Genomic DNA, 144,179 nt, shown 5'->3' on the forward strand with positions numbered 1-144,179 from the left:
CCTAGAAATCTCCGTCTAGACAACTTGCAAAGACCTCAGTCTACTATATTCTAAACCATATAACCTCCTCTCTATTCTGACTGTTCTTCCACTCAAATACTCAGTGAAGAGCACAATTATCTACACACCAATACAAGGGAGAAATCTCAGCATCAGCTTCCACTCTTCCCTCTTCATCAACCCCAGTGGTAGCTATCACCCAATCCTACCGTCTCACTAAGTCTCACCTTCCAAAGTCTCTTAATCTGAATCCTTTTATTCCTGTTTACGTGTATCCATTTCTACAGACGTTTAATGAACACACTCTCTTGGTGATGGTTCTCTAAGAGGACAATTTTTCTCCTTCCCTCCTTCCATTTAGAGGGTACAGAAATGAGAGAATGTGGCTAAGGTCTGCAACCCCAACGAGACTCCCTGCTGCTGTATACACAAAGACACACAGATGCGTGATCATGTACACCCACACATATGCACACACAGCTCAGCTATGTCAGGGACAGAGCCGGTAGCATCCCAAAGCTTCTACCCAGATAGGGCATGTCACTCACTCATCAGCACTGGTTAAAGCCAGTCATGTGGCCATGCTTAATTTCAAAGGCAGACCGAGACGTGCAATCCTAATACAGACCTAAAAGTGTGAAAAAGAGGAAATACTCACTGGATATCTCTGATACCTACCACAATCATTCTAATGCTGAAAAGTCTCTAAAGCAGCAGTTCTCAACCTGTGGCTTGTGACCCCTTTGTAACAATGAAAATACATCGCGGCCTTAGGAAGGTTGAGAACCACTGACTGCTAGTGGCACACCTTGCTCTCCAAATAACGTATACTCCTCTCAGCAAGCTTTCTGGACTCCGTTTAGTGATTCTGGTGTCTATTTTCACTCTTCTCAGCATAGCTTTCCAGATTCTGTTTAGTGACCCTGGTGTCTATTTGCAGCTTCATTTCTCCCTTCCTTGTGGTCACTAACACTCCAGCTACACTAAATTTGACGACTTAAAATTCTCTGTCTTCCATGCCCTATCCAGCCTCCAGGTACTTGTTCACACTGCTCTCTTCACCAGGGACAACCTTTGCCCTGACTCTTCCACGTTTGTTTGTTTTCTTTCTTTTTTTTTTTTTTTTAGAGATAGAGTCTCACTTTGTTGCCCTCGGTAGAGTGCTATGGCGTCACAGCTCACAGCAACCTCCAGCTTTTGTGCTTAGGTGATTCTCTTGCCTCAGCCTCCCGAGTAGCTGGGACTACAGGTGCCCTCCATAACGCCCGGCTATTTTTTGTTGTAGTTTGGCCTGGGCTGGGTTTGAACCTGCCTCCCTCAGTATATGGGCCTGGCGCCCTACCCACTGAGCCACAGGTGCTGCCCTTGTTTGTTTTCTTAAAAGTCATGTCCTCTTTGAAGGCTTTTCCTCAGGTAAAATGAATCCCTTCATCTGTGATCACATTTTGTTTTTACGGAATTCCTTCCTTCACTCATTTGTTTCCTCAAGAACCAAACCACGTGCCAGGCACTGTGCTGTAATAAAAGGGCATAGCCACAGTCCTTGAAAGTTGATTGCCTCGTGGGGGAGAGAGAAACATAACAAGCAATTATGACACACAAGTACATGTGCCGCTGGGAAAGGCATGTGAGGTGCTACTGAAGCCCATTAGCCAAGAAGAGTGTAGGGAAGAGAAAGACCCAGCTGGAGAAAAGCATGTATGAAGTGGCTTTGAGGACAGAACTCATTATGAGATTAGAGAACTGAAAATAGGTACTTAAATACAGGGGTAATATGTGGCATGTGCTACAAAGCAAATTGAAGACTGGACCACATATCTCGAATTGGAGAACAAGACAGTCCCATTTCCTGCTTTCCTGATTCATCAGAATAACTGGTTCCTTAATTTGGCCTCCTTGATCTGTCAATTTTTGAGAAGAATATTCCTCTTTGTCTTATAATGCTACCTCCTATTATCGTGCTGTCCTTCCTCATTACGTATTTTGTTGCTTAATATTCTATTAGTATTCTATTAATATTTGTATTTTTAACATTGTTAACTTTTTTGATTACTAGACCGTTTTCTCTTCTTTCATGTTTAATCGTTCCATATCATTTTGTTCAAGGGAGGTTTATAAACAGCACGTAATTATATTTTACTTTCTAATGTAAACAGAAATTATTGTATATAATATTAGAAAAAAGAATGTAACCTGTACCTATTTTTTGTAATTAATGATATATTTGTATTGACTTTAACATCTTATTTCATATTTTATTTTTGGCTATTCTTATTGTCTCTGTTTTTCTTTTTGCTGCCTTTCATTAAATAGATCCATTTCTTAAACATTTGTTTTTCATTTTCGACTTTAGAAGTTATGCACTTTGTGCTTATTTTCAGCATACATCCTTACATTTATAATATGCTGACAAAGTAAAAGTAAATCAGTATTTCTTTTTTCTACCGAAAAAGACAAGGACCTTAGCACACAGTAATTTCCTCCAAATTTCCTCTGCCTCGTGACTCCCAGCTATTGTGGAGTATTTCCAGCTTCATTTGAAATACAAAGCACAAAAACAATTATCCTTGTCATTTTATAGAAAGCACTTTTTAAACTTGTGTTGTCTATTTTACTGCTTCCTGTCCTCATCTCTGCTTCTCGTGCTTTATCCCTTCATTCTGCAATCACGTTTTTTTCTTACTGAAGTATAGTCTCCGTTATCTGCTTAGCTTACCATCCTCAAACTTGGTATCTGGAATTGCTGACTTACAACCCAAGACTTTATTTATTTATTTATTTTTTATTATTATTAAATCATAGCTGTGCACATCAATGCAATCATGGGGCACCATACACTGGTTTTATAGACCATTTGACACATTTTTCATCACACTGGTTAACATAGGCTTCCAGGCATTTTCTTCATTATTGTGTTAAGACATTTATATTCTAACTTTAGTAAGTTTCACATGTACCCTTGTAAGATGCACTATAGGTGTGATCCATATGAAAGCTATAAATTAGTTTCATAGTAGACAACCCAGGACTTTAGATGGTCCTCTGGGTCTCCATCCACAATGCCTAGCTCCAAAAGCAAAGGAATCCAGGAGCCCAAGAAAACATACCCACCTGGGCATGCACCTCTTTTACTCTTCTGGACCATGTTCCAAAGATCCAGGGGCCTGGAATTCCCTGCTAAATGTGACAAATGTTAAGGACAGGCTTTCATGGTAGCTTTTTGGTCCACAATGAACTTTCTCATTCACTGATACTAGTTCCTTCCTAACGTCCAACAAGTGCACATTTTCTTTTTTTCATTTTGAGACCAGTTGTATGTGTGTTAATACAAAAATATGGTATCTAACAATTCTATGTGTCTTCATTAGAAGCGTCAGTAGGAGGAGAGAAAAGTAGATTTTGTATGTGAAACACTGACTGCCCTAATTTTAATTTTACATGTAAATTAAATGTAAAATAAAATTTATTGAATCACATTAATTTTAAAATTCAATTAGAATTACGTAATTATATGCCAAGTAAATCCTCCAACTGTGGTTCAAGTGATACCATGAACTGGGTCTGATTCATTGAACCTGGTTCAATGTGCATAGTACCCAGAAAAGCTATAAGGGTATGGCTCCCTCTACCTACCCTGTTTCCCCAAAAATAAGACAGTGTCTTATTTTAAGGTGTGCTCCCAAAGATGTGCTAGGTCTTATTTTCAGGGGACATCTTATCTTTCCTGTAAGTAGGTCTTATTTTAGGAGGACGTCTTATTTTCGGGGAAACAGGGTAAATTTTAAAAGATGCCCTGGAATAAAGGACTTAAATTTAAGGCATGAAACAATAAAAATCCTCAAAGAAAGCATAGGAAAAACACTGGAAGATATTGGCCTGGGGGAAGACTTCATGAAGAAGACTGGCATGGCAATTGCAACAACATCATGAAGAAGACTGGCATGGCAATTGCAACAACATCAAAAATAAACAAATGGGACTTCATTAAACTGAAAAGCTTCTGTACAGCTAAGGACACAATAACCAAAGCAAAGAGACAACCTACACAATGGGAAAGGATATTTGCATATTTTCAATCAGACAAAAGCTTGATAACCAGGATCTATAGAGAACTCAAATTAATCCACATGAAAAAAGCCAACAATCCCTTATATCAATGGGCAAGAGACATGAATAGAACTTTCTCTAAAGATGACAGACGAATGGCTAACAAACATATGAAAAAATGTTCATCATCTCTATATATTAGAGAAATGCAAATCAAAACAACCCTGAGATATCATCTAACCCCAGTGAGAATGGCCCACATCACAAAATCTCAAAACTGCAGATGCTGGCGTGGATGTGGAGAGAAGGGAACACTTTTACACTGCTGGTGGGACTGCAAACTAGTACAACCTTTCTGGAAGGAAGTATGGAGAAACCTCAAAGCACTCAACCTAGACCTCCCATTCGATCCTGCAATCCCATTACTGGGCATCTACCCAGAAGGAAAAAAATCCTTTTATCATAAGGACACTTGTACTAGACTGTTTATGGCAGCTCAATTTACCATTGCCAAAATGTAGAAACAGCCTAAATGCCCACCAACCCAGGAATGGATTAACAAGCTGTGGTATATGTATACCATGGAATACTATTCAGCTATTAAAAAAAATGGAGACTTTACATCCTTCGTATTAACCTGGATGGAAGTGGAAGACATTATTCTTAGTAAAGCATCACAAAAATGGAGAAGCATGAATCCTATGTACTCAATCTTGATATGAGGACAATTAATGACAATTAAGTTTATGGGGGGGGGAAGCAGAAAGAGGGATGGAGGGAGTAGGGTGGGGCCTTAGTGTGTGTCACACTTTATGGGGGCAAGACATGATTGCAAGAGGGACTTTACCTAACAATTGCAATCAGTGTAACTGGCTTATTGTACCCTCAATGAATCCCCAACAATAAAAAAAAAAGATGCCCTGGAGAACCTGCAGCCCAGGCAGAAAATAGCCATGGAGCACAGTCACTGCAGGGAGCTGCCACTAGTGCAGTTTGCCCAGCAGAGTGTGGGGATGTGGCCACCCCAGGAACAACAGGTAGAGCCACTGGCATGCAATGTCAGCTGCAGAGAGTCACAGGCTCAAGACCTGGGGATAGAGCACCTAGCCCAGTGGGGCCACCAGAGAACTGCCATGGGGTGGGGCTGCTGAAAGCCGTGAGGACAGGGTCACCACCCCAGTGGTCTACAAAGTAGGATCACCACCCCACTGGGCCTGGAAGGCAGAATATGGAGTCAAAGAAGATTGTTCTCAACCATTAAGGCTTGTGGTCAAGATCTATCACCCCCTTTTCCTTTCCTTTTTAGCCTTTTGAGAATCCCCTCCCATTGTATTTTGGAAGAACATAACAAGCTTGTTATCACAGGCTCACAGTTGGAGACCCTTTTGCCCTAGAGTGAATCAAATTTTCACTCTCAAACCCGTATGAATGATATTTAGATGAGACTTTGAATTTAACTTTAAAGTCATGCTAGAATAAGTTAAGAGTTTTGAGGCTATTGAAATGGAATGAATGTATTTTTAAGTAAGAAGGATATGAATTTGGTGAGTCAGAGGAGAATAATATGGTCTGGATACTTGTGTCCCCCACAATTCATATGTTGAAACCTAGTGTGATGGTGTTAAGAGGTGGGGCTTTGGGGAAGTAATTAGGTCATGAGGGTGGAGTTGTCACAAGTGCTATTAGCGCCCTTCTAAAAGAGGCACTAGAGAGCTACTTTCTCCCTTCCATCATGTGAGGACATAGTGAGAAGTAGCCATCTACAAACAAGAAACAGTTCCCCACCAGACACTGAATTTGCCAAAGCCTTGATTTTGGACTTCCCAATCTCTAAAACCATGTGAAATAAATTTTTGTTGTTTATAATCTACTTAGCCTATTGTATTTTGTTATAGCCATCTGAATGGACTAAGACAAACCATAATCTGGTAGAAATTTTCTATTTTCTTTATGCTTTGTGTTTTTTAATGTATTGGAGATATCCTTCTCTATTCAAATGTCAAAATGATATTTCCTGTATCTTTTTCCTAAATGTTTTATAGTTCTATTTTTTATACTTCATATCTACATGAAGTCTGTTTTTCTTCATTACATGGAGGTAGGGATCTAATCACTTTTTGTTCAATGTAGGAAACCAATTACTTTCACATTATTACTATTATTATTATTATTGTTATTGCAGTTTTTGGCCGGGGCTGGGCTTAAACCCACCACCCCTGGTATATGGGGCTGGAGCCCTACTCCTTGAGCCACAGGCACCACCCTACTCTCACATTATTTATTGAATAGTTTATCCTTTTGCTCACTGATGTATCATGCCATCTTTGCTGCAAGTCTACTTCCAGGTTTTCTGATTCATTCTACTGGTTAGTTGGTTATTCAAATGCAGATTTATGCAAGATTCTGAAGTAATCCGTCTAGAATGGAGTCCATGAGATTGCAATTTCAATAGTAAATTCATGAAGCTTATGGAAATGGCCCATAAATCTCACTTCAAGAAACATAGCCCTAGACTTTGCTAAACAATAAAGAATGCCAGAGTCCAGAAGATAATATTCTTTAATGCAGGGATTCCTCCTCTTTATAACATAGTCTCTCTCCAGGTGGTATTGGAGACCTTAACATCCACTATTCCACAGCCTGTGTCAGTGCATAGGCTGACAGAAATCTAACCAGAGCCAGAGAAAGAGGCTAAACTCTCTCTCCCTTTATACTTAGAAACTTGTACTAGGCAAATGAGTATATCTAAGTAGCTAACTTCCTCCTAGTAAATACCAGTAGACTTAATTTCACTCTTGAAGTAGGACTCTATCCACCACACACACCAGTCTAACATCATTTTTGTAGCTCTCAACAATATTAGTATGAAAAAATATAGTGACACTCACTCACACACACACACACACACACACTAACTAGGGGGGCAGAATTTGCTCAGAAAAGTATTCTTTCACTAAGCAAACTCAGAAATTCAATGATTAGATAGAGTCCGCTGGCTCTGACATGATTTAAGAATGGAAATAGTTAATAGCAAAAGTATAAGAAAACCAAGGTACAACCATATTTCTTTCCCCTCATTCTTGACTCCCAATGTTCCTATTCTGTAATTCTGTAGTTGGCTACCTTTATGCTTCATATCAGTAAAGTTAAGGACCAAATAAAATTGAGAGCTTCTTATGTTATTTCGATCAAGTAGATAGCAACAACGTAGAGACTAAATGGATAATTTAGAAGTTGACTATCTAAAATATCCAACAATTATGCTTGTCAATGAAATTTAAATCCAATTATTTTAGGTAGTATTACAGTAAAAAAAATTATAACTGAAATCAACAAATGAACTTATTTCAAGGAATTTGAAATAAAAGCCAAAAAATATGGATCATCAATATAATAAAATCACCCCTTCCCTCCCAAAAATAATTTTGTGCTTGTAAGTGACCCTCTTCCTTATGATCCCCAATCTACCCACTTGAGTCCTTGCTTAACCCTGTCGGCATGTGATTTCAGTATAAAGCTGCAACAAAGAAAAGCTGTAATTACCAAATCTCCTTCTTTCAGCTATTGAAATAGGTGATCTACAGAAATGCAAGACATTACAAACAAAGAATTTTCCAGCCCTTCCACAGCACAGCTTCCAGGAAGATGTTGGGATAAATATGCTTTCTTGTGACCAAGACCCTGGGCCTGAAATTTAAATGGATTACATGTTTCAGAGCCAGGTATTGTGACTCATCTTATCTCTGTGTTTTGTGGACATTGCTTAGGCAAGAGGAAAATCACAGTATTATCCATAACCTTCCTGAAGATGACCAGAAGGGAATCCATTCAAATACAAGTACACATCTCCAGTAGACAGTACTGACTCCATTACTCAGTAACTGATTCTCCAGCATGCGATTTTCTAGATTTGTAACATCAGCCTTATAGGTCAGTATGCTAGAGGGAAAAGATGCTTTAAAAACTAACTAGATCTGATAAACAAAACTTCCTGATAGACATTACTTTAGCACTATAGGTACCATGGGCAGATATTAAAATGGCAGCATCACCCAAGAATGAATGTGCTTTAGATATAAAAACTAACCTGATTTTGAATTAGTTTAGCAAGGGCTAAGAATCTTGAGGATTGGGCAGAGAACATGTAGGCAGTGGTGGGGGTAAGCTACAGGAGTGATCTGGGAATGCGGTTTTCCAGTACGACAAGATCCTTAACAGTGGACCTTGGGCAGCAGGGGGGAAGGTGTCACTAGGAAGAAATGGGACAGAGTACATGGGAAGGCTTGTTGCCAAAAACATTCCTTTTCCAAGTCCTTTAACCCAGCTTCCACTTGTTATATAAACCTTAGTTTGGATCCACTTCACTGCATGTTAGCATTTTTCCTACTTGATAGGAAGGAAGAGTGACAATGTGCGTGGTTGAAAACCGAGAGATAGTTAGAAATGAGCTGTCTCTACTCCTGTTTACGGTAAAAAGGCATAAGAAGAGACACACCATTAGGTGAATCGAAGTTTCCTTTTACAAGAATGAAAAGCAGAAAACTAGACTTACCAGCTGCAGAACAGGGAGCTGCCACGTGTTTTCATTTCACAGGGTTTTTTTCCCCACATTTCTTAGCTCTAGTCCATACACAGCTGGTTTGCTGTGTTCGGTGCTTGTGCAATGGAAGGCAGAAATGCAAACCTCCTGACAATGCTGAGTCCTGTTTCTAGATACAAAACAATTGAGTACCAGAGCGTGTTAAAAGCAGGGCAGGGGTTTTGCATAAGGTATTCTTTTCTTTTTTGCAGTTTTTGGCTGGGGCTGGGCTTGAACCCGCCACCTCCAGCATTTGGGGCGGTGCACTATTTCTTTGAGCCACAGGTGCTGCCCTGCACAAGGTGTTCTTAATGGTTCCAAAACCTGGCATTATCTCAGAAGTTTGTTTAAAAAAAAAGAGATTCCCTAGTCCTTAACCTTCAAAAAAGTACTGAATTTGAGGGTGCAGTAGCTCACGCCTCTAATCCTAGCACTCTGGGAGGCCAAGGCTGATGGATCACCTGAGGTCACAAGTTCGAGACCTGCCTGAGCCAGAGTGAGACCTCGTCTCTAAAAATAGAAGGGCATTGTGGTGGGCACCTATAGTCCCAGCTACTTGGGAGGCTGAGGCAAGAGGATCACTTGAGCCCAAGAGTTTGAGGTTGCTGTGAGCTGTGAGACCATGGCACTCTCCCCAGGGTGACAAAGTGAGACTCCATCTCAAAAATAAAAAATTTGAAAAGCAAACAAACAAACAACAACAACAAAAAAAAAACCAAAGTACTAAATTTGAATTCACACATCAGGAAACCTGTTTGTTTTTTTTAAATAAGCCATCAGTGTTTCTGATGACCAGCTGAGTTTAAGAGTCATGGCCGTTCTCATTTAATCTCTCCTATAATTTCACGGAAGTATTGATAATCCTATTTTACAGATGAGAAAACTGAGGATCAAAAGGGGTAGGAAGCTGCTCCAAGTAAACCCACTAGTATAAAGCTTAAGCTGGAATGAAACTAGTTTGGTCACCAAAACATCCACCATACCTACAACACTAACATCAGCTTTTTCCTGACCCAACCCATTAACTGCTCACTAAGAACTATTTTCCTTAGAAAACTGAGCACCAGAATACTTTTGAAGGAAGCAAGTTTGTCGTGCGTGGTCTTTCCATTAGAAATCTCCCCTCTTCCCACTCATATTGGGAGCTAATGTTGCTCCTTGCCTCCTGAAACTTGTAAATCCTACATTCTTTCCCATTAGAAATCTATCCAACCTGGGCCTTCCTCCCTCAGAAACTGGGTGCTGGTGACCAACATGGGCTGGTGGAGGAAGGTGAGCTTCCCTTGCTCTCTCTCTTCCCCAGGAAGGACTCAATTTCATTAACCCCCAGGTCCACCCAAAGAAGCCTCTGTACACTGACAATGGAGAGGGATGAGCCGTCTGTAGTACAGGATGCCGCTTCCTATCAATGGCACTGCCCTTCTTCTCCATGAAGTTTATGAATTAAAAGTCTTTTGTTTACAAGGCAAACAACTTGTAGGAAATAATTTATTCTAGAATCCTCCCGGATCCCCACGCGGCGCGCATTTGTTCCCTGCTCGGCCCCCGGGATGATCGGCCAGGAGACACTTAACTCCTTCTTCTCCCCGAGCCCCGCCAGGAAACGACGTGCCTGCAGCCCCGAGCCGGCCAGCTTGGGGATCGGCGTGGCGGCCTTACCTGAAGATAGTGGGAATGCGGCGGCCAGCCCCGCCAAGAAAGCCCGAGCTGGGCAGGACGAGCCCGGCACGCCGCCCTCCTTGCCGCTGAGCCCGGAACAGCGGGTTCGCATCCCGAGGAACAAGGCCGCAGCCCTGCTCAGGCTCGCGGCCCGCATGTGCCCGAGGGCTTTGGTGAGAGTTGGAAGAAGCACTCAGTGGAGAGTTCAGGAAACCTTATTTTATAAAACTAATGGGATTTGTTGCAGAAGAAAGAAAACATTACACTGTTTATTCACCACCCCACCACGTCTTCACATGGACCCACATGTGTGACATAAGAGATGTGAAGGTTGTTATCCTGGGACAGGATCCACATCATGGACCCAATCAAGCACATGGGCTCTGCTTTAGTGTTCAAAGACCTGTTCCACCTCCACCCAGTTTGGAAAACATTTATAAAGAACTGTCTACAGACATAGATGGTTTTGTTCATCCTGGCCATGGAGATTTGTCTGGGTGGGCCAAGCAAGGTGTTCTCCTCCTCAATGCTGTCCTCACTGTGCGGGCCCATCAAGCCAATTCTCATAAGGAGAGAGGCTGGGAGCAATTTACCCATGCAGTTGTGAGCTGGCTAAATCAAAACTTGAATGGCCTTGTCTTCCTGCTCTGGGGCTCTTATGCTCAGAAGAAGGGCAGTGCCATTGATAGGAAGCGGCATCCTGTACTCAGACGGCTCATCCCTCTCCATTGTCAGTGTACAGAGGCTTCTTTGGGTGTAGACACTTCTCTAAGACCAATGACCTGCTCCAGAAGTCTGGCAAGAAGCCCATTGACTGGAAAGAGCTATGATCCTCAGCTGAGGCATGGTCTGTCTCCATTGGCAGTTTCAGAGAAGCTGCTGGTGAAGAATTTGTCAGTTACAAAGTCAAATTGAAAATTTCCCTATTCTTAAAAACGCTGCATAAGGGGGAGAAACTTCTATAAAGCTGTCATGAACCAGGTTGCCCAGGCGCAGGAGTGGCAGTTTCATCTACCCAGACACAGCACAGACTATCCTTGGGGCCGAACGTCTTCCTCTGCACGGTGAGGTCAGACGCTCACGTGGCTGTCACCTCCCTTTAGGCTAAAGAGGGAATGTGTGCAGCCTTTTGGTGCAGCAAATACTTCCATGCCTGCTGCTAGTTGTTGCCTGGTAGGTTCGATGTTCAGTTGTAAGTGTTGGGGTATTTTATTCTTGCTTACAAGATCCCCCACCCTCCACCCTGCAGCCTGTACTCTGGACTCTGTTAGGTACACCGCCCCTTTGAGGAGCCCTCAGGCCCCTCCTTGAAGCATAAGGATAATTTGCAGGTTTCTAGATAGATAGCCCAGAAATTAGAGATCAATTATTTGCGGTAGGGGTGAAGATTCCTAAGGAATAATTCTTGGGGATGGGGGTTAAGAGAAGTGAGCTGGATATTGTCTACCCTGTTATTCTTTGGTTTCGAGGAATAAGCAATGAAAGATGAACAAGAGGAGAAAGGGGGATTTTGTTTGTTTGTTTTTCTTAATTGGAGGGGGTAATTTTCTTCTAGGGTTATCCTGAGTTAGGGTTTTTAGAGCTGCACAGACTGCCAAATGGCTGTTTTTTTATGGACTGAAATAACTTTGGGATATCTTTCCTATAACACTGGAAAATTTTACTTTTAAAAAATCCACACAGACGTATATATTTTTCAATCCTCTTCCTAGAGACAGTCTTGTTTTTTTTTTTTTTTGCAGTTTCTGTAGCCGGGCTGGGTTTGAACCCGCCACCTCCGACATATGGGGCTGGCGCCCTACTCCATTGAGGCACAGGTGTCACCCCTTAGAGACAATCTTTATTGGGTCTGTTAATCTCCATGCTTGATCTTGTTAGAGATGCTGTTTTTGCTGTTGGTGGGGTTAAAGAGTTAACCCTGTAGTGAGTTTGGTAATAAAGATTGTTGATGTTGAAAAAAAAAAAAAGAAATAATTTATTCTACCTTTTAAGAAATATACATCTACAATTACCAATCAGCAATCAGAGCTTTGATGAATGTGAAATAACTAGAGTGGATAGTTTCATCAAAAAGCAAAGAAACTTGTTTTTGTTAGTCTGTGCAGCCTAATTAAAGTCCTTAAAACAATAAAAGAACTTGTAGAAAACAGAGGCTGGCTGGGATTTTAGAACAAAAATAACTGTAGCCAAAGGAATCACTGTAATGGTAAACATTTTAGATATTGTACAGGGATAACTTAATCTTGGGTTCCAATCCTCTGTCTCAGTAACAGCCACATACTCCCCTGTGCATTAAATCAGATCTACATTATTTTTAAATTCTAGGGAAGATGATGTAGCTGGAATTATCAGCGTTAAAAACACACAATACTTTGAATTTGTTGTGACGTGTTCTCTGTTGAAGGGAAAGGGAAAGAAAGGGCTCACTGCATGTTATGGGGTTTTCAGGTTTTAGCATTCATAGGACACACCTGGAGAGCCTGTCTATTCTCAGCTTCAACTCCCAGAGATCCCAATTCTCCAGTATGAGCTAGGGCCTGGGCTTCTCCATTTTCACCAAGCACCCCAGGTGATTCTGATGCGAGTTTTTTCCTTAACTTGCTGTTTTAAAAATTCTCAAAATGTAGGGAAGTTCTAAGAGCAGGACGATGAACACTGGTATATCCTTCACCAAGATCAAGGGTTGGTAAACGTTTTCAGTAAAAGGTCTAATGATAACAATTTCAATTTTGGGGGCCTGAGAGTCTCTGTGGTAACTACCCAGCTCTATCATTGCTCTGTAAGCACTCATAGCTAATATGTCTAAGTGAATGAGCTGGGCTGTGTTCCAACAAGATTTTATTTATGGACACTGAAATTTAAATTTCATACAACTTTCACCTCATAAAATTTTTCTTCTTTTAACTTTTCTCAACCTGTTGTATCTAAAAACGCAAAAACTATTCTTTGCTGACAATTGTAGGCAGAGGGTCTATAGGTCATAGTTTGCAAACCTGAATTAATCAGTTGTGACCATGAAGGCAAAACTTTCCGAGGATGAACTTTAAACGTATTGCTTTTCATAGTTAGACTACTGATTTTGTGCTTCTTAGAAAAATTACAAAAACCCATCTATGAAGATATTTTTGTTGTATTTTCAGATATAACATGTTCACAGCTTGCTATGGTGGATATTTTTGGATGTCTGTGGGACACAGTTCCTCATTTAGAAATCACAGTTCAAGCAGTCCTTATTTAATTTTACTACATTAAAAAGTGTGTGCGCCCTTATCTACAACACCAGGACCTAAGGAAATGCCCTTTTATCTGCTTCTTATATTGAAAATAAGGGTAAAAACCCTCCTGCATCCAAATGACTCAACTGGTCCGGCAAGAGTGCAACAGCATTTTGTCATTTGTGTGAGCAAAGGAAGGAGAAATGACTTTGCTTGATTTTTCTTTTTTTCCCTCCCTAACCTTTTGTTGAACATTAGCTCCAGCCCAGAGTGGCTGCTCACATTTCTAGCAGATTGGTTTATAACCAAGTAAGACCAACAGCAGTAATAATACAAAGCTGTTACATATCAAAGGTCTTCATCTCCAGGGGTATTTCTCAAGTTATTAAACATGGTTTAATAAGTCCCTGAAAGCCAAACAAGAATTCAGGAGGCAAACTCCAACTCTACATCACAAACATTGTCATTTTACCTTACAAGGCAAACAAGGTAACCTAATTAATATGTACCCAAGTACTAATCCAAAATTAAAAAAAAAAAAATATTGTCATGATGGAATCTATGTACTGAACTCACCTACTAGGAATGATTGGAAAAAAAGGAATACGTGAACTAATTGCATTCCTTCCTACTGAAATGCCTTTCAACTGGACTCATGCAAACATTATCTCATCTCTGAAGGAATGAAAACCTACAGTCCTTATCTAAAGCATTCAAGCCGATAGCTATCACCCCATTGCCCTCCCTTGCTCAAAACAATTGCCCTCCCTTGCTCAAAACAAAGTAACCGCTTAGTGGCAGGAGGATGAGTTCTCTCCTATTGAAGTCAGAGAACAGAGGAGTCATAAATCCCCAGCCCCGACCACCATCACCACCACCACCACCACCCCCAACATCAGCTTAGTGGTTGCTTTGGAGTCACAGTCCATGAGACTGTCTGCCTTTTATCTTCTCACAAGCACTCTCCTCCAGCTTCTGGAGATGATATATATATGGCATGCTGACTCAAGGGGGGAACGCAGGAGTCCCACAGCAAAGACTTAAACCCCAGTCCATAGAGGAGAGCCTTCTGGGTTTCTCATCAACTGGCTGATTTGTGGATGGCCACATTTATGGAGCCCAATTGCCTCACCTGATGGAAAATACTTACAAACTTATAAATCACCTTTGAATGTATTTTCTTGGTAGAAACAGAACAGATTGCAAGCTCCCAAGTGCCTGGAATATATGCATCAGCTTAAAGGACCAATTTAAAAATTTGAGAGGATTAAAGACTAAGAACTATATTTAAAAATTCTACTAAAGGGTGGCACTTGTGGCTCAGTGGGTAGGGCACTGGCCCCATACACTGAGGGTGGTGGGTTCAAACCCAGCCCTGGCCAAACTGCAATAAAAAAAATAGCTGGGCGTTCTGGAAGGTACCTGTAGTCCCAGCTACTTGGGAGGCTGAGGCAAGAGAATTGCCTAAGCCCAGGAATTGGAGATTGTTGTGAGCTGTGATGCCACAGCACTCTTCCGAGGGCAATAAAGTGAGACTCTGTTTCTAACAAAAAAAAAAAAAAATTCTACTAAAAAAGAGACAATAGTGAAATACTTTGTTTAGGGCTGGGAGTTGTATGAGTAATATAGAGATCTCACACAAAAATAAATGCAAGTTTGTTTTAGTCACAAAAATCATAGCCTGAAGGTAAACAGTGGGCCTATTATACTAGTGCTGTGGTTCTGAAACCTGGTGGCATGTTAGAATCACCCTGGGAGCTTTAAAAAAAAAAAAATTCCAATGCCCAGGCTGCACCCCATACCAATTAAATCCAAATCTGGGGAGAAGGGGGTGGGGTCCAGGCCTCTGTACTTTTTAAAGCTCCCAGGTGATTCCAATGTGCAGCCAAGGTCAAGAACCTTTGCACTGGAGACTATGGTCCCTGCTCTTTTGTAGCTTTATCTTACAAAATCTACTTGGTGGACCGCTTCCCTTCCTCAATTCAGCCAATAACTTGAATTAACTAAGTGCATTCCTTCCTACTGAATGAATATTTATAGCTGGAACCTGGAATTTAAAGATTTATAGAGATACAAATGGACATACACACATATATAAAATACATGCACTCATAGTTTTATTTATTTAACTTAGGCCCCGATTATTAGTATATAAAACAGGAAAAACCCAAGCGCCTTGGCAATTTACACAGCCTCTCCACATCTTTAAAGAATCAAACTCTAAAAAACACACATAAAAGATATTTAAGTCATAAAACACACACACAAACTTTCATCACCTTCAGGAACCATGATCCAATAATATATTTAATAGGAAAGATCTCATTCATCAATATACACACGCAAAAAAAAAAAAAAAAAACCCAAAAACCAAATTTTGATTAAGACACGTGCCCTCGGCAAGAGCACTTACAGTTAGGAAGGTTTATCGGTAGCACTTTGAGGTAGCATATTTGTAAGATAGAAGAAAACACAGAGCTGCTCTGCAGTTTCTCCTGGACACAACGGTGCAGGCCATATCAGCCTTTGCCCTTGGTAGAGCAAAGTGAATTTGTTCATACTCATTACTGATGCCAGCCCGAACACCCTCTGTCACCTTCCATAGGCCATCCCTCCAAGACACTTCACGCATTGTGTGTTTAGAAAAACATGAAGGTATTTTGATGCTTCTTTCCTCTTGGTGTGGCAGCATTCCAGAAGACGGAGGCAATCTCCTTTGTCCACATGCAATTTGCTCTGGTAGGAGACATACACACCCAGAGGAAAGGGAAATTGGGCAGCATGGCACCTTTTTAATTAGCTTTAACAATTTCATTGAGAGCGATGCACTCACTCCTTTAAGGCGATAAAGAGGTTCATTTTTGAACCTCAAAGGTTCTGGCCCTTGGAAGGCTCTCCTTTCTTCCCTGCCGGGGTACAATCATTTCAAAGTATCATTTAAGCTTCTGGGATTCTCCTGGCAGGATGGTGAACAGAAAAGCTTAAGAAAATATCCACACACAAAAAACAAGAACAAAAGCCCAGGTGCAAGAGCAACACCAAGAACAGACTTCCTTTGTGCAAGGTTCAACAACACAAGTTTATAGTTCAGGAAAATGGCCTGCTTCTTTAAAAAAAAAAAAAAAAAAAAAGAGTCAATATTCAGCTCAGCTCTGCATTTTAAACACAAATATACAGTCAAAACAGGCTAAGGATTAAAGCTGCAAAAGTGGTCCCAACAACCCCAGACCTTTGGCACAAGTCAATTTTTTGCCCCATGGTCAAGGAGTAAAGAGATTTCTAATCCCTGTGAGCACTTTTGTTCCAACAAACTTCCCATCTCAAAGTTGAACCCTTAGAAGTAATCAATATATAAATGGTAGAAATAGCACATGTCCAGGCAAAAAAGGGCATGAACTGGGCCTGAGTTGCCACTTTAAACTCTATCATTCATTATCATAGAAAATCCTCAAAGGCTGCCCAGAAACAGGGCCCCAGGTTGTCGCTGAACTTACCAGCCACCGAGTCAACTGCTGCCTGAAACAACTGAGCTTTAGACTTCAAGTATCCAAGGTGCTACAATAGCAGGTCCACGAAGACTTCAGGCTGACTCTCAGAGACCCCCCCCATCTCCACCACTATACAACAAGTAAAACACTACATGTGGTCATTACAAAACACTGAGGTGGAAGGTGAGGCCTAAGAGAACTGCTCTCCGAACAGGCCAGCCTTACAAATACAAACAATCTCTCAAACATTTTGTACAACTAGAAGGTGCATGAGCTGGTAGTCAAGCAATGACTCTATACTCTTTTCTCCCCTTTCTGTATCAAACAGGAAAATGGTTCCATTGGGTTAACAGTGTCATTTTACAATGCCATAAATTAAATAAGTTAGTTCACATTTTTTATCTTCCCAGCACTTAAGTTACAGTTAGTCTCTAATGTGCTTTTGAAGCTAGTTTTAACAGTTCCAGGTCTCTTCGGCGAACAGAACCGGCCCTGGGACAACCATATTCGTCCAGCTGCAAAGGTATGAACTGTTCGAGCACCCCAAGGCCCTGTCCAGCAGGACTGGTAAACAGCTTAGTCCATGATGGTTTAAAGGTTCCGCTGAATCCCAGGAAGATGGTACTCCCTAAGAGAAGAATAAAAAAAAAAAAAAATGCAGGAGATGAGCAAAACAAAGGCAGCTATTAAAAAAAAAACCTCTACCTGTCTTTGTTTTGTTTTGTTTTGGAGACAGAGTCTCATTATGTCTCCCTCAGTGGAGTGCCGTTGTGTCACAGCTCACAGCAACCTCCAACTCTTGGGCTTAAGCAATTCTCTTGCCTCAGCCTCCCAAGTAGCTGGGACTACAGGTGCCCGCCAAAACACCTGGCTATTTTTTTTTTTTATATAGTTGTCATTGTTGACTTTAGAAGGCCCAGGTAAGGTTCGAACCTGCCAGCCTTGGTGTATGTGGCTGGCACCCTACTCACTGAGCTATGGGCACTGAGCCAAAACCCTATACTTCTTAATATCAGCAAGTGAACTTTTTTATTTTTTTTTTTTTAGACAGAGCTTCAAGCTATCACCCTGTGTAGAGTGCTGTGACATCACAGCTCACAGCAACCTCAAACTCCTGGGCTTAAGCGATTCTCTTGTCTCAGCCTCCCAAGTAGCTGAGACTACAGGAACCCGCCACAATGCCTGGCTATTTTTTGGCTGTAGTTGTTATTGTTTGGCAGGCTTAGGTCAGCAAGCGAACTTTTATCCAACCACCTCTTGCCCCAAATAATAAGCCACACCCTGACACACTTCCTCTAACACCATCCCTTATTTAGAAATTGTCTTAGTAATACCCACTATAGGAAAACAAGCTTCTGAAAATGGTCTGGTAGCTAAATTCCACCATAAAAAAACCTGTATGGCTGGCCTCCTAAAGAACTTCATACAATAATAACATGAATACAAACCTTTGTTATGAAGATGAGCTGGTTTGGCTAATCCCAGAGGTACTAATGAATTTGAAATGTTTGACTGTTTTATTTCTCCTCTTGTGCTCAACAAAACAGTTGACCTGTATGGAAGAGTTAGAAAGTCAGTGCCAATTTCAGTCATTCTCACATATATATTGAATACCTTTCTGAACGGAATACTGAATAGAAACACTAGATAAAAGCAGAACTCAGGAAAAAACCCAGATGCTTTTCATCACTGCTATTATAAGGTCCCACTCTTCTGCCCCACAAGGAACTTCTCATGTGCTATACAAGGGGTAACACGTAGGGAAACCAGAAGTCATTTGGGTAAGCTTACCAGTAGACAGCTTGGGACGCTGCTCTTTTGGGGAGCAGTCTATTAATAAACATTAGATCATTTGTTTTTGTTTTAGATTTGTTTATATTTATAAACATAAATATTTATCCATTTATGTTCTATTATCTATTTATTAAATATATGGATAAACATAATTCTAAGAAAAATAAAACAAAATCTGTTTTCCATGGTTTGGTTTAAACTGCCATCTTTATCACGCAGTAAATCAACACACATACTCAGATCTGCTTGTGGATTCTCTATTTCATTTCTCTGATCTGTCTCTCTCTCTCCTGCTAATACTATGCTGGCTTAATTACTATAGCTTCATGGTTTATTTTAGTATCTGATAAAACAAGCTTCATTTTTTTTTTTTTTTTTGAGACAGAGTCTCACTATGTTGCCCTCGGTAGAATGCTGTGGTGTCACAGCACAAAACAACTTCAAACTCTTGGGCTCAAGTGATCCTCTTGCTTCAGCCTCCCAAGTAGCTGGGACTACAGGTGCCCACCACGATGCCCGGCTAGTTTTTAGAGACAGGGTCTCATTATTGCTCAGGCTAGGCTCAAACCTGTGAGCTCAGGCAATCCACCCACCTCGGCCTCCCAGAGTGCTACGATTACAAGCATGAGCCACACCTGGCCCCAAACAAGCTTCTTATACATGTATTATTGTGATGTTTTTAAAAAAACATTTTACTACTCTCTCACATTTATTCTTCCAGGTAAACTTCAATATCAACTGTCAAGTACAGCAGAAAAGTAACCTATGGATTAATGGAAATGTGTTAAACTTATAATTTAGGTAGAATACTATCTTTACGTTATCAGTTCTTTCATCCAGAAACAGAAAAAAAACTCTCCTTTTATTTCACTCTTCTTGCAAATCCTTCAGTAATGTATTCGTTTCCTTAATGTGGGTCTTGACGTTTCTTACAGTGAAGAGCCTTACATTACACTAATACATTGGTATGGGTTCTTTGTTGTGGTCTTTGTAAAGCACTGGTGACTTAATTCAAAATTAGTGGAGAAGACTGACCATAGCCATCTGGCAGACCGTACCTTCTTCCCTAGGTCACAATTACCCATGAGAGCACTCACAGGTCACCCCTCACCCCATCCAGCCCCTCCACATAGCCACATGCTCAGTCCCCCTAGAAGTCACTTCCAGTTGCCCCTTAACTTCTTAACACCTTACTTAAACACATCATGCACAGTTGAATTTTTTGCACATTATATTTTTTCAAACAAATATATTTGTGTAACCAACATCTAGAAACAGCATGACTAGTATCTCAAAAGCCTTTCTTGTGTCTCCTTTCTAGAAACCACCTCATGACTTTTTAATGAGTGGGTTTTAACTCTTAAATCTATAAGGTACTTTGCAGGACCACCACATGGTCCTAAGTACTTGTGGTGAGATTTATGTCCTGGATCGTTCTAGGGGAAGTGAGTAAGTGCATATGTTTTCAACATTAAGAAAAAACATCTTTAAATCCTCAAACAACATGGAGGCCCCATAAGTGTCTTAGTTCTATCTTAGAAGATAGAACTATACATACATATTGAATATTATACCCAAATAAACTAATGATTTCATGGGACTTACTAGGATCTGGCTCTGTAATCTATAAAGAATGTAAGTGATCAGAAAATTATTCTAAAGTGTGACAGGTTTTTAATTTCTGAGAAGCTTATGTTCTTCCCCCATGGCTTCACTAAATGAAGGCCTATGTATAAATCAGGGGCAAAGTGAAGGGGCAAAAAGGACCTTGAATTCATCTCTGGAGCGTGGATGTAGGGTCTGACCAGCCCCCAAAAGAAAGGTTTCTCTCCTGTACATCTTTCTTCAGAGACCACATAGACTAGCATGCTAGAAAGAAAGACCACTCAACCACTTAAAAATCAATTTACTCTTTTCTAGCCATTTCCAAATGACATAGGTGATGACTTCCTATATCACAGTCATAGTACAACGCTGTCTAAAAGTCCATTCGTGGGGCAGGTGGCTACAAAGGTGAAAGGCCTGGAAAAGTACTTCAAATGGAAAATAAGCCTTCTGAACAAGTTGGATACAATGTTGATCAACTTAATACTAAAAAGTGGGATAGTAATGTTCCACACAATGAACTTTTCACCTTCTAAGAGACTTTCTACCATTTGTAAAATCTTCTGATATACAAATTCTGCCACTGATAAGCAATAGCTTGTCAATATGAGCAACTTAGACAACAGAGGCATCAGTCTAAGGCAGGAAAGGAATGAAAGACCTTTCAAACAGCCCTGAATGCCCACAGAGTAAAATACTGGGTAAACAAAATATAAACCGAAGCTCAGGCCAGGCACAGTAGCTCACACCTGTAATCCCAGCCCTCTGGGAAGCTGAGGTGGGAAGATCCCTTGAGCGCAGGAGTTCGAGACCAACCCAAGCAAGAGCAAGACCCATTTTTATTAAAAATAGAAAAACTAGGGTGGCACCTGTGGCTCAAAGGGGTAGGGCGCTGATCCCATATGCTGGAGGTGATGGGTTCAAACCCAGCCCCGGCCAAAAAAAGAACTGCAAAAAAAAAAAAAATAGAAAAACTAGCTGGGCATTGTGATGGGTGCCATTATTCTCACCTACTCAAGAGATGGAGACAAGAAGATCAGGAATGTGAAGGAACCCAGGAATGTGAGGTTGCTGTGAGCTATGACGATGCCAGGGCACTCTAGCCTGGGCAACAGAGTGAGACTCTGTCTCAAGAAACAAAACAAAACAAAAAATAAAACCAAAACCAAAGCTGCAAGTAAACCAAGCATTACTTCTTTGGAGCACTCCACATCTTTAAGGTGGCTTGCCCCTGTTACAGAACAGTTGGACTTACCTTGGAGGGATGCTTGTTTTTAAATACTCTTCCAAGAGACTGACATCAACAAGAGGGAAAAACTTTTTTTCTGTCAACCGGAATGGAACGCTGCATGCATCCACAACAAGGACGAGGACTCCTGCGCTCCGGAAGGGGAAGTCGGTGCCATTGACCTGAAATACAATAATGTCGCCTGCTGTCATCACCATTTCAAGAACATCTCCAGTCATTTTGCGGATTTCAGCTACAAGGTACGCTGTATTTGGTTTCACAATTATTGTGAGCTGAATTTCCACAGTTATCCTCTTCAAACTAAGGGATTGTGACTTTTTCAAGAAAAATGAACTCCAGACATTTCCAAATATCATTAATTCTGCAGCCAGAAAGGAAAAAAAAAAAACTGACGAGAAATACACACTAATTAAACCCACAGGCACTGTTTCTGTTTATAAGGTGTGAAATTATAAACTACGCTTAAGGTTAACAAAGGAGAAATGTTCTCACCACTACACCTGCCCTTGCTTGGGGAAATTATGTTATTTAAATTTTACTTCTCATCACTATTGATCTCACTGGAATTCAGCATAGCCTTTAAGCTATGTTTAAGTTATGCTTATCCAGTGAATCGTTCTGGAAGTGCTTGAGGTAATTTTTATATAGGAAAGGACTGAAAACACAAACTGTCCTTATGAAAAATACTCCCCCAAACCTGTGACTTATAGAAAACAGAAAAATTTCCAGAAATATTAAAGCGAAGCCTGGCGTGATGGCATACACCTGTAGTACCAGCTACGTGGAAGGATGGCTTGAGCCTAGGATTTCAAGAACAGCTTGGGCAACACAGCAACATAGCAAGACCCCATCTCAAAAACAAAAAAAAAGAAAAAAGAAAACAAATTTTAAAAAACACCAACATAGGCTCAGTGCCCGTAGCACATGCACTGAGGCTGGTGGGGTTCGAGCCTGGCTCAGGCCAGCCAAACAACATTGACAATCGCAACCAAAACAGCCTGGAGTTGTGGCAGGCACCTAATCCCAGCCACTTGGGAGGCTGAGGCAAGAGAATGGCTTAAGCCTAAGAGTTGGAAGTTGCTGCGAGCTGTGATGCCACAGCACTCTACCCAGGGCAACACAGTGAGACTCTGTCTCAAAAACAACAACACTAAAACAATGCCAGGTCTTAGGAAAGAATTTTCAGGTAATATATGTTAAAAAGTATTAGAGATATACTTGGGGATACCAAAAAAATGTTTGCACAACTTAAGAGATGTTAGCTATGTATTACATTTTGAAGTTGAATTGAATTACAGCAGAAATATATAGTGTGATATTTGCTCATAATCAAGTGAATGTTAGTGTCACCATGAGACAAGCAGGACAGTGAAAGAAAATGACAGAAACACGGTTGTCATTGGAAGAGCGCGCAAGACCATTTTGAAGTGGTGTTGGAAATTCAACATTGTGGAAGTTTAGTGACAATAGAGGCATGAGTATGTGACGGAACCTCCAACGTGCCTAACAACTGCACGCATTCGTGGTAAGTCTGAGACACATGGTACTGGGAAATGGCACGCGCAGTGACACAAGTGGACACTTTCGGTTAACACAGCTCAAGCAGTAGTTCCCGTATTCGGAAGTGTCTGGACACTGATAGTAACTACTTTGAGCACCTCTTATAACTGCAGGAGTCAAATGTGACTTGTATTCATCTTTTGTTATAGGTCTATACTGAGTATTACAATTTTACTATACCTTTTTCCTTTCTTAAAAATCTGTGTATATTTTTTGGCACCCTCCACAAATGACAGAACAAGCCTTCTAAGAATCTAGGCAGCAATGGAGTCACACAATGTCTCCAGATCGTGGTGTGTACGTAGCCTGCCTAAATTTTTTTTTTCTTGGCAAATCATATATATTTCCATGAACCCACTAAAAGACAACTAAGTTTTGCATCTTCACTTTCCTCATCTGAAAAAAATAAGGGAGAGGCAAACTTAAAATAAAAGGCCAAAGAGATTTAAAAACCTTTACTTCCCTTATCTTAAACAAATTATAGTTTTCTGTATATTGATTGTCTATGGCAACTATTTTTGAACCAAAGACATCTTTTCTCTTATAGTAATGAAATCTGAGTCACTTGAAATGTCTTAGTGCATAAAAGTACTGTGAACCAATTTCAATATCAGCCTCACAGTAAACACTAAACAAAATGTACTCAGGGGAAAAAAAACTAATTTGAAAAAAACCAATGGGCGTGGATATGAAGAGATGTGAACACTTCTACACTGCTGGTGGGAATGCAAGCTAATACACCCTTTTTGGAAAGAAGTTTGGAGAACACTCACGGAACTAAAGGTAGACCTACCATTCAATCCTGCCATTCCTCTACGAGGTATATACTCAGATGATCAAAAATCATTTTAAAACAAAGACATCTGCACCAGAATGTTTATTGCAGCCCAATTCATAATAGTCAAGTCATGGAAACAGCCTAAGTGCCCATCGACCCATGAATGGATTAACAAATTGTGGTATATGTACATAATGGAATACTATGTGGCCATAAGAAAGATGGAGACTTCACATCTTTTATGTTTACCTGGATAGAGCTGGAACATATTCTTCTTAGTAAAGTATCTCAGGAATGGAAAAAAAAGTATCTAATGTACTCAATACTACTATGAAATAATATATAACCATGTACACATTCATACGAATGGCAAAACATAACTATAGTCCAGAAAGTAGAAAGGAAGAGGAGAGAGAGGGGAGGGGAGAGGGGTATGGGAGGAGGGAGGGTATTCGGGGGGACCTCACCTAATGTGCATGATGCAATGGTACATTTCAAAACTATTAAGAAATGAGTATAATTGTGATGATGTATTACTTAGTTCAATGTAAACATTTCACATTGTATATCGAAGCAGTACTCTGAACCCCATAAATGCATCAATATACAAAGTTATGATTTAATAAAAAATAATTTAAAAAAAGAAGTATGTAACATATTGCTCATCAACCCTTTTTCATTAAAAACTTTATTCCTGCAAAAAAAAAGAAAAGAAAAAAACCAATGTTTTGGAAGTATTTATACCTCTATTGTATTGCTTGTCACAAATAATCAAAATGTGATTACAAACCAGTGACTACTGCCAGAGATAATTCACACCACTAGAATGAAAGATAAAAGCAAGAAGCCACAGCAGTGTACACACCTGCTATGACCTGCATGTTTATGTCTCCCAAAATTTACATGTTGACATTCTAAGCCCTAAGATCACAGAATTAGGAGGTAGGGTCTTTGATTAGAACATGAGGGTGAAGCTCTCATGAATAGGATTAGTACGCTTGTAAAAGAGACTTTGATACCTTTCCACTATATGATAGAGAAAGAGGGCACCATCTCACTAGGAGGTGGACCCTCACCAGACACTAAATTTGCTAGCACCTTGGCCTTGAGACAGTCCAGTCTCCAGAACTGTGAGAAATAAATTTCTATTGTTTATAAGCTACCTAGTTTATAGTATTTTGTTATAGCAGCCAGAACAGAGTGAAACACCACCAAATGTACTTACTGAAATAACAGATGGGTCTCCACGCTGAGTTTCTGCTTTACTGGGTGACTGGAATTGCACAGGGAGGTAGCTTTTATGAGGATCACTGGTAAACACCACCTAGACAGGGAAGGAATTCCATACTTACGGCAATTGTATCTTCCCCCCAAAGATTCCCTCAATATAAACTAAATTAAAAATCGAAGCCAGTGGCTATATTTCTTTTTCTGAACTTTTGTACATATTTCATGGTCTAGAATTCCATTGTGATATGCTTAAGACAGTGTATGTTCCTTACTTGCTCCAACAATCCCTACATTTACTTTAGTTTCAAGTAAATGTAATCTTGTCAATCAAATCAGTTCAATAAATAACTAAATAGGCCAGCTCATGCCCATAATTCTAGCACTCTGGGGGGCTGACACTGGAGAATTGCTTGAGGTCAGGAGTTCAAAACCAACTTGAGGAAGAGCAAGACTTTGTCTCTACAAACAATAGAAAAAATTAGCCAGGCATGGTGGTGCGTGCCTGTAGTCCTAGCTACTCAGGAGTCTGAAGTAGGAGGATAGCTTGAGCCAGGGATGTTGACGTTACTGTGAGCTATAATGATGTCTCTGAACTCTAGCCCAGGCAAAAGACAGAGACTTTATCTCAAAAAAATTAAATATGGTCTCACTATAGCTCAGCGGCTAGGGCGCCAGCCACAGACACCAGGGCTGGCAGGTTCAAACCCAGCCTGGGCCTACTAAACAACAATGACAACTACAACAAAAAAATAGGCAGGCATTGTGGCAGGTGCTGATAGTCCCAGCTACTTGGAGGCTGAGGCAAGAGAATCTCTTAAGCCCAAGAGTTTGAGGTTGCTGTGAGCTGTGATGCCACCACACTCTACCAAGGGCAACATAGTGAGACTCTTTCTCAAAAAAAATGAAATAAGGAAATAAATGTGCTTTGTAAAAATTTCATGCAAAAAGTCATAAATCTTAAGTGCTTTTCAGACCAATTGTCCCAAATTGGGGCTTAGTCACTCTAAAACTTAGGAAAGCAGTGTTGATAACAAGGACTACCCCGACTACAAACTTTTAGTAGCCTCTACATGACTAAGTCTCAACTCTGTCACGTGACCTGCAAAGTGCTCCATAAATGGAGCCAAGTCTTCTGTGCAGACCCCTATGTCTCTGTATTCTATCACACTCAACAAGGCCACTTCCTCACTTTTCCACAAGTACTTCACCTTCTTTCCTGCCATTCTGCCCTTACTGATGCTATTCCATCACCAAGGAGGTCCTCCCCTTTTCCCTCCACTCCATCAAGTTACTTCCAGTCTCCAAAACTCACCTCCTCCCATCTCCCTCTAGGTTTTCTTCTTATTCAAACATGTTTAACTCTTACACAATTTAGTACTTAAAAGTATACTGTCCTGGCTCGGCACCCGTAGCTCAGTGGTTATGGCGCCAGCCACATACACTGAGGTAGGCGGGTTCGAACCCAGCCCAGGCCAGCTAAATAACAATGACAACTGCAACAAAAAAATAGCCAGGCGTTGGCTTGGCGCCTGTGGCTCAAGCAGCTAGGGCACCAGACACATACACCTGAGCTGGCAGGTTCAAATCCAGCCCAGGCCAGCCAAACAACAATGACAGCTGCAACCAAAAAATGCCCAGGCATTGTGGCAGGTGCCTGTAATCCCAGCTACTTGGGAAGTGGAGGCAGGAGACTTGCTTGAGCCCAGGAGTTGGAGGTTGCTGTGAGCTGTGATGCCACGGCACTCTACCCAGGGTGACAGCTTGAGGCTCTGTCTCCAAAAAAAAAAATAAATAAATAACCGGGCATTGTGGTGGGTGCATGTAGTCCCAGCTACTTGGGAGGCTGAGCCAGGAGAATCACTTAAGCCCAAGAGTTTGAGGTTGCTGTGAGCTGTGATGCTACAGCACTCTACCGAGATGACACAGTAAGACTCTGTCTGAAAAAAATTTTAAAATTAAAGAAAAAAGTAAAATTATACTGTCCTCATAACTCAATGTTAATCACTTCACTGCAGGAACAAATAATCATAATGATACTAGGCAGTATTAAGAAGCTGTATATTTCTTTGAAGTCTCTAGTTTGGGGTCAAAAATTCATGTGAATTTTCTTACTGACTCCTAATATACATGGTGTTTGCTTTTAACATTCAAAATAAAAATTCCTCTTGAATTTCCAAGCCACCCAGGGTAAACTGATTTATCAAGAGGAAAGTATTTTTGTTATAAATTAGGGCCAGTTTGCTTCCTGTGGACATTACGTTCTAGCATGGAGTGTTTCTAAAAATTATCAACACAGATGTGTCAAAGAAAAATATTCCAATTGCAAAGTAACTCTTCGACTTTTTCCCCCAGCCCACTTTTCTTCCGTGTTTACCTGCTGGGTCCCGCAGCCTTTACAGAGGCCGGTGAGCATGGACGGCATCTGCCTGACCGCTGATGGCTTTCTGTAGTACTGTGGGTACGCTTTGGCCATGCAGTTACTGACGTCTTTTGAGTCTGTCGCTGCCTGGATTTTGACTCTTTCACATCCCTGAGATGAGCAGTAACTATGGCCGTCTCTGTGGCTTTTGGCTTTGAGATACAAAAACAGTAACCTGCACAGAACAGAAACCAAGCCATCCTGTTAGACTGACTCTCAAAAACTTGCAAAATTCCTCAAATCAACTCATGGCCAAAAGGGACATTCTTCTAATGAAGTAAATTTTCCTTAAAAGAAAAACAAATTATGAAACCAATAAAGTAAAAAAAAAAAAAAGAAACTAATAAAGTCATTTCTGTTTCTTTCCTGTTCTCCTAAGGTCCTAAGTTAAATGCAATACCACTTCAGAAAATATTTTGATACCCTGATTCAAAAGGTATTTTGGAAGGATGGAATTGGGTTTGGCTCAAAAATTCCTTGGAAAACTTTATACTGGTGTTGAGCTTAGGATTCAATAAATTGATGCGGTTCATTTTTTGTTGTTCATAAATTATTTTGGTTTAAAGCACAGAACTGGAATAATAAAAATGGAAGCTCTGACTTATTTGGCTAAGGCCAGGCTACAGTCTCAATCAAATCCTATGATGTTTACCAAGAGCAGATGGACCTGGGGTCCTTCTGTCAATATTTGGACCAAAATCAGGCAAAATGAACAGTTTTACCCATTTCTGAATAATCCTCCTATTGCTAAGCTGAAAAGTCTAAAATGTAGGCAATACTTCAATGCCTGTCAGAAAACTGCCCCTCTATACCAAAAGAAGTCAAGATTCTAAAAGATTTGATCAACTATGACTGATTACCAGAGATGAAGAATTCACATTTGAAGATGAGGTCAATGAACAATGCATAAATTGCAATTATGAAGTAAAAATTAGTCATTGTCCCAACAACTAGCAATTTTAAAATATATACATAAGAAATCAAGAAATCACAGGGACTTGATTAGGCATGGGCCTTCTGATATAATTAAAACCACCAAAATGAATAGAATTAAAAAGAATAAGAACCTCAGAGGCTGAGGGATTCTAGAAAGATCCAGACTGGAAAATATTCCCAATCTTTTCTACACATTTAATCATGAATTTGTCGCCACCAGACTGTCTTTGGAAATTTGAGTGTTCTATGTATTTTTGTAGAAAGTCAACTTGGGCATGTGCAAGTTCTGATATCTACAGAATAAAAGTACGGGTAGGTTAAGTCTAATTAGGAATTGAAATCATAGACAATTATAGTAAGAAAACTTTTAAGCTGATCACACTGCTGGGGGGACTTGAAGAGCAAGTGAATTGCAACTCAGTTCAAAGGATAACCAGGTACTTAATGAGTTGTGACTTCATCTCCCAAAGCCATCAAGCCCTTCTTCCTACTCTGTGCTAGGAGTTAGCTCCAGGGTCACCCTCTCAGGATGTCATTGATCACTGTCCGCTGAACTTCTGAGTTAACCCAAAAGGCACATTGGATATCCCACGCCAGGACTGAAAGCATTGAAATCTTTTACTTTGTAATTACTTGCTTTTTGTGTCCACATCCTTCGATGGACTATGAATGTGCACAAGAAATGTGGCCTTTTGATGTTGGTTTCTTTCCAGTACCCAGACAATGGTGTGCAGCAGGAGTGTCAGAGCTAGGAGGGAGACTAAAGGAGCATGCGACTGGCTGGAAGAGCACTGGGAGAGGAAGCCTGCCACAGCCCACAGGCTGACAGATGTAACTGGGTAGAAGCAGACAGGACGCCAGAAGACAGGAATAGAGTTAAAAAGTGGAAAGAGGCAGCCTAGAGAAGTTGACAGCAACTATGGCACAGTTACCCAATGAGTTTTTTTAAAACTCAAGTTCAATTTGAAAGATAGCTTAAAGTCAGTAGGAAATAAAAAATGAGCTTTTCACTAAAATATAAACTCTATCACATGTAAGCAATCATCTAAAGAGTTGTCATAGAAAAAAATATTTTAATTTTTAATTGGACCTAGTGGTTCTTCACTGCCAAGGACAATTTCTCTAAATTGATTTAATAGATAGACAGCAAACATCTTCATCCGATTCCCACTGCCAACTATAATCACAAGTCACTCTAGTTTTCCTCTCAGCCTCTAACAGCCATGTGCTGGGAATTACCCACGTCAGCTGTTTTCCTCAACAGCCACTCTGCACACTGAAGAACTAGAAATTTTACCATTAAAGAAAATGAGCAATAATTTTCATTCCCTGGTCCCCCTGAATTACCCTGTGCTGGAGTCAAAATAGAATTTCCTTTCAGACTGCTTCCGCTGCAGTTCTTCCAGGGAGTGCACAGGCTCATATTCTTCTATTTTGGATAATGAACCATTCTGCCGCTGCAAAAAGCCAAAGGTAACCTGAAAACTTGTGTTTGACGGATAGCAGAGGCCAACCCGAATCCAGTCATTCCTTTAAAGAAGGGACAATAAAAAAATTAATTCACAAGTGAGCCACTATCTTTTGAGTATCACAGCATATGGAAAGTTTAGCCATGGTTTTTTTCCTCCTTAAATTTCTGCTGTGTGTTGCCACTAGCAATGCAAATCCCAAACCCCAGCATACTCACCAATCATCCACTTGTATCTGTTACGTCTACCATTTCTAGTTTAAGCAGTTCTCACGTCAAGCATTTCACATCAATGTATTGACAACAATATGGTGGCCTGTGGCCCATAAAAGAATTCTTGATTTCGACAGAATATCAGGAATGTGAATAATAGTGGGATAAAATGTGCTTAGACACTCCAAACAGATAAAACGTAAGTGAGATGATTGGGTATGGAAATATGAATAGCCTAACAGTGAAAGAATACACTGATATACTGCCAAAGAAATTATTCTAAAGAACTTTTTTGTTCATAAATATACTTTTACCTTTTGTAACTATATTAGGATTACCCTAGAAGCAAAATTGCTGGATACAAAGTTATATAACTTTTTAAAGCTTTTGCTGAATATCTTCAAATTGCCATTTTTTTTTCAATCTCCTTAAATATAAAAAAAAATCCTTTTAAAATACTATTTAAAATACTTTCCCCTCTCTATCATTTTCTTTTTTAAAAAAATCATTTCTTATTGTGGTAAAATACACATATCATAAAATTTACCATTTTAACCTTTTTTTTACCTAAATAGTTCAGTGGCACTAAGTATATTCTCAAGGCTGTGCAACTATCATCACTATCCATCTCCAGAAGTTTTTATCATTCTAAAGAATTTTTAAACAATATATAAGGCCTTAAAATTGTTCATACAAGTTTTACCCAGTAATCCCACTAAAGAATAATTAGAAATTCAGAAAAGGATATAAAAGAAAAGATAAAGTATTATTTATAATAACCAAAAAGAAAAAAGAAGGGCAGGGGGAAAAAACCTAAATGTTCACGGGAGAAGTGGGTAATTAAAAAAATTATGGTACAATCATATAATAAGAAAAAATTGAGGGGAAAGAATGAAGGATACTAAAATATGTCTATAATGCCTCGCTTTGATTTGGAGGATTACAGATTATTTCAATTTTCTTTATGTTTTTCTGTATTTTACTCATTAATGAATAAGTATGGTTTTCATAACATTTAAGTGTTATTTTCAGGGCAGCACCTGTAGCTCAGTGGGGTAGGGCACTGGCCACATACACGGAGGCTGCAGGTTCAAACCCGGGCCGGACCAGCTAAAACGACGACAACTACAACAACAACAAAAAATAGCCGGGCGTTGTGGCGGGTTCCTGTAGTCCCAGCTACTTGAGAGGCTTAGGCAAGAGAATCACTTTAAGGCTTAGGCAAGAGAATCACTTCAACCTTCCTAATGCCACAAGCCTTTAATACAGTTCCTATGGGTTGTGACCCGCAGGTTGAGAACCACTGGCTTAAGCCCAAGAGTTTGAGGTTGCTGTGAGCTATGATACCACTGGCACTCTACCCAGGGCAACAGCTTGAGACTCTGTCTCAAAAAAATAAATAAATAAAATAATATAAAATAAAATGTTCGGTGATCTTCAGAACAGAAAACCACAAACCCACTTCGGTTTTTATAACTGATCTGTCCTAATCATGGAAGAGGAGAATTATACTTCCATTAGAATTACTCTGATGAAAATTTAGATGGCTACGCCATATATCTGGGTGAACAATGAAAAAAATTCCCAGAGTTATTAGAAGGTAATACAATTAAAATGGAAAATTCCAAAATTCTCCTGGGTGGGAAGCGGTAATTTTGTCTTTTTCTTGATTAATATCTCATAGGAAACTTAACCAAGAGCTTATGTAGAGGGATCATTCTCCTTTCTCCACCTTACGCCTCAATCCCATGTTCTTTCATGAGAGAAGAAAATAAAGGAAAGCTGAAAATTGGAAAAAAAATAATAAATAAAATAAAATAAAATGTTATTTTCAGACATGGCACTACAAGAAAATCTATGACCTCCTTGTAATTATATTAAATTTGGGGAAAAAAGTATCTGCCTCTTCCTCTTGCCTCTACCCATTAGGGTAATTTTTATAAACTTTTAGATAATTTTTAAAAACTTTAGATAATTAAGTATGACTTAATTTCAAGCCCATGTAGATGTTTAAAATTTCTAGGCTCAGCCTTTTCCATTTTCAAATGTTTTTACTTGCTCAGTATTTGATGAAAAGTTATGCACGGCACTTTACAGAACCCAACATGTCATTTCCTTATAATAATCTCACATTCATAATCTCGCCCAATCTAACTTTTGAGTATGGATCACTCACTGAGAATCGTTTGTCTCTTTAATTGACTTTTCGGTGACTCACTGATAATATCAGATTGGGCTTCCAGAAACTTCACCGTGGACACAATGGGCAATGTGGTGAGAGTGGATGAGGGCCTGAACATAGCCATAAGCTGTGGGGTGGAGAGAGGAGGGGAGATTTGAACACAGCCTTAAGGAGCTAGAACCAGGAGGGTTTGGTTTCTGATGGAAGATGGAGAGATGGGAAAATGAAGAGTTAGGAGTGAGTACTGGCTTTTTGGCTTGGTCGACTGTGAAGGGGGCTACAGAGAACAGCAGCAAGTGGTGGAGGAAAATAGTCATGGCTCAGTTCAGAGCACGTGCCAGAACAGAACTGTCCCAGAACAAGGGCAGCTGCCATGATGTTCACACACCCTGGCAAGTGACATGCTGAGAGCTGAATTCCTGCTGTCCTAGTGCTTCTCTCCCTCTTCATTTCAACTGGGTGTGTTTTTTTTTGCAGTTTTTGGCCAGGGCTGGGTTTGAACCCGCCACCTCCGACATATGGGGCCGGCGCCCTACTCCTTTGAGCCACAGGCACCGCCATCAAACTGGGTGTTTTAAGAGAGTTCTGACAAGTCAGAGCTTTATGACCATCAGGTAAACAAGCCAATTTTTCAGGCATGTTTTTCAACAGTTTCATAGAGTCTCGTCCCTCCTTTCTAGTTTCACCTTCTGTTACTTCCCCAATGTCCCATCACACTGAATCCATCATTCCCCAAGAACCAGAGACTGATCACTTCCTCAACATCACTTCTTCCCTGCAGCCTGGCTCAACTGCCTCAAACAGAAGTAGTTGCTGTTTAGCATCCTTTGTTCCTAAAAAATTGTTTTGGTTTATGTATTTACTTGAGGTTTCTTTCCTCCCTATCTCATGTGAGACCCTAGAGGGAAGCATTTTTCTAATTCATCCTTTATACCATCTGACCATCTGACAGGGTAAACATTTGAAAAAATTAATGCAAAAAATAGAGCCTTGGAATGAAAATGATATTATTAGGACAGAAAGAAATCAAGAAGAGACAGGCTCGGCGCCTGTACCTCAGTGGCTAGGGCGCCAGCCACATACACTGGAGCTGGCAGGTTCGAACCCAGCCCAGGCCTGCCAAACAACAATGACAACTACAACTAAAAAACAGCCAGGTGTTGTGGTGGGTGCCTATAGTCCCAGCTACTTGGGAGGCTAAGGCAAGAGAATCACTTAAGCCCAAGACTTTGAGGTTGCTGTGAGCTGTGATGTAATAGCATTCTACAGAGGGGACATAATGAGACTCTGTCTCAAAAAAAAGAAAGAAATCAAGAAGAGACAGAGCAACGGTTCCAGGCAGGGGTGACACATGCCTGGCCTTCATGCCTCGACTTTTCCACGTTTTGCCCATAGCAGCTATTACTAATCAATTACACCATCACTTTCTTCCGTCAAGGTAGCATCACAAGAATGGAGAAGCTTGAATCCTATGTACTCAATTTTGATATGAGGACAATTAATGACAATTAAGGTTATGGGGGGGGAGCAGAAAGAGGGACGGAGGGAGGGGGTGGGGCCTTGGTGTGTGTCACACTTTATGGGGGCAAGACATGATTGCAAGAGGGACTTTACCTAACAATTGCAATCAGTGTATCCTGGCTTATTGTACCCCCAATGAATCCCCAACAATAAAAAAAAAAAAAACCTTTTAATTTTCGGCTCGGTGCCTATAGCTCAAGCTGCTAAGGTGCCAGCCACATACATCAGAGCTGGCGGGTTAGAATCAAGCCCAGGCCTACCAAACAACAATGACAACTACAACCAAAAAATGGCCAGGCATTGTGGCAGGCGCCTGTAGTCCCAGCTACTTGGGAGGCTGAGGCAAGAGAATCACTTAAGCCCAGGAGTTGGAGGTTGCTGTGAGCCATGATGCTACGGCATTCTACCCAGGGCAACAGCTTGAGGCTCTGTCTCAAAAAAAAAAAACTTTTAATTTTCCAGGCAACCAAATGCTCAGTTCAAACACCATATAAAACTACTTTCCACCCCAGCTATAGGGGAGTAAAGCATTCATCAGACTGTGTTAAAACCTATTGCTGAATGGCTTTCCGTACAGTTGACCACAGAGAAAAAGGAATGCTTTTGAAATGACAAGATTTCATTTGTATAATTCTTAATTCCATCAACTCAAAATATACTGCCTGCCCACAAGAGCAGCAAAGTACATGAAACCAGCATTCTTTATTGCTACAAAGGACTTTCTCCACTAAATTATTACTTGCTCAGCTGTTTGAAATACAGTAATAAAAACGTACTTGTTGAAGTTCACGAGGTATAGAAAAGTAGTCCGTGGCGCCGGCCCATTCCAGTGGATGGTGTAGCCCTTCTCCAGCATGATCACAGGCTGGTACTGAGGAAAGGCAGCTTTCTGGTTAATTCCCCGCAGCACCATCGGGTGGGCAGGGTACTCATCCCGAGCGATGGTCATAGAAAGATTCTGGGTGCTCCATGTCTGTACGTAGACCTTAAAAAAAAAAAAAAAATTAAATTAAGGAAATAAACAATAAAGGGAAGTAAATGAAACTTGAAATAGCTAAACAGACATTTCTAGCACAAAGTCAAGTGTCTCTGCTTTGAAAAGAGATTCTGTGATCTGTGCCAGACTCAATGAGCAGCAGCCAACTGCATGGTGAGCCACACTTACAGTGCAGCCTGCTGGAACTAGACACGGTCAAAACAGACCACACGTTCTGCTGGCCAAGAGCTGCATCATCTCTTCCACCACTGCAGGCCAGCTCATTCCTCAGAATAGAAAACTTTTGTGGTTTATATAGCTTGTCAAAGAAATCTCTCAATCTGAAGAACGCACTTACAAAAAATTTAGTAAACTAATGTGAAAACTGGTATCCCCTGGTCAAATCTAAGAGATTTTCCTCTAAACCAAGTGATGGAAAATTTATATATCTTAGCGCTTTGGCTTTCAATTTTCCATGACCTACCTCAGCCCAAGAAGTCATTTTTTCACCCATTAAAAAAAGAAAAGGAAAAGAGAAAGAAAAGTGTTATAAAGCACTCTGCAACAACTGTGAAAATACATTAAACTCAGACATATGTGGAAGCCATGAATCTATTCGAGGAGTATTTGAGCCACTTGCCATGCCAAACAAAACCATCCCCAAATGCACACTGCCAAGGACAAACCTGAGAACAATTTCCTAAAACAAACCAGGGTCCGTGATCGAATTCTCCAGAAGTATTAGAACATTTGCAGAATAATGACATTTCATCTACAATACTCTGGTATTTTTCTCTCAGTCATTTCTCCGGTCATATCCATATTGCTTCCTCAATTTTATGTTCGTAGGGCCAGAAAGGTTTCTTAATTCTCATTCATGTTTAACCCCTTGATTTAATATTCTTCCCTACTGTTACCAGTTAAAGATTTAAAAATAAAGAAACAGGAAATGTTTTCTAAAACCACTGATTATCCCCTTCACTTAAATATCTATTTAATATATGCTTTGGTACACATTATATATTTTACTTCTTTAAATACGTTTACATTTAACATCTATTTAATCACATATATATACAGACACTAAAAGGATGCATATGCCCTGTCTCCCACCTTCTTCCTCAGAATAGTTGAAGGTGCCATATGTAACCTTAATTTTCCCAAGTTACTATCTTTCTCCCTGAATACCCGAAGTCTTCAGGTCAGTAAAATGCAGATATTTCACTAAAAAATATTTAGAAATAGTTAAATAATGATTTTTTTATCTTGAGATCCAGTTGCTTCTGTTCCGTTTTGCCTACAACTGAACACAACATTATTTCTAAGTTACAACAAATGGCTGCAGATCTGGGCTTAGGGCCCAAATTTCAGATTCTCTGGAGAAAATTTCTGGCCTGTTGTCCTACCATTCCCAGAGCCTCCTAGGAAGTATTAGATGACTTATTTCTCTCTCTTTTTTTATCTCCAAATAAAAATAGAATTACTACTCTGCTTTGTAAGGTAGAAGGATATGGTTCATATTCTCAAATACAAATCCAAAAAGCTGAATATGCTACTGAATGAATGTTGAACAAAAGGAAAATATATAACACTGATAGTAATAACTCTAATTTAGAAAAAACTAAGAGCTATTATAACTGTGTATTTGATAGTTACATTTATACTCATTTTAAGCATGTTAAGTTTCTTTAGGGAGCACCTACCACTTAAGACAGAAACACACACACACACACACACACACACACACACACACACACACACACACGTCTAGTAAGAGATTATGCAAAACTGTAGCTACGAAAAGACCAAAACCTTTTTATTTTTGTTTTTTGTGTTATTTTAATTCTAGAATTTCTATAGACGCCTAAATATTGATGGGTAAACTTCATTTGGGAAAGGCAATTTGATTAAGAATAAAATAGCAGCCAGGTGTGGTGGCTCACACCTGTAATTCCAACATTCTAGGAGTCCAAGGCAGGTGGATCGCCTGAGCTCAGGAGTTCAAGACCAGCCTGAGGAAGAGTGAGACCCTGTCTCTAAAAATAGCCAGGCCTTGTGGTAGACACCTGTCATCCCAGTTACTTGGCAGGCTGAGGCAAGAGGATCATGTGAGCCCAAGAGTTTGAGGTTGCTGTGAGCTATGATGCCACAGCACTCTATTGAGGGAGACAAAGTAAGACTTTGTCTCAAATAAATAAATAAAATAGCAAAAAGAAATCACATTTTAAACCATGTTCTTTTCTTCTTAATTATACTACAGTTAATCTCTATTCCTTCCTTGTCCCTTAGGCAAACATTGCATTTTGTTTATTTATTAAGCTAGCTCACTGACTCACTGGCTTAGGGGACTGAGAAATTACACAACAAAGAAGTTAATGCTCCTATTCAATAAGCCAGAAACTCTCTCCAGTCTTTATCCCTCTTCTGTCCTTTGTCTAATCCTGTGGTTCTCAACCTTCCTAATGCTGAGGCCCTTTAATACAGTTCCTGTGGGTGAAGACCCACAGGTTGAGAACCACTGATCTAATCTATAGATAAGGGTCTGAACTTTTTTTAAAAAAGTTTTAAATTTGGGCAGCACCTGTGGCTCAAGGAGTAGGGCGCCGGTCCCATATGCCGGAGGTGGCAGGTTCAAACCTAGCCCCGGCCAAAAAAAAAAAAAAAGTTTTAAATTTAAGAATAACATTCTTCAAAAAAAAAAAAAAAGAATAACATTCTTCAAAAGTCACAATTTCAAGGCAGAAGGGCAATGAAGAAGTCATAGAAAACACAAACCCTCCGGGGGCTCAGAGAAGAGACACACAGCGACCCTCAGGGGGACACAGCACAGAGCTGAGTCTTCCCCGGGGGAACACAAGCTACAAGGAAGGGCGCCCAGCAGCCAATCAATGAGAGGGACTTCTTTCCTGCCAGGGGGGCGATCACAGCCCAATGCCATTTAGAAAATCCCTTGCTCTGCCTCTAATCCTCCTCTCCATGCTTTGATCATCCCTTTCCTTTCCTCTTTTATCTCCCATGACAGCCTGTTATTAAATCCTACCCTTTCATTGTCTAAAAAACAGGGGGAAAATCCACTGCCTTCAACATTCTAGGGAACAGATACACCTCTGCTCTGCAATCTCTCCCACCTATCCAACTACCACTGCTAAAATCACTTTTGCAATTTAGAGTCCTGCTCCTTAAATAATACTAATAACGGCAGGCACTGTGCTAAGTGGCAGGCCATATACGAAAGGGGGGGGCGATGGTCATTCTATGTGCATTCTTCCTCTCAACTGCCTCATAGGAGAGCAACTACTATTATCTTCACTGTGTGCAGGCAAGGAGGGGTTAATTCACTTGCTCACACATATTTTAGGTAATAATAAAGCCAGGATTCAAACCCAAGCAGTCTGGCTCCAGGGCCTATGCTCTTAACCACATACACTACCTTGCAAATTAGTTCATCTTCTTATACTGGGCATCAAATAAATAAATACATATCTTAATGCGGTCAAGAAGTGTGTTTCCCGGTCTATATCATCTCCTTAACATTTTCATAGACATTGTATCATAATATAATTAAAATGTTCTTGGACTGCTTCCTTGCCTACTCATTCCTAATTCCCAGCTCTGTTCTTGTGACCTTACTTTCCATATGACCTATTGATATTCTGCCATCAAGAATCAGACCCCCTAATTAAATAGAAATTATGACCCTGAAACCAAAGTATAAAACTCCTTAGGGGACATAGCAGTAACATGGCAAAAAACCTGAGTCAAGAAACGTGGGTTCTTATCCCAACAATCTCCCAACCAAGGGAGAATCACCTCACTTCCTTGGGACTCACTTTTTCACTTGTTACATTATTTCTGGTGGGGGAGATTAGAGTACAATTCTGTGAGTCCATGAATTTTCTTTTTCTTTGCTTTTTTAGTAAAAGAATCATGCGTTGGAAAGCATGGGTCACACTGCAAACATGAGGTGCGCTCCTCACAGAAGCAGTGCTGCTGGGTACTTGGGTGGGAGATGCTTTCTGGGCCTACCTGGGCATAGGTCCCGCTGCAGACCACGGCATTCCACTTGGTGACATTCACACAGCTTGGGTGGCGGATCAGGTAGTTGTCAATTCTTCCCACGTAAGTGTCCTTGTATCCTGTCACAGAGCCATCAGTGTCGTGGAATATGGAGTTCTTATCACCATCCAGCTCACAATCTTCAAACCAGGGGCCGGGCTTTCCAAAGAAGACATTCAGAGAGACCTGAAGACAGTGAGAAAGAAACAAGGACATCACAAAATGGGGACTCCTACCATCCCAGCATCTCCTGCGACAATCCCAGTGCGACTCCTACACCTGCTTCAAGGTGAAAGCAGTTCTAAGACACAGTCCTTAGTTGCTAACTATGGCACCCAGGTAATCAAAGTTGCCTACTCAATGAAAGACCTGCTTGGAAGAGAAAAACACCCCAAGCCCCTTATGGAGTCCAACTGGCACATGTTAAACTTCATCTTCCTTTTATTATTCTGTTTACTTAAAAACAATTACCTGTTCCCCAGACAAACTAATCTGCTAAGAGAAACCAGAAGAGTTACGGGAAAGGGACTAGGCAGCCATATACATTTGCTAAAAATTATAAACTGTATACATAAGAGCCATGTATTTCTCTGTTCACAAATTATACCTCAATTAAATAAAAATTATGTTTAGCTTCAGAGCTAGTTAATCACTACCTTTCATTCCAAATGCTTTTGTTACTTGTTCATGGGATTCCCCATCACCACCAAAATGAACGCAGGTCAAAACTAAAAGGTAATTTAAGGACTGGCTTAGCATGGCTGGGTTACTGTTGAACTCACTAGAATTTGCTGAAATGTGTGCTGCTAGCTTCTCCTTCAATATAGACCAAGCCCGGCTTGATTTTCATGTCTTTATCAAACATTATACACAGCTGCAAAATGAGCTATAGGTGACATGTTTTACAGTCTTTAGCTGCTGCTTTTTTTTGTTTGTTTTTTGAGAAGGAGTCTCACTATGTGGCCCTTCGTAGAGTGCCATGGTGTCACAGCTCATAGCAACTTCAAACTCTTAGGCTTAAGCGATTCTCTTGCCTCAGCTTCCCAAGTAGCTGGAACTACATACAGGTGCCTGCCACAATGCCTGGCTATTTTTTTCTTATTTATTTATTTGTTTATTTATTTATTATTGTTGTTGGGTATTCATTGAGGGTATAAGAAACCAGGTTACACTGATTGCATTTGTTAGGTAAAGTCCCTCTTATAATTGTGTCTTGACCCCAAAAGGTGTGTCACACACCAAGATCCCACCCCTGTCCCTCCTTCCCTCTCTCTGTTCTTCCTTTCCCCCACCCCTCCCTGTGATTCTCTTGCCTCAGTCTCCCAAGCAGCTGGTACTTCAGGCGCCCGCCACAATGCCCGGCTATTTTTTGTTGCAGTTTGGCTGGGGCCGGGTTTGAACCTGCTACCCTCGTTATATGGGGCTGGCACCCTACTCGCTGAGCCACAGGCACCGCCCCCAGCTATTTTTTTGTGGCAGTTGTCATTGTTGTTTAGCTGGCACGGGCTGGGTTTGAACCCTCCATCCTTGGTGTATGTGGCCAATGCCCTACCCACTGAGCACTGCCGTTAGCTGCTTCTTACAAGTGGTAAATTACTATTGCTATTTAAGCCCCACAGAGACATCTCCAAAATGCTTTCCTGTACTTATCACCCTGGGACGTTTTAAAACCAATAAAACATCTAAATCATAAGGAACTCGATGCAAAACAGTGATGTTTGGGACAGGTGGCTGCAGGTTCTTAGTTCTATGCTTTTTCTCTTTTCCCCTTTGCCTGCTATAGGTCAATCTGAGAAAAGTTTATGGAGTATATATTTTCCACATTTTAAATTTTGCTTTAAACTCTTCCCTTTATAACCTTTCCAGAGCATTACTATCTTAGAAAACTCTGGGACATGGCTCAGAGCTCATCGCTCAGTGGTTAGGGCGCCAGCCACATACACCAAGGCAGGTGGGTTTGAACCCAGCCTGGGCCTGCTAAGCAACAATGACAACTGCAACAAAAAAATAGCCAGATGTTGTGGCGGATGCCTGTAGTCCCAGCTACTTGGGAGGCTGAGGCAAAAGAATCGCTTAAGCCCAAGAGTTAGAGGTTGCTGTGAGCTGTGGTGCCATGGCTTTCTACTGAGGGCAACATAGTGACACTCTGTCTCAAAAAGAAAAGAAAAGCAGATAAACTGCAGGACTTAAACAGTTGGGACTTTCTTATGCTGTTATAACTTTAGGACCCTTGCAGTTAGGACATGCAGCATTTAATGAAATATTTTTCAGTATTAGGCCATGTCAGTGGTCACTAAAGTCTATGCAGGGAGGACTCTGAGGAGGTCCATGTGAACAGCCAGTCTTCCACACTAGACAGGTGACTCCAGACCCCCTCTACTGATTCATATAGGAGCCATGTAGTCTGGTCCACCTCTGCCCTGGAATCACAGGGCCTGAGGGAGAACCAGCCAACCCAGCTGACAACCCTGCTTGTACCTGTGACTCTCTGTCCCATGCTTTGGATGTTCTAGAAAACCAGATACAGACCTTGGTAATCCTATCTCAAGCTCTAGTGTTAATTGGGCAGCCATAAACTTTATGGATATGAATGAAGCACCTATGAGCTATGAACTGGATAGTGTGAGACTAATCTCTCTTGAGCCACGGCCATTGCGAAACTGGGAAGAGGAAGAAAGCCTGAGGACGTAATCAGACTGTCCTGTGCATTACCGGTAAAGCGAAACTGCCAGGAAGACTATTTCCATGGGCTACTGCATTATAAACAATAAGGCTTTGCAATTTTCATAAAAACCTTCTATCCTCTTTGTTCCCAACCTTTTACCCTCTAGTTCCCCAGAAGAATAGCTCCCAGACAAGTAAAGTATCAGGCAGGACCCAAACCTCTTAGCAGGGATGGGTGATCCTACCAGCTTATTATACTCTATTTCCCAAAACCACATGTCCTCTTGTCCCTGTGAAACTCTACAGCTCCTGCATCATCACTTGAAGTCACTTCCCCATTCACAACATGACTTGAATGTTTGAATGTCAGAAATACCCCAAATCACATGGGTCTTCTATCCTTGAGCTCAAAAGACACAGGGCATGGAACGAGAAGTTCCTCCTGTATCTATTTCTCTTCCTAGTCATAGAGAGTTAATGTCTCTGAGAATGCGCGATCCGCCCCTCTCTGCCCATCGTCACCACATAGAACTCTAACAGCATACTTACATGTGGACCGAACTTCACAAGGGAGATGTTATTCCTAGGGGTTATCTGCCAGGCATTCTTCATGAGGAAGCCAATTGCACTGCTGTACCTGTCTGGAGTTGGCACATATTTTTTGAAAGTGCTCCTGGTGAGATGAATGGGCCCATCATAAATCTGAAAGCCTCTAATTGGAAATGTCCTGTTGAAAGACATGATTTTGTTTAATGCACATGGCCCTGTGCCCTTAATAGCACTTCACTTTTATAAATACTGACCAGCTCATATGCAGAAGCAAGATTCTAGGTAACCGAGACAAGATCCCCAATTGAATAAAACACATAAAGTAGTGGGAAAGACAAACAGAGTAACAAAGAACAATTTTACATAATAGGTGATACGAAGACAATAAAACACAGTAATACAATAGATTGGGTTAGGAGAGAGATGCTATTTTGGGTGGAATGAGGTCTCCCTAAGAGGTGACTCTCTTTTCCTTGAATCAATTCAGTTAAGATCTTTTATTTGGTAACTCATAAACTCTAGTTTTAATTCTAAAATCTCTAGCTATGAGAACAAAAGACAAATCTGTGCTTACGGAGGGAGAACCTCCTTTCAAGACATTACATGAGAGTAAAAAAACCTCCTTTCAAGATATTACATGATAGACTTAAAGGCACGCAAGCATAACCCCTCGAGGCTTACTGTGTTAAAGGATCAGCCAGACTGAGAACTGCATTTTATTCATTTTCCTTTCTGTCCAAACACAAACTCCTTAGCCTACTAATCATAAACCATTAACCATCATTAATGTACATAAACAATACTATTCTGAATTACTTAGGTTTCTCTCCTATTAAATTCTTTCATGGCATTGCAGGAGGTATCTATAGCAACTACTTAGTTTACAACTTGACAATGTTTTATAACAAAAGCATGTAAGCTAGTGAGAAAGCCAAATAGCCTGGTTAAAAAAAAATCTGTGCATCATGACATACTTCTAAACAAATGTCTCAAAACAGATCTCCCTCATAGAAAAGATTGTAAAGATATAGTAAAATTAAAAATGGTTCCACTGATTGGAGACATTTTTGTTTTAGACAATCCTCCTTAGCAAAGAAGCAATAAACATTTTGAAAAAAAGCTGGAGGTCAACATAAAAAGAGTAGCATTAACTCAGCCACCATGATACTGAGCTTATACCCCAACCAATACAGCTTTTTCTTTTTTTTAAATCCACATGTCAGGAGAGTCAATTGCATCCTAACATCATTTGTAAAACAGGACGATGACTACCTACTTCCTTGGGCTTTGTTAGGATTAAAGTATTCAACCCAGGGCCTAATACGCCATAAGCATTTTTTAAATTTTATTTTAAATTGTTATGGGTACATAATAATTAAATCTCTTATAGTACACACGTGATGTTTTAATAAAGGCACACATTGTGAATTAATCAAATCAAGGTATCTGGAGCATGTTAACTATTAAAAGCTCCGTGAAGTTTTTCCCAGTGGCTTCCATGGTGTAGCAAGAGTTCTCTGGTGCTCAGTACTCCACAACGGTAATAAGCATGGGCAGAGAAGACAAGCACAGGTAATCCTCCGCCAGAAACTAGTAAAGCTCTTGCCCCAGTCCTCACTCTCCATACCCCTCCACCTATGAACCTTACTGTCTGCCTCATTCCCCCGCCTAGCCCAAGCCCCGTGCCCAGAAGCAGCGTGTCAGTAAAAGCGTTGATTCTTGCATTTTGGCCCAGGCTCAGAGCTGAGGCCTTTAGAACACTTCAACCTTGATTTCCTTCAACCTGATTTTTCTCACAAGTAAAATGAGGACAACTCCAAAATGTGTCTCAGAACTGACATCCGGATTCATTAGTTAATATTTCCCTAAAAGCTTTGAAGATGCGCTAAGTACCGTTTTAATGACTCTGTGATTATGATGCCAGAAAACATACCCAAAGCCTCCCTGTTACCCTCCAGCATCCAAAACGCCGTTGATTACAGAGCCCGCAGCCGAGGCTGGGCTTTGAGTCAGCTTTGCCTTCAATCAACCCTCATTTCCTAGGACTCTTTTAGTAGGTAATTTCCTTTTTCCAGTGACTATTTCTAAAAACCAACATCACAAATTGAGGAAAAACTGACCTAATGTCATAGTTTATGGTTTGGCAACTTTTTATAGCTCAAGAAAGAACAACCAAAAATTTACCAGCTTACATAAGGTCTTCTAGAAGGAATGAAAAACAAAACAGTTTTCTTTGTTATACTATGTAAACCTCGTAACAAAAGCTATCAAATATTTAATAATTAGTGTTCCAACATTCCAGGAAGATAATATACACAATAATCCCAACAGTAGTAATAGGAGCAGTAATAAGACAGGAAAGGAGTCTCAGTGGGAAGCAGTCCATCCAAGATCATTACGTAAAGTTCCTTGAGGGTTAGATTTTCCTTTATTGCTTAAATTTAACACTCTACTGTTAAAGTACCGCTTACCTATTCCTTGGTAACGTCCGAGGCTTGTGTTCTACTCCTCCAGTGCCTACGTACTTGTTCTGACCACCCTGAAAGCCATAATTCCTGCTCTCCCCAACAAACAGAGATTCCAGTACCTCCTGGCTAGAGCCTTCATCACTTGGGAAGCTTCCATCACTGTTAAAATAGAAACAAATATTAGCCACCCTTCTTGAGAAAATTTATATTTGTTCCCAAAGGAAGTAACTTAAAAACTAAAAATTTTAAAAGAAGCCTGTAGCTTTTTCTAATTCATATTAGAAAGCCCTCAGAAATTGTCTTAAACTGTGAAAAAAGGTTGGGCGAGGTGGCTCATGCCTGTAATCCTAGCCCACTGGGAGGATGATGCAGGCGTATTGCTTGAGCTCAAGAGTTCGAGACCAGCCTGAGCAAGAGGGAGACACAATCTCCAGGCATTGTGGTGAGAGTACCTATAGTCTCAGGTACTTGGGAGGCTGAGGCAAGATAATCACTTGAGCCCAGGAGTTTGAGGTTGCTGTGACCTATGATGTCATGGCACTCTACAAGGGTGACAAAGTAAGACTCTGTCTCAAAAAAAGAAAAAAAAAAAAAACTGTGAAAATGCTTCACATAAATAAATTATATGCAAATTCTATAGAGACATATGATATTTAATTAATTAATTTTTTTTTTTCGGTTGCAATTTGGCTGGGGCCGAGTTCAAACCCACCAACCTCAGTATATAGGGCTGGTTCCCTACTCACTGAGCCACAGGCACTGCCCGTGATATTTAATTTAACAGCACCAACTGATGATTTTAGTCTCTAGCAACAGTATAGCAAACAAACTTAATTGGAATATAATTAAACTACCAGCACATTTAACTTGACAACTAGAATGACTATTACCTAGAGGAAAATATAACATAGAAAATTTAGTTCTTGAAGACTATTGCTAAACTAGAGCAGCTTCTAAAAAGAGAAGAATTGGTTTTTAGTCTTCTTCCTACTTTTACTCCCTTTCTCTTTTTCCCTTATTTCTTAAGAACTTTACTCTAAATATCAAATGTTTTCTTCTAAATGAAAATTATGATAGGCCTACCTTTCTGTGGAATTCCAGCTGTATTAACCTACTATTTTACTATAAATTCAATTAATCAAGAAAAATGTATTTTTGGCCCTCTAGTGGTATCAGATGGATGTTAACTTTTTTAAATGCTAAAAAAAGATAAAACATTCCTGTCAGTTATTCCTCCTCCAAAAAAAAGAAAATCAAGGGTTATTTTAAAATCACACAGCATTAAAGTAATCAAATGAATATTTTTAAGCAATGACAAACCTTGCAAAGGTCAGTCCTATTCCATTATCTGCAAATCTGAAAGAGAAAAGAGAATGAGGGAATATTTTAATTTATCACATCTTGTAAGAAGAGGCAATTCTCTCAATATTTAATCATCATGAATTCCAAGAAGTCCCAATATTCACCCTCTCCAAAGCCACACAAAAGTTTCCCTTCACAGTAACTAAGAGCACAGAATCTACAATGAGGGTGCCTGGGTCAAATCTTGGCTTTGCTGTTTGCCATATCACTTTGGGGCAACTCCTCTCTGCCTCAATTTTCCCATCAACAGGGAAAAATACTATAATCTTCTTCATAGAATTCTTGAGAGTATTGAACATGCTAAATCATTTCAGGTGTTTGGAACAGTGCCTAGCACATAGCAAACAAGTGATAAGTAGTTAGCTAGAATTATTATTTTTATAATTTAAAAAACTGGATCATGATAGTCTTTTCAAAACCTTTCAACATGACACCCAAGCCATTTCTACAGATTCAACATAATATCAGTCTTTCTGAATGATAAAAGTCAGAGATGATGGTGAAATGTCAAGAAGCTAAAGTCAGTGCCGGGGGGTTTAAAAAAACACTTTTTCCCTAAATTATTGACACTAAATCTTAGCTCAACATACATCAGACCGCTCCTAAAGTTATTCAAATGGATAAAAAGAAGTGAGATACTTCCTGCCTCAAGTCATGTTAACATGTAAGTCAACAGACTTATTAAGGTGGAATTATACAGCTTTTGTTTTGAATGGCAATGAAAGAGCAATCAGAAAAACTTTAAAGAGTTTCCAAGAGGAAGGAAAAAAATTCAGGTAGTTTGAAAATCTTTATTTAGCTCTCTGACATAGACCATGCTTGTTGTATAAAGTTAAATTCCCAGTTTCTGTTCAATCTCATCAGAAACTCTCATGTCACCAGACAGGTTCAGTTCCAATAAAAGCACCCAAATGAGACAATTCCAAACATTTGCAGGCTGTTAACTCTAGCATACTTCCTCGGAGTGTGTCCCGTCTGTTAGTAATAATAATAATATGATTCCTGGAACCACCACTGAACTTTCATTCTACTGGCTTAAAAAAAAAAAAAATCCTTAAAAATAAACACATCAGTGTCTTTATATAATAACTTTGTGCAGAATACCCACGCTGAATTCTGAACGATAATGTCTCCTCCTCTGACCCAAGCTCCATGATCATTATTTTTAAAAGCAATGAGCCTGTCAATTACAGCAGCAACACGGGGCTTTTCAGGGTCTGCATCCTGATGAGGCCGAAACCTAGGATTTAAAAAAAAGAAGTTTTTTTAAATAAAAAAGCAATAAAAATTTACTATTTATAACTTTAAGAGCCAAGAAACAAATTTAAATTTGACCAAAACAAACAAAAAAATTATAAGATCTATATTTCAAATACTTTTAATTACATTTATTTACACTGATTTACACACGAGTTTCCAGAGAACTGCTGTCACAGTTCATTTTTTAAACCAAATTATAGAATGGACATTGCAGAACATAAGAGTGAAAATCATTTCAAAACCAAAAAAAAAAAAAAAAAACTCAGACCAATCTTGCATGTCTTCAAAAATTCTCAAGCTAGATATTATTAACATAAACTTACTCAGTAAGTTAATCATGTATTTGAAAATACATACATGCGAACTCAAGTATAATTGGAGTTCTGTGCTAGTTAAATGTTTTAGATGTAGACAAAACTGGGTTCAATACCTTAAAAATGCCCAAACTTAAAATAGACTGTATTTAATTAACTCAAGTAAATTTTACTTTTTCTTTCTCTTCTCTCTAAAACACTTATAAGGACCTTAAAGAAAAGGTCAAAAAAATTGGCATCAAAAACTATCCACTATAAGAACTCAACCCTATAAGGCCATCTATAAAAAAAAAATGCTAGGGGGCGGCGCCTGTGGCTCAGTCGGTAAGGCCCTGGCCCCATATACCGAGGGTGGTGGGTTCAAACCTGGCCCCGGCCAAACTGCAACCAAAAAATAGCCGGGCGTTGTGGCGGGCGCCTGTAGTCCCAGCTACTCGGGAGGCTGAGGCAAGAGAATCACTTAAGCCCAGGAGTTGGAGGTTGCTGTGAGCTGTGTGACGCCATGGCACTCTACCGAGGGCCATAAAGTGAAACTCTGTCTCTACAAAAAAAAAAAAAAAAAAGGCTAGGAAAGAAAAGATACAAACTGCATAGCATTTCTCCTACTATAGCTATAGGTACACAGTAGGTGCTCACTCAATGTACATGATGGCAGAAACAGCTGCGCACAAAGAACAGCAAGTGCAAATGTCCTTCGGTATGAGTGAACTCAGCAGGTCAGCAACAACAGGCAAGTTGACCAAAGCAAGGGAGAGCGCAGGGAGAGACGGAGGGGTGGAAAGTGCAGGTAAAGATGTAGGTCTTCATTGGAAAGGTGATGGAAAGCAGATAGAAGCATGAAATCAAGGAAGTCATGTGATCAATTTTTTTTTTCTTTTAACAAATCACTGGCTGCTATTTGGAGAAAAGATTCTAGAGGATGGACTAACAGGAGGTTCTCCGTATATTTCAGACAGACAGTCGAGGGGTACCCAGGGGCAGTAGCTGCAAAGATTGTATGACCCAAGTCACCTTATGCTTACTAGCTCTGACCTAAGGTAAAAAGTCTGACTCTGAGCCAACTCTACTCTTCTGGCATTGTAGCCACTGCCAGGTAGCTTTGTAGCCCGTACATAACATCAAGCAGATGAAAGAGCTCAGGGAAGGAAACTACACCATGTTCTAAAGGAAAGCCAAAAAAAAGAAGAAGAAAAAAGGGAAGAGGAGGGAAGGGGAGGGGAGAGGAGGGAAGGGAAGAGAGCTGGGTTTTAAATTCATGGGCTAGTTTATTACTCACATGTATTAGTTTTATCACTTATTTAGTTTTATCATTTTTACTAACGTCTGGATTACATGAATATGGGCATACTCTACAGACTAGTTTATACAAAATTAAAAGTATAAACAAGCTGCCAAAGATCTTGTTACTTTTCCTCTATAATCAGTTCTTTTCAATAACAACTTCCAAATGGAGTCCAGTTGCTTATCAATAGATGCATTTACAGACTGTTAGAGAAATAAATAATGGAGAGCAAAGGGAAGTTACCATTTTCTTGTTTATTCTCTCCCCTCCCTTCACCCCCAGATTATTATTTTTCTCATATCACATACACATGTCTGGTAAAAAACTTCTTAAGCCATCATGGGTAAATTGTTTTATTAAATCTGATTAAAATATCAATGGCCTCAAATAAACATATTTACTCCTTCATTCATATACACACACTCATATATATACACACACACAAACACGTATAAAAATAATTTTTTAAATCAGGGAAGAGAGCTAGTTGGTTATGTTTAAGGACTTTTCTGGCATTATTAAGCAAAGTACCCATTACTAGTTGTACCAATTATAATAAACTCTTTAAAACTAAAAAAGCAGCAGTGATATTTTAGCACAGATTTTCCCTTTACCGGCTAATATTCTCTTCTTGATTCATAATCTGTCATCTACATACTCCCTTTTTTCTTGAGTTTATCTCCTCTATTTTCCATTTCATAGTTTGGTCAGCCATTAGGTATCCAGTATCTTGTGTTTTATTTAAATAATGCTTATAGTTTCTGGCTTTTCAAATGCTGTCTGATCACTGCTTTAAATATTTCAGGCTCAACTTGACCTTTGAGGAACCCTGATGAGTAATTTTTATCAACTTCACTTTTCCCAGATTCTTTCTGACCTCACTCAGGCCATACTAATGTGTCACAATGATCCTGCCTTACACTTAAGTCAGAGTTACCAGCCTACAGTGTGGTTCCTACTTTATTTCCTTATGAACAGTTGGGTCTGGGATTCTTAAGTGTCTATCAACAAAACCTACTAAATCTAGCGCCTATGATCCTAGCAGTCTGAGAGGCCGAGGAGGATGGACTGCCTGAGCTCAGGAGTTGGAGACCAGCCTAAGCAAAAGTGAGACACCATCTCTAAAACTAGTCAGGCATGTGGTGGGCACCTGTGGTCCCACTACTTGGGAGGGTGAGGCAGGAGGATTGCATGAGTGCAGGAGTTTGAGGTTACTGTGAGCTCTGAAGCCATGGCACTCTCCCTAGGGTGACACAGTGAGACTCTGTCTCAAATAAATAAATATATATATACACACACATATATAAATCTACCACCCTTATAACTCCATACACTGGCCAATCAACTTGAAAAACAAAAAACCAATATGTACAATTTCTACCAAATGTGACTTTTAGTTGACATCTTTTCCAGAAAATTTTATTTTTATCTGAGACCTTTTATTTGCTTTGGGTCACACATTAGCATGTAGAAATATGCTGCAATGCTGATCCATACAGTAACCATATTTTGTGGCTCTGAAAGAGTAACACCATCCTGGCTGTGATAGGAATCAGAGGCTACAAACGACTGAACCAGAACCGGCCTGCTCATCACATTCAGGATCTTTCCCTTTGAAATAAATTCAATGCATCGTTCTATTCTGACCACCAGGAATAAATTCTATATGGTTTGGTTTTCAGGGATCAGACTAAACACCTTAGTTTAACTTTTTTTTCAACGAATCCTACTCCCTGCCAAATTTGGAACCTTTTTCAACATCTCTCTCTACTTTTTCCTTTCTCATTCTGCAACTCTAACAGCAATGCATAGTCAAAAGAACGAAAAGTATCAATTTCTTTGGCTTTTTGGGAAGATAAAAGCACAGCCATGGAAACTGAAACCACAGAATAAATGTTTTATCCAAGACCCTTCTACAAACTTTTAAAACTTCATCTTAAATGTGTTACCAGAGAAAAGAACACAATATGGTTTTGCTTTGGCAAAAGATGGCTTGAATGTGAGTCAGTTCTACCTTGCACTGTTATCTAAGCAGAGGTATTCCCTTGGGTCAGCGGCACTGGAGTTGGTCGTTTTGACTCCTTTATCAATGAATAAGCCAGCCTGAAAAATACAAGAATCCCAAGTGACATCTACATACATAATGATTCATAAGAATACATTTCCGCTTATCGCTTTTACCAAAAACAGCGGAGAGTGGAGGAATAAATAGCAATGGTCATTTTACTCATTCAGTCATTCAACAAATACTTATTTAGCACCTACACTGTGTCAGGCTCCCAGTATCACGCATTAATTAACAAGAAAAATACGATCCTTGCTGTTACTAGCACAAAAACTAGCAGGAAGACATGGAATTTAAAAATGACTAACCAATTTGATAAACATACGATAAAGGAAGTAGATAATGTGTTGGCAGAAAAGAAAGGCACTCAAACGAGGCCTTTTCATGGGGGAAATAAGAGGATTCCGGGAATGTTTCCTGAAAGAAGTGACCTCCAAAATTGTAACTGTCAGTTTGGAGAGGAATCACCCAAACACAGTATAGGTTGGAAAGCGTGGGTAGAAGCAGCTGACAGGCCAGAGAAAAGTACTCAAGGGAATAGTTTGTACCAACGTATGGAGACAAGAGTGAGCGTGGAACATCCAAGAAAAGATATCCTGGGTGCAGGAAGAAACATGTACGGTGGGAGGAGAGGTAAGGAAGAAGGCTGAGGCGGGGGAAATGTGGGATCCTACGGGGAGAATATGCTCTATAGACACCAGGAGTTTGACCAACTGCACTTCAAGAAGAAAAATGATGTTAGCTACAAGATGGATAAGGGAATGAAAGGGAACAGCGACCAAAAAAAAAAAGAGAGAGAGAGAAGACATGTGGGAGGAGATGATTTCAGTAATCCAGAAGAGAAAGATGGCCTAGACCAGCACTAACAGAAGAAAAGAGGGTGAGAATTCTCTACCAGGCGGAACTGATGTCACTTAGTAATTGATAAAATGTCTAGAGGTGAGGGAAAGAGCAATAAAAACATGTAATTTCCACTTTGGGCAACTTAGTGACTAGGGATTTCATTCATTGAAACAGTAAGACAGGAATGGGTCAGGGCCTAAAAGTAAGGATTTTAGTTTTGAATTTGTTTTATGTATGTGTCCATGAGACATTCAAAGGGTACTCAGTCGAAAGTAGGGTAAATGCGACCGATCCAGATTAGAGATAAATGCAGGAATTGGAGCCATAGCAGCTGGGGTGGGTGTGGGCGTGAATTTGAGTGATCCCAAGATGGCAGGTTTATTATTGAAAACACCAACAGTTCAATTTCCTCTGGCTATACATAGTATTATCCTGGATAATCATTCCCAAATTCAACAAATTAAAATCTAATCATTCACTTATATTAGATTACTAAATGTCATCACGATATATGACATCATAAATTAAAATGAGGTGCTTTTTATTCCACTTATAATTTTAAAAAATTGGAGGATTTCTACTTTGAAATACTACTTTTAATAATTATTTCCCTTAGGCCAGGAGCAGTAGCTCATGCCTATCATCCTAGCACCCTAGGTAGATAGATTGCTTGAGCTCACAAGACCAGCCTGAGCCAGAGCGAGATCTCTAAAAACAGCCAGGTGTTGTAGCAGGCACTTATAGTCCCAGCTGCTTAGGAGGCTGAGGCAAGAGAATCACTTGAGCCCAAGAGTTTGAGGTTGCTGTGAGCTATGATGCCACAGCACTCTTACCAAGGGTGACAAAGTGAGACTCTGTCTCCAAAAAATAAAAAATTACTGCCCTTAATCAACCATTCAACTCATATAAATTATAATTCTGTATAAAGTTTTTTCCACAAGTCTTTGTCAATTGAATCTAAGCTCTTTAAATTATAACATACTTAGGTATTTAAAGGATCTTCTGAGCATCACAATTGGAAAGTATCAATTTAACTTTAACTTTGGTGTGGGTCACCTCCAGAAAAGGGATCTGAACATTACATATAAAAAATGAAAATATTAAAGTGCCCTGAGAATACAAATGAACCAAATATATTTACCACTGGGAGTGGAGGGTGAGTGCCACGTATCACGGAAACTAGAGCTCCTAAACAGCCTTTAGGCGACTTGATCTGGATCATCTTAAAATAGTTCAAACATTTTTAAGCAATATCTCACTATTTATGTACTTAGTACTAAATGCTTCATAGAACACTTGACCAACCACTGTGAATGAAGAGTAGAGAAGAATTATACTTATTAACCCCCAGAAGCATATTATCTAACGTGTACATCCCTAGAAACAAGCAATGATATTATAAGATTAGAAAGAGCTGTAGGAAAGAGGGAGGGACGGATGGAAAGAAAGAGAGGACGGGGGCACATGGGTCAAGTTCATCATGTAACTATTCAGATAACACGTGCATGGGTGTGCTGCACACGGGTCAAGCCCACTATGTAATTACTCAGATAACACGTGCATGGGTGTGCTGCACACGGGTCAAGTACACTATGTAATTACTCAGATAACACGTGCATGGGTGTGCTGCACACGGGTCAAGCCCACTATGTAATTACTCAGTTAACACGTGCATGGGTGTGCTGCACACGGGTCAAGTCCACTATGTAATTACTCAGATAACACGTGCATGGGTGTGCTGCACATACATGTGTCTGTCTCAAGGGGATGCTGCATATACACAAGCTGAATGCAGAAGGGTTAGATGTCTGCTTTTATTAATCATAAATTACTCTTTCTGATGGCAAGTTACCCAAACATTTCTCAGCTATAATATGCTATAGTTTGAATGTATCCCTCACATGGAAATTTAATCCCCAGTGCAAAAGTATTGGGAGGTAGGACCTAACAGGAGGGAGGTGTTGAGGTCCTCAGGCACCATCCTCAGGGGTGGATTAGTGCCAATTATAAAAGGGCTGGAGGCTTCAAGTTCGATCTCTTGCCCTCCTGCATCCTGTCTTTGCTCTTCCTCCACCAGAGGACACAGCAGTAAGGCCCGAGCCAGACACAGCCCCTCAATTTTAGACTTCCCAGCCTCTAGAATTGTGAAACAAATAAATTTCTGTTCATTACCAATTACTCAGTCTGTGGTATTCTGTTATAGCAGCACAAAATGGACTAAGATATAAAGGGAGGTTGATCCTTTACCTTGTATATCATAGGCACTGATTGTTAAAATTAAAGAACCTACCTTAAAATTAGAATGGACTCTGTTGTTATAAAATATACCCAATGGAGTGAGTTCTGGTTTTGCTAACAGCTGCAATCCACTGGATTCCCCTGTAGGTTCCTTGTGGAATAAATACCATATACCTGCATCCTATCAACAAAAGAGCAAAATCATTAAAAGCCTTATTTTATAAAGCTACTCTAAGAAACACCCTTCAAATTTTTCATTATTTCAGGTTTAGAATTGACTATAAAAAGTGTGCATAGTTCACAATGGATAGCTTAAAAAAATCTTTAAAAAGTTGTGCAGACATCTAGCACCCCCAAGTCAGTTTTTTTTTTAAATTTAGTTTTGCTTATAGGAGATTAGACAAAAGATAGAAATCATTGGCTAAAACCAAAACTTACATTCAGAACAACTTTCCCATCATTATCTACTTTAAAAAGTTATACAGAATTAGAACCAATCAGCTTTCTATGTGACCAGGACAGCGCAGCCATTAAGCAATACAGTTTTCTTCTGTTTATTCCAAACCTGATCAATAGATGAGCCACGCCCATTAAACAACTGTCCACCAACACGCAGAGCTCAGTGACTTCTTTCAAACCACTCCAGTGCCTTTCCTGTCCCGAGGCAAATTTTTGCCAAAGAAAAAATAAAAAAATAAAAAACCACCACATGTATGAATCAGGATGCTGTCTCCGTCTGGACACTGTCTGCTCACTTTCAGTATTACTGACCCAAACAAGAACAGGACGGTTTAAAATTTTTTGACCCTCAAAATGAGACATGAAAATGGAAATAAATGTTCTTAATTCTAATGGCAATTTTTAATTTTATACTTGAATTAAAACTCAGCCCCATGTGAAAGACAATTTCACATGATAGAACTTTGACTAAGAGGTTGTTAATGCTTAAGCAGTGTAAAAGTGTTACTTCAAACTCGGTGCTCAGTTAGTTAGTGCCCATTCTGGGCCCTGGTGTACATTAAGACTAGTCTTGACCATTCATAGCCTCATAGAAATACAGAGATAAATGCAACATATGTAATAAGTACTACGTTAGTGGAAACAAAGTATTGGGAGTATAAAGGAAAAATGAATTGTGGAAACCTTGTATATCTACCCAGCAAAATGAATGCAATATTAAACTTATTTCAATGATAAAAGTTTATAGATAAACTTAATAAAACAAACTACTCTGAAATATGCTTGTCGCTCAACTTTGGGGTACAAAAGAGACAACTCAATGGAATGAGTTAGATTGTCAGCAAGAAGACTTGTTACCATAACCTGTGAGCTGAAGTAGAGCAGGCCCTCCTCGCCTGCAGCAGAGTTTGGGGACATGGGGGTCAGGGACGGTGCCAGGGTAGCAGCTGCTTCCTGTTAAACACTGTGGTGTCCAAACAGGTAAAAGGAGCTTTGTGAGAGGCAGTGGAAAGGTACAATGAAAAAACAGTTTGATTTACTTGGGGAGGAAAGCCCTGCCAAAATTCCCTGTGCTGGAACAGTTTTTCTAGAGAGAAAAGAAACAGCTCACAGAATGAAAATGAAGAACACACACGAAATGTTTTCTTCTTTTCTCACACAGACTGCAGTAAAGGTATCTAGCAGCCTCACCCTACATTTTTCAGACTCTGCAATTTGCTTTAATCTTCAACCCCATAGTTCTGAAAAGACCGGAAAGGAATCTTTGCCCTGCCTGTTAAATTGTAATATAATACAGATCAGATGATGATAAGAGATAAGGCTGTTTATCAACCTCTTAGTCATCTTTACTCAAGAGCTCACTTTCCAATTAGAAAGTCTCAGCACAAAACCCCACACTGGCTCAATATAAATTTTATGAAAAATGAATAAATGAAAACATGAAATGATGAAATGCCCAGGTCTCGGCCCTGTCTACAAAGACCTTCAACTGCCAGGGACCCTCAGGTTATGTTTTTAAGGAAAATAACAGATGTGAATTGAATCATCACCCAGTGATGCCTGGATTCCTGTTATCTTAAATAAATGCTCCCTTCAATTAATCTTTTACTTCATCTTAGGAAACAATGCTAGGAATTTCTTTTCTTTTTAAAATTTTAAATGCCCTACTGTACAAATATAAATATTATTTGTACAGTTTCCAGCACAGTTACAATCTTAATAGTATAATGTCTTAAAAGATTCATTTAAATTATAAATTAGTGTTAAGTCACACTCAATTATAAAAGTAAATTTCTCAGGGGCGCCTGTGGCTCAAGGAGTAGGGTGCCATATAGTGGGGGTGGTGGGTTCAAGCCCGGCCTTGGCCAAAAAAAAAAAAAAAAAAGAATCCACAAAACTTAAAAAAAAAATAAAAATAAAATAATAATAATAAAGGTAAATTTCTCGGGGGTGCCTATGGCTCAAGGAGTAGGGTACTGGTCCCATATACTGGGGGTGGCGGGTTCAAGCCCAGCCCTGGCCAAAAAAGAATCCACAAAACTTTTAAAAAAATAAAAATAAATAAAAATAATAATAATAAATGTAAATTTCTCCAAGCTTTTCCATGGGATATTTCTACCATCCAAAAAAAAAAAAAAAGTTTATTTATTCTCTTAAAAATTATTCTTGTGTCTTAAAAAATTCATGGTATGTAATTGATTTTAGCTGCTTTTACAAAGGAGATAAAACTCCCAAGTGCCTATCAACTTTTGCATTTAACAAAAGGATGTGGCCCTTGACCAAAGTGACAACTGTCACAGTATTCTACCGAATAATCCATTCTCAGAAAGAAAAGCTGAGCCTTTCTTTGTTCATCAATACTAGAAACAAATAATCGGTTATTTGGCCACATGTGACTTAAACATGAGAAGCCAGAAAGATCAAACATCGTACAGCACAAATGCACTCGGGAGATGACATTCCCGAGAGATCGGCCGACATCTTTTCCTCCTTTTGGCACCTGTCTCATTATACTTAGAGACACTAAGTGGCACAAAGGAGTCAGAGGAAAAAGAATAACAAACTCAACCATATCCTGCTTTCAGCTAAACGAGTAGTAGCAGAAAACAACGTTCTGCTTGGGCTACACTGGCACCTATACCACTACCTCCATGTCAACCACAGGATTTATAAACTAGAGTAACCCCCCCAAATCTGAAAATACTTTGATATTATTTACCTGTGAGCCTGCAGCTGCATTATTAATCAGATGATTGTTGGGATGTGCAATCCAGAAAGTTGAAACAGCCCTGCAAGGCATTTTTGAAAGTGATTTATAAAAATATTCTTCCTGGAAAATCTCACCCACTAAAAACTTCTCCCAGAACATCTTCCCTAAAAGTCAAAGGTCATGACCATCAGACACGAGCTTCTGTCTCTGCCAGTTACTCACATACAGTCAGTGGCAGGCACAGGGATATAATTCCCGAACACTTTATCCCGAATGGTGGTGCACATGGAGTTGTTTCTATCAGTGGGGAGGAGAGTGCCAGGCTTGGTGAGGAGTCCCAGATTGTGAAACAAAGTATTTCTCTGTTCAACACCATCTTCCAAAAAGAAACAATGACCTAGTGTGTCAAATCCAATAGTGTCTTTTATCTGTAGAAATACAAGTGTATAATGTCATCAGTAACAAGATGGATTGTGATTTAAGTAACAAGAGCCATTCACTGTAGCATGTCGGGTACCAATGCAAAAAGAAGCTTTTAATCTCAGCCAAATGGGCAACATGTCAGGTTTTATTTTTCTCTGAAGAGGATAATTTGCTTGGATCTCACAGGGGGAACAAATACAATGAAATGAAATTTAAAAAGAGGATAATTGGAATGTTAAAAAATTAGGCCTCGTTCAGACAGAAAAATCACAGAATTCTCAGTGACAACCAAACATAGCCTGTGACTAAATAGCTTACTTATATCAAATGGAGAAGTCCTGAGATGAAGGATAGCTAACAGTTTGATGAATATGCCTCAACACAACGTAAGGCCACTTACCAGCAGGCCATCTGTCCCATGCACAGTGATGCACCTTGAGAAACTATGATGGATGGACAGGCCATCCACAGACGTGGGGTGTCTATACCCTCCCTTCTGATCCACGTCGCCACACAGGTGAAAGTGAACAGGATAGCGCCCCAGCTGCTGCTGCCCCATGTGTTTCATCTCCACATAAGAAAGATGAACTGAAGTAAAATTCTTCTTTATCTGCAAGACAAGGAACTAAAATCAAACTGATACTTTTCAGAACAAGAAAGTGGTTATATATAGTTTTCATAGGAAACATCTGAAGGAAAAAACATATCAAAACATTTATTTGCTTTTGCAACCTGTTTTTCTGGATTCCCAGTTAATAATTTAACAAATACTTCTTTATATAATAAGCAAATGCTTTAAGGCCAGATCTGGTGGCTCACGCCTATAATCCTCACAAGCTGGGAGGCTGAGGTGGGAGAGTGGCTTGAAGTCAGAAATGCAAGACCAGCCTGAGCAAGAACAAGGCTGTCTCTACTAAAAATAGAAAAATTAGCTGGTGGTGGCATGGTGTACTGAGCCCAAGAGTTTGAGGTGGCACTGAGCTCTAATCACACCACTGCACTCTAGCTGGGTGACAGAGCAACACTCTGCCTCAAAAAAAAATTAAATAAATAAATAAAAATGCTTGCATAGGGGTACAACCTTTTAGTTTTTCTGCATCATACTGGAAGAACAAGAATTGTCTTGGGCCACACATTAAATATACAAATAGTAACAAAAGCTGATAAGCAAAAAAAAAAAAAAAAAGTCTATACATAATTTGCGTGATGTCTGCCACCACAGATAAGCAAGAGTCCAGGTTGAGGCCCTCAGCAATCATTCAAAATAGCCTCTAGGGGGCGGCGCCTGTGACTCAGCGGGTAGAGTGCCAGCCCCATAAACTGAGGGTGGCGGGTTCAAACCCGACCCTGGAAAAACTGCAACAAAAAAATAGCCAGGCGCTGTGGCGGGTGCCTGTAGTCCCAGCTACTCGGGAGGCTGAGGCAAGACAATCGCCTAAGCTCAGGAGTTGGAGGTTGCTGTGAGCTGTGATACTACAGCACTCTATGGAGGTGATAAAGTGAGACTCTGTCTCAAAAAAAAATCTCTCATTAAGAATTAAAGGCAAATATAACCGGAAAAACTTCAAAAACGATCTCTGCATAGTTGTTTTGATTTGTTCAAATATTTTGGAGTCAGGTGCAGTGGCTTACACCTGTAATCCCAGTACTTTGGGAGGTCAAGGTGGGAAGACTGTTTGAGGCCAGGAGTTCAAGACCAGCCTGGGCAACATTGCAAGATCCTGTCTCTTTAAAAAAAATGAAAAAATTAGCCAAGCACAGTAGTAAAACCCTGTAGTCCCAGCTAAAGTGCAGTGGTGTAATCACGGGTCACTGCATCCTCGAACTCCTGGGCTCAGCGAGGAAGAGGCTAAGGCAGGATGGTTGCTTGAGCCCAGGAATTTGAGGTTGTAGTGAGCTATCATCACACCACTGCACTTTGGTTTGAGCAAGAGTGAGATCCTGTCTCAAAAACATTTTTTTCCTTTGGTCATTCTCAGTGTCATCTTGTTATTTTATTCCTAAAACCTCCAACACAGTTTGACATTTATTTCTAAATCCTCCCCAGTGTTTTAGTTAGCAAATAATATTGTTTTCTTCAGTTATGTTTTTTAAATTCCTCTGTGATCTGAAGTTTGGGCATTCTCAATATTTTTAAATACTGGATTTTTAATCATATTACTAAAAACAAAGGAATAATTCTAAACAACATTTCAGAAATCATTGCAACAGAAATGTTCACAACCATGCAGCCCACTCAATGCACAAAAAATGATTTTAAAATATATGTAACCTTTCTTCCCAGAAATACTAGGCAATTAAAAATAGTAGGTGCTCAATACTTTTACAAAATATAAACCAAATAATATTTTTACAGAAACATATTTTATGTGTACATGCCACTATTTACTCTTAGTAATATCATGTTTTTCAATGATTCTTTCAGAAATTGAAAGAATGGGTTGCAAGATCCTTTGATTTTGTCTCTGTGCAATTTGCTCTCCCCACCATATTGATTTAACTCTTTATGGAACAACTCTTAACTGGTTTGACTACAAGTCCAAGTCAACCAAATGAAGATAAAACTTTCTCTTTTAATTATCTAAAACCTCCTCATTATTATTAGAGAGAAATAAAATAGTAAAATATGATTTGTTTTAATATCTATATTTATTTCATTCTAAAACTTGAACTTTTTTTTGAGATAGTCTTACTTTGTCACCCTCAGTAGAGTGCTATGATGTCCTAGCTCACAGTAACCTCAAACTCTTGGGCGCCAGTGATCCTTTTGCCTCAGCTTCCTGGGTAGCTGGGACTATAGGCGCCTGCCACGGTGCTCAGCTATTTTTAGAGATGGCATCTCACTCTGGCTCAGGCTGGTCTCCGAGCTCAAGCAATCCACCCACCTTGGCCTTCCAGTGCTAGGATTATAGGTGTGAACCACCATGCCCAGTCCTTAAAAGTCGTTTAAAACATGTATTTAGTAACCAGGATTTCAAAGAAAAAATATCAAATCTTTCTGCCTACCATAACATGTCCCCCAAAGGTATCATAATCAAAAAATTGGCACTGATTTTCTGCATAGCAGGAGTCCTCCATTTCTCCTTGGATCACAACATTCCTGGTGAGAAGTCCAACCTCAGCTCTCATGTCCACACCATCTACGATCTCACCCATGTGCAGGAACTGAGGGGTTTCTGGTGAAAGTGGGCAAGGAAAGAAGAATTTTAGAACAAAGAAAATAAGAAACTTACGTCAAAAAGATATTCCTCTTATCAGTAACTTTTTGTCTGCTTCCATTTTCTAAATCTCAAAACCACAGAATCCCAGGAATTTTAAAGATTATCTAGCCCATTCTTCCACCAAACCTATGAACCCTCACTACCAACCAACCGTTCTGCCAATTCTTGAACCGGTGTATTCCCAGATGAAGTAGCTGAACCGGTGTATTCCTCCATGAAGTAGCTGAATCTTCCCTTGAACAGCACTACTAACCTGCAATCTGCCTAATGACCCAGAGTCTTTTTCTCTAGCTCCTATCCACAGGATTGTGGCTTATTTGCCTGAGTACATATGAAGACCAAATGCATGGTGAGTCCCTAAAACAAATAGGTGTTCATATCAGGGCGTCAGGGGTTTAGGCCTCTCATGTTTCTCCTTGAAAGCTAAAGTAATCAGCATCTGGACATTAACAATACAGAAATTATTGTCTTTTCTTTCCCATTTTTTATTTTACTATTATTAAGCATTCCCTTAAATTCCTTCTTTTACAGGAAGATCAGAGGCACTTCAATAATGAGCTTTTATCTGATGCTCTTATTACATAAACTCAGGAAGGAAAAGTACACAGAAATCATGGGAGGTGAGCTCATCAACACTCATCACATAGGCTTGTTAACAAAACTGGGAATTTCCAAAAAGATTAATGTAAGATGGTATCACAGTTCGGGGGGATTTTGTTGTTATTGTTCTTGTTTTGCTTATGAAGTATATTATCAAGAAGGAAAAGTATAACATTGACCCATAGAGAAAGAGTGCCAAGTGAGCGAACCACTATATTTTTTAAAAACAGAATTATTTCCCTTAAACTTTGAAAACTGTAAATTACCTATTATGCTAAATTACTGAAAAACTGAATGAATACTTATTGAACAGTTACTATAAACTCTTTTGTTTTATACCATAAATGTATAATCTTGGGTGCAGAAGGAAAGCAATATAAATGAATGAAATGAATTCCATAAATGCAGCAAGGTACAAGGGGGCTTTGCCTTAGTATCAGGCTCAAAATGAAAGTACCTGGTAAATGTCACGCATTCTTTCTATATACAACTTATAATGAGAATATTTTGTATATTGTTTTCCTTAAAAAAAATATTATTTAAGATTATCATAGAAATATAGTCTCTCATGAAAATATCTACTTAGTTCCCTTTTAAATATTAGTGAGATTTATTTTTTGCCAAGCAAGCAGGCAGACACTAAAAAACCATGGGATTTTTTTTTTAATTAAGGAAGACTTCTTGGCCCTTGCTAAAATGATTAATTATCAATTATAACATATAATTAACAAAAGAAGAAAGAGTCTATCAAAAAATGGATAGTTGGGTTTACTATTATCTGACAGTAGAAAATTAATAAGGAAAAAGTTGAAAAAGACCTTGAAAAAAAATCAGTCCATCTAGCCCACATTTTTTCTTTTTTAAAACAAAGAAACCAAAGCACTGATATGGCTGCTACGTATCATCATCAGTAAGAATACTGCTCACCAACCACTCTCATCTAGTGTTCAATGCATTCCACTGCTACAACTTTCAATGTTAATGATGATGGGGGCGGTGCCTGTGGCTCAGTGAGTAGGGTGCCAGCCCCATATACCGAGGGTGCTGGGTTCAAACCTGGCCCTGGCCAAACTGCAACAAAAAAATAGCCGGGCGTGGTGGTGGGCGCCTGTAGTCCCAGCTGCTCGGGAGGCAAGAGAATCACCTAAGCCCAGGAGTTGGAGGTTGCTGTGAGCTGTGTGATGCCATGGCATTCTACCAAGGGCGATGAAAGTGAGACTCTGCCTCTACCAAAAAAAAAAAAAAAAAAAAATATATATATATATATACACACATATATATACACATATATATATACACATATATATATATATATTAATGATGATGGTGGTGGTAGTGGTGATTGGGAAGAAAAAAGATTACAGGAATCAAATCCCAAGAAAAGAACGTATTTCCCAAGAAGCACTCAGAGCTGTGTGATACCTTTGACTTTGACCTGAAAGCGGCTACACTCGGGACACGGAAGTAGAGAGAACTCCTCTGCTTGGTACATAGAATAGTCTGTGCTCGCAACCACGATCTGGTCTCCAGGTTTCCAGCTACTAACATCGTCCATCAGATGAAGCTTCACTCCATCCACAACCTCTACTCGGAAACCTGAAAGAGAAACACCTAAACAAGAAACAAACAAACAAAAAAAAAACAGATTCATTAACAGTAATTTTTTTCTTCTAAATTCAATCCTCTTATTGATTTACAAGTCAAAAGTTAAGAAACTGCAATTCAGCATACTTTTACTATTGCTATATATGTACCAGTCACACTGCAGCTACAAATGATAATATGAAAATAAAAATCTCTGCCCTCCAAGAGAAGAGCGTCCCCTACATGCCTAGCCACAACGGGACATGTCACTTCAGTCAGCTGTTCTTTCATGATTTTGAAGAAAGCTCTCAATCGCCACATCTCTTGCTATATTTGCTAACTTAGGGCTAAATCTCTATTACTGTCCCCAAACCATCTTAATTTGTGAGAAAAACACATAGGTAGAAGTTGAACAGAACAAATCTGTAAACATCGCTGCTTTAACTGGATCCAAGCACAGCACCTAAGTGTACAGCCAATCTTAATATTAAGAATAAACGTTGGTCTCATAAAATTCCTCATTTCTTATGCCTTGGTTCATGTTTTATTCTTTACCTAGAATGTCTCTCCTTTCTTCTTCACCAACCAGGATACTGTCTACTTTTGATGAAGTTCAAGTGAATCTTTAAAGACATCCCAAATGTCCTTGCTGGAAGCAAGCTCTGGGTCTCTGGTATTCTCATGTTTTCTCCTGGGTAGAGTTCACGCCTTCCTAAGGGAGACTAGCTCACCTCCTCAGAAGCGGCATCAGGGGAGGCAGCAAAGTGGGTCCACTTACGCACTCTCCACCCTGTTTTGTGTGTAGTATAGTTTCATGGATAACTGCTGGACAGACAAGTGTGTCCAGGTTGCTCTGCTGTGTGACCTAAAGTCACATGACAGTGCCCTGTCTAACCCAGCTCCTTTCTTAAGCAATCTAAAAACTACTAATTACTGATCTCTCCTAATATCTCCTTTGAAACTCAATTAGACAGAAAACCTGATCCATCATCTCCATAACTTATATTTTCTTTACATGTGATCCAGCATAGAAGCATTTCTTGCTTTTCTAACGTCTGTGATATGATGTCTAAACCTGAAAGCTGATTGAATGGAGACATGCACAGAATAGATTAAAGCTACTCATAACATCCACGGAGGAGGAAAAACACCTTTCAAAGATATCTGTTTAATGAACATCTGTACTTCTCTACGATCCTTTTAATGGCATACTACTCTGGGACCACTTGACGATGCCGGCTCTAAAGGACAATGATAGGCATGAAAGAACACATTTAATTAAAAGAATCAAAAGGAGGGAAATTCAGGCAAGGAACAAGGAATTGTATAGATAGTCTTACCATCTTGAACCCAACTCTTCAGATAAAACTTAACATGGGCCAGTCTTGACTCTGTTCTTTTAGACTCTAATCTACCCTGCTTTTCTGTTTATAAAGCACAAAAGAAAAGTACCTAAAAAAATCTAAAGTATGTTTTTACGTGTTTCTTCTATCCACACACTACAACTGATGATGAGATTTTATCCAAATAGTAATATTGATAGTACTACATAACTCTAACAATGACAGCTAACAGTCCTTGGGGCTTCACATAACCTTTCATTCAAACAACTATGAAAGACACAAACCACAGAACAACCTCTGTAAGTTGACCACACAAGGGACTGGAACAAGCTTATCAACATACAGAGGTGGTCAACAGTACAACAACTGTACTGATACGTAGGTGTTGCATACCTGGTCTATAAAATTTAGGTAACTTAAGGAGGTAATCAATAAAGGGAGGTGATCAACTATGGACGTTCTACTGTGTTATGTTCATTAGAGATGAAGAAACAAAAGGTCATGGAGTTAAATAGCTAAAAAGTGGTAGAATCCAGAATTGAATGCCAATCTAACTCAAGTCCAAGTTCTTTTTTTTTTTTTTTTTTTGTGGTTTTTGACCGGGGCTGGGTTTGAACCCACCACCTCCAGCATATGGGACCGGCGCCCTACTCCTTGAGCCACAGGCGCCGCCCAAGTCCAAGTTCTTAACCTCTGTATTATACCACCTTCCAAAGAATCGAACTCCTGTTTTGATTCTTAGTAAAGCATAACAACAAGTAGGGTAAGAACAAAGATAAAAACTTCATGGCAGCAACAATTATCATACCCAAAATATCAGATTTTTACCCCAAATCAAAAATACTTCTCCAAAAAGGACAGTTAAGAAACATTCATTTTTTTCATAAAAATTTCAATAATGCTTTTTTAAAAAGATGACTACTATATCAATGTTTTGACTTGAAAGATGATTAGAATTTGTTTCTTTCTGTTTTAAAAAAATAAAGCAGAAAGTTAGATGGGGAAGATTTATACTGGATTCAATAAATCCTCACTTTTGTCTGACTTTAAAAGAAAATCCTTCCGCTGGCTGCCTACCCCACAGGGCCAGGATGTAGGGATGGGCGGTGGATGATTAAGAAAAAGAAAATGAAAATCCTGCCTGAGATTATCTCTGCTTAGCACTTACTGAATTGGAAGCACGAAAGGAAGTAAGTTCATCTTCCCTGCTTCCGGGAGAGAATCTCTCGCTCTTCCAGAAAGCAAGAGTCACTGAGAACATGGGACATCAACTGTATCCTGTGACAGATAGCTAGAATGTACCCTCTTCCAGAAATGAGTAGTTGTCAATAATGCAGGAATGAAAACAACACGTCCCACAAAGGAAATATTGCTCAAGCTCTGTCAGTAATTATCCTGTCTAGAATCTTCCTGGAGGCTTTGCCACTTATCTCCACTTACAGGACCAAATTCTGGCTCAGAAATGCTTGTGTCACCCGCCTCTGTTTTAGTACAGCCAAGGAAACAATAGTCCGTCACCTGGGAAGCAGAGAGTTGGGGCTTGATTCCAGCTTCCTCATCCCTAATAGATACCACCTCCTCGCTGCACACCCAAAAGGTTTCTTTGTAGACCAGAAAGATCTATTCTAGCTTGGAGACTCCCCAACTCAACTTTGTTCGAAAAGATGAAGTACAGTGAGGAAACTATTTCAAATGCTACTCGCTGAGAAATCTAACCAGTTATTGATCACAGTATTACTTCTTTAAAAAAATCTGTCACGATACTTACCCACGTCTTACTAGAGTATAAACCGTACTTGCCTACCTTCAATCCATTCGCTATAAGCTGTCACAGAGAACTTCTGCCCATCCGTGGTGTAGAATTCTCTTTGAGCAAGAGCCTTCCCACCACTACTGTGATTTTCATAGTTTCTCACAGATTCGTTGCAAGAAGTGCTTCCACTGTCGATGACCCCAACCAAAGCCCATGCTTGCCTGGAAGGAAAAAAGAGCACGTGCTTTTGATTGTTACAGTATTGACCCAAATCCCCGACGCGGATGTTATGACAGGGTGCTATTTGACTTTCACGTTTGATTTTTACCGAGCTTTAATCCTTTTTCCACAAGGCTGCAGTTCCCATAACCAATGTCCTAGAAGGAAATACACCTTGTTTTTAGATACGTGTTTGCTCATGTTTGTAACAGGTGAAACACTGATGACTGTGACTTCAATTAATCACCGACTTCCTTCCTTAATACACACCCATCTTACATATCATTCTGGCCACAAATCCATGTATTAATATTTGCTATCGTTTAAATGATTATCACCTGCTTAAAGAAGCCTCTCTGCAATGGTCTCAAAAATCTAACTCAGGGGTCCTCAAACTGCGGCCCACGGGTCACATGAGACATTGTGATTGTATTTGTTCCCGTTTTGTTTTTTTAATTCAAAATAAGATATGTGCCATGTGCATAGGAATTTGTTCATAGTTTTTTTTTTAAACTATAGTCCAGCCCTCCAACGGTCTGAGGGACAGTGAATTGGCCCCCTGTTTAAAAAGTTTGAGGACGCCTGATCTAACTGCATAATAGAATGGGAATCTTGAGAAATATTATCAATGCTCAGACACCATCCCAAGTGAAGGCAATCATAATAGCTAAAGGTTGGGCCCCAGTATATGCACGGTTTTAAAGTTCCCAGGTAATTTGAATGTACAGATGGACTTGAGAACTACTGTGTTTGAGCAGTGACTCCCAAGGTTTAGCAAACATGAGAATCACCTGGAGGGAGGGTGCGTTAAATGAGACTGACGGGCCCCACCCTCTGAGTGATGCTAATGCAGCTGGTCAGGGCACCAGAGGTTGAGAACCCCTAAATTAGAGACTAGAGGATAGAGTAGTAATTATCAACCTTTAATCACCTGAAGAGTCCTTCTCTCTGATACAGTGATCTCAGTTGAGCCACAGGCATCAGATTTTTTAGTCTCCAGGTATGCAAGCAAGGCAGTGAACCACTAAGTTAGAGGTTTCTTTTTTGTTTTGTTGAGGAAGAGTCTCACTCTGTCACCCTGGGTAGAGTGTGGTGGCGTCATAGTTCACAGCAACCTCAAACTCTTGGGCTCAAGCGATCCTCTTGCCTCAGTGTCCCGTGTAGCTGGGACTACAGGCACCTACCACAATGCCTGGCTATGTTTTTTAGTAGAGACACGGTCTCGCTCCTGCTCCAGCTGGTCTCAAACTCCTGAGCTCAAGCAATCTACCCACCTCAGCCTCCCAGAGTGCTGGGATTACAGGTGTGAGCCACCATGCCAGGACCGAGTTAAAGGCTTCTTAACATTCTTATGTCAAAGCTGTACAATCGCTATCCAACAGATTTAAACTTTACATTCTATGTGTCTATTTGTTGAAAGCAATGTATTTGAAAATGCCATTATTTCTGATACTAAATATCCCAGAGGCTTGCTCAAGCTTGTGGCCAAAAGCAATCAAAGAAAAAGGACAATTTTTACAAGGCCAGAAAATTGGCCTTAAGACTCTTAGTGCAAAACATAAAAAGAAAAATGTCAACTTCCTACTCTAGAAAAAACTGCCAAATGTAATCTCTGCCAGACAGATGGCTGGATACTCACAGATAAAAATTAACCAAAGCATGCCTACGCCCTTATAAATTCCACACCTGCCCTATGTGGATTAGCTACTCTTTGGATGACAATGTTTTGTGGCTCTATTTATATCCCTTCATATACAGCAGAAAGAATCAAATGAAGAATGTCTCAATTTATTGTCTCCTCAAGAAGGAAAGAGAGGAAGGATATCAGAGGCTTCCTTTATTTACCAGAACAGTCTCAGCAATTAGAAAACAATGTTCTCTTTTATTGCCATTATCTCCCAAACACTCCTACTTCCCTCCTCCACTTGAGAAAAATTTCAGCTTATTAGAACATTATCTTCAAAGGCCTATGTGTTTATGTACATTGGAGATAATGTCGATGCAATGGAACTGTTGGCAAAAGATCACAACTCTCCTCTGTCAACTCGGGTAACACTGAAATGGAATTTAGAAGCAATATTTATAGGGAAGAGAAACTAAAGGAAGTCAAAATATTCACAGCTTACGGGATCACACAAATCTAGAAACAACGATGACATGAAGAAATAGAAGTTGTAATCCCAGGCATTACTGGATAATGAAACAAAGTAGGTCTCTAAAAAGACCAACCCCCCACTCATAGGTCTATAAATTATAGAAATACACGTGCCTACATACAGAAATGGGCAAAGAAACATTTTAGAGTAGTTATTTTTTACAAGAGGTCTACCAGTAAATAAACTGTGCAATATAAAAAGCATCAGAAATGAACCAACACTACACAGCGTGAATGACATTTAACAACGTAACACTGTGCAAAGAAGCTGGAAATAAGGAAGATGTACTGTCTGCTTCCGTTTATATGAAGTTCTAAAACAGGCAAACCTAAAGTTTAGTGGATCCCACAAGCTCAAGAGCCTGATTACCTTTAGTGGGGAAGGTAGTGGTTAGGGCATAGTAGGGGTTGGGAAGGAGGAGTTTCTGGGCCTCTACTTCTTGACCTAGGTGGTGTTTACACAGGTTATCATGTTGTGATCACTAAAACTCTACATTCTGACTTTCAGTACTTTTTTGCATGTGTACTCTATCCCTCCCCTGTGAGGTTTTGCACACGGAATTCCCTCCGCCTAGGAAGCCTTCCTTCTCCGCTGTTGTCTACACAGCACACTTCTGAACTTCCTCTGCACTTCTTGCCTTTGGGACACTACACTGATGCTCTAGGCCAATTAATTCAGGGCTTCTTTCTTTTCTACTCTGACTCTCCTTACACCCTGTAACTGCAGTGCTTCCCGGTATGATCATCTGTTTAGTTCCCTGTTTATCCACTGGATTAAATGAAAACTCTAAGACAGTGTCCTTTCGTCTAAACAACTAAGGATACTGAACACGTAGCATCTCCTGACTACTCCCTAGGTGAATAAAAAGCATCTCTAAAATTTAACAGACCCTTTTTCTTCCTTAGTTTTTTGTCTTCTAGAATTTCTCTTCTCTAGAATGTCTGTATATAACATTCCATTCCGATAATCTACCATGGAAGGAAAAAAATAATTACTAGATCATTTCAGCAGTTGGGCTTTGAGGTCTCCTTTCTTCTTTCACTGCAGATAGTCCTCAACTTTTCTAAGAACTCAGCAGAAATAAAGCTTCTGGTTTTTGGATTAAATGTTGAAGTAGCTACTTCCTCTGGCTTCAGAATTGCGTTAGGAAATCATGGTTCATTAGAACATGGCACAAGAACCATAAACAGTAGAAATGAATTCTACCATCCAGATGAATTTCAACCCCTCTAACTTTTTCCTTCTTCACATATGCCAGGGCTCCACAGACCTGCACCATCAAATAAGCAGATTCAAATTAGCAGGCCAAGGACTCCAAAAACAGAGAGAAAAAGAAAATCCTGCATGCTCTACCCACCTTGGGCTTTTTAGGATAGACTTTATACCTTAGCATGAAATTCTGCCCTAACCTTTCAGCTCGTAAGTTGCCTCTATTAGCCTGAGTTTCATATTATGTTCAGAAAGGAACAGAAAGGGGAAGTAGCCCCAGAGACGAAGTGTTGTTAAACTGCATGATCATTTCTCGGTACCACTTTTCTCTTGTGGACTTTTCACAAGCCTGACACAGCAGCTCACAAAGGGCTTCTCAAACTGAAGCCAGGAGAAGAGCTTTAAATCCCAAGGTCTGTCCATCCCCCAGTCCCACCTGCCAACTGTCGCGCCCGTTCTGACACCTGAGTTTAGGCTGTGCTGCGTGGCACTTCCCTTCCCCACCTCCATGCTCCCCTCATACAGACACAGACTGCAACACAGAGCTGGGAAGGAAAGAACAAAGTCTGCCCACCTGTAGCCCAGCCCCTGGATCAGCTTACTTCCCAGCCGGTCCTGGATCATCTGGATGGTTTCCTGTAACAGGCTTTTGGCTGCTGAATCTCCGACAGCTATAGCAACAATCCGACCGGGATCCTGCACTCTTAGAAATTCCTGAAGCCGCCTGCTCTCATTGTGGTATTCGTGGGTATCAAACTTCTCAATTTCCAAAATTCTGGCCGTGTCTTGGTCAATGACCCTCACATTGAGGCCCCGAGAAAAGTCCTTTTCAAAGGCATAGGAGCCAAAGAGCAAGCCTGCGGAGGGCAGGGTCCTGGCCAGCACCGTCCAGGATGTTGTCCGCACTCCGTGCAGCTCCAGCGTCCCGCCAGCCTCCACACCAATAAACTTTTTGCCAAATGTTGGCATACTTTCACCTTCATCTGACTTGCCATACAAGGCAATTGTCGCTTTGGATTTATAGCGGCATTTTTCTGCTCCAATATGAAGCGCCCCACCATCCTGAATCAGGATGTAACGAGTCCTTAAAGTAATATTTCTGGATCCATCTTTGTCATCCCCAAAAACAAGCAGTCCTGCAGGGAACAACACTACTGTAAGCCATCATCTAAAACATCCTTCTGGGATACAAAGCAGTAGATTCCACCTTACAGGAGAAAAATAAAATAAACTTCCACTATTACGTTGACAAGAATAATTAAGAGTCTGGTTAGAAAATTAAGCTGGTTTTCAAAACACAGTAAAGGCAAAAATAAAGTGTTTGTTCTTAACATAAAAAATTTCCATGAGCATGAACTTTGATTCTTTCTTTCTTTTTTTTTTGAGACAGAGTCTCACTCTGTTGCCCAGGCTAGAGTGCCATGGCCTCAGGCTAGCTCACAGCAATTTCAAACTGCTGGGTTTAGGCAATCCTCCTGCCTCAGCCTCCCGAGTAGCTGGGACTACAGCCATGCCTCACCCACCCATTTAATTTTTCTATTTTTAATAAAGACAGAGTCTCCTTGTTCAGGCTGGTCTCAAACTCCTGACCTCAAGGGATCCTCCCACCTTGGCTTCCCAGACTGCTAGAGTTATAGGCATAATCCTAGCCTGTACCCGCCACCACATCTAGCCATCAGTTCATTCATTTAGAGTAAATCATTTCTAGAAAATAGCTAAGAGTTCGTCAATCTGAATCTCACTTATTATATCTATAGTTCATATTAATTCTCTTATCATTCTCCATCACTTGTAACAAAGACTTAGCTGTGAGAGATCACCTCTCTAGAACCACTTCCTTGCCTATAAATCAAGGGTCTTCACTTGAGTGATATCTAAGGTCCTTACAGGTCTTGAATTCTATGATTCTCCTAGGAACTTTACATAGCTCCCTGGTGAGGATGACACCACATCGTAAAGGCTCTTCCATATAAGAATAGTTTTGTACCTAAGGAACATTAATGTACTCCACATTATAGAGCAGCCCTGCAGTTCCCATAGGCAGAGACCCTTTACCTACCTCCATCCTGAATGACTATAGAATTCACTGTGACATCTGAGGTCAGACGGAACATATCTCCTTTCTTGATAACAACTTGTTTTGCAGAATCTTGTCCTGGATCCCAATTCCTGAGACGGGGATTTTGATCTGGGCAATTCTCTAAAAAAAAAAGAAAAAAAACAACAACACAGCATGGGTATCGCATCCAAACCAACAAAATGCAAGAATACCGTTAGCCAAATCCAAGCACTACCATAATTTAAAGTCAAACTGCAAGAAATGTGCCAACACATTCTGATCTCCTGCCATTAAGATAGAAATCCCACCCTTTGCCACCAAGCAGAACTGTCAGATCCTTTAATTTTCCATCTTATTAAGAAAAAAGTATCGCTACAAAACTAGTTGCTAACATCTGCTTCAGGTAAAATTTTCCAAGGTAAAAATGGAGTTCATCTGAATCAACTACTCTGGAAATAAACCAATAGTAAGAGAAAAAAATTAAATTGTCCTGGGCCTCACACTAGAAAGCTGTTTTAGGAAAGAAAACATGTTTATAACATATTAATATAAATCAAAAATGGAGGTTGCCTAATAATATGTCTATTGGGTCTTCACAAGTTCCTTCCTATGCACAGTGAATCATGAAGTAGGTGAGAACAGCACCTCTTCCCAGGGCAGAGGCTGAGAAACAACTTCTTCAGCCACGTACATCTTCCTAATGAAACCACAAGAGGCAAGTGACCAAGAATGTGACTTCTCGTTTTCAGAGATGAGGAAATTACAGGTTAGAGAAACCAAAGATCACTTAGCAAACCCAGTGATATGGAAGTTCTCCTTTCAGAAATGAGGTTTTTTAACCTTTACTAGAATTACTTGCCTCTTGAATAGGTGACAATGAAAACATAAAAATATTTTGCATTGCCACAGCTATTTAATGCATGACACCGTTAGTCCCTGCCATAATTTGGAGGAGGAGGGGAAAATAAAAATTGCCCCTTCAATGGGTAATTGGTGGGGCCACACCTACAATGCATCTTACAAGGGTACAAGTGAAACTTACTAAATGTAGTATATAAATGTCTTAACATAATAACTAAGAAAATGCCATGAAGGCTATGTTAACCAGTGATGAAAATATTTCAAATTATATATAAAACCAGCACATTGTATCCCATGATTGCCTTAATGTACACAGCTATTAAAAAAAAAAAATCTCACCCATAAAAAAAAAAAATTGCACCTTCAGTGTTGATCAACTAAGAACCAAGACTTTGTTGAACATCAATTTGTACACTATATACCAGATATCGTAAGATTTATAAAGCACAGAATGAACCCACATTCCCTAAGTTTATAATGGAGCTTAGGAGAAAAAGCTACCATGCCTGTAATGGTAAGATGTTAAACAATCTGGTAGTTACTTCAGGTGCAAACAAATTTAGGCAAAGGAAGGATGGGCTGGAGTAACTGAGGAAGCTTCTTGAAACAGGAGACACTAGACTTGGACCCCAAGTGTTGGAGAATACTTATGTAAGAGGAGCGTAGGGGAGATAACACTAGCAATGGGAGTATCCTATGCTATCCAAGCCCAGTTGCTCAGAAAAGCAAGCTGTCCATTGCCTTTAAACTAAGCAAAGGTAAGAACAGACAAGCTATACTTGAGAACCATATGAAGAAATTCCTTTTGTTGAGGGGGAAGGTACATGAGAAAAAGCAGAGACTTGGTGCAGCTCAAAGAGATCATTCTGTATAGAAAAATATCTGATTCCTGGGTGGCGCCTGTGACTCAATATTCAGAGGGTGGCGGGTCCAAACCTGGCCCCGGCCAAACTGCAACAAAAAATAGCCGGGCATTGTGGTGGGCACCTGTAGTCCCAGCTACTCGGGAGGCTGAGCCAAGAGAATCGCCTATGCCCAAGAGCTAGACGTTGCTTTGAGCTATGATACCACAGCACTCTACTGAGGGTGACGAAGTGAAACTCTGTCTCTAAAAAAAAAATCTGATTCCTCATTTTGAACTTGCATACTACTACTGCAAGCCTTTTCCTTTTTCTAAGCTTTTACCACCTTATTGTCCTAGGCATATGCTTTCTCTTAAAGGTGTTAGTAACTACCGTTAAAATTAGTCTAGCTACTTAAGTCCCTGGCAATTATTTCATGGAATATTTTTTCTCACAGCAGTTTCATAATTGTTGATATTTAATTCTTCTGATAAATCAATGATTGCCACTATTATACTAAAAGCCATTTTTCTTTAAACCGAATCTTATTTTTCACCCTCAATAGAATACTGTGACATCATAGCTCACTGCAACCTCAAACACATGGGCTCAAGCAATCCTCTTGCTTCAGCCTCCCAAATAGCTGGGACTATGGGTGACCACAACAACACTCAGCTATGTATTTATTTATTTATTTATTTTAGAGACAGAGTTTCACTTTGTCACCCGTGGTTGAGTGTCCAGGCATTATAGCTCATAGCAACCTCAAACTCTTAGGCTTACATGATCTTCGGTGCTTCAGCCTCCCAAGTAGCTGGGACTACAAGCACCCACAATGCCTGGCTAGTTTTTCTCTTTTTTAGTAGCAACAGGGTCTCACTCTTGCTCACTCTGGTCTCAAACTCCTGAGCTCAAGCAATCTACCTACCTCAGCCTCCCAGAGTCCTGAGATTACAGGAATGTAAAAGCAACCTTTAAACTTTCCTTCCCATCAAAGAAAAGAGAAATCTCTTAACTTGGTTCTGATGTAAAACTAAGGATTTCTTGAACTCTTCTTCTACCTCCCTCTTCTCATAAATCTTGTAGCTGGAATTCTCCATAGTACCATAATAAGAAGTACTATACCCAGCTACAGAGAAGGAAATCCAGTCTTTTGAGATCTGAAGCCTACTTCAATAGTTATATAATTCCTCTTAATTGTTTATAATTATTCCCCAGGACATCACGCTTCTTTAGAACCCTCACTAAAAATTCCAGCCTGTTTGCTCTCAGTACAAAACTGAGAAACTAAGAAGAAAATGTGTGGTCTGTACAAAGCATTGGAAAACAGCTCAGCCAGCAGCACCTTCCCAGTTACCCACTTGCAGAGCAGTGAGTACATTATCAAAGTTATGTAACAGCAGTAACCACAGTGAGGCTGACCCTGAAATATTTCAGCATACCAGATCTTTCCACTGATGATCTGCACTTATACTGCCAAAATGTAAAACTAAAAAAGAATGTTGATTCAAGGAACCACATCAGCAATTCAGGGGAATAAGAAAACACCAAAGAAAGCCACAGATTTTCAGCTCTGATTTCCCACTAGTCTAGCATTCCTTTACTGTAGATTAGTTGGGAAGTATGAATCAACAGCAGTAAACTTGGTTATTCTGCTGGGAAAAGGAATGCATGCAATGGAAATCAATGTTATGAGTTCATAATGTGGTCTACTGGCTTGTCAATAAAGATGTTGATAAGAACATCTGTCTTACTTCAAGTACTTTCTCTTAGAAGTATTGAAACTACTCTCCTAGGACCTTAATATCTACAGAATCTCTGAAGCACCCATGGAAGCAGGGTACAGTAGCTCACACCTGTAATTTTAGCATTTCGGGAGGCTGGGGTGAGTAGATTGTTTGAGCTCATGAATTCAAGGCCAACCTGAGCAAGAACAAGATCCCAATCTCTAAAAAACACCCAGGTATTGCTGTAGGTGCCTGTAGTCCCAGCTACTTGGGAGGCTGAGGCAAAAGGATCTCTTGAGACCAAGAGTTTGAGTTTGCTGTGAATTATGATGCCATGGCACTCTACCAATGGCAAAAAAATGAGACTCTATCTCAAAAACAAGAAAAAGCACCCATCGAAACTAAATAAAATAATATTTGTAAGTCTTACAGATGGATACGATGCTCCTTAACTATTACACTGATTTAAGAAGGCATCTAGTTTGTCAAAAATCTGTTGTAGACTTTGTTAAAAAAGAAAAAAATGCACACAAATATGGTGACCAATCCAGCTTGTACGGTCTGTGTTCCTCCGCCGCAGCCCCAAACCCTCTGATTTTTATACAGATACACAGGATTCTTTTGTGAGGCAATTCTTTAGTAGCAACAGGGTCTCACTCTTGCTCACTCTGGTCTCAAACTCCTGAGCTCAAGCAATCTACCTACCTCAGCCTCCCAGAGTCCTGAGATTACAGGAATGTAAAAGCAACCTTTAAACTTTCCTTCCCATCAAAGAAAAGAGAAATCTCTTAACTTGGTTCTGATGTAAAACTAAGGATTTCTTGAACTCTTCTTCTACCTCCCTCTTCTCATAAATCTTGTAGCTGGAATTCTCCATAGTACCATAATAAGAAGTACTATACCCAGCTACAGAGAAGGAAATCCAGTCTTTTGAGATCTGAAGCCTACTTCAATAGTTATATAATTCCTCTTAATTGTTTATAATTATTCCCCAGGACATCACGCTTCTTTAGAACCCTCACTAAAAATTCCAGCCTGTTTGCTCTCAGTACAAAACTGAGAAACTAAGAAGAAAATGTGTGGTCTGTACAAAGCATTGGAAAACAGCTCAGCCAGCAGCACCTTCCCAGTTACCCACTTGCAGAGCAGTGAGTACATTATCAAAGTTATGTAACAGCAGTAACCACAGTGAGGCTGACCCTGAAATATTTCAGCATACCAGATCTTTCCACTGATGATCTGCACTTATACTGCCAAAATGTAAAACTAAAAAAGAATGTTGATTCAAGGAACCACATCAGCAATTCAGGGGAATAAGAAAACACCAAAGAAAGCCACAGATTTTCAGCTCTGATTTCCCACTAGTCTAGCATTCCTTTACTGTAGATTAGTTGGGAAGTATGAATCAACAGCAGTAAACTTGGTTATTCTGCTGGGAAAAGGAATGCATGCAATGGAAATCAATGTTATGAGTTCATAATGTGGTCTACTGGCTTGTCAATAAAGATGTTGATAAGAACATCTGTCTTACTTCAAGTACTTTCTCTTAGAAGTATTGAAACTACTCTCCTAGGACCTTAATATCTACAGAATCTCTGAAGCACCCATGGAAGCAGGGTACAGTAGCTCACACCTGTAATTTTAGCATTTCGGGAGGCTGGGGTGAGTAGATTGTTTGAGCTCATGAATTCAAGGCCAACCTGAGCAAGAACAAGATCCCAATCTCTAAAAAACACCCAGGTATTGCTGTAGGTGCCTGTAGTCCCAGCTACTTGGGAGGCTGAGGCAAAAGGATCTCTTGAGACCAAGAGTTTGAGTTTGCTGTGAATTATGATGCCATGGCACTCTACCAATGGCAAAAAAATGAGACTCTATCTCAAAAACAAGAAAAAGCACCCATCGAAACTAAATAAAATAATATTTGTAAGTCTTACAGATGGATACGATGCTCCTTAACTATTACACTGATTTAAGAAGGCATCTAGTTTGTCAAAAATCTGTTGTAGACTTTGTTAAAAAAGAAAAAAATGCACACAAATATGGTGACCAATCCAGCTTGTACGGTCTGTGTTCCTCCGCCGCAGCCCCAAACCCTCTGATTTTTATACAGATACACAGGATTCTTTTGTGAGGCAATTCTTTGATGGTATTCTACTGAGGCTGACTGGCAACAAACTTCCTCAAAACCACTCAAAGTATTGATAACATTACTAACTTGAAAAGAGAACAGTATTTAAGAAATGAACATCTCCCTACATGATATTTAACTATGAAGTCATGGGTGAATTTTTAGACAAAGATGTCAGAACTTACACATCCTAATACATGTTTTCCCTCAAGGATATATATATTGTTACTCCAAAAGATTTGAAGCTTCTCCTTTGGAACTATCTCCCAAGCATGTTTTAAACTACAAAGCACAAATCTTACTAGTTTTACTTACTTAAAAAAAATCAAATCTAGTTTATCACTAACTATATTTAAGATTACAAAAACTTCTGGCAGTCCAAAATTCCTATCTACTACAAAGGATGGCACTGTGCTACCGCAAGAAATGTTTTTAAAGCTTTTAAAAGCATTTCCAAAAGAGACGCTCCAAGAACTCCTGAAGCACTGGGACAAGGTGGCAAAGTGGAGAGGAAGAACAATTGTTTAATTGTATCATTTCCATGAAGTTTCTGAACAATTTTCTCTTGTTCATAAGTTACACCTCATATTATCTAACTGTATGCTAGTTAGCTAGAGTCAATTTAAGATAAGTTTTTTTAAAAATTATTCTACTATTTCCTCTTCACCTAAAATATGTCCTAGGCATACACACACACACACACACACACACTTACCATCTGGAGCATATTTTGAGGATATTCCTAAAACAACTGCGAGCGCCACAAAAAATGAGAAACTAGTAATAGCGAAGCAAATGAAAGTATTTTTGTGTCTCTTCTGCTTTTGGCTTTCTCTCTGGGTTTGCCGTTCTTCAGAGGAGAAGGCAAAGGTCGCCCGGGTTTCTTGTTGGATGGAGGTAAATTTGGCTGAAGCTTGGCTCTTTGGAGGAGGAGGGGGACGCAGTGGAACAACCTTCCCTGGAACATAACCAGATGAGCGATGGCTGTTTCCATTTTGAGGTTGGAGAAAAGCAGGGGAGTGTCCCCTGGAATCAGTGGCGTACATGATACACTGTCACTATGAAAAGAAAAAAAAAAATGAAAGTTCAGAATATGTGAACTGTTAATGGCTTAAGTACTTTTTTTAACGTGGTAAATATATATAACATAAAACTTACCCTTTTAACTACCGTAACGTAGTTCAGTGGCATTAAATACAGTCACAAAATTGTACAACCATCACTACTACCAATTTTCAGAACTTTTTTATCATCTCAAACAGAAACTCCATAATCATGAACTAATTCCCCATTCCCCCAAGTTCCTAGGAACCAACAGAATGACTTTTTGAAGATATCAAGTCAGCTTACATCCCTGATACACAAACCATATCAGGAATCATCCTCATTGGCTCGGTGCCATGGCTCAGGCCTGTGATCCTAGCACTCTGGGAGGCTAAGGCAGGAGGATCCCTTGAGCTCAGGAGTTCGAGACCAGCGTGAGCAAGAATGAGACCTCATCTCTACTAAAAAAAAAAAAAACAAAAAACTAGAGGGGGGCAGTGCCTATGGCTCAAAGCAGTAGGGTGCCAGCCCCATATGCCCAAGGTGGCAGGTTCAAACCCACCCCGGCCAAAAACTGCAAATAAATAAATAAATAAATAAATTAGAGGGCGGTGTCTGTGGCTCAGTGAGTAAGGCACCATCCCCACATATCAAGGGTGGCAGGTTCAAACCCACCCCGGCCAAAAACTGCAAAAAAAAAATAAAATAAATAAATTAGAGGGCGGTGTCTGTGGCTCAGTGAGTAGGGCACCATCCCCATATATCAAGGGTGGCAGGTTCAAACCCATCCCCTGCCAAGCTGCAACAATAACAAAAAAAAAAAAAAAAGAGCTGGGCATTGTGGCAGGCGCCTGTAGTCCCAGCTACTCAGGAGGCTGAGGCACAAGAATTGCCTAAGCCCAAGAGCTGGAGGTTGCTGTGAGCTGTGACACCACAGCACTCTACCAAGGGTGACAAAGTGAGACTGTCTCTAAAAAAAAAAAAAAAAAAAAAAAAGTATTGCTGGGCCTGGGATCCAAGTAACTATAGATTTTAAATGTTTCCCCTGGGATTCCAATAAGCATCTAGGTTGAGAGCCACTGTTCCACACCAACTGTTCTCAATTCTCAATGTGCATAAGAACCACCAGGGAAGCTCGTTAAAAATGTAGCTGTGTTCTTTGCCGCTGTGATCCTGGCTCAGTTGGTACAAGGAGGGAGGGCCCTGAAGCTTACATTTTTTAAAAATATATTTTGCTGACCCCAAAGCAAGTGGTGATACTTGAAATATCATTATTCTAAGATCTTCAAATTGAAGTTAAAAGTCTAAGTGTCAAATGCAGACCGTAAAGTGGCCCTAAAAGGTTCCAATAGACAGGCATTAACATTTGGGTGTTTAATTCCCCCCACTAGTTTCATCCTGTGGTTAAGCAATTAAGTATTTCGATCTGTGTTATCTTTTAACTATAAACTCCAAATTCTTTTGTGAGAAAGCTTAACACTATTTTTCTTTAGATCCTCAAATTTTGTTTTAAAAAGCAATAGACATTCAAATATTATGGTTAAGATGATTTAAAAAATCAGCTAACACTTAGTGTAAGGTGCTATTCTAACTACCTTATACGTATTAACTCATTTAATATATTTAATAAAATAAAGCTATGAGTAAGTGCCATTACTACAATTTTACACATGAGAAAAACAAGAAAGTTTAATTAACTTCTCCAAAGGTCACACAGTTAATATAGAGGAAAACTAGGACTTAAATCCAGGTATTTTGACTCTAAAGTTCAGGCTTTTAACGTACATGACTGTGTCTTTTCAAACAGTTGAGAGGCACCAACTCCAGAGGCTGTAAGTAGAACTGTGCTGAGTCTGAAAGGGCCTATGAATCTCCTCGGGAATTCTTCTCGCACAAGTTAGATAGCTAGACTACGTGTGATTGTCTTTGATCTATAAGCACACGCAAAAAAGGGAAGTCCTTTTTCATTTTCTGTGTTCTTTATAGAAGGACATACAAGTTTTTGAGTGAAAGAGTTTTGCATGAAACTTTACTTTGCTCATTTGCCAAGAAGAAAGAAGGGAGGGAAGGCGAGAGTGGAGGAAGTTAAGGGAGGATGAGGTGGTGAGGAAACCAGCGATACCATATAATGTTCTTAGTCTAATAACCGTGGATTAATAAGATGTGCTCAAGGACTTCAGAAATATGGTGTCTGACCTCTTCCCTTACATTCCTTTCCTAACAACCAGAGCATCTCAGAGTCACCTGACATCATTCAATAGCCTTACAATTAATCCCCCTCATCTTCTGCCAAATAATAAGATTCTAGTCACAAGGGTACCTCTAAATTGCTCTAAATGTCAGCAAATGAACTGAACACTAAGTGGTCATTAGAGAAGCCACAAATAAACATTCCCAGGACCTAAACGACCTGAAAATTAATGGGAACAGAAAGGAAATCTAATCAGGAATTGATGCTGATTTTACACAGAGCAAAGAATGTTCTCAGAGTCAGTACGTCTGTCAAAAACACTTGGTTTGTGGGTTTGATTTTTTTTTTTTTGCAGAGACAGAGTCTCACTTTATGGCCCTTGGTAGAGTGCCGTGGCATCACACAGCTCACAGCAACCTCCAACTCCTGGGCTTAAGCAATTCTCTTGCCTCAGCCTCCCAAGTAGCTGGGACTACAGGCACCTGCCACAACGCCCGGCTATTTTTTGGTTGCAACTTGGCCGGGGCCAGGTTTGAACCCGCCACCCTCGGTATATGGGGCTGGCGCCTTACCGACTGAGCCACAGGCGCCACCCTCTGGGTTTGATTTCTAAACAAAAGTAATTATTTAGATGAAGCTAGAGCTTCAAGACAAAGGAAAAACAACACCATTCAAGGTGCTATTGAGGAATTGTAGCTTGTGCCAAGCAGCAGACCAAAATAATGGTGACATCCTGCTGTAACAAATGAAAGAGCATAACAAAGACCCTTTTATGATCCTCTATTAACAAAGAAAGTCCTAGAAGTAGATATTCTTGAGTGAGGGTTTACCAGGGGAATCAGACCCTAATCTGCTCTGAAAGAGTATGAGAATCTTTTGTTTCTGAGGCTACAAATCATCTGATACTTTATTGTTTCAGGGTGAGAAAGGTTGTTATTACTTAAGGGGAGGAGGAGATAATGGGTCTCCAGATGTGCCAACAATAAAATAAAAGTCAAAATGAAGTCACCAGCCTACTGAGAATAATTAGTGACTGCACTGTTACAAAACAGTATCCTCACATGAAAATTCAGACAGCAATTACCACAAACAAAAGTGGTCAATAAATCCAAAATAATCACAGTTGTGTTTTTTCTATACATACACACTGCGTCTATTACTTCTATTTTATTGAAAAGCATGTAAATGCATAGGCAACAAATATCCGTCTTCTCCTAAGAAGTAATGCATTATTGCGACCGTATCTCAGAATGAAATAATACACACACAGAAAAAAAAAGCACATTTTATACAGATTTCCTCCTCAATTTATTAAATTTTATTTATTTATTTATTTTTTTTTTTTGAGACAAAGTCTCACTATGTGCCCTTGGTAGAGTGCCATAGTGTCACACAGCTCACAGCAACCTCCAACTCTTGGGCTTAAGCGATTCTCTTGCCTCAGCCTCCCAAGTAGCTGGGGCTACAGGTACCCACTACAATTTTTTGTTGCAGTTGTTGTTTAGCAGGCCCAAGGTTGGGTTTGAACCCACCAGCCTCGTTGCATTTGGCCAGCACGGTAACCACTGTGCTACGGGCAGGTAGAAGGAGCCTACCAGAGGAAAGACAATAATGGGTTTGATTTCTAAGGCAAGCATAAGGCACTACATTTTCTTTTTTTTTGAGACAGCGTCTCACTCTGTCGCCCTCAGCAGAGTGCTGTAACGTCACAGCTCACAGCAACCTCCAAGTCTTGGGCTTAAGTGATCCTCTTGCCTCAGCCTCCCAAATAGCTGGGACTACAGGCGCCCATCACAACGCCCAGCTATTTTCTGTTGCAGTTGTCATTGTTGTTTAGCTGGTCCAGGCTGGATTCAAACCCACCACCCTCAGTGTATGTGGCTGGAGCTGTAACCACTGTGCTATGGGCACCGTGGCATAAGGTATTAATTTGATAATTTTACTACAGACCACTATTTCACTTCAATACATCATTTGTGTTCCCTACCATTTTGTAAGAGTTGTATTTCTAGTGCAAAGCACACACTCTGTGGAAAGAGCACATCCATATTTTATGATACATTTTAAAGAATATTATAAGCCTGTGATAGCCCTACAAATAATCCAAAATAGGGCATAATCTAAACCATTCTCTATAAAGTTTTCAAAACATAATTTCCGGTATTCAGATGTTCTTTGAGAAAATTATTTTGCATTTATTTTTTGGATGATAAAAAGTGGTAACCCAAAAGGCCTGGCAAAGTAAGCAAGCAATTAAAAACTGGCACAGGCAATTTAGGCAATAGTTAAAGTAGATAATTAAGGAAATTACTAAGACTATGAAAATATGTCAGCCTAAAAGATACAAATACCAATGCTAGAAAAAAGTATTCAGAAAGTGTCTAGTGCTTTTGTCTAGTTCTCAGTTGCTCCCACAAAAAGACACCTTGAAAATGTACTGTTATTTTTAATAAAATTTTTTTCTTTGAAAAGAAAAGTGCCATTTGGAATTCTTCTATGCCATAAGCTCCCAGCTGGTAAATAGAGCCCTTCCTCTTATTTAAAAAAAAAAAAAAAAAGAGTGTTTGCAAGAGGGACATTGCCTAACAATTGCAATCAATGTAACCTGGCTTATTGTACCCTCAATGAATCCCCAACAATAAAAAATAAATAAATAAATAAAAAAGAGTGTATTATCTCAAAAGTAGCTCAAGTGTGGAGGGGCCTATAAATTGGTAAGAGCATTCAAATAATTTATTTGGTAATAAACTACAGTAAGTAATCATAGAAAACAATTACTTTGAAATTTCAATAACATTAAAGAAAATCATGCTTTTTAACCCAAAAAGAGGCATGATTTTAAGGAAGTTGAGCAATTCATTTAAAGCAGTGGTTTTCAACCTGTGGGTCTCAACCCCTTTTTTCCATTTGTAACTACACGGCAATTAGCAAGGTTGAGAACAACTGATTTAAAGTTTCAAACACCACCCTATCTCATCAAGGAAGCTTTCTCAAGACTGTAAGTTTCCATTCGGGTTTTCCCTATACTCTGTCTAAAACTCTTAAAGGATCATCTTGCTTTTTGCCTGATGTTTCATTTAGTTAACTATGTCCCTGTCCATCTCTGGCTATAGACTATCAGCCTCCTGAAACCAAAGGGGACATCTTACCCAACTTGGTATTCTCACAAAGCCTTACAAACAGTATATACTCAATAAGTGACTGTTGAACTCACATCACAAATTCCTGCAGAGGAATTTAACATAAATCCTAGGTCATATGTACAGCTATTGGGGAGAAAACAGATGGTTAAAAAAAGTAAATTCTACTTTGATTCAGACATCTGTTTGATTTCTGTTTAAGCAGAAAGAAATCGTTGGATCTGCAAACCTGGCCTCTCTCTCTCTCTCTCTCTCTCTCTCGCTCTCTCGCTGTCACATACACACACACACAGATTGGGATTTCCCATTTACCTTTTCTTTGACATGGTGAGGCTCTGGAAAATTTGACTAATATCAGCTTCTCTGATTTGAGAGACATTGGGAACATTACTCCAAAAAAAAAAAAAAAAATCAATGCGTTAACTTTTTTTTTTTAGAGACAGAGTCTCACTTTATCACCCTCGGCAGAGTGCCGTGGTGTCACAGCTCACAGCAACCTCCAACTCCTGGGTTTAGGCGCTTCTCTTGCCTCAGCCTCCCAAGTAGCTGGGAATACAGGCGCCCTCCACAACACCCGGCTATTTTTTTTGTTGTTGTTGCAGTTTGGCGGGGGCTGGATTTGAACCCACCACCCTTGGTATATGGGGCTGGCGCCCTACTCACTGAGCTACAGGCGTCGCCCTCAATGCATTAATTTTTACAAAAAATGCAGTCCTAATATGAAACTGAATGGGTGACTACAAGGATATTATTAACAACTTCAGATAGGCATTCTAAAGATAAAAAGCAGCGCACTACCTAAAGAAGCTCAAACTTTCTTTTTTTTTTTACTTTTTTTTTTTGTAGAAACAGAGTCTCACTTTACCCCCCTCATGGTAGAGTGCCATGACGTCACAGGACTCACAGCAACCTCCAGCTCTGGGGCTTACGCAATTCTCTTGTCACAGCCTCCCAACCAGCTGGGACTACAGGCGCCCGCCACAACAGCCGGCTATTTTTTGGTTGCAGTTTGGCCGAGGCTGGGTTTGAACCCGCCACCCTCAGTATATGGGACTGGCGCCCTAACTCACTGAGCCACAGGCGCCACCCAAGAAGCTCAAACTTTCACCCTATTTTCACACACTATGAAATGCTATAGGCACATAAGAGAAAAGGATAAAGCTTCACTCACCTTTATATTATTATGCCAGCAGCCAATAAATACTGTGATCAAAGAGAAAAAACTTCTCAATACAGAGATGCACGTACAAGAAATCAATGAGAGCCATTTAAAAGGGCTGGTTTGAATGTTCTTTCTGCTGCCAAGATGCTACTATCCAGGACAAAGTCACTACCACACACATTTACCACTTATAGGGCGGCTGAGTGAGTAAGGACTCTTTTGCACCCTAGGCCATGCCTTGGGTCCCCAAAATCACCCAGCCCTTGCAACTCAATGCAGAGGGGATCCCACAGCTAAATGTCAAAACATGCATCACATACTGAACACCTAATGAAAATGTCATACTTTTGACTGACTTAAGCTCTTTTAAATCCTACCTATACTTAATTTAGATTGTAGGAGCAGCCAACTTTATTCCTTTTTGATGGAGGATATAATTCCTGAAACAATATCCAACCTAAGAGTCAATTCCACAAATTATAATCTTTGCTTTCCAAGAGGTTCGGCACAACTAGCCAAAATCTGGCTAAGAAAATTTTTCCTTTTATTAAGATCTTGGATGATCTGCATAATACATTGACTTGCATGCCCAAAAAGTAAAAACATGCAGGAAGAAGTAAACCTGTCAGAAGAAGAGGAGGTATGCAAGAATTATCATGAAAACGAATCATAGACTTTACTATAAGTATTAGTACTTCTGACCTAACAAAATCTTTAACCAGCTCCTAACTGCGTTGAAGTTTCAATTAATGGTTCTATATTCCCAACATCTTATTTCTAAAAGTAAGACCCAACAAAGAATAACAAAGGTGATTTTCAGATTTTTGTTTTGTTTTGTTTGAGGTGGGTATAGTGTTTCATTTAGTTTGGTTTTACAGTCAGGTTATTCGGTTCAGAAATAGTGAGCTTCATACCCTGATCGTATAAAACTGTTCAATAAGAAATCAACTTAGCAAAGTAGACTTTTTAGGCTCTCTAATATCCAAAATTATCAACGAAATATTTAAGAGGGATCAATATTCTCATGAAGAGTGTGTACTTAAATACATATTATAAAGATTTTCAGGGTGGGGATGGTGGCTCACACCTGTAGTCCTGGCACTACAGGAGGCTGAGACCTGCGGATTGCTTGAGCTCAGGAGTCTGAGACCATTCTGACCAAGAATAACACCATGTCTCTACTAAAAGTAGAAAGAAAAAAACTAGCTCTGTGTTGGGTGCCTATACTCCCAGCTACTCAGGAGGCTGAGGCAGGAGGATCTATTGAGCCCAAGAGACTGAAGTTGTTGTGAGCTACGAAGCCACCAGGCTCTCCCCAAGGCTCAGAGCAAGACTAAGACCCCATGTAGTGAGAAGAGTCAGTCAGGATGGGGCTGACGGGACACAGCTGGTCTGGTTGCTTTACCTCCTAGGTGACTTTTCCTAATGTCTCCCATTCTTGTTGTTTTGTAAACTCACCTTTAACCTAAAAGTGCATATATCTTGAATAGTTTAGGGCAACTGATTTAGGAGACTAACTTTTGAATTAGAAATGTTTTCAGTGATGGGTTATATCATTGTTTATTATGGGTCATGGTTAGGAGGATTATTGTTTAAGATAAGGGTTAATTATTGTTGTTTAAGGTAAGAGCTAGTACAGTTCTTGCTTTGAACTTTTATGTATAAAACCACGATTTTGGAAATGGAAGAACAGATCAGTCTTGGAGAGGTTAGTCTCACTGTTCTCTGGAATCACCAGCCTTCTGATAAAGTTCGGTGAACCTATCCCCATCTCTATGTACTGGCTGACAGTGACAGGCCAGACTCTCTTTGTCTGCTAATAAGACTGTCTCAAAAAAAAAATTCTTTTTCTTTTCAAAAACAAAGGTTAAAACAAAGTTTCTGTGGGAAGAAATCATTTTATATATAGTTTAAAGAAATATAACGTAGGAGGAGCACATAGGATAAAATACATTTTTCTAAAACAACCACTGCCAGGAATTCATTATAAATGCTAAGTCTGCACACATAGCTATTTAGGAGAAACTAGACAGATGGTTGAAAAAATTAAACTCAGAGATTTGCTTGATTGTGTTATCAGCATACTCCCACAGAACTGAGCACCCCAAAACCTCCAACCAGGACAGCACCTGCTGCACAAGACACATTCTCCATTAATTATTTCATGCTTGTTATAGCCCTTTTCCCTTAACTCTCAAAATCAGTATGAGTCATAATCACCTGCAATGGTCTGGCATGTTCCCACGAACTAAGACACTTTGTACAGTTACTTTATTTACACTGATCCCTGCTTCCTTTTGTTAAGCTGATAGTACCCAAGCCAATGTTCGGAGGTAGGAGGGGAATGCAGCAATTCTTAATTACAAACCTCCGTATTTCCCTGACTGCTTCCTCCACTTGATCAATTTAGATACATATGATGAATGATACTCCCAAAAGTTAAGCTCCTATTGTAATAAACATCTGTATACACCAGACTTCTAGCTTCATACCATGTATTATTCAGATTATCTCCTTCCTCAACAGAAAAAACTCTCCCTTCAAAACATACTAATCCTATTAAAATATAATACTTGGGACCAAAAAAAAAAATGTATGCAATACAGAAAAATTACAATGAAAATTTCAGATATGCAGTCTAAAAAAGACTAAATTTACTAAAAAAATAAAATAAAATTACCACTAAGCATTTGAACTGGAATAAGTATTATTTAAAGTCTAAAGTTTTTCCTACTTAGAAATTTGTGTGTTAAGTTATATACTTTTTGCTAAAAAACTACTTAAATACTATTGTCAGGAAATAGTAAATCCCTAGAAAATAAAAACTAACTAAAAATGCTAAGAGCTTGGCTCAGCACCCATAGCTCAATGGTTAGGGTGCCAGCCACAAACACTGTGGCTGGTGGGTTCGAACCCGGCCCGGGCCTGCCAAACAACAATGACAACTACAGAAAAAAAAAATAGCCGGGCACTGTAACAGGTGCCTATAGTCCCAGCTACTTGGGAGGCTGAGTCAAGAGAATCACGTAGAGTTTGAGGTTGCTATGAGCTGTAATGAGGGTGATATAGCAAGATTCTGTCTCCAAAAAAAAAAAAAAAAACTAAGAGTTTGTTTACTCAAAAATAGCAAAACAATAAATTCTTATGGTCTGTATTTAAGGAATTTAGCTATAATTTCACTAAAGTGGGTATCTCTTTAGCAAGTTATACTGGAATCTCCTAGTAAAAATGGGTCTCTCAAAACAAAGAGCTTTTATTTTATAATTTCTAATGCCAAGAATAAACCAAGTGAACACTTTCCAATTTTAAAGTTAAATAAGTGACTTTTAGAAAACATTTTAAATTCGTTTTTATATTTCTATCATTTATGCAAAGTAAAGAAGGCGATGTCTGATTTTTGACAGCAAATATACTAATTAATCACATTTTTGCCAATGATGTTAAAACATGTCCCAGCAAAGTAATGCTTGACCCTAAAGCCAATGTGGCTGATAGGGCCAGAAGGCAAAAATACATTATTATGGCCCCCAAAAGAGCAGCATAAAAGGTAAAGATGCAGCTCTCCTGCAGTCCAAGGCAGAATAAAGGATAAAAATGAAGAACGTCTAATACCTCTTGACCAATCAAAAATAAAAATAAAGATGAGCCAAGTACATAGGCCTCTGGGTGGAAGTAAAGAACAAAGAAACCTCAAAAAGATTGTTCTTCAGCCTGGAAAATTAGAGAAAATGTAAGAGGACAATCATACCTACCACTCCTCCTCCATGCTTCACTTCTGTTCCTTTTCTTTCCTATTATTATTTCTCAGATTTCTTTCTCTCCTTAATTCCTTCTGTTTAAAAAGTATTCTCTTTTCTCCCCTCCTTTGGAATGCTCCTGAGTCCCTCCCCCCTTCGCCCTCATTCTCAGCTGGCTGGGAAGACACAAGAAAGGCTTCCAACCTGCTGGCAGTGACGGATGGCTGTGCAAAGGCACACAATGGCCGGTGCAGGCATGTCACCAGCCCTGCAGCCGACCTTCCAAAGAGAGAACCAAGCTGAGGTCTGCCACCAGGGAGGCTGATTTAATTAAGATTATAGCAAAGGACGGAGCTGCCTGTGGGCTGCATTCTCTGCAAAGGGCAGAGCTTTAAAATACTTGTGAAGAAGAAAGAACCAGGAAAGTTATGTTGGTAGAATGTTGAAAGGTGGGGAGAAAAAAAAAAAGCAACAGAGATGTATCTGATAATCAAACACAAACACAGCACACCTTCATGATCCAGTGATATACCAACATCAAAACACAGTGACAGTAGGAAACCTATAATGAGTATGTTTTGACATGCCTTCCAAACTAAGAACTATTCTAGACTCAACCATAAAACTCCTGGAAGTGATCAAGAAATACAGTAGTGTCTCGGGGTATAAAACCAAGGTTCACAAATCTGCAGCCTTTGTATATGCTAATAACAGCCAAACTAAGAAGAAAATTGAGGACACAATTCCCCTTATAGCAGCTTCAAAGAAAACAAAATACTTAGGAATATGCCTAACAAAAAAGATGGAAGGAGCTAAGAAAATTTTGCCCCAAAATACGACTCCTTGGTATAAAGAATATTGTGAATTAAAGGTCATTCATGATAAAGAAGCATTGAAAGAAACCTTTCTTCTATCTACCTAAAATCTGAGTAACCTGATTGTGAATCAAAAAGGGGCTGCTGACTTCCTTGTTACATGCTAATAGAATGGCCCCAAGGTGATTTTGAAGCCTATCTCTCAAGTTAATCTACAATCAGTTTCCACACCCACCCACACCCACACCCCACCCCACCAACCATTTGCTACACCTATACTTTCTACAGTCCCCCACCCACCCCGTCTAAAAGGCATCTATAAAAGTTCTTGTGGTTCCTCCCAGGCACATGGTATTTGAAAATAAACCTTTCTTGTGAGTTGATCTTTTAGCAAACCAACCGAGGGAAAAGGGCAGGTTTCGCCGTCATCCCTACAAGGTAAAGAATCTTTACAAAGAAAATTATGAAACCCTAAGAAAAGAAATAGCAGAAGTCATTAACAAATGGAAGAACATACCACGCTCTTGGCTGGGAAGATTCAACATGCTTAAAATATTTATTCTACCCAAAACAATCTACAGATTCAAAGTAATTTCTATTAAAATACCAACATCATACTTGAAATGATGGACATACTTGAAAGAACTGGAAAAAGTAGTTCTTCTTTAGTATGGAACCAGAATAAATCCAGTAGAGCCAAGGCAATTCTTAGGAATAAAAACAAAGCTGGGGACATCACTTTAGCAGACTTCAGGTGATATTACAAGTCCACAGTGACTAAAACAGCATGGTATTGGCACAAAAATAGAGACACAGACCTTTGGAACAGAACAGAAAACCAAGAGATGAAACCAGTTTCTTATTGTCATCTGATCTTTGATAAACCAAACAAAAGCATACACTGGGGAAAAGAATACCTATTCAACAAATGGTGGTGGGAGAATTGGATAACCACATGTAAAAGACTAAAACTGGACCCACACCTTCACCACTTACAAAAATTGACTCAAGATGGATAAGAGACCTAAATCTAAGACATGAAATGATAAAAATCTTAGAACAAAATGTGAGGAAAACTCTTGATGATGTTGGACTGGGGAAAGACTTTATGGAAAAGATTTCAGTGGCCATCACAACAACATAAATAAACAAACGGGATTTAATTAGGCTGAAAAGCTTCTGCACAGCTAAGGACACAAGTAAAGCAGAAAGACAACTTTCAGAATGGGAAAAGATATTTGCCTGGTATGAATCTGACAAAGGATTGACAACTAGAATCTACAGAGAACTCAAACTAATCAACAACAAAAAAAGAATGACAATCCCATCCACCACTGGTCAAGAGACGTGAACAGAACCTCCTGGGGGGAAGACAGATGAATGGCTAACATACATTTGAAAAAGTGCTCACTGTCCCTAATCTTCACCTAACCCCAATGAGAATAGCCCATATCACAAAGTCTCAAAGCTACAGATGCTGATGTGGATGTGAAGAGAAGAAAACACTTTTACACTGTTGATGAGACTGCGAACTAATACAACCTCTTAAGAAAGAAGTATGGAGAATTCTCAAAGAACTCAAATTAGACCTCCCATTTGACCCTACAATCCCACTACTAGACATCTACCCAGAAGAAAAAAATCATTTTATCATAAGGTCATTTGCACTAGATTCCTTTTTTTTTTTTTGAGACAGAGTCTCATTATGTCACCCTCAGTAGAGTGCTGTAGTGTCACAGCTCACAGCAACCTCCAACTCTTGGGCTTAAGCGATTCTCTTGCCTCAAGCTCCCAAAGAGCTGGGACTACAGGCACCAGCCACAATGCCCGGCCATTTTTTTGGTTGTAGTTGTCATTGTTGTTTGGCAGGCCCAGGCTGGGTTAGAACCCACCGGCTCTGGTGTAGGTGGCTGGCGCCCTAGCCGCTGAGGTACAGGCACCCAGCCTGCACTAGATTCTTTATCGAAGCTCAATTTACAATTGCCAAGACGTGGAAATAACTTTGAACTTCTTGTTTTTTAGCTGGGACTACAGGCGCCAGCCACCATATCCGGCTACTTTTTTGTTGCAGTTTGGCCAGGGCTGGGTTCAAACCCACCACCCTCGGTATATAGGGCCAGTGCCCTCCTCACTGAGCCACAGGTGCCACCCAATATGTAGCCTATTTGTAATATAACTTTAACCACTGAGAACAAAGCTTGATTAAACAGGAAACAATTTTACTTTTGAGCATCTCTCATGAGAAAAAGATTCTGATAAATAATAAAGACCTAGCAGTACAAAAAATAAATACAGTTTCTACCTTCAAGAAGCTCAAAGTCAGCTTGGCTCCCGTAGCACAGTGGTGTAAGCACCAGCCACATACACTGAGGGTGGTAGGTTCGAACCCGGCCCGGGCCAGCTAAAAAACAAGAAGCTCAAAGTCCAGCCCTTGGTGGGTGGGAGCAGTAGGGAAATAACACAAGTAAACAAGTAATTAAACTGCAAGTAGGGGCAAAGAAACTGGCTCTGAGGTGGGGATTTACTTGAATTGATTAAATCTCTATGAATAGAATAGAGTTTAAATTTTCTAAAAGCCCAGCAAACTTACTTAAACGGACACCATGACAGCTTCCTTACTTTGGGTGTACAAACTTTTTACCACTTTCTACCACTGAACTCTACCACTAAAATGATACCACACTGTGGCGGCGCCTGTGGCTCAAGGAGTAGGGAGCCGGTCCCATATGCCGGAGGTGGCGGGTTCAAACACAGCCCTGGCCAAAAAAAAAAAAAAAAAAAAATTAAATAAATAAATAAAATGATACCACACTGTCAATGTGGGGATACAGGTGGGTTACAAGTGATACCACTCTACCACTAAATTGATACCACACTGTAACAGTCAATGTAGGGGTAACGGGTGGGTTACAAGAGACTGAAGAAGTCTTTCATATTCTTTGGAAGGTTAGGAGGCAAAGTGTCACTTGCAGATAAGTTAAAAGACAAAAGACAAAACAGTCATAGCCCTTTCTTACTATGGAAAGTGAAACATAGGCCAAATGTTCATCAAGACCCTTGTGCTCCAGGGAGTCAAATGGTAGGACCTCCAATAGAAAAGCAATTACTCAGCACTGGAGTGGTGGCTGGACTCTGCATAGCCAAACAGGGAAAGAAGTCCCAGCTATTTAGGAGGCTGCGACAGGAGGATCACTTTGAAGCCAGAAATTCCAGACGAGGCCACAGAATGTGACAGCCTCAGCAACAAAGTGAGAGACTCTCTTTGAAAACATACATGCATATGCTTATTTATACACATAGAGACACACATACATAGGACAGGGACTGTGTGACCAGCTCAGTGCCACACAAGTACAGACAGAAAGAAATGCTTGAAGGTTAAAGCCGAGCTCAGACAACAGAGTAACCGGACTGCTAGAAGTTATTTATCAGCTGACCCTGCTTTAGAAAGGGGAGCCATATGGTAAGGCAGGCAGCACCTAAATCAGCACAGGCTCTAAGGACAGTAGCAATTGTCATTAGCCAAAAGATGTCATTAGCCACACTGAAAGACTGTTCTTCCCTCCTTCAGCCTCTTGAGCTATCCCTTCATTCACATTTTATTTCCTATCACATGGTTCTCAGCATGAGGAGTACTTCCAGTTTGGACATGCCATAGGGTGGCTGGGAAATGGCTATCAATAAATATCTCCTGAGCAATTAAAGTCATGTCTTTTTCATTAATGAAGTACAATATATTTTTAAGCTTCATATAAAGTTAATTTTATAGTGGTAGCACTGGCAGTATTAAAAAACAATGAGTTTTTTTTTAACTACAATCTTTTTAAAAAAACAATAATTCATTTTTCTCATTCCTTCTGAAACAGGAATTAGGCATTTGTCCTTATGCTAAACTAAATCTTTCCAATCCCTAAAATGTTAATTAATTTTCCAACTTAACTTTATGTGGAAAAACTAGTCATTCTTCAAGGAAGTGAGTCACCATATTAGCATTATGACAATAGAAGGCCTACAGCCTCCACAGTGCAAGCCAATAATTAGGTAAGAACCCCTACATCCATAACAATTTTGCTCTGGAGAAAGACTTAGTAATCAGACCTGGCCAGGACATCAAGTGTGTGGTGAATATTCCATATTTTAAGACACTTACATGAAACTCAGAGTCACTGAGGTCAACTGTTTTCTCACTGGCTCAATATGGATTGTCTTAAATTTCAAGTCTTTCAGGCAACAATGTACTAATCCCACTTCTATCCAGTGGTAAAGCCATTTTTAAACATATATTAAAGCTAAGAAGGCTACAATCTCTCCTAGCCAATCTTTTCATAATATAAAATTCTTACCAAATACTGAACTTTTACTTATTGCTCAAAATAAGATGGACTCCCGATAAATGTAAAAGGTTTATCACTAATCACCATGTAACAAAAGCAAATGTATGGTTATACATCTGGTTAAAAGGTTAATCTATTAATGATAATTTCAAAGCAGATTTGCCTGATAGATCAAAGGACTGATTTGTTGGGAGATAATGATAGTGTGTTTTAAGACGTACCCAGCTTCTGGGTCTCTTCCACTTTTTTAAAAAGTCATTTTAATAAAGACCCATGCTTTACTTATATTTGGATTGCTCCCAGCAACCAGCACAGTGTCTTGTACATCCTAGGAATGCAATAAAATATTTGCTGAACATAGTTCCTGACAACCAGCATTAAAGGGATCCTAAAGTGTGTGCTGGGAAACAAAAGAACATACAAACATATTTCTAGTATATTTTTATCCTACAATTCACAATACAAATCTGAATAGTGTTTCCAGGAACTTGGCTCTTTTAAAACACGCACGCTTCCACAGTACTTTAAATCTGCACCCTGGTTATAGAAAATGCAAGTTTAGCTAATGTTATTTTTATACTTAGTTCCTTATTTGACAGAAATTTATTACAAGTAACATCACCCCACTATCATGTGTTAAATACTAGGAAATGAAAAAGATACGATGTCTGCCTTAAACTTAAGTGTAATGAGTTCTGAAGCCCAAATGCAAATTACTTGACCACTAAAATAACCAGATTATTAACAAAGCCAAATAGGAATAAATAAGAATATATTGGAGGGGGAGGGGAAGAAGCACCAACTAGAAATAGGGACAAAAGGGTTTTTGTCCCTGCTCAGCCATTAATTTACTATATGACCTCACTGATTATTGAGCCTTTCTGAGCACCAACTTCTTTGTTTTAATATTATTTTTAAAGTCCCTTTAAAATAAGGGACCTTAAAAGATTTAAGATTTAACATATGTAGCACTGGCTAGAAAACTGGTTTATATTCAGATCCCCCCCTCAAAAATAAGACACATTTAACTTGATTGATTTAAATATCTGAGTTTGAATTTCTATCAAAGGCAATTTATTAAAAGGTCACATGAGCTTAAGTCCACTTCAAGGAAAACTAAAGCAAGTATTGCTTACAGATTCAAGTTTCACCTAGACAACAGCTGCTGCATTGAAAATAGACATTCTTACAATCTAGTTGAAAATTATACCTCTTTACAAATGCTGGAAACTAGTGAGGGTGATTTTCATGGTCTCAAGAATGCAGATGCATAGCCTTTCTTTTTTTCCTTTTCCATATTCATCATGTGGGGAGAGAGGAATGTAGAAGGGCCAGTTTGGCTTGGAAAGACAGAGTACAGATGCAACAACACAAATCCAGACAAACCCCTCTCAATCGGTGTACTGTACTAGACAGCCCATTCTTCTCATGAATGCTCACAACTCAAATGAAATGAAAAGATTTCTTGTGGCTGGGATAGGAAGAAGCCTGGACAAGCGAGGAATGCCATCTGACAATAGCTAGCCTAAACTCTAAAGGACTCTCAAGACAGGATTCAGAGCATTCTGGAAAAAGCCAACAAAATGAAAATCTGTGGCTGACCAATCGGATAAAGCTGTGATCTGTATCTAACTGTTTATAGCTTTTTAAAATAACACATACATATATTTTGAAAGTACCTTTTGAGATAGACCCTAAATACTTGTAAAATATATTATATATTATATACATAGCAAATTTAATCAAATATAATCCTCAGAACATTCCATAAACCATTTTTAACTCATTGTACAGATGAAGAAATGCATGCAAATGTTTAACACTGGTCAGAGCTTTGTTTTAAACCCAAATCTGACTTCAAGTCTTCCAATTTTTGTATTTTAAAATGGTACCTCAGACCAGTTTTCAGTCCTTTCTCTTTTGTCTGATTTCATTAACTGTATTTCTCACAAAATTGCCTGCGGGACCCCTCACCCCCACCGGGCTGTTCCTCCTCCGGCTTCATAAAGCATCCTACCCACTTACTGGACTTTCTCATTGTTAATTTCCTGTGTCCCTGGTTAGACTCATTTCTTCAATAGCAGAAACTGTGTCTTACTCTTCAGATGAAAACCACCACATAGGTATCTTCCATGCCCTGTGGTCTCCCCAGCTGCAACCACTCCATGTAACTCCCTCTTCCTACCAACATGAACTCTCATAAAGCACGGTGTTGAGATAGCTTCCTGGGAGGTCTAGAATACAGTAAGTGATTAATAAGTGTTAGCTGAACAGATAGTGGGTGGGTGGATGATGCACTACTCAAATATTTTAGAGCATTTTCAATGCACACATTTACATACTTCCATGCAAGTCTAAAACTGTGAATTTGATAGTGATTATTAAGTTTTCTCTTGATGAAATTTAGTTTATCTTTCTCAATTTCAGAAACTTGCATAGAGGTATGTACCTAGTAAGTAGTACATTTTCCACTTCAGAAAGGGCCCTTTGTCTTCTCTTCATTTTCTAGGTAGCTGTTTGAGTATAAACTAGATTAGTTCCATCAGAACATGACTGAGGTGTTGCCCCATTCTGATTTCCTGCTATGAATCTGACACTTTTGAAAATTCAGATGGCAGGCTAGAGCAAGGAAGATTACTGAAACCATGACACAGGACATCCACACAAGCACAGGGGAAGAATTACAGATTCTCCTTCCCTGTCCACACAAGGGCCAGCCACCAGCTTACTTTCTCATTCACAGGATGACAAAGCACAACAGGTGGTGACTCAGAATTCACTTCTCACTCTAGTTCTGTGAGCTTTTAAGGACATATGCACCAGATAAACAGTGTCAGGTGGACTGAACTGAAAGCCAGCGGACAGACCTCCAGTTGCACTCACCAGACAGATCCTCTCCTGAGGGAACACAGAAAGCTCGGGAACGTCATTTCAATGGAAAGAACAAAGCACCCTGAAGTGCTACCCATCGCTTACTGCACATTCTGCTGTTATTCTCAGAAATGCAAATTGAGGTAATCCCAGCACTTTGGGAGACTAAAGCAGGAGGACCACGTAGTGCCAGGAGTTGGGACCAACCTAGGCAACCCAGGGATAATATCTACAAAAAACAGACATTAAAAAAAACTTTTTAAGAAATCCAGGCAAAAAAGAACCCTCTAATTAGGTAATCAAAGATACACCACCAGAGTATGATACCCAGACCGATTCTGAAAAGAGCAAGCTTCCTTCAGCAGTCAAGTAAACATTGGTAGTTCCGTTCTAGCCAACCAAGGAACTTTAAGCCTATTTTAAATGTGTTTGTTTTTAACACAGAGCCATTTCCAACAGATTTGTCTGGCTGCCCTGGCAGGCCTCCTCGGCTCAGGTGAAGCCAGCCACACACACACACACCTCCACCCACCTCCCATCTAAATTCTCACTTTTCACCGGTAAGAGCTCACAGGAGGACATCCACAGCCTGGATACGTGTAACTGAGCATCGTGCTGTCACACTGGAACGAGGGGAGTGAACCCAAGGCCGTGAATGGCTCATGTGAGTAATGAACGTTCTTAAAATTATTAGGCACTCCATCCTTAACCCCAGCTGCTGATGAAAGGAGACATATATCAAAGTCTGTTTTCCTAACCTTATGTGGAGAATTTAAGTGAGCTGTTTCCGCTTCAGGGAGAGGTCTGGTGACACACATCAACCCTCAGCAAAAAGCATCCAGAGAAGTCAGGACCTTGGTCTTATTGCTAAGGGTGCAGTAACCAGCGTTAACTGCGGCTCTTTGGAAGGGGCCACCGCCTCCTGCCAGGACCTCCAAACCCGGCGGAGAAAAGCTGGGAATGGAGTTCGGTACTAAGTCTACTCCCAGCTTTAAGGAAAGCTGCACGGGAACTTAAAGCTTCGCCTCACATTGACTAACAGAAAGAGGGGTGGGAGACCGGAGCTCAGCAACTCGGAGGGAGAGTAAGCAGACAAAGATTACCCCAGAGGCGTGAGCGCGCGCACCCCGAAGCCGAGACGGCGGTGCACACTCCATCAACCTCCCCCTGCAGTCGGCTTCCTGCGGGGTTTATTATCCCACCCAGCCCACTCCAAAAAGTTTAAGACTGTTCACTACGTCCTTGAAAGGTCCATTGTTCCCTTCCCCGTAATGGTAAAGAAAAGAGAGCGAGAGGAGAAGAAATTGAGACAGGATTCCCAAGGACCATTTGTGGAGAGGACTGACTCCGGAGGAGTCTGGTTACTTAATCCAGAAGAGAGCTGGAAACGAGACGCAGCGGGGAAGGGCACGAGGACGTCTTCCACTTCAGCAGAAATGCCCCACCAGCCAGGCCGCCAGGAGCGGGGAAGGTGTGCTGGACCCGGTCCGCGCCCTGGCCGTGGCCTCCGGCACAGCAGAGGAGGCGGGGCAGGGGGCGGGTGACTCTCGGCTCCTTACCTTCCCCTCCCCCGCTTGGCGTCGTTAACTCAGGTGCCTACACAGCGGTCCACCGGGACGGAGCGGGGCTCCTGGAGTCCTTGGGTCCCGATCTCCTCTCCATGGCCAGGGAGCTCCTGGAGCCCTCCGCCACCGCGGCTACTGCCGCTCGTTCGTAACTGGCAGGCGCAGCTTCTGCCCGGAGGTAAAATACTCTCCTCCCGGGAGTGACGCGCACTTCCCTCCGCCTCTGCCTCCTCCTCCAGCCCCGAGCCCGGGGAGCAGGGGCCTCGGCTCGCTCTCTCTCGGAGCCGCTCGCCTTTCTCTGCTCCTTCCCCCGCGGGAGGAAGAGGGGGAGAATCGCCGCCCCGCCGGCTCGGGCCCGAGCGTCCCCGCGACAATAGGGGAGCAGGAGAGGGCGCGAGGCAGAGCGGGGTCCCAGGAGTCGCGCTTGCCCCTGGTCGGCGGGCGCCGCGGCTGGCTAGGGTCGCGCTCAGCCTCCGCCGGCCAGACAAGCGGCCCGGCTTTGCTGGGCCGGGGACTGTGGATTGGGTGGGCCGGCGGGCCGGCGACAGCGAGTGGGGCGGAGGGAGAGGAGGAGCCTGCGGCCGGAGGAGGCGGTGGCCTGGCCCGGCCCCTCCCGCTGCCCCGGGCTGGCGGCGAGCTGTGGATGCGGAGAATCAGCGCCGCTCACTGCCGAGCGCAGGAACAGCGCCCCAGCCCGCGCACCGCAGGGCAGGGTTCCCAGACGGCGCCCGGAGCTGCAGCTACAGGTGCCTGCCCCTGGCGGGCGCACACCCAGCCTAACAGAACCCGCGCCCCGGACGCCATCATCCCCAGCCGATCCTGGTACTGAGCCTCCGCCAAGCCCTGGCTCAAAGTAACTCTGTACCCCATCGCCTCTGGCTGAGCGTGACACGGTGACCCATAACTCCTTGGCTCAGCGTGACCCTGCGCCCAACACCCCACAACTGAGGCAGACTCTGCGTTCCATCATCCCCAAAGGAACTTGCACACTCCCGCAATTTTTTTTTTGAGCGTCGGCCATCCCCACCTGGCCAGCCACGGGCACTGGATTCTTATCCCTCTGCAAAGAACCAGCCTGCCTTGACTCAAGACAGCTCCTTTGGCAGCTTAGAGCAGCCCCAGCACCCCGCTCTCAGACCAGAATAAATATTCCTCCATCTCACCACGCCTCCTACGCGCGCCACTCTGGAGTGGCTACTGCTGTCACCGGTGGCGCTGAAAGCCACTCCCTGACCCACCCCAGTGCCGGTGGACACCCGCACCCGGACTGCAGCGGCCCCGCCGCCACCACCCTCCCCCTTGCTGGAGCTGCTCTCACTCCGGAAAGGCCTTGGCTCCCGCTCAGGGCGCGGCCTGAGCTGGATCAGTCAGACCCTCGAGGTCCGGAGCTAGTGACAGCTGCAGGACTGCCAAATCCGGCACGTCGTCATCTTCTGTTGAATTCGGATTTGGAAGTTTCCGTGCCAGAGAGCTCTCTCAGTAAAATACTGTACAGAGAGGATTGTTTATAGTTTTCAGGGTTGCTCTTTTTCGTTGCCCCGTTTAATAAAACTTCAGTCGTGTGACCATGACACACTCAGCAGTGGGGAAGGGGAATCCCCTATTTCTGTTCCAGACTTTGTAGAAAGAATGAGTGTTCCCAATTTTTGTCTGATGATAAGAATCCCCTGGGGCGCTTCGAAAATAGTATTGGCTTCCCAGACAGTGCCCAATCTACTGAATTAGAAGTGCCTGGAGTATGTAAATTTGGGAAACAGTGCTAGAATACATCCTCAAATTAATTAAAACCTTGGAAAGAAGCCTCCAAAACAGCAACACGGTTGAATACTGAGATCTTACAAAACCTTACCTAACGGGGGTGGCGCCTGTGGCTCAGTCGGTAAGGCGCCGGCCCCATATACCGAGGGTGGCGGGTTCAAACCCGGCCCCGGCCAAACTGCAACCAAAAAATAGCCGGGCGTTGTGGCGGGCGCCTGTAGTCCCAGCTACTCGGGAGGCTGAGGCAAGAGAATCGCTTAAGCCCAGGAGTTGGAGGTTGCTGTGAGCTGTGTGAGGCCACGGCACTCTACCGAGGGCCATAAAGTAAGACTCTTGTCTCTACAAAAAAAAAAAAAAAAAAAAAACCTTACCCAGGTTGGAAGCCACTGTCCCTTCCAGGAGAGGATGAGAGGAAAGGTTTTTAAAACAAGGCGGATAGGCTTGGCGCCAGCCACATACACCTGAGCTGGCAGGTTCGAATCCAGCCCAGCCCGCCAAACAACAATGATAGCTGCAACCAAAAAATAGCTGGGCCCTGTGGCGGGTGCCTGTCGTCCCAGCTACTTGGAAGGCAGAGGCAAGAGAATGGCTTGAGCCGAGGAGTTGGAGGTTGCTGTGCGCTGTGGTGCCATGGCACTCTACCCAGGGCGACAGCTTGAGGCTCTGTCTCCAAAAAACAAAATAAAATAAAACAAGGCGTATGGTTTTGTAGGACAAGCTGGAAGGGTCAATGGCTATTTCAGTGGTCCCAAGTGAAATGTTTAGGACTGGGTTTTATGAAGACAGGGCAGGAACTGTCACCCTTTGGTGGGCTGAAAAATGCTCCCCCTGGAAAGATATCAGACTCTAATCCCCGGAAACTCTAAATGTTAATTTATGTATAAACAGGATCTTTGCAGGTGTGATTAAATTAAGGGTTTTGAGTTGGAGGAGATTACTGTGGATTATCAAGGTGGACCTAAGTGCAATCACATGTACCCTTACAAAACAAAGGCAGAGAAGGCAGGACCAGGTGGCTCCCACCTGCACCTAGCACTCTGAGAGGCTGAGGCAGGAAGACCCCTTGACCTCAGGAGTTGGAGACCAAAAGACCAGCCTGAGCAAGAGTGAGACCTTGTCTCTACTGAAAAATAGAAAACTTAGCCAGGTGTGGTGGCAAGCACCTGTAGTCCCAGCTGTTCGGGAGTCTGAGGCAGGAAGGTTGCTTGAACCCAGGAGTTTGAGGTTTCGGTGAGCTAGGCTGATGCCATAGCTCTCTAGCCCGGGGCAACAGAGTAAGACTGTGTTCACCACCACCACCCCCCAAAAAAAATTTTTTTTTAAGCAAAAAGATTTTTTTTTTTTTTTTCCAGTGGAGCCTCAAGCTGTCACCCTGGGTAGAGTGCTAGGACATCAGAGCTCACAGCAACCTCCAACTCCTGGGCTCAAGCGATTCTCCCATCTCAGCCTGCCTAGTAGCTAGGACTACAAGCACCCACCACAATGCCTGGCTATTTTTTGGTTGCAGCTGTCATTGTTGTTTGGCCGTCCTGGGCTGGATTCAAACCCACCAGCTGGGGTGTATGTGGCTGGTGCCTTAGCCGCTTGAGCCACAGGCTCCAAGCCGGCTAAGAGAGATTTAAGACTCAGAATGAGCGGAAAGCAACCAACCATAGCAACAGAGATTAGAGTGATGCTGCCACAAGTCCAGGAATGCCAGCAGACAGCAGCTGACACCTTAATTTTGTCCCAGTGAAACTGAGTGCAGTCTTCTGGCTTCCAAAGTGTGAAAGAATGAATTTTTATTGTTTTCAGCCACCAAGTTTATAGGATTATGTTACAGCAGGCATAGGAAACTAATATACCCTGAGTCCTGAACGGTGCTCACTTTATATGAAAATGCCCATAGTCTGAACCCTTATTCAGTGCTAGGCACTTTGCTTGGAGTTATCTATTTAAATCATCTCAATAATTATTATTTGAGTTTTAGGGTTGGGACATGAGAACTTCCAAAGTTTAAATAAGCCAGGCAGGAAAGCTCACATCTATAATCCTAAAATTCTGGGAGGCCAAGCCAATGGATTGCCTGAGCTAAGGAGTTCAAGACCAGCCTGAGCAAGAGTGAGACCTCGTCTCTAAAAATAGCCGGATATTGGCTCAGTGCCTGTGGCTCAAGCAGCTAAGGCACTAGCCACATACACCCGAACTGGTGGGTTTGAATCCAGCCCAGGCCCATCAAACAACAATGACAGCTGCAAACAAAAAATAGCCAGGCGTTGTGGTGGGCGCCTGTAGTCCCAGCTACTTTGGAGGTGGAGGCAGGAGAATCGCTTGAGCCCAGGAGTTGGAGGTTGCTGTGAGCTGTGATGCCACAGCACTCTACCCAGGGTGACAGCTTGAGGCTCTGTCTCAAAAAAAAATAAATAAATAAATAACTGGGTATTGTGGCAGGTGCCTATAATCCCAGCAACTCAGGAGGCTGAGGCAAGAGGATCACATGAGCCCAAGAGTTTGAGGTTGCTGTGAGCTGTGACACCATGGGGCTCTACCAAATCTGTCTCAAAAAAAAAGTTGCAATAGTCTGCCAAAAGCCACACAGCAAGAACCTGTTGGAAGCAAATTCACTAACCACTCAAATGCTAAAGAATGAACTAAAAATTTACATAAACTACTTTAGTACAATTTTTTGGTACTTCCACAATCTATATTTATTGCCAAAACCAAGGGACGTGGCTGTTGATAGTGGGAAATCCTGGGGGAGAGGGATAAGGGGAAAGTCTATCAACAACAACAAAAAGGATTAACTCTTTGTATAGCCTGTATTTGAGAATTTTATAAACTTTTGGGTTTTGATATTTATCTGGAACATGAAAACCCAAAGGAAATTAATGTGAAAGGAAGTTATGAAGGAGACCAACAAAGTAAGAGGATAAAGAACATCTGTACTCAGTGGAATTGAAGTCACAGATTGGGTTCCCAGGCCAGAAGGCTCTGAGACTGAGTGGCCGGATATTCACTAGGAAGTGTCCACAGGGTCAACGCTTGTGTCTGTTGAGGCAGGAAGCAGGATGGGCAGAGGGAGGAGCTGAGGTGCATCAGGCATCCAGCAGCCTCTGCCGACCCCACTCCAGGCTCTGGAGCATCGCCCTTCAAAATTATTGGCCCTTGGCTGGATGCAGGGCAGGCTGAGGGAGGTGGATGGCTTGAGCTCAGGAGTTGAAGACCAGCCTGAGCAAGATCAAGACCCTGTCTCTACTAAAAATGGAAAAACTAGTCAGGCATCGTGGCAGATGCCTGTAGTCTCAGCCACTCAGGAAAGTGAGGTAAGATAATCACTTAGGCCCAAGAGACTGAGGTTTCTGTGAGCTATGAAGATGTCAAGGCCCTCTACCCAGGGCAACAGAATGAGACTCAGTCTCAAAGGAAAAAAAAAAAAAAGAAAGAAAACAAATTATTTGGCCTAAATGGCTGAAACATCAGATACCCTCCTGAACTAGTCATTGGATGTGGTCCATCCTCAGATGTGGCATGACCTTGGGCAAGGGCACCTGCTGACATCACTCAGAGCTAGGCAGCAAGTCCTCACTTGTGAGCAGATCTGGGCCAGGCATCTCCATGTCACCCGCTTACATAACATGTGACATCCTCGCCATTGTGTTGTTTTATTCCAAACGAGGTGACAAAGCCCTAGAGTGAAAGGGATGCTTACCTTACACATTTTTTCCTTGTTGGGACCATTCATTCACACAGTATAGCAACCCATTGGCTAAGACTTGAGACCCTTCCATCAGATTGCCTGTGTTAGAACCGAGCTCATTAATGTGGAATAAGATGCTCAGCCTCTCTGGCTCTCAGGGGTTTTTGTGTGTGTGTTTTGTTTTGTTTTTTGTTGTTGTTGTTGCTGTTTTTGGCCAGGGCCAAGTTTGAACCTGCCACCTCTGGTATATGGGGCCAGCACCCTACTCCTTGAGCCACAGGCGCCACCCATGGCTCTCAGTTTTTGTTTTTGGTTTTTTTCATTCTAAAGCGGGAATAATAGCCAGGCACAGCGGCTCATGCCTATAATCTCAGCACTTTCAGAAGCCAAAAGCAGGAAGATTACTTGAAGCCAGAGTGCAAGACCAGCCTGGGCAACATAGCAAGACATTTTCTCTAGAAATAATAATAAATTAGCAGGACATAGTGGGGTACACTTGTAGTCTCGCTTCTCAGGAGGTAGATGGAGTAGAGAGGATCCAGGAGTTAGAGATTACATTGAGCTATAATGTGGCCATCATACTCCAGCCTGGGCAACAGAGTGAGACCCTGTCTCAAAAATAAATAAATAAATAAAATGGGAATAAGAATAGAACCTAGCCCAGGGAGTCACCGTAAGAATAAAACACGGCAATACTGTAACGATCTTAACTTAGTTGCACATCTGGTAAGTGCTCTGTAAATGGTGTTATTGGTGGCCCTGGTCATTTCTTCTTTAGCCCTAAATTAGAATTTTGTATCAGGTTACACTCATGATGACTTTTAGGTGGGAATAGGTTACTGAGTGCTGTAGGGGGTCCAGCTCATTGCTGGACCTTTCTCTATAATGGTAAGAAACAACAGCCACACTCAGAACATGCCTGTTCTTTCAAGCGTCGCTGCCTCTGTACATGCCACCTGCCAGTCCACTCCTCTCTGCCTGTGTGGCTTCTGCCCTTTACCACCCTTGCCACTTTTTCTCCTAAGGACTATAGCAAATGTCGCACTTGATATGAAACCACCCCATCTCCATCCTGGCCTCCTCTCAGCTCCAGGGGCTCTGTGCACACTGCTGCTGCAAACCCGAACACACACACTGCAACTTGTGAAAGGTCTTACCCACAGCCTCTCCTTCCCTGCCCAGACACCTGCAGCCAGGGGACTGGGCGCCTGACGATTCCGAGGTTCAAGACGGAACCTTGCTCAGTTTTAAATCCTCGGGGCTTGGCTCAGTGTTGGCTGAGTGACTCTGCTTGCTGGGTGGATGGATGACAGAGCAGTTGGCAGAAGCACTGGGAAAGAGGAGAAAGACCAAACATTACAATTTGGAAAGGTTTTGTGCACCTCCGTGTTCAGCACTTCCAGCCTCTGCTGGCTTTGCATTTTCCAGCTCCAAATGCTTTTAGGAGAGAAAAGAGTTTGACTGTCACCTATTATTCCCCTTTCTATTTTCCCCTAGGCTGTTAGAAATCAATTCCCTCAAACAGTGTTTCATTCAATGAGGGCTGGAGCACATCATTGTTAAATCATGATTTTCTGTCCATACTTGCTCCTCTTAACCCGGTGTGTGGGTGTGGGAATGATTTTCCAGGTGACTAATACTTCACGAGGAAGGTGTTGATATGCTGTTTGCCATCCTCACCTTAATGAAAAGTCTTTGAAGAATTTATACCCCATTGACCCAGGGCAATAACCTTACAGAATGTTTGTGACCTTTCTTTGCTGTGATACAGCTGTGTGTCTACAAAACTATCTTTTCTTTCTTTTTTCCCTTCCATCCAACCAACCTCATTCTCAAACTTGGTCAGCTCACTTCAAAAGTCTCCATATTTCCTGTCAAACTCTCTGGACACTTCCTTTGAAGTATGATGTATCAGTGGGGAAAAAATTCCCTATTTAACAAATGGTGCTGGGTGAATTGGCTGGCAACCTGTAGAAGACTGAAACTGGACCCACACCTTTCACCATTAACTAAGATAGATTCTCACTGAATTAAAGATTTAAACTTAAGACATGAAACTATAAAACTACTATGAGAGAGTTCAGGGAAAACCCTTGAAGAAATCGGTCTGGGTGAGTCTTTTATGAGGAGGACCCCCCCGGGCACTTGAAGCAGCTTCCAAAATACACTACTGGGACCTGATCAAACTAAAAAGCTTCTGCACAGCCAAGAACACAGTAAGTAAAGCAAGTAAATAGCGCTCAGAATGGGAGAAGATATTTGCAGGATACGTCTCCAACAAAGGTTTAATAAGCAGAATCCACAGAGAACTCAAACGTATAAGCAAGAAAAGAACAAGTGATCCCATTGCAGGTTGGGCAAGGGACTTGAAGAGAAACTTCTCTGAAGAAGACGGGCACACGGCCTACAGACATATGAAAAAATGCTCATCATCTTTAATCATCAGAGAAATGCAAATCAAAACTACTTTGAGATATCATCTAACTCCAGTAAGATTAGACCATATCACAAAATCCCAAGAACAGAGATGTTGGCGTGGATGTGGAGAAAAGGGAACACTTTTGCACTGCTGGTGGGAATGCAAATTAATACATTCCTTTTGGAAAGATGTTTGGAGAACACTTAGAGACCTAAAAATAGATCTGCCATTCAATCCTATAATTCCTCTACTAGGTATATACCCAGAAGACCAAAAATCACATTATAACAAAGATATTTGTGCCAGAATGTTTATTGCAGCCCAATTCATAATTGCTAGGTCATGGAAAAAGCCCAAGTGCCCATTGATCCACGAATGGATTAATAAATTGTGGTGTATGTACACCATGGAATATTATGCAGCCTTAAAGAAAGATGGAGACTTTACCTCTTTCTTTTTTTTTTGTGGTGTTTTTTTTTTTTTTTTGGCCAGGGCTGGGTTTGAACCCACCACCTCTGGCATATGGGACCGCGCCCTACTCCTTGAGCCACAGGTGTCACCCACTTCTTTCATGTTTACATGGATGGAACTGGAACATATTCTTCTTAGTAAAATATCTCAAGAATGGAAGAAAAAGTATTCAATGTACTCAGCCCGACTATGAAACTAATTTATGGCTTTCATATGAAAGCTATAATTCAGTTATTTATTTTATTTTAAACCTTTAAATTTTATTGAATCCAGTAGGAATTAAACCTCCTTTCTTTTTCTCATTCAAAAACGTGACTTTCAGCCAGGTACAGTGTTCATGCTTATAATCTCAGCACTTTGGAAGGTTGAGGTGGGAGGCGTGCCTGAGACCAGAAGTATAAGACCAGCCTGGGCAAAAAGGCAAGACCTAGTTTCCTTGATAAATAAGAAATATTATCAGGATGCAGTGGCACACACATGTAGTCTCAGCTATTCTATAGGCTGAGGCAGGAGGCTTTTTTGAGCACATGATCCATAAGCTATGATCATGACACCACATTCTAGCGTGGACGACAGAATGAAACCCTGTCTCTAAAACAAAAACCAACAATAACAACAAAACCCATGATTTAGAAAATGCTATCCCATCCTGATTCCCATCTAACATCTTCAAAATTTATACAGAACCCTTTTAAGTTACATATTCTTGGTATTTTTCTTTATATAAGTGGCTTTGCTATCTTCACATCCGTTTTTTGTTTTTTTTTTTTGAGACAGTCTCACTTAGTCACCCTTGGTATAGTGTCATGGCATCTTAGCTCACAGCAACCTCAAACTCTTGGGTTCAAGTGATCCTCTTGCCTCAGCCACCCAGTAGCTGGGACTACAGGTGCACGCCACAACCCCCAGCTATTTTTTTTTAGAGACAGAGTCTCACTTTATTGCCCTCGGTAGAGTGCTGAGGTGTCACAGCTCGCAGCAACCTCCAATTCCTGAACTTAAGCGATTTTCTTGCCTCAGCCTCCTGAGTAGCTGGGACTACAGGTACCTGCCAGAACGCCCGGATATTTTTTTGTTGCAGTTTGTCCAGCACTGGGTTCAAACCCACCCACCACCCTCGGTATATGGGGCCAGTGCCCTACCCACTGAGCCATAGGCACCGCCCTCACCCAGCTATTTTTTAGAGACAGGGGTCTCACTCTGGCTCAGGCTTGTCTTAAACCTGTGAGCGCAAGCAATCCACCCGCATCAGCCTCCCAAATGCTGGGATTACAGACATGAGCTACCGTACCCGTCTTCACATAAGTGGTTTTGGCTTGCTTTTGGCACCCGGAAGAAAGAACTAGAGGAAACATTTCCTTAGTTTTCATTAAATAGTTGAGGACACTGTCCCTGAGAAGAGAAATGAGTTGCCAGAGGCCACTGGGCTAGGAAATTGCTTCTGTAATTTATTTTGGTTTAAGATTGTCTTAAAGCCATGTCTAAAATATATGCAGTCTTGCCAAAATTATCTTACACATTTACTGTATGACGATTACATGATCTATGTAAGCCAAAGACATTTGCACAAGAAATGGATATCTTTTCATTAGAGTCATGTATGGATGTGTATAGAAAGTTTTAAAATAATTAATTTGTGTAAGAATTGAGAAAGCAGTTTATGTAAAGATATTTTAATTTGAAATAACATCAATATCCCCAAATCATGCATTATCTCTAGGGTTTTATCCCTTCCTTCCTGTTCCTCCCTTCCAGGCAACAAGCAAAGAAGTATAAACATACCCTACCTAAAAAGATTAAGAATCCTGTGAATGCTTCAAAGGAACATAATTAGAAAGGAAAAGCACGATTAGGAGGACCTTACTTACATAGATGCATAGCTGTCAGAATTTCTTCAAAGTATATTGTATAAAAGCTCTCTGAATTTTACATGGTTATTATCAAAAGCATACTGAAGTACAAAAAATAAATAAATAAATCCCTGCAAAACCTCCAGGCCATCTGGGATGAGAGAGCTCGCCAGGAAACTTGAGCTCACCATTGATTTGAAAATCCACAGTTAACAACGTCAGAAGTTATCATCAGTCCAGCTCAATTTCACAAATCTCTATTTTAATATTGCTACAGTGCTCCCTAAAGAAATGAATGTAAGAGCCAGGCAAGGTGGCTCACGCCTTCCTCCTAGCACTTTGGGAGACTGAGGCAAGAGGATCGTTTGAGGTCAGGAGGATTGCTTGAGACCAACCTGAGCAAGACTGAGACACCATCTTTACAAAAAATAGAAAAATTAGCAGGATGTGGTGGTGTGTACTTTCCACTACTTGGGAGGCAAAGATAAAAGAGTTGCTCCAGGCCAGGAGTTTGAGGTTGTAGTGAGCTATGATGACAGCCATTGTACTGTAGCTTGGGAGACAAATCAAGAACTTGTCTCAAAAAAAAGAAAATGGAAAAATAACAGAAAGAAATAGGAGACTATTTTGAAAGCTAAGATTACTGGAATCCTATGAGTGGTGATGGATATGTTGATTCATATGATTATGGTAACCCTTATATGATGTGTATTCGTATCCCCATCCTCATGTTCTACTCTTTGAATATATATACAAGTTGATTGTACCTCAGTAAAGCTGGGGAAAAAGATCACTTGAAATAATATTAACTAACAAAAATTATATTTTCTGTTTCTAATGGGAAAATTCCATTTATGATAAAAGTGAAAAATCCTTTTCATAGTACATGTGGATATAAGAATTTTATGCACATGTGGAAACAACATAAATGCCCATCAATCCAGAAATGGATTAATAAGCTGTGGTATATGTACACCATGGAATACTATTCAGCCACAAAAAAGATGGAGACTTTACATCTTTTGTATTAACCTGGATGGAGTCGAAACACATTCTTCTTAGTAAAGCATCACAAGATGGAGAAGCAGGAATCCAAAGTACTCAATTCTGATATGAGGACAATGGATGCCAGTACATGGTGGGGGTGGGAGAATGGGGGACTGGAGAGAGGGAAGGAAGGAGGAGGGTGGGGGCTTGTGGTATATGACACACCTCTTGGAGGTGGGACACAGTTATGTCAGGGACTTTACCTAACAAATGCAAGCAGTGTAACCTAGTTCTTTGTACCCTCAGGGAATCCCCAACAATAAAAAAAAAAAAAGAAGAATTATACACATGATTAAACTGAGGCATTGTTTTCGGAAAACCACTATTAAAATATATAAGGTGCTTTATAATAGAGGAAGGCTCCCATTTGATCCCATTACTAGGCATCTACCCAGAAGAAAAAAATCATTTTATCATAAGAACATTTGCACTAGACTGTTTATCGCAGCTCAATTTACAATCACCAAACTGTGGGTACAACCTAAATGCCCAACAACCCAGGAATGGATTAACAAGCTGTGGTATATGTATGCCATGGAATGCTATTCAGCCATTAAAAACAAGGAGACTTGGGGCAGCGCCTGTGGCTCAGTGAGTAGAGTGCCAGCCCCATATGCCAGAGGTGGCAGGTTCAAACTTGGCCCTGGCAAAAAACTGCAAAAAAAAAAAAAAGATAGAAAATTTACATCTTTTGTATTAACCTGGATGGAATTGAAACACATTCTTCTTAGTAAAGCATCACAAGAATGTTTTTTTTTTCTTTTTTTTGAGACAGAGCCTCAAGCTGTCACCCTGGGTAGAGTGCCGTGGCATCACAGCAGCCTCCAATTCCTGGACTTAAGCTATTCTCTTTCCTCAGCCTCCCAAGTAGCTGGGACTACAGGCTTCCGCCACAACGCTCAGCTATTTTTTGGTTGTAGTTGTCATTGTTTGGCAGGCCCAGGCTGGATTTGAACCTGCCAGCTCTGGTGTATGTGGCTGGCACCTTAGCTGCTTGACTACAGGCACCCAGCTGAGAAGCAAGTATTCAATGCACTCAAATTTATATGAAGCCAGTAGATGATCTAATACATGCCCACTAAGAGAAAAACTCAATTCAATTCAAGTTGGAAGGAGGAGGAATGAGGGAGGGAAAGGAAGGAGGTGGATGGCACCATGGAAGGGTATATGGCACACCGCTTGGGTGTGGCACTCAACTACAAGAGGGACTTTACCTCACAAATGCAAACATTGTAACCTTGCTGTTTGTACCCTCACATTAACCTGAAATAAAATAAACAAAAAAAAAAAAAATGAAGGAAGGAATTAACAGCTTTCTCTATGGTCGTGTTAACACAAGGTCTTTTGTATATCAGCTAAACACAGCTTAGAAAACTCAAAGCTCAGGCGATGCCTGTGGCTCAGTGAGTAGGCCACCGGCCCCATATACCAAGGGTGGCGGGTTCGAACCCAGCCCTGGCCAAACTGCAACAAAAAATAGCCGAGCACTGTGGTGAGCGCCTGTAGTCCCAGCTACTTGGGAGGCTGAGGCAAGAGAATCGCCTAAGCCCAACTAAGAGCTGGAGGTTACTGTGAGCTGTGACATCATAGCACTCTACCAAGGGCAACAGAGTGAGACTCTGTCTCTACAAAAAAAAGAAAGAAAACTCAAAGCTCAGTTGTTTATTCAACAAATATTTATTGTTGGCCTACATGCCAAACACTGCTAGACTCTGGAGGGTGAAGAAGACAACAAAGCCCCTACACTTTAGTTGGGATTCCTACCCCTAAAAAAAAAAAAAAAGGAAATTGAAAAGTAAACCAATAAGAAAATGATATTATAGACTATGATAAACTCTCCAAATAAAATAAAATTATGAATGTTAAGTGAGATAGAAGTTACATTGGTGGCCTTTTATAAACCGAACTTCCGATATTCACATTCTTGTGAGCTCCCTCCCAGGCTTGCTCCAGACTTGGTCATGCTACTTGCATTAGCCAATGGAGCAATGAAGTCTCCCTCCTTTTGAAGGGAGACTTCAAAAGCACTTGCCCCCAGAGCTGGTGGAGGGCTAGGAAAAGGGGTATTTAAAATAATGTAGTCAAGAAGATATTTTCAAGGAATTTATGGTTAAACTAAGGTCTAAGAATGGTAACACTAAGAGGAATTTGGGGAGGAAGGTAAGTTATAATGGTGGGCCAGGCCTAGTGGCTCACACCTACAGTCCTAGCACTTTGAAAGGCCAAGGTGGGTGAATTGCTTGAGCACAGGAGTTGGAGACCAAACTGAGCAAGATTGAGGCACCATCTCTACTGAAAATAGAAAAACTAGCCAGGCCTTGTGGCAGACACCTATAGTCTCAGCTACTAGGGAGGCTGAGGGAAAGGGATCACTTGAGCCCAAAAGTTTGAGGTTGCTGTGAGCTATGATAATGCCATGGCACTCTGCCCAGGTTGGCAGAGTAAGACTGTCTCAGGAAAAAAAAAAAGTTATAATGGTGTAAAGGAACTTGTTCAATCTAGGCTTGAAACATTGTGGATCCAGGAAAGGCCAATGACAAATTTTTTACATAATTTCTGCTTAGATTATCCTTGTCAAGATAATATGATAAATGAAAAGAAGTCATAAGAAGTCATAAGAAATGGACAGACCCTGCACTTCATATAGAAATGTAGAATTAACCCTGGCACAAGAACAAGAGAGAGACCCCATCTTTACTAAAATAATAAAAAATAAAATGAGGGCGGCACCTGTGGCTCAAAGGGGTAGGGTGCCAGCCCCATATGCCCAAGGTGGTGGGTTCAAAACCAGCCCTGGCCAAAAACTGCAAAAAAATAAAATCAAAAGAGAAAAATTATCCAAGTGGTGGTTCATGCCTGTAGGCCCTGCTACTTGGGAGGCTGAGGCAAGAGGGATCTCTGGAGCTCAAGAGTTTGAGGAGGTTGGGCGGCGCCTGTGGCTCAGTCGGTAAGGCGCCAGCCCCATATACCGAGGGTGGCAGGTTCAAACCCGGCCCCGGCCAAACTGCAACCAAAAAATAGCCGGGCGTTGTGGCGGGCGCCTGTAGTCCCAGCTACTCGGGAGGCTGAGGCAAGAGAATCGCTTAAGCCCAGGAGTTGGAGGTTGCTGTGAGCTGTGTGAGGCCACAGCACTCTACCGAGGGCCATAAAGTGAGACTCTGTCTCTAAAAAAAAAAAAAGGAAAAAAAAAAAAAAGAAAAGATTTTGGGCGGTGCCTGTGGCTCAGTCGGTAAGGCGCCAGCCCCATATACCGAGGGTGGCAGGTTCAAACCCGGCCCCAGCCAAACTGCAGCCAAAAATAGCCAGGCGTTGTGGCGGGCGCCTGTAGTCCCAGCTACTCGGGAGGCTGAGGCAAGAGAATCGCTTAAGCCCAGGAGTTGGAGGTTGCTGTGAGCTGTGTGAGGCCACGGCACTCTACCGAGGGCCATAAAGTGAGACTCTGTCTCTACAAAAAAAAAAAAAAAAAGAGTTTGAGGAGGTTGCTGTGAGCTGTGATGACACCACAGCACTCTACCCAGGACAACAAGAAATGAAATGTAGAATAATTACTTAGGTGAAAATCAGTGACAGTTTTAAGGCTACCTTTGATTTGTGTGTCCCTGAAAGCCCTGGTTGCCATGTAAAAAGCCAGCTAACATGCTGGAAAGACCATGTGGGAAGAGTGTTTTACCTTTACCTATTCACTAACTGAGAAGCCATGTGTGGAGAAGAGGACCAGCAACAGAGAGAGAAAAGACCCAGGCCCAGTTACCTCAATATCCCAGCTGAGTCTAGCCCACCTGGCTCACCCAGTAAATGCAGCTGTCTGAGTGACCACGGGCAAGGACAGCAGAAGACGTGCCCAGCTGAGCCCAGCACAGATTTCAGAATCGTGAACAAATAACATAGTTGTTCTTTAGAACCACTAAGTTTGGTGTGATTGTTATGCAGCAATAAAAAACTCTCAACCACTCTTCCTAAACGAAAGTGAGTTTGTCCCCCAGAGGACCTTTTGCTACGTGTGGAGGCAATTTTGACTGTCACACTCAGGAGAAAGGGTGCTGCTGGAAGGTGCTGCCTAGGGTCTGGGTGTCCTGTGATGCAGAGGATGAAGAAACGTCTGTCCCAAAGTGTTCACAGTGCTGAGGTTGAGACACTGACAGAGGATATAAGCATTTATGGTTTTGATAGATAATTGTCAAGCAGTTTTCCACAGAGACTACGCCAGTGTGTTTTCCCAAGAGCAATATTTGAGAATACCTATTTTCCTATCCCCTTACCAGCAGTATGTGTCCCCAGATATATAGACATATAGAAATAAGCATATACATACAGACATACACCTATTTTTTTTTTTTTTTTTTGACACAGAGTCTCACTTTGTTGCCCTCAGTAGAGTGCTATGGCATCATAGATTACAAGCAACTTCAACTCTTGGGCTCCTGTGATCCTCTTGCCTCAACCACCCAAGTAGCTGGGTCTACAGGCGCTCACCACAACACCCAGCTATTTTTAGAGATAGGATCTTGCTCTGGCTCAGGCTGGTCTTGAACTCTTGAGCTCAAACAGTCCACCTGCCTCGGCCTCCCAGAGTGCTAGGATTACAGGCATGAGCCACCGTGCCCAGGCTTATACCTATTTTTGCCATAGGAAAAAGCGATGTCATAACTTCAACATATATTTCTCCAAAGATAACTTAGGGTATCTTTTCACATATGCAAGAGCCATTTGCAGTACCTTTTCTGTGACCTGTCTATTCATATTTGCTCATTTTTCTACATGGCTGCAGTTCTTTTTCTTATTGATTTGTGAAAGCCCTACATGTATTGAGGAAATTACCCTTTTGTTTCTGATTTGAGTTGAATCTATGCCTTCCCTGTTTAGCAGACAAATTTAGACTGATAAATAGCTAGAGGCAAACCATACAAAAAACAAACAAACAACACTTAAATGAAAAAAGAAAAGTTTGTAAGTTGCCACTTGAATCAGTGAAAGAAACTAACAAATGTGTTGAGAAGAAAATATTATATTTAATGCCAACAACCACACAGCGAGGTATAAAGAGCCAGCATATGTGAGCAGGGGGCTGAATGAACTGGGTGCTATACACAGAGAACAAGGCAGCCCCCTTTGAAGCCAGATGTGCAGACTGTGAATCAGAGAGACTGAATTTCAAACTATAAGAGATTATTTAAAATAGGAGATACCACCAGTCAAACATCAGACTCTAAGTCCAGTTTCTAAGTTACCCTCTACCTACTGAACCTTTGACTCTTCTCTCTCTCAGCCTTTTCTAACACAAAAATAGCTACCAACCAGAGTTGTAGAACCACACTCCTCACAGCCAGTCTAAGCTCTACCACTTACTAGCTGTGTGACTTTGGACAAGCCACTTAACCTCTCTGTGCATCTGCTTCCTCATTTATAAAATGGAAATAATCATATACTCACGCCATAGAACGGTTATGATGGTAAATTAGTCAGTGTGCCACATCTAGAAGGTACAGATGTGCATATAGTTACAGTTATTCCATGTTATTAATGCACACTAACACGCATTCCAGACAAGTAGCAAATTTTGAGTCTCGTCTGTCTCACTTAGATAAGAAAACTGAGGCTCAGAGAAAATAAATAAGACCCATTTTCTTTCATCACCTTTAGGTCATCCACAGGATTTTATAAAGTACTACCTTTACAAGGAAAGCTTGGAGAAAAGTCTTAGTCACACAGGCAGGCAAGGCAAACCATCTTCAAGTATATAGAGGGTTATTACGGGGAAGACAAACTGTGTTCTCTGTTGCCCCAGAGGACAGAAGTGACATTAATAGGTACAAGATCAAGGGATGCAGAATTTGAATTTTTTTTTGAAACAGAGTTTCACTCAGTTGCCCTGGGGTAGAGTGCTTTCACATCATAGCTCACAGCAACCTCCAACTCTTGGGCTCAAGAGACCCTCTTGTCTCAGCCTCCTGAGCAGCTGGGACTATAGATGCCTGCCACAACACCTGGTTAGATTTTTTATTTTTATTTTTAGTAGAGACAAGGTCTCATTTTGCTCAGGTTGGTCTTGAATTTCTGAGCTCAGGAGATCCACCCACCTCAGCCGCCCAGAGTGCTAGGATTACAGATGTGAGCCACTGCCACCACCATCAAGGACATGTTGAGTACACAAATGAACAAATAAAGTAAATAATAAGAGCTGTTCAAAATAAAATAGGCTGCCCCAGGAGCACTCTGTCCCGGCCATGTGAGAGAAGAGGCTACAGCCAAGCATCTGATGGAGGGTTAGAATAAAGCACTATTAGCAATTATTTCATCTGAGTCTTCAGGAGGAAAAATGATCCTAGCAAAACGTCTGTAAGAGAAACTCCTCTTGGAGACCAGTAAAGGACTGAGGCCTGACTCCAAAACTTCCTGTACTATAGTAGAAAGGAACGTAAAAAGGGACCCTTGTCTAATGCTTCTCTACCTGAAGCTGCGGGATACAACTTCCCAGGAGCAAGACCAATCTATTGATATTTTATACAGGTAAAATCAAGTAAAGGAGAATATTGTAAGCAGCTTGCCTCAGTAAGAAAAGCCAAGCGGGGAGGGTGATGCGAAGGGTGATGAGCTGGGCTCACACCAGTGACAGGAAGCAGAGCATCACTTGAGGCAGGAAGTTTGAGACCAGCTGGGCAACATATAGAGATCTCACCTCTAAAAACAAAAACAAACAAACAAAAAAACTAACTTAAATTTTGAAAAAGGGCATTGACTACACATCAAGTTTGTTAAAGAAGTCAACAACCTGGGCAGTGCCTGTAGCTCAGTGGGTAGGGCACCGGCCCCATATACCGAGGGTAGTGAGTTCAAACCCAGCCCCGGCCAAACCGCAACAAAAAATAGCTGGGTGTTGTGGTGGGTGCCTGTAGTCCCAGCTACTCCAGAGGCTGAGACAAGAGAATTGCCTAAGCCCAGGAGTTGGAGGCTGCTGTGAGCTGTGACTCTACAGCACTCTATGGAGGACAATAAAGTGAGACTCTGTCTCTATAAAAAAAAAAGAAGAAGAGAAAGGAGAAGGAGAAGAAGAAGAAGAAGAAGAAGTCAACAACCACAATTCCTTGCATTTGAGAACTTTCTACTTGCCAACCGTTGTGAAAAACCAGTTTGAATTGGGAAAGGACTGCCATTTGGAATATTCAAAGATAGTGGAGTCTAAGACGCCCACATTCAAACCCTAACTCACTCCTTTACTCAGTGTTTGACTCTGGACAAGTTTCCCAAGTCCATGAAGCTTCAGTTTTGCCACCTGTGAATCCATAAAATGCGGAAAAACAATTTCACAGGGTTACAACACTATGTGTGCAGAAATCTACCAGAATATTTTGGACACTACATTTCCTTTCCTCCCCTCAGTCATGAAATATGAGGAGCCACATATGATAGTTGGAAGTGCCCAAAGATTCAGTGGCTTGCTTCATGAGCTAGAGAGTTCACTGACCCTGGAGGTGTTTAAGAAAAGGTTAGACAGCCACATGCAAATAGCAACATTTATACAATGCTTACTATGCGCTAGGCATTGCTGTGTGTTTGAAAGATAGATATTCATTCTGCTGGTCCACACCACAACCCTATGAGGTAGGTATTAATATTTTCTACAATTTACAGGTGAGAGAACTAAGACAGAGGAGCTAAGTAATCTGTGTAAAATAATACACCTAGTAGGTGCCAGAAATTTGAACCCAGGAAGTCTTACACTAAACCATCTCAGTAGCGGCATGTTAGCCTAGAGTGAAGGCTGTGGGACTGTTGTTGGGTGGGTGCCCACATCAGAGACTTTAAGTTTCTTCTAACGCAGACATCCATGGCCCATAGTCTCAGTAAGGTGCAAACAGCTAACAAGATTCACCCATGACTGACCGAGACACAAGTATAAATCACGCCTGTAATCCTAGCCCTCTGGAAGGCCAAGGCAGGTGATTGCTTGAGCTCAGGAGTTCAAGATCAGCCTGAGCAAGAGAGAGAGATCTCTTAAAAAAAGTAAAATTAGAGGTAAGAGAAGCCCACACCTGGTGTGGCCAAAGGAGCAGAATCCTCCGAGCCTAGCACATCACTCAGAGAGAAATGCTCATGTCACAGGGACCAAAGATGTTTCCTAAAGCCACGCCCGAGGTATCACCGGTGTGACAGGGCGACCAGTCATCCGTCCCCGCTTTTCATGACAGGAAATAACAGTGAGCAGCACTGCGGCTCCAGCTTGCGCTGCCGGGGCACTGACGCACGGAGGGAGGAAGGGTGGAGGTGGGTGAGAGCCTGTTTGTTCCAGCACGTTACACACCCACATCACACACCATCCGGCCCCTCTGCCTGCTGCAGGCTCTTCCCTGCCTCCCACCAGCCCCACATTCAGCAGCGGCTTACAGGAGCCTCAGGCTGTTGGGGGGTGGGGGAGCGTGACCCACATTGCCTGGGTTTTTCAAGTGCTTACCATCCGTTTGGGTTTAGGGTCTAGATTTTGAGGGGAGGGGGGACCAAGAGGATTAATAGGTCCTGTAGGATTTTTCTTTTCTTGGTCCTCTCTGCCTTTAGGAATATTTAGCTAACTCTCTCTCTTTTTTTTTTTTTGTGGTTTTTGGCCGAGGCTGGGTTTGAACCCACCACCTCCAGCATATGGGACTGGCGCCCTATCCCTTTGAGCCACAGGCGCCGCCCTTAACTAACTCTCAGTTTAAAACTAGTAATCCATCCCATTCTTCTGGAGAAGATTACAAAAATAATGCTGGCTTGCCTATGCATACTGGTGAACAGAAAGCTTTCCCAAACGGTCTGGTTGGATCTTCCTAACACACCTTGGAATAGATAAGGTGAGGATTGTCATCCCTATTACCTAGATGAGAAAAGTGAAGTTTTAGGGGATGGGAAACACTGTTCAAAACAGTATTCCATTTGTTTCTAAGAAAGACAAATATCAAGGTCTTTGAATTATTTTTGTATACTTAAAGAGATTACAAGAGATTTACAAGAGATTTCAGATGCACAGTAATCCAGTACCATTTGTGGTCTTTGACAGGATCCTGATTTGCACAAATTGAAAGACTTATTTAGAATCAAATGGGAAAATTTGTATACAGACAAAGAATTAGATGACATTAAGGAATTGGTAATCTAGTATATAAAACCAGCACATTGTATCCCATGAGATTTATTTTTTTTTCTTTTTTTTATTGTTAAATCACAACTGTGTACATTATGCAGTCAAGGGGTACAATGTGCTGGTTTCATTTACAATCTGAAATATTCTCATCAAACTGTTCAACGTAGCCTTCATGACATTTTCTTAGTTATTGTATGTAGACATTTGTATTCTGCCTTTACTAAGGTTTGCCTGTACCCATTCTAAGATAATTGGTAGGTGTGGCCCCACCCATTACCCTCCCACCACCCTAACCTCCCCCTTCCCTTCCCCTTCTTTGGCCCTTTCCTCATAGTCTTATGTTATAGTTGGATTATAGCCTTCATGTGAAAGCTATAATTTAGCTTCACAGTAGGGCTGAGTACATTGGATACTTTTTCTTCCATTCCTAAGATACTTTGCTAAGAAGAATATGTTCCAGCTCCATCCATGTAAACATGAAAGAGGTAAAATCTCTATCTTTCTTTAAGGCTGCATAATATTCAATGGTGTACATATACCACAATTTATTAATCCATTCATGGATCGATGGGCACTTGGGCTTTTTCCATGACTTAGCAATTATGAATTGGGCTGCAATAAACATTCTGGTACAGATGTCTTTGTTATATTGTGATTTTTTGTCTTCTGGGTATAAACCTAGTAAAGGAATTATAGGATCGAATGGCAGGTCTATTTTTAGGTCTCTAAGTATTCTCCAAACATCCTTCCAGAAGGAACATATTAGTGTGCATTCCCACCAGCAGTGTAGAAGTGTGCCCTTTCCTCCACTTCCATGCCAACATCTCTGGTTTCAGGATTTTGTTATGTGGGCTACTCTTACCGGGGTTAGGTGATATCTCAAAGTAGTTTTGATTTGCATTTCTCTGATGATTAAGGATGATGAGCTTTTGTTCACGTGTATGTAGATTGTGCATCTGTCTTCTTTAGAGAAGTTTCTCTTCAAGTCCTTTGCCCACCCTGAGATGGGATCACGTGTTCTTTTCTTGCTAATACATCTGAGTTCTCAGTGGATTCTGGTTATTAGACCTTTATCGGAGGTATAACCTGCAAATATTTTCTCCCATTCTGAGGGCTGTCTGCTTGCTTTACTTACTATGTTCTTGGCTGTGCAGAAGCTTTTTAGTTTGATCAGGTCCCACTAGTGTATTCTTGATACTGCTTCAATTGCATGGGGAGTCCTCCTCATAAAATATTCACCCAGGCCAATTCTTTCAAGAGTTTTCCCTGCACTTTCTTCAAGTATTTTTATAGTTTCATGTCTTAAGTTTAAATCTTTTATCCAGGGTGGTGCCTGTGGCTCAGTCGGTAAGGTGCCAGCCCCATATATGGAGGGTGGCAGGTTCAAACCCGGCCCCAGCCAAACTGCAACCAAAAAAAAAAAAAAAAAAATAGCTGGGTGTTGTGGCGGGTGCCTATAGCCTGTAGTCCCAGGTACTCGGGAGGCTGAGGCAAGAGAATCGCTTAAGCCCAGGAGTTGGAGGTTGCTGTGAGCTGTGTGATGCCACGGCACTCTACCGAGGGCCATAAAGTAAGACTCTGTCTCTACAAAAAAAAAAATAATAAAAAAAATAAATCTTTTATCCAGTGAGAGTCTATCTTAGTTAATGGTGAAAGGTGTGGGTCCAGTTTCAATCTTCTACAGGTTGCCAGCCAATTCACCCAGCACCATTAGTTAAATAGGGAATCTTTTCCCCATAGAACGTTTTTAACTGGTTTGTCAAAGATCAAATAACGTTAAGTAGCTGGATTCATCTCTTGGTTCTCTATTCTGTTCCAGACATCTACTTCTCTGTATTTGTGCCAATACCATGCTGTTTTGATCACTACCGATTTATAGTACAGTCTCAGGTCTGGTAGCGTGATTCCTCGTGCTGTGTTTTTATTGCTGAGTAATGTTTTGGTTATTCAAGGTTTTTTCTGATTCCATATAAAACAAAGTATTATTTTTTCAAGATCTTTAAAATATGACAATGGAGCTTTAATAGGAATTGCATTAAAATTATATATTGCTTTGGGTGGTATAGACATTTTAACAATGTTGATTCTTCCCAGCCATGAGCATGGTATGTTTTCCATTTGTTAAAATCTTCAGCTATTTCTTTTCTTAAAGTTTCATAGTTCTGTTCGTAGAGATCTTTCACGTCCTTTGTTAGGTATACTCCCAAATATTTCATCTTCTTTGGCACTACTGTGAAAGGAATAGAGTCCTTGACTGTTTTTTTGGCTTGGTTATTGTTGGTATAGATAAAGGCTACAGATTTATGGGTGTTGATTTTGTAGCCTGAGACATTGCTGTATTCCTTGATCACTTCTAAAAGTTTTGTAGTAGAATCCCTAGTGTTTTCCAGATATACGATCATATCATCTGCGAAGAGTGAAAATTTCATATTTTCTGACCCTATGTGGATACACTTGATCGCCTTTTCTTCCCTAATTGCAATGGCTAAAACTTCCATGACAATGTTAAAGAGCAATGGAGACAATGGGCAACCTTGCCTGGTTCCTGATCTAAGTGGAAATGATTTCAATTTAACTCCATTCAATACGATATTGGCTGTGGGTTTGCTGTAGATGGCCTCTATCAGTTTAAGAAATGTCCCTTCTATACCAATTTTCTTAAGTGTTCTGATCATGAAGGAATGCTGGATATTATCAAAATCTTTTTCTGCATCAATTGAAAGAATCATATGGTCCTTATTTTTTAGTTTGTTTATGTGCTGAATTACATTTATAGATTTAACGTATATAGAACCAGCCTTGAGAGCCTGGGATAAATCCCACTTGGTCGTGGTGTATAATTTTTTTTGATATGTTGTTGGATTCTGTTTGTTAGGATCTTATTGAGTATTTTAGCATCAATATTCATTAGTGATATTGGTCTGTAATTTTCTTTTCTTGTTGGGTCTTTCCCTGGTTTGGGGATCAAGGTGATGTTTGCTTCGTAGAATGTGGTGGGTAATATTCCTTCTTTTTCTATATTTTGGAAGAGGTTTAGTAATATAGGTACAAGTTTTTCTTTAAAGGTTTGGTAGAATTCTGACGTAAAGCCATTTGGTCCTGGGCTTTTCTTTTTAGGGAGATTTTTGTATAGTTGATGCTATTTCAGAACTTGATATAGGCCTGTTCAACATTTCCACTTCATTCTGGCTAAGTGTTGGTAAGTGGCGTACTTCCAGGTATTGGTCGATTTCTTTCAGATTTTCATATTTCAAAGAGTAGAGTTTCTTGTAGTATTCATTAAGGATTTTTTGAATTTCTGAGGGGTCTGTTATTATTTCATCATTACCATTTCTGATTGATGAAATTAGAGATTTTACTCTTTTTTTTCCTGTTTAGGTTGGCCACAGGTTTATCTATTTTATTGATCTTTTCAAAAAACCAACTTTTGGATGTATTGATCTGTTGTATCATTCTTTTGTTTTCAATTTCATTTAATTCTGCTCTGATTTTTGGTTATTTCTTTTCTTATGCTGGGTTTGGGGTTGGAGTGTTCTTCCTTCTCCAACTGCTTGAGATGTCCCATTAAATTATTAACTTCCTCTCTTTCCGTTTTCTTGAGGAAGACTTGCAGTGCTATAAATTTCCCCCTTAGGACTGCCTTTGCAGTATCCCAGAGGTTCTGGTAATTCGTGTCTTGATTGTTGTTTCATTCCAAAAATTTGGCGATTTCCTTCTTATTCTTGTCTATAACCCATCTATCCTTCATCATAAGGTTGTTTAGCTTCCATGTTTTTGTATGGGTATGCAGTTTCTGTTGTTGTTGAGTTCAACTTTTGATGGTTGAGAAGATGCAAGGAATAATTTCTATTTTTTTAAATTTTCTGAGGTTAGATTTGTGGCCTAGGATGTGGTCAATTTTGGAGTATGTTCCGTGGGCTGGTGAGAAGAATGTGCATTCAGTTTTGTTGGAATGAAATGTTCTGTAGATGTCTGTGAAGTCTAGATGTTGAATGGTTAAGTTTAAATCTAAAATTTCTTCACTTAGCTTCTTTTTGGAGGTTCTATCCAGCACTGCTAAAGGAGTGTTAAAATCTCCAACTACTATGGAACTGGAGGAAATCAAATTGCTCATGTCTGTTAGAGTTTCTCTTATGAATTGAGGTGTGTTCTGGTTGGGTGCATAAATATTAATAATTGAAATCTCATCATATTGAGTATTACCTTTAATAATATGAAGTGTCCACCCTTATCCTTCCTTATTTTGGTTGGTTTAAAGCCTATTGCATCTGAGAATAGGATTGCAATGCCTGCTTTTTTCTGCTTTCCATTTGCCTGGAGTATAGATGACCATCCCTTCACCTTGAGTCTATATTTGTCTTTTAATGTAAGATACTATTCTTGTATGCAGCAGATATCTGGCTTGAGTTTTTGTATCCAGTTAGCCAACTTGTGCCTCTTTAGGGGACAATTTAAACTATTCACATTAATTGAGAATATTGATAAGCCTTTTGAGAGTCCAGTGGACATTTTTAATCCTTTTGCGACTGTGGAAGTTGGAGTTTGATCAAAATTTTCTGGGTGGGTTTACTTTTGTGGTGGAGGATTACGCTGGTCTTTATGGAGGATAAGTCTGAGAATATCCTGGAGAGCTGGTTTAGTTATGGCAAATTTCTTCAACATGTGAATGTCATTGAAGTATTTAATTTCTCTGTTATAAATAAAACTAAGTTTAGCTGGGTACAGGATCCTGGGTTGAAAGTTATTTTGTTTTAGGAGATTAAAAGTTGATGACCATCCTCTTCTAGCTTGAAAGGTTTCAGCAGAGAGATCTGAAGTTTTTCTAATATTCTTCCCCTGGTAGGTGATGGTTTTCTTTCATCTGGCTGCTTTCAGAATTTTCTCCTTCATATTGACTTTAGTGAAATTGATTATGATGTGTCTGTGGGATGTCTTATTTAGGTTGAATTGTGCTGGAGTTCTGAAATTGCTATCTGAATTTCAGAATCTCTTGGCATGTCTGGAAAGTTCTCCTTCATAATCTCATGGAGAAGAGACTCTGTGCCTTATGAAGCCAGTTTGTCGCTTTTGGGGATCTCTAGAAGACAAAGATTGATTTTCTTCGAATTATCCCAGAGCTCTCTGAGAGAGTGATCGGTTTTTGCCCTCCATTTCTCTTCCTCTTTGAGAGTTTGGAAGTGTTCAAAAGGTTTGTCTTCAATGTCAGAAATCCTTTCTTCTGCTTGCTCCATTCTGTTACTGAGGGATTTTACTGTGTTTCTCAGATCTTTGAGGGCTGCAACTTCTTGTCTCAATGTGTCAAAATCTTTGGTCATTTGATCTTTGAATTTGTTGAATTCTTGAGATATCTTTTTGTTTACTGCTTGGAATTCTAATTTGATCTTATTCGCTATCCAGATTCTGAATTCGATTTCTGACATCTCAGCTATTTGTTTGTGCATGGGATCTTGTGCTGTGTCTGCCCCATTGATCCTTGGGGGAGTTAATCTACTCTGATTATTCATATTGCCAGAGTTTTTCTGTTGATTTCGCCTCATGAATGTTTTTCACCATTGCCTCTGGTTGTCCTCAGAGTTGGGGAGGTGTCTGTCCAAGATTAGACCCCAGCGCGATCACTCCATTGTTGCTGGATCTTTGTAGAGAGTGACCCTGTGTAGTTCCTCTGGGGCTGCCCCAGCCAGGGAGTTCTGGTTGTGGGAGCAGCTGTGGAGTGTGACACCCTCAGATGCAGCAACAGGGTTGGGGGTGGTGCACATGGTTCTGGGAGTGCCTGGTGCCCAGTAACTTTGGCACAGAGAACCCAAGGCTCCAGTAGTCTCTGGCCAGGAGAAGGGCTCTGGGCAGAGGTAGGGAGGGCTCCAGAGGGCATGTGGCTACCAGAGTCCCTGGGGCTAGATGAGCGGGCCAGTGTGGAGGCAGGGAGGGTAGGGGAGAGAAGTTGAGGGTGCGTGGCTCCCACAGTTCCTGGTCAGGGCATGCGGAGGCCTGGCAGGTGCGGATCATGGGTTGGAGGTCACAGCGCAGCTCTTATGGAGGTCCGGGCAGTGCCAAGCCCAGGTGTTTGAGGTTGCTATGAGCGGTGATGCCACGGCACTCTACCCAAGGAACAGCCCGAGGCTCCAGTGTGCCAAAAACGGTCTCACTCTGCCCCTGAGGTTTAAGGCTGTAAGGCAGCTAAGTCCCTGCCTTTAGGCTGCTCAGTTACTAGGTTACAAGCTCCCGCCCAATCCTTGCTCTGTGACCCTGAGGGCAGACCTTGAGGGGGCAGTTCTCTCACAATGGCTCCCTATGGCCCACAGCAGAACACTATTAGCTCCATCTGGCTCAGCAGCTTAGTCTGGGGCCCTAGACAATGCCCAAAGTTCTCCACACTCTTGCTCAAGCTCTCCCCAAGGCAGTTCAACTGAGTGCCAATTCCAAAAACACTGAAACAGTTCACCAGGTAAGGCCTTTCTGATTTGCAGTCTCAGTGCTGCTTGTACTTACGGCTGCCAGTGGGATTAGGTTGATAGAACACATGCAACCACTTGCCAGTTTTCCACTGTTTTTGTCCTCCTCTTGAGGTCCAGAAGTCTCTTGCTGAGTCCCTGTACCCTCAAAGGGATGATTATAGGCAGATCCCACCAGCCAGAGATTCCTGGAGTCTTATCTCCCAGACTCACCATGCCCAGTTGCAGGGAAGCTGTTACTCGGCTACCATCTTGCTCCACCTCCTCACAGCTACGATTTAATTAAAAAAAAAAAAAAAAAAAGGAAATTGGTAATCTAAAAAAAAAATAAATAGGCTCGGCGCCTGTGGTTCAAGCAGCTAAGGCGCCAGCCACATATACCTGAGCTGGCGAGTTCAAATCCAGCCCAGGCCCACCAAACTATAATGACAGCTGCAACCAAAAAATAACCAGGTGTTGTGACGGGTGCCTGTAGTCCCAGCTACTTGGGAGGCAGAGCCAGGAGAATTGCTTGAGCCCAGGAGTTAGAGGTTGTTGGGAGCTGTGATGTCAGGGCACTCTACCCAGGGTGACAGCTTGAGGCTCTGTCTCAAAAATAAATAAATAAAATAAAAAGAAATTGGTAATCTTGGGCTGGGCTCAGTGGCTCACACCTGTAATCTTAGCACTCTGGGAGGCCAAGGCAGGTAGATTGCTTGAGCTCAGGAGTTTGAGACCACCCTGAGCAAGAGCGAGATCCCATCCTAAAAAAAACTAGCTCACTGTTGTAGCCTTGTAGCCCCAGCTACTTGGGAATCTGAGATAAGATTATCTCTTGAGCCCAAGAGTTTAAGGTTGCTGTGAGCTATGATACCAGAGAGCTCTACTGAAGGCAATAAACTGAGACTCTATCTCAGGGAAAAAAAAAAAAAAAAAAAAAGACCTGGCATGGTGGCTCACTCCTGTAATCCTAGCAGTCTGGGAGGCCAAGGCAGGTGGATTGCTTAAGCTCATGAGTTCAAGACCCGCATGGGCAAAAAGTGAAAACCTCCCCCACATCTCTACTAAAAATAGAAAAACAGGCAGCGCCTGTGGCTCAGTGAGTAGGGCACCAGCCCCATATACTGAGGGTGGTGGGTTCAAACCCGGCCCCAGCCAAACTGCAACAAAAAAGCCGGGTGTTGTGATGGGCACCTGTGGTCCCAGCTACTCGGGAGGCTGAGGCAAGAGAATCGCCTAAGCCCAAGAGCTGGAGGTTGCTGTGAGCTGTGACATCATGGCACTCTACCAAGGGCAACAAAGTGAGACTCTGTCTCTGGAAAAAAAAAATGCTAGCAAATAATAGCAAATGAGGCATATGTAGCAATATGTTGACAATTGTTAATTCTAAGTTATGTAGATATGGGTGTTCATTTTACTATTTTATTTTTCTATAGGTTTAATTTTTCATAATACAAATGGTAGGCTCAGCTAAGGTACCAGCCACATATACCTGACCTGGCGGATTTGGATACAGCCCAGGCCACCAAACAACAATGACGGCTGCAACCAAAAAATAGCCAGGTGTTGTGGCAGGCGCCTGTAGTCCCAGTTACTTGGGAGGCAGAGGCAGGAGACTCGCTTGAGCCCAGGAGTTGGAGGTTGCTGTGAGATACAGTCTATGTTAGACAGAAATATTCAGAAAAGTGCATGTGGATGTTTTGTGAAAGGATGTTCACCCAGCACTATTTATAATAAGGGAAAGGAAATTATCTCAATGTCCCTCCATGGAGATTGTTTTTTTTTTTTAAATTTTGTCTATACAGGGCAGTGCCTGTGGCTCAGTGAGTAGGGCACCAGCCCCATATACTAAAAGTGGCAGGTTCAAACCCAGCCCCAGCCAAACTGCAACAAAAAAATTGCTGGGCTTTGTGGCAGGCACTTGTAGTACCAGCTACTTGGGAGGCTGAGGCAAGAAAATCTCTTGAGCCCAAGAGTTTGAGGTTGCTGTGAGCTGTGACATCATGGCACTCTACCGAGAGTGACAAAGTGAGACTATCTCTTTTTTTTTTTTTTTTTTTGTAGAGACAGAGTCTCACTTTACTGCCCTCAGTAGAGTGCCGTGGCGTCACACAGCTCACAGCAACCTCTCATCCTCCCAAGTAGCTGGGACTACAGGCGCCCGCCACAACAACCGGCTATTTTTTTGTTGCAGTTTGGCCGGGGCTGGGTTTGAACCCGCCACCCTCGGCATATGAGGATAGCACCCTACTCACTGAGCCACAGGCACCGCCCCGAGACTCTATCTCAATTAAAAAAAATAAGTGTATATAGACAGTGTTTGAAATGGTTACTGGAGGCATTGCTCTTAATGTTCATGATCAGAACTGCACTAAAGATAACAAGAAAGAAAGCAATTCTCTTGCCTCAGCCTTCCCAGTAGCCTGGACTACAGGTGCCCACCACAGTGCCTTGCTATTTCTTGGTTGTCGTTGTTATTGTTGTTTGGCAGACCCAGGCTGGGTTCAAAGCCGCCAGCTCCAGTGCATGTGGCCAGCGCCCTAGCCACTGAGCTATAGGCACCGAGCCCCTGCTACTCTTTGAATCTCTGTCTAATCAATAGTCTTAAATCATGAAATGTTCTCATCTACCTTGTGGCTTCAAAGAGTGGATGGAGGCATGGTGAATGTGACAGATTACAACTATTTGAGAAGTGTTTAACCTCTATAAAAGGTGCTGGGCCTTGTTGAAATCTGAAGAAGGCTAGAACCCATCCCTCCAGAAAAAAATGGACACCCTGTTCTGGCAAAATTTCAGAAGATTCAATACTCCCCAGGCCCCCATCATTTTTCTTGAGGTGTACCAACTCCATGGTAAGAATTCCTGAACTAAGTTACAGCAAGAGATTACTAAACTGGCCATTGCAGACAGAATTGACCATGGAAGCTTGGAAGTCAAGCCTATGTATTTCTTTTTGACTACCTCAAACGTAGCTGATATAACTGAGCACATGAAATCAGAAGGAAAAGACTAGCAATTAATATATCTTTCTGGTTAATACTTGGAGTTAAAACAACATTTCTCATAATAAATGATTCACATAGTCTCAAGTGAATGAAAGACAAGAGTCCATGATGATTCCTTACAAAGAAAAGAACACTGAGGATGTATTCATTTATTCAACAAATCTATATTGAAATCACTGTATACCAGGCCTTGTTCCAGGAGCCAAAGAAAAAATAAAGAACAAAATAGGCACAGTGCCTACCACGTGGAACTCACTTTATTGTTGAGGTGGGGGAGGAAGACAATAAGCAAATAAACAAATAATTGTCTGACATAATATAACATAGTAATAAGTGCCCAAAAGAAAAATTCACGAGTAAAGAAAGAGCAATGGTGAGGCTGTGTGACAGGGGCTATTAAGGGAAAGCCTCACAGAGAAAGAGAAAGACATTTGAACAGACGCTGGAATGAAGTGAAGGAATGAGTGTGCAAGCATCTGGGGAAAGAATTTTTCAGGAAAAAAAGAAAAGGAAATGCAAAGGCCCTGGCAGGGAAACAGCTAGGAGGCCTCTGTGGCTGGATGGAGGTGAACCAGGGAATCGGGGAAGTCCTGGAGGTACTCTGGGGTCAAACTGTACAAAGCCTTCGGGGCCAACTGTACGAAAGCTTAGGGGACACTTAAATTGTCTTGTAGGAATTGGGGGAAGCCACTGGAGGGGCTTTAGCTAGGCAGTATCATAACCTTTCTTACATTTTATAAAGGGTCACCACATTAGCTACAATGTGATTTTTGGTGGCCCTAGGAAAGAAGAGAGATACAAAGATTATCTAAACTGCATTCTTCAGATCAGTGCTTTCTGCTCAGTATGGTATCAATACCCAGCTGGTAGACCCTAGAGACGAGACAGTAATCACCCACTCAATTAAAATGCAAGTAATTGGCTGTCTTTTCCTCAATCTTCCCAATGCAAGGTAGGGACAGTTCCAAGGATACAGCTGACAAAGCCCAGGACTTAGATTAAGAAAGACCTGGTTCAAGGCCTGGGTCTGACACTAAGAACCTATATAGATTGGGTCACCTCTCTGGACTTCAGAGTCCTCATCTGTAAGATGATTAATAATAGATTCTCCAGGCAGCACCTGTGGCTCAGTCGGTAAGGTGCTGGCCCCATATACAGAGGGTGGCGGGTTCAAACCCGGCCCCGGCCAAACTGCAACAAAAAAATAGCTGGGTATTGTGGCGGGTGCCTATAGTCCCAGCTATTTGGGAGGCTGAGGCAAGAGAATCGCTTAAGCCCAGGAGTTGGAGGTTGCTGTGAGCTGCATGATGCCATGGCACTCTACCGAGGGCCATGAATGAGACTCTGTCTCTACAAAAAAAAAAAAATAGATTCTCCACATATGAAAAGTAAAATTCAAAAATGTATTTGAAAGAGCTTTGTGAACTTCAAGGGACTTGTTAATAAAAGGAATTATTACTGAAGCCTGACTCAGCTCCAGTGCAATTAGACCTGGCAATCACAAAAAGAAGGAAAATGAAAAAAAAAAATAGGAAGAAATGTTTCTCCCATGACTCTCCCTCTTACACTTATCCCTGGAGATGGAGGGCTGGCTAGGATTTAGCAGAGGAGAAAAGAGAAAAGGATGAATGAGAGAAAGTGGGAACCAGAATCCTGCAAGGGAGTGGTCAAAAAGTACGTGATGAAAGGTGATTCTGGACAGTGGTGCACTGTCCAGAGCCTCTGTTTAGGATTGCAGGAGAGAGAAAGCCTTTAAGTCTAAACTCTGTGAGGGTCTGTCTCAGCTGCAGAGCCACCTCACCCAAAGTCCTAACCCATGGGGCAGCCTATATCTCATACCTGGCATAGAGGGATACAGAGGTCCACCCATTTTGGCCCAGTGATGGACAAATTGACCAACATTGCCCCTCAAACTGTCTCAGCTCTGCTTCTAGAGGAGGGTATCTGAGAGCGCAGGGTTGAAGATGGGGTTTTGGAGCTAGCCATTCACCATCCAGACTGGCCATAAGGATTTCATCATTGAAGCATAATTACTATCATAAGTTCTCACTGGTGGCAAATTGAGAAGGTAGACTTGTGAAAGAGAATGTTCTAGAAGGTTGTGATGGATCAGGCTTCTGAGACATAGGAAGGAAATAAGGCTGTGAGGACAGGCGTTCAATGGCTATTGCTAAGCACCATTGATACACTGTAGAAAGCTAATGAATAGCTGAGGGTAACCAACGGACAGCAGAAAGCCAGCTGCATACAAAGAAGTTCTCATCTCCTGCAGCGGGAGAAAATCAAGGTCCATGTCCAGGTCTTTATTTATTTATTTATTTATTTATTTATTTATTTATTTTTGAGACAGAGTCTCACTCTGTGGCCCAGGCTAGAGTGTCCTGGCATCATAGCTCATAGCATCTTCAAACTCCTGGCTCAAGCAATTCTCCTGCCTCAGCCTCCCAAGTAGCTGGGACTAAGGGCACCCACCAGGATTCCCAGCTAATTTTTCTATTTTTAATAAGAGATGAAGTCTGGGCGGTGCCTGTGGCTCAACGGGGTAGGGCGCCTGTCCCATATGCCAGAGGTGGCGGGTTCAAGCCCAGCCCTGGCCAAAAACCACCAAAAAAATAAATAAATAAATAAGAGATGAAGTCTCGCTCTTGCTTAGGCTGGTCTTTAACTCCTCTGCTCAAGGGATCCTCCTGTCTCAGCTTCTCACAGTGCTAAGATTACAGGCAAGAGCCACAATGCTTAGCCTCCAAATCCAGCCATCATGCCTGGCCTCCAAGACCAGGTCTTAACAGAATGGCCGAACTTCAGAGATATTTGAAAGTCTAACCAAGGAAGTTATGTTATGCTAAGGTTGAAGACCTGTTAGAGGAACTAGGGACTCTGATATGTGGGATGGGACATCTGGGCTGACATCCCAAGGGGTTTGTTTTTATTTATTTATTTATTTTTGAGACAAAGTCTCACTTTGTCGTCCTCAGTAGAATGCCATGGTGTCATAACTCACAGCAACTTTAAACTCTTTTTTTTTTTTTTGTAGAGACAGAGTCTCACTTTTATGGCCCTCGGTAGAGTGCTGTGGCCTCACACAGCTCACAGCAACCTCCTCCAACTCCTGGGCTTAAGCAATTCTCTTGCCTCAGCCTCCCGAGTAGCTGGGACTACAGGCACCTGCCACAACACCCGGCTATTTTTTGGTTGCAGTTTGGCCGGGGCCGGGTTTGAACCTGCCACCCTCGGTATATGGGGCTGGCGCCTTACCGACTGAGCCACAGGCGTCACCCAGCAACTTTAAACTCTTAGGCTCAAGTGATTCTCTTGCCTCAGCCTCCCAAGCAGCTGAGACTACAGGTGCCTACCACAACACCTAGATATATTTAGAAATGGGGGTTTTTCTTTGGCTCAGGCTGGTCTTGAACCTGTGAGCTGAGGCAATCCACCTGCCTTGGCCTCCCAGAGTGCTAGAATTATAGGTGTGAGCCAACATGCCTGGCCACCAAAGGGTATTTTTTTTTTTTTTTTGCAGTTTGGCCGCAGCCAGATTTGAACCCGCCACCCTTGGTATATAGGGCCAGCACCCCACTCACTGAGCCACAGGCCTACCCACTCAAAGGGTTTTGATTCCTCAGATTTCTCTAATCTTCGGAGGCTACAGATGGGGTCATGTATCATTATTAAACCTAGCATTCCTGCCAGGCTTAGTGGCTCACAACTATAATCCTAGCACTCTGGGAGTCCAAGGCAGGTAGATCCCTTGAGCTCAGGATTTCAAGACCAGCCTGGGTAAGAGCAAGACCCCCATCTCTGCTGAAAATAGAAATACTAGCTGGGCATTGTGGTGGGTGCCTATAGTCCCAGCTACTTGGAAGGCTAAAGCAAGAGAATCGCTTGAGTGCAAGAGTTTAAGGTTGAGCTGTGACACCATGAGCACTCTGCCCCGGGTGACACAGTGAAATTCTGTCTCAAAAAAAAAAAAGGGGGCAGCGCCTGTGGCTCAGTGTGTAGGGTGCCAGCCCCATATACCAAGGGTGGCGGGTTTAATCCCAGCCCTGGCCAAACTGCAACAAAAAAATAGCTGAGCGTTGTGGCAGTTGCCTGTAGTCCCAGCTACTTGGGAGGCTGAAGCAATAGAATTGCCTAAGCCCAGGAGCTGGAGGTTGCTGTGAACTGTGTGATGCCATGGCACTCTACCGAGGGTGATAAAGTGAAACTCTGTCTCTACAAAGAAAAAAAAAGACCTAGCTCTCTCCTGTGTACGGGGCCCAGAGCTAAGGTTAGATCATGGGATAACCTGTGTCATAACAGGAACATGATGGATTTAAAAGGGAGGAAACACACTATATACTCAATTTGCTGTAAGTCCTAGCTTGCACGTACCATCAGGAGCCTGGAAATAAGCATGCAACTGAATTAGGAGGGTGCTGATCAAGGTCCCAGAACATAAAATTGGACAGGAAAGGGTGCTTTGGCCTAGGATCCCTCTCCTAAGATACAAATACTAGCAAAGAACACTAATAGGATGGCTCCTAGAAGCATCAAAAGCAATGATCCTTGTTGAACAAAGCTGAAATGTCAGAATTACATTGGCAGATGAAGAGATGAAAAGGCTCAAGGAATGGAATCTGTTGAAGTAAACATATAGTGTGTAAGACTGAAGACCCAGCTGAGGATCATGGTCCAGGGGAAGGCACAGAGCATGTCATTCACTGAGGCCAAAGACATGTGCTGGGGGTGGGGGCGGGTGCCAGTGTCACTGAAAAGTTCAGAGGTGAATCTCTTTCTGCAGACCAGGGCTAACAGTTGGAGTAGCTATCAGGAAACTTTTCCCACTGATAATAAGAGGGATTATAAGACCTCAGAACAGAGGTCAGTTGGTGGCATTTAACTTCAAGAAGCCAGAGGCCTGGAATCACTGACAAGGGCAGAGTGGCACCCAAGGGGGACTGACTTGCAGAATTATGAAGATGATTAATATGAAGCAACATCCCTAGGGACAAATTCGAAGGGCAGCTAACAAAAGGAAAAGATCAAAGATGACGACCCAGAGGCTGAGACCGTGGAGTGAAGCAGTTCCTAGTGTACATTGTGAATATTTAAAAAAAAAGAATTTTCAATCCCTTGCCTAATATTCTAACACAGATCTAGTCAAAGACATGGCCAAGACCCTGGGACAGACATCACAGCAAGGATTTCCAATGGTCCTCCCAGTTAGTCCCCTCCCCCAGGAGACCAATGACCACTTACTCATGTAATGGGGCATTGCTAAGGGGAAATAACCAGACATTCTGAGAATTATTGGATACAAGTTCTGAGCTGATATTGAAACTCAGAGACCTGACACATCGTCACAGTCCCCCTGCTAGAGTAGGGGCACGTGAGGGCCAGGTAATAAAGTCCTGGCCAGAGCTCACACTTGGTGGTCTTTCCACAATTGTGTAATTGAGATTAACGTGTTTTCTAATGGGTGCAACCCTCATCTAGGTCCTTAGTCTAATGAAAAACTAGATTAAGACTACTCAGACCATCACATGAGGAAAAAAACAGGGACATCTCTGAACCTAGCCAACAGTGAATTAGTAACAATATTGCTATTCTAAGATCTAGAGAATTTAGAAATGGTGGTCCCCATCACATCTCCATTAATTTGCCACTCTAGTACTTGCAGAGTGGATCTGTGAGAATGACTGTACACTAATGAAAACATAACCAAGAAGTAGATTAGTTACAGCTGCCAGGGCATATCTGATTTTTTTTTTTTTGAGTCAGAGTCTCACTGTATTACCCCCAGTAGAGTGCTGAGTGCCGTGGCGTCACACCTCACAGCAACCTATTACTCTTGGGCTTAGTGATTCTCTTGCCGCAGCCTCCCAAGTAGCTGGGACTATAGGCACCGGGCTATTTTTTTTTGTTGCAGTTGTCATTGTCGTTTAGTTGGCCTGGGCCAGGTTCAAACCTGCCAGCCTCAATGTATGTGGCTGGAACCGTAACCACTGTGCTACAGGCGCCAAGCCATATATCTGATAATTTTGGTAGAGAAGATTAACATGGCCTCAGGCACACAGAATACAGTCATTGATTTTGTAAATGTATTCTTTCTACCTCAATCAAGAAACCAGAAACTGTTGTAATTTGCCCATAATAGACAATAATAATTTGCAGCTTTTCCCTATAGTTATATCAACTCTTGACCTTCTGCCATAATATAGCCCAAAGAGATCTGGACCATCTAGACATCCCGTAGAACATCACATTGATCCATTACATTGATACATCACATTGATCCATTACATTGATAACATTGTGTTGGTTGCACCAGGAAAGCAAGAAGTGGCTAGCACTCTGGGCACCTTGGAAAGATACATGCATTCCAGAAGACAAGGAAAAAGCCCTGTGAAAAATCTAGAACTTGCTATATCTATAGAATTTCAAGGGCCTCAGGAGTAAGGGATATTCTGGGCTATCTCTCCAACATAAAATCTTAATTTTTGTGGTGTTACGCCTACACATGGCCAGGCCAGGCAGGGTGCGGTGCCTTGCGCCAGGGCAGGTGGCCACCGGGACGGCAGTAAGACAGAATGGGAAAGAAGCAAGTGCGTCCTCCATGAACCCTTCCACCTGTGCCAAGTTCTGTTCAAGATGACATTCCACTTAGTCGTCCTAAGAAAAAGAAGCCCAGAACAAAAAACACACTAGCTCATGCTTCTTTGGAAGGCCTTGCTCAGACTGCTGTTCGTAGGCCATCTGAGGGCAGTGAGCCACCAGACGAAGGACTCCAAGAGCATCTAGATGCTCCTGTTCAAAGGAGACAGAAGATGACAAGGCTGCCTCCTGAATTGGAGACTTCTGTCACCCAAAGGAAGATTTCTAGTCCAACTTTATTACGAAATGAAAATGGTATTGATATGGAGCCAGCTGAGGAGGCAGTTACCCAAAGACCTCGAAGAAAGACAAAGAAAACCCAGCCAGCAGAATGACATTATGCCAATGAGCTCGGAGTAGAAGAGGAAGATATAATTACTGATGAGCAAAGTGCTCCAGAAGAACAGTCTGTATTCACTGCACCCGCTGGCATTAGCCAGCCTATAGGCAAGTATTTGTGGAAAAAAGCCGGAGATTCCAGGCTGCTGATCGTTCAGAGTTGATAAAGACCACAGAAAACATAGATGTGTCAATGGCCATGAAGCCTTCTTGGACCACAAGGGATGTGGCACTTTCAGTGCACCGGGCCTTCAGAGTTAATGTTCTTTTCTGATGTGGAAGAATATCCTGATAAAGATAAAGGAATCAAAGCCTTGTCATAATACCAACTCACCTTCAGAGGAATAATGATCTACTATTTTTCCCATTTTTGTTTCAAATGTATTTTTGTAAGGTGTGTATATGTGTATTTGTAATAGACTTTTTTGATTACATAATACTGAAACATTTCTCAAGATTATGAGAAATGTTAAAATTGTATATGCAATTTGTACCTAAACACTAATTTCTATAGCATTAACATCTCAATGACAAAAGAGATAATAAGCTGGAAACTACCAGGTGAAAGTGTTTGTTTCTTTTCTCGTCAAAGTGTCTAATTGTAAAGAAAAAAAAGTGTTTATTTCATTCTTTTCTCATATTAGTTGTATTTATAATCAGTTTCTTTTTTTTTTTTTGTAGAGACAGAGTCTCACTTTATGGCCCTCGGTAGAGTGCCGGGGCCTCACACAGCTCACAGCAACCTCCAACTCCTGGGCTTAGGCGATTCTCCTGCCTCAGCCTCCCGAGTAGCTGGGACTACAGGCGCCCGCCACAACGCCCGGCTATTTTTTGGTTGCAGTTTGGCCGGGGCCGGGTTTGAACCCACCACCCTCGGCATATGGGGCCGGCGCCCTACCAACTGAGCCACAGGCGCCGCCCTATAATCAGTTTCTTAAAAAGCACTAATTCAGAAAAAGCCATAACTTTAGTGTTATAAAATGTATTAAGTTTAAACATGAATTTAGGGGGAATAAAGTAGAAGTGAAAAAAGCCTACATTATTTATTTTTTATGTCTCCTTACTGAATAAATTAAAATATGAAATTTGTCTTTTCTAAAACAGTGATTTGTGTATCATGTAATAAATGTAATTTAGCATTAAAAATGCTTTATATCATGGCTAATAAAAAGGAAATGTATCTTTAAAAAATATATATATTAATTTTTGCATCTTTTTTTCTTTTGTAGAGACAGTTTCACTTTACCGCCCTCAGTAGAGTGCCACGGCATCACACAGCTCTCAGCAACCTCCAACTCCTGGGTTTAGGCGATTCTCTTGCCTCAGCCTCCCAAGTAGCTGGGACTACAAGCGCCCACCACAATGCCTGGCTATTTTTTTGTTACAGTTTGGCCGGGGCTGGGTTTGAACCCACCACCCTCGGTATATGGGGCTGGTGCCCTACCCACTGAGCCACAGGCGCCACCCTAATTTTTGCATCTTGAGCTGGACACAGTGGTTCATGCTTGTAATCCTAGCATTCTGGGAGGTTGAGGCAGTTAGATTGATTGCTTGAGCTCAGGAGTTTGAGACTAGCCTGACCAAAGGCGAGATTACATCTCTACTGAAAGTAGAAAAACGAGCCAGGCATGGTGGCAGGGGCCTGTAGTCCTAGCTACTTGAGAGACTGAAGCAAGAGGATCTCTTGAGACCAAGAGTTTGAGGTTGCCACGAGCTACAATGCCAGGGTACTCTACTGAGGGCAACAGAGTAAGACTCTGTCTCAAAAAAATAAAAAAATTAGAGCATCTTGCATCTCTTACTATGAAAAAAGAAGCACAATGCCTGCTGGGCCTCTTCAGGTTCTGAAAGCAACCCCTTCCACACCTAGAGGCATGGGTTTGGCCCATATACAGGATGTCAGAAAAGGCTACCAGCTTCCAGTGGGGCCAGAGGAGAAAAATCTCTGCATGGAGCCAGAGCTGTGGTGCAGACAGCCCTGCCACCACAGGGCCTGTCAGAGCCTTTTGGGCCAGGGATACACCAGGAGGTTACAGCAAGCCACAAAGGGGAATTCCAGCACAGGCCGTGCTCTTAGTATGCTCTGAACTGGCCCTGTAGCCGTGGTCAGCAGGTTGTTGCAACACTCTCTCAGGAAGACAGCTTCCAGACAGCACAACACCTGACGGGATCACGTTCCTGGGCCCAGTCCCACAACTCCTTTAATATAAAGTGAGTCCCTGGACTGATGCAAAGGTACGTGGGATCCCATGGCAGTGAACTAAACACTTTGTAAGTTCTTATAAAGTGGTTCTGCCTGGTGCAGTGGCTCACGCCTATAATCCTAACACTCTGGGAGGCCGAGGTAGGCAGATCACCTAAGCTAGAGTAAGACCCCATCTCTAAAAATAGCCCAGGTGTTGTGGGGCGTGCCTGTAATCTCAGCTACTCCAGAGGCTGAGGCAAGAGAATCACTTGAGCCCAGGAGCCTTAGGTTGCTGTGAGTTAGGACGCCACAGCATTCTACCAGGGGCGAAAAAGTGAGACTCTGTCTCAAAAAAATAAAAATAATAAAATAAGTAAATAAAGTGGTTCTGCTTGAGGCCCAGAATTCAAGAAAACACAAACTCATATCCAAGATATGTGTCTAATTCTGAGAATGAGCTACTGACCCTCCCGGGATGAAAGGGGTCCACTGTAGTCTCTGTTGCTGGTAGTCAGACATTCGGCAGCAGCGGTCTTGGCAAGCGGGAACCCACAATGCCGTTCCCTGTGTGACCTCCGTCCTTGCTAACATGGCCACTTAATTCAAGTGAACATCACATCAACCCTGGGGTGGCCAATGACAGAGTCTGGCTGTCAGTCAACTGGCCAGGTCATTTCGTCTACTTAGTTTTCAGAGCCTCTTCTGTGGGTGCTCTTTGGTGGATGGGAACATTTGACACACTTGGCCAGGCGTGGTGGCTCACGTTTGTAATCCTAGCATTCTGGAAGGCTGAGGTGGGTAGATCATTTGAACTCCTAAGTTCAAGATCAGCCTGAGAAAGAGTGAGAGCCCTTCTCTACTAAAAATGAAAAACTGAGGCAAGAGGATTGCTTGATCCTGAGAGCTTGAGGTTGCTGTGAGCGATGATGCCACAGCACTCTACCCAGGGCAACAAGGTGAGACGTTGTCTCAAAATTTAAAAAACAAAAATTGACATACTTAATGAGCATTCCTGTATGTCTATCCATGTGCCTCTTTTCCAGAACTCTGATCTTTTTACTTCCAGGCCCCTGAACAATGAGCCAGGCCATGTCCTTGCTCATGAGTTTGTATATATTCTAGCCTCAAACAACTTCTCCTTCCATATAAGGTTGATAACCAAACGAATCACTCAAAGTTCTACTCAGTGGGAGGATTTTTGCTGCCATTGTTCTCAAAGCCACTTGAGTAAACTGGAGAGAAACTACCATCCATTTCCAGCTTTTACTCACATGCAAGTGGACCCATATGCAAAGCAAGTTCACACCTTTTTCCTTCCTTGGGTTGGCTTTGCAGAATCCCCCATATAGCCGTGGGCACGGGCTGGGGTGCGGACTCAGGAGCACAGTGGTAGGTGCCTTGGGGTCTGGGCTACTGCTCTTGTAACTTGCTTGTGCCCTCTGGTGCTGCTTAATCATGGATAAAGCACCTTCATTTTAAGAGGAGCTGCCCACTGGGCACTCCCTTATCTTATGATTTAGGTAATCTGCCCCAGTGCCGGATGAGAAGTTTCACTGCCTGGTGACTTGGTAAACACTGACAGGCTTTCTGTCTCCACCAGAGCCCTGTACTCTGGCAGGAATAGTTTTTCCAAAGGTAAGTGATCCTCTGCTGGAGATGGCATAGGCATATTTTTTAATATATATTAAAAAATATTATATATAACTTATTAATATATATATTAATTATTAATATTATATATAACTTATATTAATATATAATATTATATATAACTATATATAATAATATATATTAAAAAATATATATATTAATTTTTGCATCTTTTTTTCTTTTGTAGAGACAGTTTCACTTTACTGCCCTCAGTAGAGTGCCACGGCATCACACAGCTCTCAGCAACCTCCAACTCCTGGGTTTAGGCGATTCTTTTGCCTCAGCCTCCCACGTAGCTGGGACTACAAGCGCCCACCACAACGCCTGGCTATTTTTTTGTTACAGTTTGGCCGGGGCCGGGTTGGTCCCAATTCCCAAGGCCCTGAATTGTGATTGTCTCCCTAGGGCTTACCACAAAATCCATACAGCATCCTGCACCACCAGTGAATCTGCAGGATCATCTGACCCGAGTGACAGGGTGTGGACCTGCTGCAGGGCCCTTCTCTGCACTAGGCCCCACAGAAACCTGGCAGTCTTAAATGTCACAAGTATATGAGCCAGAACTTATCAAGATATACATATAGCTTCAAGCTTTCATCTACTTTTGGCAAACATAATGATGAAAGTGGTTAAAAGCCAAATAACCCAGCTGACACACATCAACTTCCATGTACGATCCTAGCTCGGGTGAGTAAAAACTAGAGAACACAAGCCCCAGACGTAGCCAGGACCACTTTTCCTGAGACATGCAAAAGTCAATCAAACTTTCCAGCTGATCAGCCAGGTGTGAGAGTTCTATGCTGAAGAGAGGAAAGTATATCCTGTTGTCTTCATGTCTGGACTCAAATGGGCACTTGTCAGATAACAACACATTGATTTACTTTAAGCACAGGAAGTGGGTAAGGCAAATTTTCTCAAAGGCTCAGAATAGGACTGTGCTCCTCGCCCTCCCCACACTCTTCTGAAAGTACAGCTAGCTGACATGCACCAAGTTTTCATTGACTCAAGCCTGCAGACGGTCTAAACAATAAAACAAGATCTTAATTGTCCCCGTGTAAATACAAGCTCTGCAGTTATTTGTGGTTATTTTAAGGAAATCCACTTAAAATAATGTTCAGAAACGTTCAGGCTTGGCTAATTCTATTTTTCTGTTTCATGTCCTTATCCGTATGACTCAAATTTACCATGTTATCACAAGGTAAGTAGTATTGCTAGCTATCATTTATTAGTATTTATTATTATCTATTACTATAAGATAATGACACTTAATACTTACAAGACACCCTACCTATAATCCTGACCCTAAGGATACACCGTAGTCTTGACCTGCACTAGTGAAGAGCCTCGGGCAGTGCTCCGGGCTCACTGCCCCATTTCAGCTATGCTGATAAAGCTAATAAAGCCTTTTGCAACTGCGTGGGAGCTGACCTGACACCTAGTCTTTTCCATTCTGCTTTCTCCGTCTATGAGGAATTCTGCTTTCTCCTCCTATGTCTTTCCTTGTACCTGGAAAAAAATATTAGCAAATGGACAAGATGGATGGGTGAAGTCCTGAAGTAACCAGGCACAAGCTTCTGAGAGCCCTCTCTCAGTACAGCCCCACAGAACATGCTTACTTCCTTCAGCAACAAGTTGTGACAACACGTATGAATTATTGTCTACTCAAGGAAGCTTACTAGGTCCTCAGTGCCTGGGATATTTTCTGGGGTTGGTTATATAAGTATTCTCTGGCCGACGCAGACTAAAATTCCAGTCTACCAGAAAGAAAGCAGGTGTTCAGTATAAACCCTATTGTTTGCACCAGCAGTTTAGACACAGTGAATGATTTGCCTTATCAGAGAACGGTGGGAGCCTTCCTAAAATCTAAGTTACCAAATGCCAGCCAAGGAACAACCTTGCAAACAAAACTTCCAAAGGACAATGATCTCTAGACTATTATTTCTTTTTTTTTTTTTTCCAGTTTTTGGCCAGGGCTGGATTTGAACCTGTCACCTCCGGTATGCTCCTTTGAGCCACAGGCACAGCCCATAGACTACTATTTCTTCCTATGCTCTGTCTTTTACACCTTTTCATGCACACAGTATTATTATACTTTAAAAAAATTGGGGGGCCGGGTGCGGTGGCTCACGTGTGTAATCCTAGCATGCCGAGAGGCCAAGGTGGGTGGATTGCCTGAGCTCAAGAGTTCAAGACCATCCTGAACAAGAATGAGATCTCATCTCTACTAAAAATAGAAAAATTAGCTGTTACCACATGAAAAGGGTCCCGCTGCTTGTCACTGTTAGCCAATATGCAGAGGCCGAGATAGGTCCACCAAACTTTGTCAGAAAGCCAGCGATTCTGGAGAACAGTGAGAGTAGTCCGTCCAAGACTGTTCTGTTCTAACATTTCTAAAATCACAGTTTTAAACATAAAAGTTAAAAGCAGGGTGACGCCTGTGGCTCAACAGAGTAGGGCACCGGTCCCATATGCCAGAGGTGGCAGGTTCAAACCCAGCCCTGGCCAAAAACTGCAAATAAATAAATAAATAAAAATTAAAAGCAAAAACCATACTAAACTTTATCTTAAACAATAATAGGCAGAACCCATGACTCATAGTAAACAATAATCAGTACAACTCATGTCCCAAATGTCAACTTAAAAGTTAACTTCCTAAATCATCTACTTAAACTACCCAAGATAAACATCTTTAGGGTGGGAGCTAATTTTACTAAACAGTAAGAGCGGGGGACAGGGGGTGAAGGTCAGGCAGGACCTAAACAGACCAGACCAGCTGTGTCATGTCTGCCCCAGCCTGGCAGACTCCATCTTCTTCTCACCATATGTGCTTTCATAGCCAGGCATTGTGGCAGGTGCCTATAGTACCGGCCACTTGGAAGGCTGAGGCAAGAGGATTGTGTGAGCCCAAGAGTTTGAGGTTGCTGTGAGCTGTGACACCATGGCACTCTACCCAGGGTGACAGAAAAAAAAATCATGGTGTGGCGCCTATGGCTCAGTGGGTAGGGCGCCAGCCCCATATACCAATGGTGGCGGGCTTGAACCCAGCCCTGGCCAGCTAAAACAGCAGTGGCAACTGCAACAAAAATAGCTGGGTATTGGGCGGCGCCTGTGGCTCAGTCGGTAAAGCGCCGGCCCCATATACCGAGGGTGGTGGGTTCAAACCCGGCCCCGGCCAAACTGCAACCAAAAAATAGCCGGGCGTTGTGGCGGGCGCCTGTAGTCCCAGCGACTCGGGAGGCTGAGGCAAGAGAATCGCTTAAGCCCAGGAGTTAGAGGTTGCTGTGAGCTGTGTGAGGCCACGGCACTCTACCGAGGGCCATAGAGTGAGACTCTGTCTCTACAAAAAAAAAAAAAAAAAAAAATAGCTGGGTATTGTGGCAGGCGCCTGTAGTCCCAGCTACTTGGGAGGCTGAGGCAACAGAATATCTTAAGCCCAAGAGTTGGAGGTTGCTGTGAGCTGCGATGCCATGGCACTCTACCAAGGGCAACAGAGTGAGACTCTGTCTCAAAAAAAAAAAGGGTGGCACCTGTGGCTCAAGGAGTAGGGCACCAGTCCCATATACTGAGGGTGGCAGGTTCGAACCCAGCCTCTGCCAAAAACTGCAACAACAACAACAAAAAATCATGACTTGGCTCCTGTAGCATAGTGGTTATGGTGTTGGCCCCAAGCACCAAGGTTGGTGGGTTTGAACCCAGCCCCAGCCAGCTAAGCAAATATGACAACTGTAATAGAAAAATAGCTGGGTGTTGAGGCAGGCACCTGTAGTCCTAGCTACTTGGGAAGTGAGGCAAGACAACTGCTTAAGACCAAGCGTTTGAGGTTGCCGTGGGCTGTGATACCACAGCACTCTACCAAGGGTGACATAGTGAGACTCTGTCTCAAAAAAAAAAAATCATATTTTTAAAGTTTATATTTTCTATTCTATTCTTTTTATTTTATATATCATTTAAAATATTTATATTATTTTATATTTATATATTATCTTTTCATAATAGATTAAAACTGAAGCAAAAATAGGTAAATGTCTTTGCTTACGACCATAAAGCCAGTATTTGAACCAAAGCATGTCTGCTTCCGAAGTCCACATGAAGCTCACCACTTGGTAATATCTCAACTCTTTCTATCAAGATTAGTTGACATATATACAGATATTCTACAGATAAGTTTTTTCACTGATAATTACAGCTGCCACACATCTTCAGATAGAAGAAAAGTATCAAGTTTTAACATTTCTCATCTCTAAAGATTTATGAAGGAACAGCAAGGAAGTTCAACTATGTAGTTTTGATCATTAGTTTCTTTGTGTAATTGTTTGTTTGATTTTTGACCTGTGGTGTGAAATAAGTCCCAAAATAGACACTCAAAAGTAAGTCCCTAAATTGGGTCTCTTTTACTATTTTTCAGAAAGCTTCTCTTTACTACTTTCCAGCAGAGAAAAACAAGAGAAGAGTAATCTACCAAAGCTTCTGCACAATAGGCAACCCTTCCTCCTCCTAGCTCTTCATAGGGAGAAAAGTGAAGATTCTTCCTCTGAATCCCAGCCTGCTAAGTGTCAACAGAACAAGCAGCTATTTCTACTTCAGTAACTTCACATGGGAAAAGTCCCTGATGTGGCTGTCAGGACAAAATGAATGATAACATTTATTTGTGAGCCTTTTAGACATGAAAACAAGGTCACCCATGAAAAATATCTACTGGCCCTCTTCATTGTATTAAACACAAACAAAAAAAAGATAAACATGTTGTCTAAAAAGAAATCAGTAAGTCACTGTACTCTCACCCACTTTCGTGGGCCAAATTATTATTATTATTATTTTGAGACAGAGTCTCACTTTGTCGCCCTTGGTAGAGTGCCATGATATCACAGCTCACAGCAACCTCAAACTCCTGGGCTTAAGCAATTCTCTTGCCTCAGCCTCCCAAGTAGCTGGGACTACAGGCATCTGCCACAACACCTGGCTATTTTGTTGTTGTTCTTGTCATTGTTGTTTAGCTGGCCCGGGCTGGGTTTGAACCCACCTGCCTCAGTGTACGTGGCTGGCGCTAACTACTGAGATACAGGCACCAATCCCTGTGGGGCAAATTCCTTGCCTTTGATTTGTTCAGCAGAAGAAGATCCTCTCATAGGGTATTATTCCTGTACTAGCACAACAAATACCTTGATCAACTATCCAATACTAATAAAATTAAGGCCCATTTATAATTCAGTTGTTTTCCTTTTTTTTAATTTTTATTTTTAAATTTTAAAAGGATAGGCCAGATGCAGTGGCTCATGCCTATAATGCTAGCACTCTGGGAACCCAGGTGGGAAGATCCCTTGAGCTCAGGAGCTCGAGACCAGCCTGAGTGCCAGGCAAGGTAGCTCATGCCTATAATCCCAGCACTCTGGGAGACTGAAGCAGGTGAATTGCCTGAACTCATGAGTTCAA

The 144,179-nt window shown here is 41.4% G+C and overlaps 1 protein-coding gene and 2 pseudogenes across 4 annotated transcripts; 2 read left to right on the plus strand and 1 right to left on the minus strand.

The window, feature by feature from the left end:
- Nucleotides 1–10,176: 10,176 nt before the first annotated feature.
- LOC128574258 (uracil-DNA glycosylase-like) lies at nt 10,177–11,328 on the plus strand (annotated as a pseudogene).
- A 4,461-nt stretch (nt 11,329–15,789) lies between these two features.
- On the minus strand, nt 15,790–98,678 carry CEMIP2 (cell migration inducing hyaluronidase 2). 4 transcript variants are annotated; one of them, XM_053574907.1, is made up of 24 exons: nt 98,168–98,678; nt 78,030–78,372; nt 71,757–71,897; nt 70,272–70,833; nt 66,165–66,334; nt 62,856–63,044; nt 60,619–60,788; nt 58,013–58,222; nt 57,412–57,617; nt 57,199–57,268; nt 54,073–54,201; nt 50,889–50,977; nt 47,127–47,258; nt 45,977–46,012; nt 44,660–44,815; nt 42,189–42,366; nt 38,946–39,161; nt 34,720–34,928; nt 29,907–30,089; nt 27,579–27,798; nt 25,200–25,298; nt 21,643–21,797; nt 18,437–18,540; nt 15,790–17,616 (listed from the first exon to the last, which is right to left on the minus strand). In XM_053574907.1, the coding sequence occupies exons 2-24, from the start codon at nt 78,358–78,360 to the stop codon at nt 17,420–17,422; spliced, it is 4,152 nt and encodes a 1,383-aa protein (XP_053430882.1). In that variant the 5' UTR covers nt 78,361–78,372; nt 98,168–98,678; the 3' UTR covers nt 15,790–17,419. The 4 variants fall into 4 exon arrangements, with proteins under 4 accessions (XP_053430882.1, XP_053430890.1, XP_053430910.1 ...); XM_053574915.1 differs by lacking the exon at nt 98,168–98,678 and adding an exon at nt 97,367–97,728; XM_053574935.1 differs by lacking the exon at nt 98,168–98,678 and adding an exon at nt 97,160–97,180.
- A 35,833-nt stretch (nt 98,679–134,511) lies between these two features.
- Nucleotides 134,512–135,188, plus strand: LOC128597436 (transmembrane protein 237-like; annotated as a pseudogene).
- Nucleotides 135,189–144,179: the final 8,991 nt, after the last annotated feature.

The sequence above is a fragment of the Nycticebus coucang genome, chromosome 2 (genome assembly GCF_027406575.1).
Source record: "Nycticebus coucang isolate mNycCou1 chromosome 2, mNycCou1.pri, whole genome shotgun sequence".
NCBI lineage: Eukaryota > Metazoa > Chordata > Mammalia > Primates > Lorisidae > Nycticebus > Nycticebus coucang.

Bases quoted from the DNA above. Each gene is read 5' to 3' on its own strand.
- CEMIP2 (XM_053574907.1), bottom strand. From the start codon at position 78,360: ATGTACGCCACTGATTCCAGGGGACACTCCCCTGCTTTTCTCCAACCT. The intron at 57,618-58,012 runs GTAAGTGGCCTT...GTATTTCTACAG, and splicing joins ATGGGACAGATGGCCTGCTG to ATAAAAGACACTATTGGATT. The intron at 17,617-18,436 runs GTTTGTATTCAT...TTCTTCTCTTAG, and splicing joins AGCTCATCTTCATAACAAAG to GGAGTACCATCTTCCTGGGA.